Below are 118691 nucleotides of genomic sequence, written 5' to 3' on the forward strand. Positions count from 1 at the left end.
ACCAGAATGGGCATCAGCTCTATCTCTGCTCAAATTTTTCTTTGGCACTGACTAAATCTCATCTCCATCTCCTCTGTGGATCCTCAACCAGATTGACAGCACTGTGCTGCGGCTGTGCTCAAATATGGCCATAACTCCACTTTGGCCCTGACTCCATGCCAGCTGTCCACCAGCTTTGGCTTTGACTCATCTCTGCTCTTAAACCTCAAGCACAAGCGTTTCCGCTTTCCAATCAAAAAGTTGACAGTACAGTATTAAGGCTCTCTTCTCCCACCCAAAGTTCTGCCTGAATAATTAACAATGGGATGGGTGAAAATCTTGGATTGTTATTTGTCCAGTCCACCACTTTAATACAGACTCAAATAACTAAATTAACAGTAGGACACCCATGAACTATTTTATAATCAGGAAGTTTCGTATAATGAATCCTACCACGAAAAGGCCAAAGTTTTACAAATAAGCTAAGAAAGAAAATATTTAATGTTGAAGCTACAAGTTGAAAGTAGTACTGTAAAGTCACTCGTTGATTAAAAACTTTGATTTCTGGCCATTAAAATGCTTTTTGTTTGTTTTTTATTTGGAGCAAGAAGTGGCCATATTTACCTAGAGGAAGGTATGCTAATTTACCATCTGTAAGATGTATCCAATTGTATGGATGCCTTGCACAGGCACGGATACATGCTAATTAATGCTAAATGACAAATATTTTTGTATAATTTATTATTGTTATTTGTTAGATAAATTAATAGTTCCAAACCCAAAAGGTACCAAAGACACAAAAACGAATCAAGAGGTTAAGTTCTGTGGTTAAATTAGACGAGGAGAAACCTAAGCATAAAGCTAGTTGCTACAATTAGCATTTACCTTTAACGTCTGTGTGTCAACAAATTTTCGTAACTGTGGAGATGTGTCTGCATCTACAAAAAAAGTATACCTAACTTGGACATTATACTCTTTTTTAAGCACAGACACAGCTGGACACGCCACGGCAGAATAGTCCTTCCTGTTAGACCTTGATTATTCTCTGTTGTGAAAAATGGACACAGACAGCTGGAGACTGGACAGACTTCAAGCTGACTTTTTTTTTTGAAGTCGGCTTGAAGTCTGCCACCTGGGGCACATGAATTGAATCAAGCAGAGATGCCCGTAAAAAACACAGAATGGAATCCTTTCAGTCATGGATTGGCCTCCCCATCGCCCGACATCAACGCTATCAAAGCAATGTGGGATCATCTTGACAAAGAATTGAACAATTCAAGAACTGAGCTCTGAATGTCCTTCCAGAAGCTTGAAGAAATATTCCTGACGAGTACTTAAAGAAATAACAAGAAATGCTGCAATATTGATAATAACAATAGTAATATTAATAATAACTTTATATCACAAGGTGAAATAAACAAGACTGGATGAGCTTTGAGATGTTAAAATCAAAATTCCATTGTTGATGAAAATGTTACCAAAGTTTTTAGCAGATGATTTGATGGAACTATAGAATAACAATAAAGATGTTAATATCAAATATTCCCCTTTCAAGCTAGTTACAATTGTACAAATTCCATTTTACATTAAGTAATACTCTGTTTCCATTTATGTTTGAACATTTTCTATTTCCCAGCAAATTATAAAGAAAGAAAGGGTGACTCAACACTTTTGCACAGTAATGTACACACAAGGGCACAGAGCTCCTGGCATGGAGGTATTTGTTCTACTCAAAGTTCAGTGTGAATAGTCAACAGCGAGGCTGACCCTTGGGTCAAATTTTATCTGCATTTATCCAGCGCTTTACTAAGAATACCACTAATTCTGTGTGAGAGAATACTTTTCATTTCTGCTTGAGGATCACTCCAAAAACACGAACCTGAGTGTCAGTGGTTTGGAAACAAGGGCCTTGGTGCTTACTCTTATTTTCAGAGTAGGGAAAAAAGAAAAAAAAAAAAAAGTTGAATGGTGTCTCTAACTCCATCACAATGAGGTCACAAAAACATTTTTTAACAGCTTGTAAAGCTATCATATCCCTCTATCTTTTAATATTCTCATTCAATCTAGTGGCTCTTCATCTATTTTTAAAATGTTGGCAATGTATAGTGAGTGCTTTTTAAATTTTGGAATACTTTAAAAACGTGCTCTGAATGGTTGCATTTTTTTTTCAATTTAAATCACAACATCTGAGTACTTCACACCATTTTAGATTCTGTATGTGTTACTTTTTTAGAGTTATGTGCATACTTTTTTTAGACAAAGCCATATTTTTTGTAGTTTCACCTCTGTGCACCTCCACAGTGGCTCTTAAAACAGTCATTATGTGATCAAAGCGCAGACTTTTAGCTTTAATTCAAGAGGTTTAATAAAAGAGAAAGTTAGGAAATGCTGAGAATTATAACCATTTACATACACAGTCATCCGCTTTTATAGGCTCAAAACTTATTGGACAAAACAATATAATATTAAATATAATGGCAGTTTTTAATACTTGTATAAAAGGCTGATGTCTACAACCCAGGGTCATCAAATGCTCTCTTTCCTCGGCTCCTGCTTATTTGTGTGTCTCTCTGCATTCAGTTTTCTATTTAATAACTGGAAAGCATGTTCTGTTCGGTTGAGATCAGGTGACTGACTTTGCCACTGAAGAACATCCCATTTCTTTACCTTGAGAAACTCTTGGGTCGTTTTCCATTTGGACTATAAAAAGCCATCATGCTGTTTCTATCAGCAGTCACATCGGCAGTAAATACCAGTGGCCACAAGTTTCCCTGGCTGCCATACATCCCCTTGCCATTACATATGAAGATCACTCTTGTATACCTTGTCAATGATACACCAACCTCATTGAGAGTGTTCTCGACTTGGCTGTCAGTGCGCCCCAGGGCGGCTGTGGCTACAATGTAGCTTGCCATCACCAGTGTGTGAATGGGTGGATGTGTAAAGCGCTTTGGGGTCCTTAGGGACTAGTAAAGCGCTATACAAATACAGGCCATAGTGTTAATGTAGCCACACCTAAAGCTTTTGTTACTTCCTTGATATGTTTAATTTTCAGTCTAATCATGGATTCCCTCACTTGCCCCTCTCTATTGGCCTCATATTATAATGTACAGTGAAACGCTACAAAAAGCAAATTCAACACTTTGAAACAACTTCAGATCTTATGTCTGCTTCATTTATTAAATAACAAGTGAACAGGCCTCAGCTGGCCATGAAACCACTTGTCAGACAGTTCTCCAATTAACTGTGAGCCTCTGACAAAAGGGGACTGTGTATAAAATCAACTGTAAAAGCCTACACAGTTAATGCAATTTAAAAATAAATAAATAATTTTATCCAGCCCCCAAAAACAAAGGTTTTCCGCACTGTGGCACCTCACAGGTCTCACTCAAACTTAGAGATTAAGCTATAGCTTTGAGTGCAACTCAAGGTACTTTAAGAATATCACTAGACTGACTGGACTGAATCTCCAAAAGTTGATTCTGGTCATCTGGACGTAGTGTTTTGTGGGAGAAACGTTTCGTCACTCATCCAAGTGACTTCTTCAGTCTTCAGTCACTTGGATGAGTGACGAAACGATTCTCCCACAAAACGCTACGTGCAGATGAACAGAATCAACTTTTGGGGATTTACTTTCCTGGATGATTGAGAATGCATCAAGATGACTGGACTGAAGTTTTATTTACATCATCTTTGGCAGAAAACATCTTGGATCTGTTCAGCAACGTCATTTACATGTATTGGATATGCTTCTTTGTAGTGTGAAGGAAATTCCTCGTTAATAAAGAGAGAAACGAATCAGCTCAAAATAGCTTAGTTCATCCGTATCTTACTCCTTCACATAATTTGCTTTAGAACACTTTGCTCCCTTTCCCATCATCCTAGCCCAGACATGTAAATAGATTTCCGAGCCAGCTGTTTCTGACTGGAACATCCTGTTTTCCACGAAACCACTGGCCATGCAACATTAACAGATTGTTTAATATCACGTCACCTGCCAAGAGATCTAATGCCTGCCAAGACTTTGCAACATCGGCGCAGAACATTTCTTACAGATGTCCCCTATCAAAAAATATCTTTAGACAATAAACACAATCTAATAAAAAGTCAACTCAAGCATGATGAACATTAAGATGTTGTTAAAACAAACAATTTGTGTATGACAGTAGTCCATCATCATATGCAGGGAGTATAAAAACACAAATTGGATGAGTGCAGAGCTGTTTTTTGTTGCTACTTGCTACAAATGTGCACAGTTTAAAATGTAAATGAAGAAAATGTTTAACTGTGCTGCTGTATTATGTGTTACCATCAGTCAAGGAGAAAAAGTAGGCTGTGTATTATCATTTTAAAATGCTCTTAGAATCAGTGCTAACCCTTAACCCAGAAGGGTTTTCAGTGTCATGGTAAATGCTCGGAAGTTATAGCAAAATCCGTAATATTTTTTTTGCACTAAATCAAAAGTAGATTCAATGGCCACTTCTTTAGGTACATCTATTGTGAGATCATTATATTATCTTATGCCATGTTAGACCCCTAATTAAAGATTGTGAAATCATTATGTAGTTTTAGTTTGCATTATTCTCCTGAATTAGAAGAAGGTGATAACTATTACATTTGTTAAATTGATTTGTATTGAATTAGACTGCTGATTTATTGTGAATGAATGATATTGTTTTATGATGCATTATACTGCTGAGGTATAAGAAATACTGTTTTCAGAGAGTCATCGCCTTGCTTGTCTGATTAGAAAAGAACAGAACATACTGCACAGGAAGCCAAGGTCACAACTTAGGCGCTGTAAGAGAGAAAGAATGTGAATGTTTAGGTTTTTACGACTAGGTGGGGGCCAACAGAGGCTATAGTCAAGTCAAGTCAAGTCAAGTTTATTTATAAAGCACATTTAAAAACAACCAAGGCTGACCAAAGTGCTGTACAATAAAATACAAATATAAAATAAAACACAGGTACGCTATAAGAGGTTGAGTAACCCGCCACCATTTTTGAGATTTGCTGTGACCCTCTTCATGCATGTCTCCCCATTTATGCTCATAAAGTGTTGAATTGTATGGAATAAAAGATTGTTGATTGAGCATTTATACACCGAGTATTGTCCTTCCTTCAGCCCAAAGATTAAAAGAATTGGGAGGATTTAACACTATTCAACCACTTGTTAAGGCAAATATTTAATCAGCCAAACTGCAACATGGCACCAACTGGTAAGATGCTCCAGAATGGAGAAGAACTTTGATTTAAATGACTGAAGGTGACATGGTTGTCAGTGCCAGATGGGCTGGTCTATTTCATAAACTGAAGACTTGCTGGGAATTTCCCCACACAAAAAGGATAAAATATCCAATGAGGAACCTTTCTCTGAGAGAAAATGTCAGAAGCCAGAGATGAGAGGGACAAACGAATAGTTATGTCTATAACTTCTGTTCCCTGAAGGAGAGGAACGAGGTACAACACATAAGTATGGGATATCACGCCCTTGCGTGTCCTGGCTGAAGAAACCTTTAATCACGCCTTTAAGGCAGATGACGTGTGATGACACGCGCACGGCCCCGCCTGCACATATAGCCGCTGTCATCACAGTCATCCCTCAGTTCGATAGCCGCTCTTCACCGAGCCAAACTGCTCAGTGGGGCCACCTTGTGTTGTACCTCGTTCCTCTCCTTCAGGGAACAGAAGTTATAGACATAACTATTCGTTCCCTTTCAGTCGATTCACTCGGTACAACACATAAGTATGGGACATATATACACGCCCCACAGAGCAGCCACCGAACCGGAATCGGACCACCACATCCTTAGTGAGTGGTAGACCCAGCAGAAAGGACAGCATGAGCCACCGAAGGGGCTGTAACGTCCAACCGATAAAACCGCACAAAAGTGTGCGGTGATGCCCAACTAGCTGCCGCACAAATATCAGCTACAGGCACCCCTTTAAAAAGAGCCCATGAGGTTGCCATCCCCCTGGTGGAATGAGCTCTCACCCCGTGGGGCAAAGCAAGACCACTGGTGCCGTATGCCAGTGAGATAGCTTCTATAATCCAGTGGGACAGCCTCTGTTTCGACAGAGCTCTACCCCTATTTGGATTAGCGAAGCAGACAAACAGCTGGTCACATAAACGCACATTCTGAGTGCGCTCAATGTAGGTGCGTAGCACACGCACTGGACAAAGAGAATGCATCCTCCTCTGCTCCTCAGATGCAAAAGGAGGGGAGCAAAAACTCAGCAACTCAAACTCCATTGAGCTAGAAGATGCAGGCATGATCTTGGGAAAATAGGCAGCATTTGGACGCAATACGACCTTGTGGCCATCAGAAGGGAACTGTGTGCAGGAGGGATGCACAGAGAGCGCATGAGAGAGCGCTTTGCCGAAGCCAAAGCGAGAAGTAATGCAGTCTTATATGAAAGAAATTTCATATCCACAGACTCAATGGGTTCAAATGGGGGGCTACAAAGGGCCTCTAGCACCAAAGACAAGTCCCAAGCAGGGACACTGGACTTAAGCACGGGCCTCAGCCGGCGAACTCCTTTCAGAAAACGTATGGCGAGGGGATGCGCACCTAGTGTCACCCCGTCAAAGCCAATATGACAAGCAGATATAGCTGCCAAATAAACCTTAATTGTCAAAAATGAAAGGCCCTTATCCAGCAGCTCCTGCAGGAATGTCAAAACATCCACAATAGAGCACTGAAATGGGAGTGTGGCGGTCCTGGCACCATTGCTCGAAGGCTCGCCATTTGTAAGCGTACAAGCCTCTAGTAGATGAGGCCCTAGCGCTCTGAATTGTCGCTATCACACTAGGTGGCAAACCCTTAGCAATCAAGTTTAACCTCTCAGCAGGTAAGCATGAAGGCGCCACAGATCTGGGCGCGGATGAAACACTTCTCCTCCCGCCTGAGAGAGGAGATCCCTGCGGAGAGGAAGCTGCCAAGGACTCGCTGCTAGCAGGCTGATTATCTCTGCATACCACGACCTTGTGGGCCACCAAGGGGCCACTAGAATCAGAGAGAGGGAATGCCGACGCACTCTCTCTAGAACTGGAGATCTCATTTCCACTGGGGGAAATGCATACAGGAGCACGTCTGGCCATTGGTGCGCTAGTGCGTCCAAGCCCAAGGGTGCATCGTGGTCGATTATGGAGAAGAACAGGGGGCAGTGAGTATTTACCCTGGAAGCAAAAAGATCTATTTGCGCCTTGCCAAATAGGTCCCAAATCTGAGCCACTATTAAAGGGTGTAACCTCCATTCTCTCACCAGAGGACCCCCCCTGGAGAGAAGGTCCGGCCCCAGGTTCAGGTGGCCTGGGACATGGGTGGCTCTTAGAAACAGAAAATGAACACTGCACCATAACAGCAGAGAGCGAGACAGGTTCAACAGGGGAAGAGAGCGTGTTCCTCCCTGCCTGTTTATGTAAGACACCACTGTTGAATTGTCCGTCCTGACTAAGACATGCTGGCCCTCCAGGACTGGACGAAAATGCTTTAGAGCTAAGAACACTGCTAACAGCTCTAAGTGGTTGATGTGCAGCTGGCGCTGGGCTGCGGACCAGATCCCTCTCACTGATGCACCCTCGCACAGCGCTCCCCACCCTCTTAGGGAAGCATCTGTGGACACCACCTTGCGAAACAACACCCTCCCAATCCGAGAGCCCTGATGCAGCAGCCCGGGCTCCCTCCAAGGACGGAGAGCTAGCATGCAAGACGCGGTTACCGTCAGCCTCCTCCGGAGGTGAAGCGATGCACACAAACGGTGAGAGAGAGTCCAGCGTTGAAACGCTCTCATTTTTAACAGTCCAAGTGGCACTACGGCGATCATAGATGCCATCATGCCCAACAAGCTTAATATCGTCTGGAAACGCAGTCTGCGTCCCAGCTGAAACTGAGCAAGGCAGCGATGAAACGCGGCCACTCTGTGCTCCGACAAACATGCGCGGCTGGAAAGCGAGCATATTTCCAAACCGAGAAAAGTAATCTGCTGACTCGGGATTAGCGAGCTCTTTTGAAAGTTCACAGAGAATCCCAGTGTCTGAATGTGTGACAGAACCAGCGACAGCTGTGTCTCCGCCTGCTCTCTGGAGCAAGCTACGAGAGCCCAGTCGTCTAGGTAGGCTAAGATGCGGATTCCTCTCTCTCTGAGGGGCGCTAGCGCTGCCTCGGCACATTTCGTAAAGGTGCGAGGAGCGAGCGACAGCCCGAACGGCAGCACTAGGTATTCGTAGGCTACGCCCTCGAATGCAAACCTCAGAAATTGCCTGTGTTTTGGGTGTATAGCCACATGAAAATAAGCATCTGTTAGATCGATTGTTGCAAACCAATCTCCCGGGCCGACCGCATTCAAGAGCTGTCTGAGTGTTAGTATCTTGAACCTGTACGTTCGTAGGTACGTGTTCAAGACTCGCAGGTCGAGGATGGGACGAAGCCCTCCCCCTTTTTTCGGAACAACAAAATAACGGCTGTACCAACCTTTGTCTGTCTCCGAAGCGGGGACCACTCGTATTGCCCTTTTCTGCAATAGCGCCTTTATTTCCTCTCTGAGTATCATGGCCGCCTCGGTGTTGACAGTCGTGTTTACGACTCTTTGGAAACGGGGCGGCTTGACCCGGAACTGCAACCGGTAACCCATGGCAACGGTTCGCAGCACCCACGGAGAGGGGGCGCAAGCGCGCCACTGAGGGAAGTGAGCAGCCAGCCGGCTGACCTGCAGCACCGTCGGCGGGGCGTTGTCGCCCCCCAGTGTGTCTGCAGGGGACTGCATCACCTGCCTGACCTGGCTCATTCTGCCTGCAGGCTGAGCATTTGTGATTGTTTGAGAATAAACAACACTCTTTATTGATTGTAACATGGAAACATGTACATTTATACATTTTGTTGGAGGCACCTTTTCTGGGGCACAACAATGAAAAACAGCGGGAACACTCGATGTGGTCACCTGAACATTTAACACACCTGAACAGGGAGTTACCTGAGGCATTTTGTGTGCAGGGGTTTTGTGCTTGGGAGACAGTGTTAGGAAAGTGCAGCGCCTTCTGGGGCTGACAACCTGAACAGAACTTAAGCGGCACCTCTTGTGCGGCAACAGAGGGGTAAAAACAGCGTCTCCCTGCTGCTGGACCCCCTCTCCACTCGAAACCACAGCTAGGAGGGCTGAGGCTTCTTCCTCCTGGGCGTCGGGTCCCGCCGGGGGCCCGAGGGTGGGCCTTTGCCCCAGGCCGACTGGCGTGGAGCTCGGGCCGGAGGATGTGCTCTCGCTGGCGGCACACCCACTTCAGCAGTGGGCGCCGGTCTCTTGCCAGTCGGCAGAGGAGCGGCGGGCCTGTGAGAGCTAGCTGCGGGCTTGGGCTTGGGCTGACGTCTGGGGATGATGTCGCGCAGAGCTTCCGTCTGCTTCTTCCTCAGATCAAATCTAGCCTGAATGGCTTCAAGTGAATGTCCGAATAACCCAGCCGCAGACACTGGTGCGTCCAGATATACAGCTCTGTCCCTATCCGGGACATCAGAGAGGGTCAGCCACAGGTGCCTCTGCGCCACTACTGTCGAAGCCATCCCTCTGCCCAGGGAGATCGCTGCACAGCGAGACGCACGGAGGATGTAATCTGTGGCGACTCTGACCTCGTTAAGAAGAGGTGCCAGCGGGCTGTCATCAGGAACCAGCGATCCGAGCTCCGCCAGGCACATTGCCTGGTACGTCTGGAGCATGGTGACAGAGCTCATGGCACGAGCAGTGCCGGCCTGAGCTCTATAAATCTTCTCCAGCTGCGAAGCAGAGAATCTGCAGTGCTTGGACGGCAGAGTTGCGGGGCCGCCGACACCATGGTTATGGGACGGGGCCAGATAAGCAGCCAGAGACGGCTCCATAGGGGGTGGGTTAGCTAAGTCAGCCCCCTCGGCGCCGTCCAATTCCATGTACTGTCCATAGCCGGGCACAGTGACGCGGGTAGACAGAGGTTTGTCCCATGATGCTGTTAGCTCGCAGAGAAAGTCTGGGAACATGGGAAGGCAGTTTTTGGCCGTTGCGGGCTCCGGTGGGAGGAAAACCCCGCGAACCGCGACGGCTTCTGAGCTGGCGGAGGAGAGGGCCAGTCCACCTGCAGCTTCTCAGCAGCACGGCGAAACAGGGAGAAAAGAGAGGTGTCATCGTGGCCGACCGGCGCAGCAGCGGCGGTACATTGGGCCGACAATGAGCTCTCCTGCTCATCCTCCGACAAACCATGGATGTCCAGGCCGATGTCCAGCACGTCATCATCGTCCTGGGGAGCGCTGGCGGGCTTCAACCCAGGCTGAAGCCCGTCAGCGCTCCTGCATGGTTCCGGCTCGTCATCGGCTAACCCGTCAACATATTCCATGTGGTCAGCCCAGCTAATTGCGGGGACATCGACCGGAAAATCCTCGTCTTCGGACTCGGACGAAGCCGGGGCTCCAGACTCGGAAAGGAGAGGGTCATGCCGTGCGACAGCCGAGCGTCCCAGCACTTTTTCCACAAACGTCACCCGTCTTTCCAGGGTCGAGCGCCGGAGCTGGCGACAAAACGCACAGGCTTCGGGCTCCGTCAACGCTCTCCTAGCATGGACGATCCCCAGGCAGACAGGGCAGGCATCGTGCTGGTCGCTGTCGTGCAAAGAGAAACCGCATCCCTGAGGACAGGGGCGAACAGAAGATTTCTGCTTTGCTCGCTTCGGTTTGGAGTCCATTCCAAAACACAAAGCAAAACGCTGCACGGGAAAACTTGAAATTAGCGCTCCGCGGGCAGCCTACACACCAACTGCGCGGTGGAAGCTAACACCAACGGGGCAGTTAAGCTAAGTTCAAGTCGGCAGACAACGGAGCTAACTAGCAGCAGCTAGCTAGCCCAACTCAGCAGAGGTGTTCTCAGCGAGGTGAAGAGCGTAAGAACTGAGGGATGACTGTGATGACAGCGGCTATATGTGCAGGCGGGGCCGTGCGCGTGTCATCACACGTCATCTGCCTTAAAGGCGTGATTAAAGGTTTCTTCAGCCAGGACACGCAAGGGCGTGATATCCCATACTTATGTGTTGTACCGAGTGAATCGACTGAAAGGAAACTGCTTGGAGCAGATAGTGTCATGGCACTAGGTCCGTGAACATGTGAACAAGTGTTTTGTATTTTTGTCCTGAGGTGTTGGGTTTCATGTTTCATGTTTTCATGTTCCATGGATCTAGTGTTTAGTTTTTCCTAGTTTAGTAATGTTAATTTAATCTTAGTCTCCTTTTGCCTTTTGTTTGCACTCTTCACTTCCCATGATCTGCTACCACAGACCTGACATACAGAAAGGCAACAGTAACTCAAATAATCTTTATTCACAACCAAAGTATGTAGAAGAGCATCTCTCAACACACACGACACTGATTCTTACAGCAGTCCACTCCTGTCAGTTATGAAGAGCAAACTGAAGCTACAGTTCACATGATTTCACCAAAATTAGACAATACAAGACTGAAGAAAAGTCGCCTGGTCTGGTGAGTCTCGAATTCTGCCGTGATATTTGGACGGTAGGGTCAGAATCTGGTGTAAAAAACATGAAAGTATGGCTCCATCCTGGTTGCGGTATTGTTGCAGACCATGTCCATCCATCCTAGTAATTTTTTTTAACATAATGACACAACCTTTGCTGACACTGATATAGATTTAAGGTGATATCACCTCTGCTTCTCTCTTTTCGTGATCAGCATTTAGGGTTTTTTTTTTCTCTCAATAGAACTACTCGGAGTTGGAAAGAACTTTACATAAATTTTTTGAGAACATGTGTTAACAGGCGCCTCTATCATCACATGGACCCCAAATACTTGCCTTTTGTTACTGATAAGACAAAGGAGAAAACAGCACTCATCACCCATAAAACTTTTTCTTTATAGACCTATCATCGTTTCTATTATTACATCTACAACGTTTGAAGACAGAGGGAGAATATCAGTAATGCCAATGCGAACATGATTCTCTCATTCTGTTGCTTTAATTAATCAATGCTTGTGCTGGTCCAACACTTTCATAAATTAGGTCTTTGCAGTCTCAGTGCAAAAAGTGAGTCAAAATAGATAATATTGACTCGGTAATAATGACTTCCTTATCTAACAGTCCTTCATATCATCATTATTAGCTGTTATACCCAGAATAGATTCACATTCTCGGGCAAGAACAACAGTTGTGATAGATGTGGCTGCATTCATTTCAGCATGAGTGTGTGAGAGAACTCTGACGAGTCATATGAGCAGTTCAGGATCAAACTGTCTCGAGATCTCGGAGCCCAAAACGGCCCATTCAACTCTGCTCTCTACATATAGTGGACTTTTCATGGCTCAGCAAGCCAATTCTTCACTTTGGCTGCTGAGATGCAGTCAGGGGTTCAAGAGCTTTTTTTGTGTGTGGAAAACCACTGATGCCAGAGTGAGTCAATATGGAGGAGACCTTTTGGATGCATTTTGTAGACCTCAATCGCTGCAGGAGAGCAACTAAATATTGCAGGTTAGTTAGATGATCCTGCAGGTGGATGGTAGGAAGAAAAGGTTAAACTATCTGAAGAAATCTCTTTTCAAATCTCAACAAGCGAGAAAACGACACTTTAAAAAAAGCAACAGTGGTAGTGCATGTCTGCTCATTATGAGCAATAAAAGCAATAGTCTCTGTAGATAGGAAATTCAGAAGGGATCTTTTCTGGCTGATTGTTTGAGTTGGAAACAGCAATTTAAGCTGAGCTGCTCAATTATTCTGTCTTCTTCAGGATTTGAGGGAAAAATGGGTCTAAAACAGTGAAACAGCTAGCAGACACATTGCTTTTATCATATACCTGTGTATAACATGGATGTTTGCACTAAATACTCGCATGACAAAATTATACTTTAGTGTCCAGAAGTTGTCATCAATATTGTCCCCGTAAGTTCATTTAAATGTCAAGCTATGTGTGCTTGGAATATATCCAAAGGGTTTTATATAAACATGGAAACTTAAGACTGGGCAAATATTGTTAAGAGCTAACAGAAAGACTCTTTTTAGATCTGGGAATGATATTTGACTAGCATGAAAGATGTAAATTTTGGCTTTCCTTGAAAGAAGCTTGTAAACACAGTAAGGATATAACTTACTTGATTTGCCTTCTATCTGACAGCCAATGAAGGCAGTAGAACATTTTTGTAGTACAGTTTCTCTTTGCTTTTATTTTATTTCTTTTCTTTGTCAGGGCCCATTCACAGAAACATTGATCTCCTCAGAGAAAAGAAGCCTTTTTTTTTTTTTTTACCAGATTTACCCGCTAGCTAATTTCCATCTGCAGTCAACAGACAGGTACACAGCTCCATACAGCTACACATGCAGTATAACATGTTTTATCAGCCACTCCTTAAAGCTGTAATTTTCTTAGAGGTTTTATCAATAAGTGAAAAAAGAGTAGCTTTAGTAGTTCTGTTCATTTTTTCTTAGACAACTTGAGGTTGCATTTAAAGCAATTTTGCATACTTACCTTACACTTCACCTTGCTATTAACTAGATTTGTCCCCTCGTGTCTTAAGAAGTGTCTTAATTCCACCTTTGGCATAGATTCAACAAGGTGCTAGGAGGGTGTTGGTGACTGTGAAGGCAATTTGAATCCAGTGAACTCATTGTTATGTTCAAAAAAACTAGTGTGAGATGACTTGATCTTTGTGACATGGCACATTATCCTTCTGGAAGTAGCCAGTGTGGTCACAAAGAGATTAAGATGGTCAGCAGGAGTTGGTACTAAGAGGTCCAAAGTGCAAAGCCCAAAGTTATAACAATTGTTTGAATTACTTTTGCCTTTCTATTAGGTTGAAGTAGTCATGCCATTCTCCTATGATCTCTGGAATCAACAAGGCGTTTTCATCCAGAGAACAACATATTTTCTCTTTTTCGGACTATTCTTTGTAAACCTTAGAGATGGTTGTGTGGGGAAATCCCAGTAGATCAGACCATCAACTATGCCCCATTCAAAGTCACTCAAATAACCTTTCTTCCCAATTCTAATACTCGGTTTGAACTTCAGGAGGTCGTCTTGATCATGTCTACATACCTAAATGCATGGTGTTACTGTCACGAGAGTCAGCAGCTGAACTAGTGTATCTAATAAAGTGGGTAGTAAAATCTCATTACCTCTACACACTATAGTAAGAAAATGATAACAACAAATGACCAATGAAATTCACATGTTGGATTTCTTCAATTTGACACCAAAGAATGATTAAAAAAATTTTTTTTTTCTAGAAGAAAGACTAGACAGTTGTCAGGCATCTTAAAAACGCCTCTCGGCACTTATTTGGGCAGTAGTTTTGAAGGATTTATTTCATTTCAGAGCACCTATAGAAAAAACAGACAAATGTGAGCGAATGCCACATAAAAACTTTGCCCTGAAGTAAAGTTTAAAGAGCTTTGTATCCCATGGAAGATACAGTCCTACCACAACGTGCTGTTTTGGAATTTGCTCTTAAATTCCAGTTCAGAAATCTTCATCTCTCTCTTACAACATTGTTTATGTAAGTAATTCTCTCTCCCTAGTTAGAAAAAAACTGTTGGTAACTGGATGGTATATTTATTGTAAAAAAATAAAAACTCTTGAGTGCAAATTGATTAAGCTGGCCAGAATCTCTCACACAGTATTAAAATCTCTTTGCTAGAACACACAAAATCAAAAGAAGTCCTGAATGCTGAGAGCTCCATTTAACAAAGAACAGCAGTGAAAGAGGCCTCTTAAATAGAAAGAGGCCTTGGCACAAAATACAAAGGACTAAGATGGCAACAGACACATTTTCCTGGATTTTTCGTCTGAACAAGAAAACCCACTCAGAGCTGGAAAGACAGTACAAGTAAATAGACCATGGGGAGTGTAACTCGTCTTAAAGGAGCACTCCTGTAATTTGGTGATGTGCCCCCCTAAAGCTGAGACACTCACAAGTCACAGATTTTTTTAAAAGTAAGTAAAACAGAGCCTCATATACAATATTCTAAATTTCAGTCCCTAATTCACCATGAGAAATGAATACAAATGCCCCAAAATTTCAACTGCCATGCTTTTATGATTTCTAACACAGGCTTTCTAGTCAACAAGTCCTTCGAATTAAATGTCAAACTACATCATCAGTTCATAACCTACAGCAAAGAAAAGCTCTTTGTTCTGATATTTCCATGGAAAGGATAACATCAGTAAATTAGGATTCACAGTGTATTGAACCTCTTTTACACGACTACAACATCAAATGTGAGGTCAGGGAAAAACTGGTGGTTATGAGGTTAAAGGAAACCAGTGCTCTCTGTTAGTTGTCAAGCATGATACAGTCTGATGTTTTGTCTATCCATCCACATAGATTTAACCTGATGTGGCATTATCTGATTTACCCCTTGGTGTGTTTGCTACATGTTTTTCAGTAGGGTTCATCATGTCAAGGAAACTGACCCAGGCAGGTTGAATTTTTGTGAGCGAGTGCAATTTTGAGGGCAAAAAAACGATCAAATAACACAATTCTGATTCAAATGCAGTCTTCCAACGTGAAAGTGGGCTTGCAAAAATGAACAAAATTCAGAGTGAAATGATCAAGCAAAGAACTATCTTGGCCACCTCCCTGTCGAATAAACAGAATACTCTGCAGGAGGAGAACAGGAAGGTTTAGGAGCAGCTCTGCATTTGGAGAGGGAACACAAAGAGAGGAGGAGCACGGGGAGAAGGAGACTGAGAGGAAATGCTTGTCAGAGAAGAAGAAAGCCTAAGAGAATCAAATTGATGTAACGTGTATGGAGAAACTGGGAGAAGAAATAACACAGAGTGAAGCTGTGCATGCAAAGCCACCTACATACCAGCACAGAATGATTGTTCTGCAATGATGACATATTTGCTTTGATTATCTTGTTGACATAATGAGTCTTTTGATTAAATCTGGAATAAAGGGTGGATTACTATAGATTTAATTTATAAGATATGTAATGTTTATGCTCTGTACTAGAATGTGTTAAAGGGGAAAATGGGTTTCAGATTGGTACTGATTAGATAGAGGAACAGAACGTTTACACTAAACGCTATTTCCAGTCATTTCTCATGCGTTATCTTCACATTCGCTACAACATCTTTGTTTACCATCTACCAAACAGGACACAACAAATTCACCTAGAGAGGAAATACATGTGTTTTCTTTAGACGAGTAAATAAAACATGTTCTTCATTATGAAAAATAAAATTAGCTTATTTTCTTAGAACACAAACACGATGTAGAACAAACTGTTTAGACTTGCCTAAATGTCTGTGTTGTTTGTCAGTGGAATACAAAGGTAACAAACAACAAGAACTAACACAAGTTAATATTTTCTACGGCACGTAGCTTTGCAGGTAATTGAATGTTTATTTATAATTTTTCCAGTGACTCCGGTTGGGCATCTTTACAGCTGTCTCTCTCCAGTGCAGCACACGCAGCTCACCCGTCAGGTCCTGGCATCTAACTCTAATAGGGAAGGCGTGATTATACGATGGAAATCAGCTGTGTTGGTCTTCCGCTGACACCAAACCCTGAACCCACTGCTCCACCCCTCCCCTGCTGCTGTGCCACAAACCACACCTCGCCACACTAATAAAAGTGTCAAAGATAGATACAGCACAGAGATACAGTTTGCAAGTTATTTGTGGCATTGATTCACAGTCGCCTTGTTGATGTCAAATATTAGAGGAGATTAGCTAGACTACTTTGAACTAAGAACTAAGAAGAAGGCAACGGTATCTTAAATAGCCACTTGTTTTAACTGAGGAAAGCAGAAGAGCACCTCTGAACCTCGAAGCAAGTGGACAACAGCAGCAGCAGAAAACCACACGAGTGCTCACCAAAACTGGATAAAAGAACACTGGAAATATGGTAAATGGCCTGTATTTGTATAGCGCTTTACTAGTCCCTAAGGACCCCAAAGTGCTTTTCACAACCAGTCATCCACCCATTCACACACTGGTGATGGCAAGCTACATTGTAACCACAGCCACCCTGGGGCGCACTGACAGAGGCAAGGCTGCCAGACACTGGCGCCACCAGGCCCTCTGACCGCCACCAGTAGGAAACGGGTGAAGTGTCTTGCCCAAGGACACAAGACTGTCCAAGCCGGGGCTCGAACCAGCAACCTTCCGATTACAAGGCGAACACCCAACTCTTGAGCCACGATCGCCCCAAATATATGTTTGCTGTTGTGATGAATCTCCATTTCTCTGCAACATTTGGATAGTAGGGTCTGAACTTTCTGTAAGTAACATGAAAGCATAGATCAATCTGGTGGTGTAACGGTGTGGAGGATATTTTCTTGACCCCTTAGTACCAATCAAGCATTGTTTAAACCCCACAGCCTGCCTAAGTATTGTTGCTAACTATACCCATCTCTTTATAATCACAATGTACCCATCGTCCGATAGCCGCTTCCATCTTGATAACACACCATGTGACAATCCAGTCCAGTCATCTCAAACTGATTTCTTGACCATGTCAGGGATATGAGCTAACAAATCTGCAGCAGCTGTGTGAAGCTATTATGTCATTATGGACTCACTGAGAGATATTTCCAGCACCTTGCTGAATCTGTGCCACGAAGAATTAGAGGCATTTTTGAAGTCAAAGAGGAGTCCATTCAATACTTCCAAGGAGTGCTTATAAATCGCAGATGAGTGTAAATACCTCAATTCACACTGGTGCATTTACAAAACAACATACTTTAATTATAAAAGTAAAAGATAACATGTGGGGGGCTAAAAAGCAAAAAGAATATGTTTTTGAGTAGATGGCAGCAGGTTTCATGACCAACACAGTTACTGTTTCCATTTTTTATTTCCAGTTTAGAGCTGACTTCTGATCTTCTGTCACTCAGCGATCAGCTCAGCTACCCCAAGTTTGGCTTTGGTTTCTTGAATAAGGGTATCTAAATGGTGGATATTTCCTCAGCTACCACAGCTGGGGATTTCAGCTATTGAGCTGCATCTCCAAACTGGAGTCTCAGATAAAAGATTTGCTGGGGGCAGGGGGATGAGCATGACATTAGAGACCATATTGCTGCTGTCCACTTAATTTGGTTCTGAATCAGTGCTCTCACGGCATACATGAAAGAAGCGTGCCATGACACACTGTGGGAAATAGAAACTCAGCACCCCCTGGTGTCAGGATGAAAGCCCTGTGTTATCTGTCCCAGCTCATGTTTGAAAAAAGGCCACACAAAAGTAGAAATGAGCTGAAAAGAAATCATGAGAGCCATAGCCTAAAATAAAATAATCTTGTAGGGGTTTAGGGTACATCGGGTAATAGGTGAACCCAACATTCGAGAAAAGACGAGATTTAAAAAAATAAAAATAAAGAAGGAAATAAAAGTTTTGTATGTTATTAACATTTAATTGCTACTTTTTTTTGACAAGAAAAGGTCACATTAACACATCCATTAATCGTTAACGTCCACGATTAATATCATGCACTGTTGTTAACTAATACAATAATAGACTAATCTAATAATATTTCTGTCTTATTTGTTTTATTTTTTAATTAAAAAAATAAAGTTTGTTGAAATAAATTGATGTGAACCTAAACTAAATTTATCCCACTGTACTGAACGGTAACAAGGAAGTCATGGACACATTCAAACTGCTTATTACAAAATTGTAATCTCTTGCTATTTAGACATACATCACGATGACAACGTTTCTTGCTTATCTGTACCGTTTGACCTAACTAAAACCAGCACAGAAATAGCTACAAACATCCGGAATTGTCGCTTCACCTTCAAATTAAAAGCAGGTGGCCCGAAAGCATTTGCAAGAAAGTGATACAGCATATGCTGTAAGCACAACACGGTGCGAAAAGAATGGGTATCATTTGATTCAACAACCGAAAAGTCATAATTTAGCTTTCTTGGCCAAAAATTTGCAGATTCTCCAGAATTGTCATTTAAACTGAAAGGTATTTAGTGGAAGTGAAGGAACTTACGTAATCCGTATGACTTGACAGTTTGTCCGCTTAACACGGAACCGGTGCTTCAAGCACGTTTTCCTGTTTTTAAATATCACCTTTACTCATACAGGTGAACACGTCAGCTTTTATAATGCTGTAGCTCTTGTTATAAGTCGTAGGCGTCGCGATTACAGGTGACTATTTCGTCCAGCTCACCCGTCCTTTTCTGTTAGCCTAACCTCTCATCATGTGGGTGTTCGGTTACGGCTCACTGATATGGAAAGTAGATTTTCCTTACGAGGAAAAGAGAATTGGGTACATAAAAGGCTTCAGTCGCCGGTTTTGGCAAGGCAGTACCGACCATCGAGGAGTACCGGGTAAGGTGAGTATACCTTACTGGCTTTGGGAACTGATTCATAGCGGCCAGAATGAAAAAAGTACTACCTGATGCAATGTTGCTACAGTGTGTTTTAGTGCACGGCAGACATTACTGAAGACACTTCACTTCGGCTTATATTATTACAAAGTTAACGCCTTTATGTCCTAACCGTTATTCCTTATAAATGGGCTAGATGTTGCCCTTTAATATTTAAATCCATGTTAGCAATATTCCCCCTAATATGGTGATTTATAGACTCCTGTAATCTTATATCGGATTAAAACCACAACTTTTCTTTGTTTGCCCAGCTTTAGAAAATGTATTCATTTTCTAATGTAATTCTAATTTTATCCACTCTTTTTCTCCTGGTCTGCCAAGCACTGCCAATCAATACGTGTCCACCTCACAGTCTGGCAACCACTGCATTATAAAGTGTACAGGTGATATTATACAGTGGAGGAAATAATTGTTTGTTTTCCTGCTAAATTTGTAATTTTGCTCACACGCAATGGAATAAACAGTCTCGAACTGTTTACGGTGAGATGCAGAATATCAACCAGAAATTCAGAAGTAAAAGCTATAAATTCATTTGCATGTCATTGATTGAAAGAAGTATTTCATCGCCAAGCAAAACATGCCTTAGTACTTGCAAACTTGAAACTTCAGTTCCCCCCACAGATTTTCTATAGGGTGATTGATAATCTTTTTATTTCCTTCATTTCCAAACAATGTCACCAAAAGTTGCCACCTTCTCACCAAACCTACTGTTGATTGACTTGCAGTCCATTACAGCTTTGTGGAGGTTTACATTCTTATCCAGCTCTTAGGTCTTGCCTGTGGAGGTAGAGAGGTTGGGATGGAAAAACCCGATTTTATGGACAAGCATGCTTTACAAATATAACTTGAAATCAAGCACATCTGTAATCGATTGATTGTAATCTGTGTACCACATGAACACACAGCCAACCTCTTGGAGCCAGAATTCTGGCTAGGTTATAGGAGATCAAATACTTATTTAACTCAGTGACATGCAAATCAATTTATAGTGTTTATGTAATATGCTTTTTTCCTGGACTTTTGGTTGATATTCTGTCTCTCTCCATTAAAATGAAACTACCATAAAAACGAATTAATGAAAATTTAACCAATTTCTCTGTAAGTGAGCAACATTACAAATTCAACAGGGGATCAAATAATTATTTCCCCCACCGTGCCTGTAACCTTTCAGAAAGATCCCATTTCCTGCAATATGTGTGCTAACCAACTTCCAATTTAATGACAAAGCCATTTATTATGTGTGTTTGTGTGTTCTTTGCAGCCTGGCCGGGTTGTGACACTCGTGGAGAATCCTGAGGTGAGTTATACCTCCTTTCTTAACATCAGGTTGCAATAACAATTTCTTTGTAGTGCGCCCATGATGTATTCCTTTATTAATCAGTCAGTATTAAAAAGTCTTTATGATGTCAGAAAGAAATAATTTGTGATTCCAACCACAAATTCAATTAATAGCTTGACAGATGAGCAGAACCATTCATTATCAAAAATTAATGGAAATGAAAGAAACGATAATAGAAATGAAGAAATTATATTTTGAATATGACTATTTTGGTCATAGTCTTGATGTTTTTCCATAAATACGGAATACATACTCAAAATAGCCCCCATTTGTTTGTTCTTTCCTTCATTGACTGGTAACTTCATTACATAATAGGTACAAGACTTATGCCTTTATTGTCATCACTTTGATGTTTGCGTTGCAGGAAGCAAACAAAATTACATGTTATTTACACAGTAATGAGAGATTATTACTACCTGAAGGTCATAATCCACCTACCTTGTTATGTATTCTTGTTTTATTGGCTATAATTAAGACAAGAGTTGGAGTGTGAAGGCGATCAGTGTACAAAGCTGCACAAATTGGATTCCACTTCAGAGAGAACTTTTTGTGTTCACTTACATACATAGAAAGTGCTATACTTTAATTATAAACAGTTTTGCAGAGTTTTGTGCTTTTATAAGGCAGACAGGAGTGAAAACGGCGCAGGAAAGAAGATAACCTCTTATAGACAGTACTGTACAAAAGTCTTGAGTGACCCCTCATTTTTTTATGTTGCTAGGAAAATGGGAAAGAGACTTCTGGAATAGTTCTCCAGACGTCTAAAGATGTTTCAGAAGTCTTTTTTTGGATGTTGGCTGCCTTTTGTTCTGTTCTCTGTCAAGGTGATCCCACTCTGCTTTAATAATCTTGAGGTCTAGGCTCTGGGGAGGCCAATCCATGTCTAATAGTGTTCCAGTGGCAGTCTGTTACCAAATGCTTCCCAGATAGTGTTTTTATGTTGGATCAAAGTCTGACTGTACTTTTCAATGCTTATTATTACATAATTTTGATAAGATACCCAGTACCACTGGCTGAAATGCAGCCCCAAACCACAACTAAGCCATGTTTCACAGATGCCAACAGATACTCAATGTTGTACCTCTCTCCTGACCATGTCTGTACTTACTAAAGGCAATTTGAACAATCCAGTTCCGGTGCGACAACCAAACAAATAAAATAAAACAACAAAATCTCTGAAAATGATCAACGACTGGAATGAAAATGAGTGAAAAAGCAGCCAATGTATAGAAGGAAAAAGTTTGAAAGACTTCAGAAAGCCTGAAGAACTGTTGCTCAAGATGTCTTTAAAAAAGAACTTGAAAGTCTGACTTCTTAAAAGCAAAATGTCTAAAAATGAGGAGTGGCTTGAGAATTTTGCACAGTACTGTAGTATGAGTTGTGATGTAGTAAAGCATGGCAGGAATCGGTTTTTAGAATTGACTGATAAGTGTGAGAAGTTTGAAATAAATGCTGAAAAATATCAATTGTTTCTTGAAGTCTAAGGTAAAGTCCTTGGATGTTTGCAAACATAAAATACAATAAGAAATACTCACAGCGTAGAAGCAAGAGAGTAATTGATTATAATAATTTTCTGGGTGTGAGTATGGTCAGTGTTTTTGAACGTAACATTGGTTATGTCAGTTATTTTTATTTTGACTTTTATTGTGACTTTAGACAAGGTGATTATATATCATCATTTATCAAATGTAAATACTAATACATTTACCGGACACTTTATTAAGGACATGGGCATTGGTAGTGGTTGGAACCCTTTTTGCACTGCCTTAATTCTTCAAGGCATACATTCAAAAAGGCTCTGGAAACATTCCTCTAACATTTTGGTCCACACTGACATATTTTCTCTGTTTTGAACTATTGTCTATAAACCCTAGAGGTGGTTGTGTGAGAAAATCCCAGTAGATCAGCAGTTTCTGAAATACTCAGACCAGTAAGTTTGAAATTCAGTAGGTATTCTTGTCTACCATGTCTACATTCTTAAATGCACTGAGATGCTGCCACCAATTAGATTTGTGTGAAGAAGCAGTTGAACAGGTGTACCTAATAAAATGTCATCAGGTTATGGACCTCTAAGCCATTTTCCTTTCCTCAGGGGTGTGTTTGGGGTGTTGCCTACAAACTGCCGACTGGCCGGGAGGAAGAAGTGAAGCGCTACCTTGACTACCGAGAAAAAGGTGGTTATCAGGTCGTCACGGTGACCTTTCACCCCCGTCCATCACTCACTTGCTCGCCAAGCCAGACGCTGATCTACATCGGCTCCAAGGACAATCCCAACTACCTCGGCCCCGCACCCCTGGAGGAGATCGCCATTCAGATCATCAACTCTACTGGTCCAAGCGGGAAAAATACAGAGTACCTGTTTCAGCTGGCTGACGCCGTGAGGACTTTTCTGCCTGAGGACTCAGACACACATCTGTTTTCTCTTGAAACTTTAGTAAGAGAGAGGCTAGAAAACGGACAGAAAAATTCAGTAACAGCAGTTGATTTTTAAAAAATGTCTATTGGGCTGGGTTCGTCACATGATCTCAGGGTTTAAGGTAAACTTGTCCAATAAAGATGTTTGTTACATGTAGGATGGGACATGTTGACCTCATTAGTTGACTAAATAATGTTATTTTGTTCAGGATTTCAGTGCAAATAAATATCCACTGAAAGCTGCTTCAAAGTAATAACACATAAACTGGTATAGAAAACATAAATGACCAGAAATGTACAGATCGCAAGTTAAGTTTCAATATAAATCCCTACAGAACAGTTTCAATATATATGGTTTAAATATAGGTATTTAATATCTGGCATTGACTAGCCAAGATGAGACAAAGAATTGCTAATGTTATTACATATTAGTTATTAAACATTTAACACTCAAACCTGAGCTGCTTCATGTCTGGTTTAACGTTTATTAAATATAGAGCTAAAAGTCTTGAGCCAACCCTCATTTCTTTATATTTTGTTAAGAAAATGGGGAAATGGGTACAGCGATTTATTGAAATATGGAAATATACTATGGGATGTAAAAGCAGAGTATAATTCTAAAAAGCTTGAAAGTCAATATTCAACATGACTGAACTCTTAGGCAAGCTCGTCATTTCTTTAAGCATTCTTCAGGAATAGTTCTCTGAGCTTGTTGAAGGACATTTAAAGCTCTTCTCTGGATGTTGGCTGCCTTTTGTTTTATTCTATGTCAAGCTGATCTCACACTGCTAGAGGCCAGTCTAGCAGTGTGAGATCATCAAAATGAAGCTATTACCGCATGATGGATATGAGAATATATCAGATTTTTTTCTATGTCTTAAGACATGACTTTCAGATACTGTTTATCTGCTGTAGATATTTTGTCTTTTCTCCTCAAGTTGTCCAGTTTCCCTCAAATGATAGGACACACTGCACATTCATGACAAGATATGCCAAGTTTTCAGCTAATAGCGGTTTGGAAATCACTTTGCTGGTGCTCTTTTATTCCTCTAAAAATGGTCAGGTACAAGGACTGGACTTAAAGTGAGTGAAAGAGCAGCCCATGTCCAAAGAACAAGACCTTTAGAGAACTACTGCTCAAGCTCACTTTAAAGAATTTGAAGAAAATCTGGCTCCTTGGAAGTAAAATGTAAAGAAATTAGGGTTGGCACATGTTTTTTGCACAGTACTGTATGACAAAGAGTTATTCAACATAATATTTTTAACTCTAGCTCTAAGTTGGTTTCATAATCAGACACAAAAACAATGACACCCTCATCAGATGCAGCTGCAAATTAAGTGCTAATTAACCTTTGTTAGCATGGTAAACACTGTAAACATTTCACTTTAGAACTTTAGAAACATCAGCACCGTTAGTACTGTCATGTTAATGTTAGTGTTCAGCTCAATGCACTGCTGTGACAAATGACAGCCTTTCATTGTCAGTGTAGGCTTTTCTTATCTGTCTTGCTATGGTTAGTCTGTGTTCCTGAAGTCTTCTACTGAACCGTTTATTAAAAAATAAAACCTTATTGCAATTAAAATATAATGACGCCCCAGTTATTTTTCCTTGTTTTTTTTTTAGTAACTTTAATAAAATAAATCTAAAACTTGACAAATCGGTTGAAACGCTGTAATAAATACAGCTAAAAAAATTGTCCAATCTGGTAATGCAGCTTTTCTAAATACAGCCTATCTCTCTTCCTGCTATGATGAAGTAGTTGTCATGAAAATTACTTTAAGCAAACACACATTGTTTAGTTTAACCTTTACTTACTCTGTGTCAAGATTAGTAGTTCTAGCACAGGGGAGCCGGCATCGGCTGCTTCTCATTATCATATCATGCCTGCCTCCGTCTCAGCACAGTAAACACATCAAATTCAACACGACTGCATCAGAAAAACATCAACAAGCAGAATAAAAGAGTGACAGCTCGAACTGTGATTCCATCTTTAACACACACACACACACACACACACTCAGTGGGACACAAGTGGCTATTTCTTCTGCTACATCAACCTACCTTTGCTTACTTTACAGTCATAATGTTACAGTCTTTAGCGTACTGTGGACATAAAAAAATGAGTATCATCAGAAGCAATACTGAGGTAGGCTGCAGGTTTCAAACAATGCTCAGTTGGCACTAAGGGGCCCGAAGTGTGCCATGAAAATATCCCTCAAACCATTGCACCACCACCTGAACCCCTGATATAAGGCAGAATAGATCCAAGCTTTCATGTAGTTTACATTAGACCTTCTATCCAAAAAAGCAGAAAAAGACTCATCAGATCAGGCAATATTTCCAAACTTCTGCTGTCCAATTTTGGAGAGCCCATGCAAATTGTGGCCTCAATTTCCTCTTCTTAGATGACAGGAGTGGCACCTGGTGTGGTCTTCTGGTCCTGTAACCTATGGACTTCAAGGTCCGACGTGTTGTGTGTTCAGAGATGCTCTCCTCCTTACTGTGGTTGTATTGAGTTGTTATTTGAGTTACTATGTCTTCCTGCCAGCTCAAAGCTGTCTCCTCTGACCTCTAGCATCAACAAAGCATTTTCACTGAGAGAACTGCTGCTCACTGGATATTTTGTTTTTGTACCCATCTCTCTAAGACCTACAGATGGCTGTGTAGGGATTCCCAGTAGATCAGCAGTTTCTGAAATACTAAGACATACAACTATGTTCAGAGTCACTAAAATAACCATTTTCCCCCCATGCTGGTTCTCAGTTTGAGATTCAGCAGTCCTTCTTGACCATGTCTGCATGCTAAACTCAGTTGCTGCCATGTGACTGGCTGATTAGATATTTATGTTAATAAGCTATTGAACAGGCGAACCTAATGAAGTAGCCAGTGAGTAAATATATCCTGATGGACTGGTGATCTGTCCACTGTTTACCCTCCTTCTCACCCAATTTAAAGCTAGAATAGGCTCTAGTCCCTCACAACCCTGACATAGATGAGGGGTTAAGAAAACAGATGGATAATTATTAATATATAATCTATGAAAATAAGTCAAAACACAAAGTTTAGACACTTAAGTTTTTCGAGCATTCAACTGTAGAATATATTTCAAGTTTTAGCACTAAAAGCTTTTTGACATTGTGCATTCAAAAAAACAAAAACCCTGCTCTTTTCATGTCTTAATCTAAATGACTCCTGTGCGACATACAGGAACTTGTTAAAACTCAGACCTGAGATTTTACTAGGCTGCAGCAGTAAAAGGGGTCTAGCTACGCTGGTGCTAATGTGCACAGGCTCTAGTAACAGGGCGCAGTGGCACAAAACTATCCTCGCAATAAGAAGCTTTTATGTTTGAGCTCTGCACAGAATGACGTGTACTGCTATGTGACATGGCTGTACAGAGATAAACAGCTGGTGCTTTATACAGTCAGCCAACCCTGCAAACATGCAACACTCAAAAAGAAGCACCACACTTTACAAATAATGCATTTATTTCATTGACACGGTAAATTCTCAGTGCAGAACTAATGCAGAACATGACAAAATATGGCCTATAGAAATATGACACCATTGTTACTGCAGGTCACAGATTTTTATGATCTAATATGATATATACAATTTTTATTTCTTCTTATTATTTATATAAATGATATAATTAATGTCAATATGAGGTATTATATATCATGAGTGCTTTAAAATAGCTTTATAAGTGTTGGATACAATATAGCTGTAGAAATACAACAACGATAATTTTTAGATTACAATTTCACAAATATTTTCTGAATATATTGCATACATTTATATATATTTATAATTTCACACATGAACATTATCATGAAGGAATGTCTTCCTTGTATTTAATAACGTGCACAAGTTAGAACTCTTTTAAAAGTACATACAGGAACAATGATGATTAGCAATAAAAAGACTTTCTCAATATAAACCAAACCTTTCCCTCTAAAGTGGCCACCTTTGACTAAAAATACCATGCTAGTTAAAAATTTGAAACCATTTTGCCCAGGATTGCTTACTTGCTGGGTTTAGTGAAGGCCAACGGTGGCAAGTGAGGTTCCAGAGGGAGAGCGCCCTGCTAGCATTATCAGATATTATTTTACAGGCTGCACAAGACTGGAGTTCCCAGCCGTTGTGTAATTAATTTCTCTGGTAGTGGTCCTACATGGCTTCCGAAGACCTGGGAAGGCAGGAAATTGCTGTCTAGGCGTAATAACAGGGTGACACCAGCAGGTCTGTGAGCACGAGCAGCTGATCGTCAGTGAAGCACTGTCGATGCTCCTGCCAGTTATCATGGTGAGTACGCCGAAATTCTGACAAGGTCTTCTTCACCGTCATCTTTGGGTAAGAAAATCAAAATCATCATGCATAAACATAATCTAGGTGAATGCAGTGTGCACATTTAGAAACAACACCACAAAAGACAAGTGAGTTTATCAGCTTTACTGGACTTTTATTGGGTTTTTTCCTGCTTTCTTTCATCGAAAACATGGTGGATGCTCATATTAAACCTGTATGAAGACTGAAATCTCTATGATGCAATATTTTTTTCCAATCTTAGCTCTGTATGATATCCTACAGAGCTCCAATTGCTGGTGCTTTGGCTGTGAACACATGAGACCTGTTCAAACTGCTGTTTTCATGTGAAGGGCAGCCAATCAGAACAAAAATGGCTTAAAGGAGGGAGGAAGGGACCTAAAAGAGTTTGTTTTACACAGAATATGAACTGAGATGCGGCAACAAGGCCACATATATGGTAAATATTTGGTAAATAAGTAATGATCTGAACTATGAATCATGCAAAGCTACTTTTTTAGCATCCAAGAATAAAAATAAACATACATCTTAAGTATCATTTTTAGAGCATGATTCATCAGTGCACATTTGGTCCTCTACACGCTGACAAAGCTCAACATCCCATTCATGAAAAAATACAATTATCTGCCTCATTGCTAAAGCCCTGGTGATACATCAGCTGGCTGATATCGACCAATCACAGATAAACTGGTATCTGCTTTTTGTTGACCAATGAAGGTATCATGAAATTAGGGACACGATCACTTATTAGTCTTTTTAAAAGGACACAGCTCAGTCTTCATAATTATAAAAAGACCAACGAGGGCAGTCTGATGGTACTTATTATTTTCAGAATTTCTATAAAACAAAAAAATTGACTAAAGTAGAAAAACGACGCAGAGCAATCCATCATGAATAATAATCATTAGCTGCAGTCCACTAGTTAGGCGTTTGTATCATATTTAATTTAACAGCATTTTCAGCAGAGTGTTTTTACAGGTTTGGTTTGACTAAAATGACTTAAAGGGAGCCAATGTTTCCTCCACTGCTGTGTGCATGTGGGAGAAAGAGAAATACCTGGTGTTCTCATGCCTTCATCTGAGTTCAGTTGAAGTGTTCACATATGCGCAAAAAAAATGCTGACTAATAGCTCTGAGTTGTTAAGAGGGCTGAAAGGGACCAAGTGTGAAAGCATCCTAGATTTTTATAGAACACAATGCAGAAAAACATGTCTGGGATCATATAGAAATGGTGCCTTCACACAACACATGCAACAGAGCATACATCCAAGTGTATTAACAAACAGTTACTTTATGAGTAGTTAATAATCTTCCCCTTTTCAATGCAAACAAGTATTTTTTATTAAAAAATATGCAGTATATAGCTCTATGTGGTATATGCAGTCTATATAACTGTTAACTGCTCTGTACCAGAGGCCTGAGAGTTTGTCCGCGTTTGTCTTTTTCCATATACTGGTATGTATAATAAAAAGGTAACAGAATAATTTTTAATCTGGCAACCACAGCAGGGAAAATAGGATTGTTATTTCTCAAGTGTGAATGTAAAGATATTTGGCTTCTAGATAAACAAGATGTAATGCATGATTCAGGGCCAAACTTTTATGTAAACTAATATACATGAGCCCAAAGTGATGTGCTGTTTCTCGGTAGTGGAACATTTCCATTATAGTCTGTAGTAAAGTCCTGCAATAAAACGAATGTTGATAGCAACTGTTTTTCTTGCTTCATTTGTTTTGAACAGTGAACGCTCATACCCACCCTTGATTACAGCCACTATCTATTACAATGAAGCCTACACTTACGTTTAAGTACATGAACTGCAAATTCAAAAGTTCCTGTTTTGGCTGGTAAATCCTCTATCTAGAGACACATAATGTAAAATGCAGATTAGCAGCTGAAAATATTTGCAGCAACGATCTAAACTGTTTACAATAATTAAAAACTAATTTGGAAAAATAATTTATTCATTGCACACTGTTAGAAACTGTTGTTTCTAGTTAGCTAAGAATGAAGTATAAAGTTATTTGGCTAAAGAAGGAAAGTCAGTAATTAATCTGATGATGATGAGATGATAAGAACACCTTCCTGACTTTTTTTTACGTGTATTTTACATGTATCTGTGATTACCTATGTATATGGATGTGGTTCACAGTAGTTTAGTGATTCTGCAGCAATCGTGCTAATCGGCAGCATGACTCTGAGAATGACACTGAGCGGAAAGTTGGTAGCCAAGTTTGCTAGTATAGACTGATAAGTTAGCACTCCGTTGACTTGCCAAACACTGACATCTCTGACTCCAAATAACCCCAAACGTGGGGCCACGATCCTACTTTGAGACGTGAAAATATGAACACCAGGAGCTCGTGGATACGGATATCATCATTATGGATATCTCCACCTTTTAAATACAGCCTATGATTTACAGTAACCAACATATGTGTCCTTTACTACAATGGGCAAAATATAATATTTCTACCAGATTCTATTTTTTTCCGACTAATCTTTCCGGTAACAGACATGTTAATCAATATTTTTACAAATACAATATTTTAACTGTATTTTATTGGATTTTCTTTCTCATCTTTTTCACTTTCCTATGGGAGAGGCACTAAACCATCGTCATCATTGGCTCCACACCACTATAATGTATTATTCAAACTCTGCTCTACGGATTACATTGTATGTATTCTTCATGCCTGAAGTAAGACCAAAGACACAATTTTCTCCTCAATTGGACAATGAAATTGTATTCTTTCAGCTCACACTGTTTTGAGCTAGATGTTTATATATGAGTGTGTGTTGTGGGGCTAATGCGTGCGCGCACCTCTATAGGCTGTGGGTCATTGAGATGGCTGCTCAGGTCCATCAATATCTGAGGCATCCAGTCTGGGACATCATAGGGGCTCGACAGGATGCACGCACTGAGGCCGAGCACTCCAGCATGGCGCCGCACTAAATCTACACACACACACACACACACACAAAGGGAGAGTTAAAATAGCTCTTCGAATCTCAAGGTTCGCATTTCCCCTGGGATAAGAAAGGGTAATAGGGCAAGTATTATTGTGATTGCCTCACTGTGCAATTGTGACGTGCACGGAAATGTGTGTGTGTGTACCTGTAGAGGCCAGCTCCCCTCGGGCCTTGGGGAGGCAAGTCTGACTCAGCGTCTGGAGCTGTGTCTGCAGACTGGAGTCCAGAGGGAAGAACTGGCACTGCAGTAAACCACTGAGGGTGGTGCATGCCATGTCCCTCACCTACGATGAGAAGGAGAAAGGCGGGACAGGAAGGAGAGAAAGAGGGAGGAAAAAACAGGTCCTTGAAGATCAGAACTGACAAATAAAGAGTGCTGTGGAGAACACGAGGCATTTTTAGAGGCAAGGAATGCATGCGCAATTTATTAAGGGAGGCGAGCCCAAGGAGATCGGTGAACAGCAAGGTACACGGGACAGATATAAGCAAAGGAAGGGGAGGAGGAGGAGGAGGGACAGATGCTGAGCTGAGCTGATGTAAAATTCAGTTGCAGAACATCACTGCCTTCCTGCATCACTTTGCATAAATTATGAATAAGCTCTGAGTGATGGTTGAGGCACTGTAACAGACAGTGATACGAGGACAAAGCATTAATCAACTCTACACTCACACAGTTAACAAAATATTAAGAGAAGGACCTGTGTTGGTAATTTAGACAATTCAATTGGAGTGCAGGGGTTATTGATTTTCACCTGTGCTGTACATCCAGATCAATAAACGTAGACAGTTTAAAGGGTTTAAAAGCAAGACAAGTGGGACATTGATTGCTCAAAAGCTGACATTACTCAATATTTCAAGAGACTTCTGTTCTCCGAGCACCAGTTGTAAAGCTTTTTTTAATTCGATTCAATAAATAAACATTAGTAAGTAATTTAGAGGATTTAAAGTCAAGACAAATAAACAATTATTTTGGGTTTAGCTTGAATGTTATTTTTAGATCGTCCAAGCTGCCACAGACAAAGAGATTTCAGGCAGCCACAGTACTCAATCAACATCCCTGTAACTACAGTGAGCACTGAGACAGACTGTTATTTTTAAGCAATAACTGTGAATGGAAAAGATGGATTAAGGTTTAGGTTAGAAAAGCAGCCCTTTATTATCTCCTGACAGAGATCCCAGGGGCTGTGTTAAACCAGCGCTTGTGAATACATTACCTCAACCTGCTCATCTAGCAGCAGCTGCATCACCAGTTTTCGAATGCGGAGAACCTCAGCGGGCACACTGAGCAGAGTAAACAAATTGTAGAAAACCATGATCTGGAGGTAGGTCAGCACTGAGAAGCGTGCATGCCATGACCTGCTGCCTGCCATCTAAGGAGAGGGGAGAGAGAAAAGGGATGAGATAATGAGAGACAAGTTGGAGTTTGTACTGATGCCCCAAAGGCCCTGAAGGTGATATCTTGCTCATAAAAGATATATAAACTCGAGTACACAAGATCTATATGTAATACTTTCTCTTTTCATGCAATTAAAATCTTTCAAGAAGCATGTGGATGACTCTGTGAGGCTGTGCCTGCACAGTATAAGTATGCCAACATATTCATAATCGCACATCTATTTCACTAAGTATAAATATACACAGAATGTGTATAAATAAGGGTATACCATATACACCTACCATATTCTATACCACATTCTATACCACTTTGGTGCATTTGGTTACACTGTCCACATTTTAATGCAAAATAAAAATAGAGATTGCAACAGAAGAAAGACATTTTGGAATCTGGTGCTGGCCATACCAGCAAAGACCTAATAAACAAACAAACGGGCTAATATATATCATATTTATGTTGTTTCCTGATGCTTCTCAGCTGGGGTTTACAAGATTTCACAAATATCTACTTGTTATCATCCAAACCAATGGTTATCATAATAAATATGTAAACAGGCATTCTTATCATGACTCTTGACCATCTGTATCCATAAACTAAAATATAACTTAATGAGGAAAAATTTTCATCCATCCGTCCATCCATCTGGGTTCAGGTTACCTGAGACAGCCACACCTCTCTCCCCCTAGCCACCTGATCCAGCTCTTCTGGGGGATACCAATTAATTCCTAGTAACCAGTAAAGTGATATAATGTCCTCAAGGCATCCTGGTTCTGCCTCCTGTCGGTGAGGCATATCCAGAACACTGACTCCTTTCGATGTGGAGGAGTTGTGGCTCTACTCCGAGTACCTTCTAAATGACCAAGGCCATCATCCTATCACTAAGGCTAAGGCTAGCCTCCCTTTTAACCCTGGAGAACCCATGGGGTCAGATCCGACCCCATTGGTTTACTAGGGAAACCATGGGGTCAAATTTGACCACATGGGTTCTCCAGGGTTAAGGAAGCTCATTTTAGCTGCTTTTATCAGTGATGGATGTGCAGCCAAACATGAAGCAGCTAAGAAAAAAGGTTTTAAGCCTCATCTCAGGGCTAGTTTACCGTTCTGAGCTTTTTTTTTTTTTTTACAAATCAGATTTGAGAGTTGTCAGCATGTACAAATAAATACTCCAGAGGGGTACCCAAGATGGTAAGACATGCTTCAGTAAACTATGTAAGAGTGAATGGCATTAATATAGAATAAATTATTTCATTTATTAAGGGTAAATAAACCTTTTTCATTGCACTGCAGGCAGAACAGTACTTTTCTCAGTGTAGTGTATGTGCTTATAAACCTTAATAAATTAAAGCTCAGACCTGATGATGGCTCTGCATGAAAAGTCAGTATTAGGGTTAGGTTACAAAACCTGTTACAATCGATTCTGAAAGTCTGTATCAGATTTCTGCTGCCTACAAATTACCATAAACAGTTGTTGATCTGCAACTTTTCATTGTGCACAGCACCAGATCCACATGAAAACATTTTGGTGTTCGATCAAAAATAAAACAAAGCAATAAAGTAAGGATTTCCCACCAAATGAAACTATTCCTTTAAATAACTGTTTACACCCAGGACTTCCCAGAACATAAAAGATTTATGTTTAGGTGAAGGTGAAACTAAAAAAATGTTGCAATGCTTCCTCATCCCTTTGATATGAAGGTACTTTTAGAACCTATATTTCACAACAGGGGTACCACTCACATAAAAACTCACCGCAGAAATTCTGCGAGCTAATTAAAATAGCATAGGTTGTTTTTAGTCTAACACAATACCTTGGGAGGTTAGGCTTGGAACATTGACAGCAGGCAGGTGAGGCAGTTGTGAGTGTGTGCTTTTGTGAGTATTTCTGGATTTGTGTGTACATATTACCTCTTCCAGTGCAGCCAAAACCAGAGGGATGTGCTCAGGATACAGCAGGCCCTGGGACATGAGAGAGAGACACGTGCGTGCATCCTGCTTCATCTCATCATAGCTCTCATCAATCTCCACTGGGGCAATCTGCAGGGGGAGAGAGAAGACAGAGAGAGAGAGAGAGGGAGAGAGGTAGAAAGACAAGGAGCAACGCACCATTTTGAGTAAATGAAGAGAGAAATTGAGTTTAATGGGCAAGTAAGATTGAGTGGGTAATAATGCTGTGCTAGAACCTGTGTGTGTGTGTGTGTGTGTTTGTTCTTACCTTGAAGAGTAGAGGCAGGAGCTGTAGCTGCTGTTGAACAGGAGTGGTAAAGGTTCGCCCTGCACTCGTCATCAGCCATTTTAAGACTGCAAATAGCACATATATACACACATAAACACACAAGGAGAGTTTGAATTGCTGGCAAATGATAAAAAACCCCACAGAACTGGAGCTGCGTGGCTCTGGTAATAAAACACAATCTATCATTATTTAGCATCTAATGACTTGTATAATTCCACAGCCAGATATTTGTCTGTATAATGGAGATTACAGTAATAACAGAAACCGAAAGAGCAGCAATGCACAAATACTGAGGCAAAAAAATGAGATCTAAATTCAGTCTGTGGCAAGCTACAAAAAAACCGAAGCAGGCGTGACTACTGTAATACAATAAAATCTGCAAAAATAATTACAAAATCTTTAAGTTCAGATAACTTTCTATCCTCAATCGCTAGGTAATTTTTATATGTAGAGGTTTGCATATGTGTCTGTCTATCTTTCACTGGAAAAACATTCTGCATAGGTATTAGTTTAAAGTATTTAACATTATAAAACTTTGCCATCCTCTTTCATCTAATGTAATCTATATAATGGTCTCAAGAATCATTTAATCACAAAAACCTCTCATGTTCAAAAGCATGTATTTTACCTCATTATAACTGAATGTGAATTACTATTTAGGGTTAGACAGCTGAGCTGACTATGACTGTTAACTTTTTTTCTATTTAAATGATTAATCTGCTACTTGAAGGTATTACTCCCTTAACATGTGATTTTCAGTAAATTAGAAAATTCATACACAATAATATAAATAATTGACCTCTGACCTCTGTGTTCATGTCATCTGCCCACCTGCCTGCTCATTTTTATCTCCTATGTTGAAATACCACTTTCATTTTTTAATCAGTAATTCTATTAGCTGTTTTAACTATTTTGATTATTAATTCACACCAATTAAACTGCTACTTTTAAGGTTTTTATACTTTCCTTAGATCATTTCACGTATTTCTATTTCAGCTAGCTATTTACATTTTTATTAGTAACACCTTATATATGTTTTTAATCAATGCTGGTAACAATCGCAACTCTTTATCTGTTTTGTCTGGATAATACATTACTCAGCCATACAATTAACTAATAAATTCAATTGCTCACCTACATCACTTCAAATTTTGAATTTTTATTCTTTTCATTTCAGCGAGCTACTATCTTTGTAATCAAATTGTAGTTCATATTTATGTAGGTTGTGCCAACGCAACACAACTAGACTCAAAAACGGCAAATTCATACTTCTGACTCTTTGCTGCATTGTCTTTCCACTATAAATGTTATGCAGGAACACTCCTTCATCGAAAAGACAATTTGCTTCTGAATGCTTGAAATTTCATTTTGCCTGAATAGTATTGGTTAAATTAGACTAGCCTCTATGACGAAAGCAAAATCAATATGAAATGTAGTTTAAATGACTTCCTTATGTGACCTGGACAAATTACATATTATACTAAAGAGACCGATCCAAATATTGAGTTGGACTCCTTTCCATAATTCCTTTTTGACATGCTTGAACACACACGGGCGAAATTTCCTATCGATCTACACCTCACTACCGTTTAAAATAAATTTGAAAGGTGAAATCAATGAAGAATCACAGCTTTTAATTTGGTCCATCTAGTTTTAGTATGACTGTCTATTTCACCAAGAGAACAAGCTTATATAGCAAGCGAGAGAGAGAGAGAGACATGCAGCCACTGTCTGTCCCTGGCCTTCCTGCCTAAAAGACACACAGTTTACTTCTTTTCATCCACATTCTGACCCGTCTTGAGTAGTTTGACAGCCTGGGTGCGCTCATCTGTCTCCTGGGTGTTCTCCTCGTGTACGTGGTTGTGGATCTCCGGCTCCGATGTGAGGGGCTTGAGTCGCTCTAGGACCCGTGTGACGAATTCTGCCACATGGGGGGAGGTAGTGGGCCGGGTGTGGGGCAGAGCCACGTCTATCATGAAGATATAGGTCAGGACACTGGAGAGAAAAGAGCAGAAAAAGGGTAAGGGAGCAGAAAGGGGAGAGATGAGAGGGAAATACAGTACGGGAGCAGATGAGACAGAGTTAGAGATGAATAACGAGCCTCTAATTTGAACAACCCAAACAGTACACACAAGCTAATGAGATTAACTCATTTAGACACAATTATGTAATGCAGAATAAGTTCTTCACCTGCCAATGCGCTCCCTGACATTTTTATACACCTGGGTGAGTTTGGGCTCCAGGTAGGCTAGCAGCCTGTGCAGCAGTTCAGAAACTCTCCACTGCTGCTGAGCCAGACCTCCCTGAAGCACATACAGCAAACTGACAGAAACAAAGAGAGGGGGCAGATGGAAGAATGGGGGGTCGTTGTGTTATTGCGGGCATGTCTGCTCAGCATACGTCAGCTCAGGTTACTACTGCAGCCTGAAATCAGAAACCTCTTAAATACTGCAAATACTTTGTATGCAGTTATCATGCACACACATACATTACCTGGCATCTCTGAATGAGCTGCCCTCTCCGCTGAGGGGGCTCTCCATCAGCAACTCAAACAGCCAGTGGAGTTTCCTGGGTTCTCTTCCCTCCTGTTGGACAGCATTCAATACGAACAAAAATAATTTTCATTGGCTTTTTATTGTTTTGTTTTTGCATAATCATAATAAAAAAAAACTGGATAGCTCAGGTATAGCCTTATGCCCTCATTGTTCCAAACAGCATGTTTTATGCTCCAATAAGAAAAGGCAAGAACAGGTTATGGTAAGCAAAGCTGTTCTGTTTAATTCAAAGGAATGTGTAATGAATAACACAGTCAATAATGCAGCTAAATGGACTGTCATTTATAAAAATACCTAATCAGCCAATCCAGTGCATTTAGGCATGTAGACATGATCAAGGTGACCTAGAGATCAATTTGATCAGAATGGGGGAGAAAGCTGATTCAACCATCTCTGGGGTTTACAGAGAATGGTCTGAAAAAGAGAAAATATCCAGTGAGCAGCAGCTTCTGGGAAAAATGCTTTGTTGATGTCACAGGAGAACGGGCAGACTGCATTTCTTTCTACACTCTGGGCCCCTTAGTACCAGCTAAGCATCGCTTAAATACCGCAGCCTATCTGAGTACAGTCCTCTGCCTGGTGAGTATAAATGCTTAATAAACATAGATTTAGCAGACCTAATATCTAATATCTCAACTTGGTTTTACTTGTTAGGGTAGCATACTCGCATTAACACTAAACATAAGGTGAAAATGATAAAGAATGTGGTTTGAAAAATAGAAGACAAATAAAAACTTAATATGGGCACCATGTGAGAAGTAAAAGGGTTTCTCTCACTGCACTACCATAAAGGAATAATAAGAGAATAGCAAGGAAGAGTTTGTGCTTTAAAAGGTGTCGTCAAGGCAAATCTGACAATTTTCACATGTTCTGTAGATTTTTAAAATATCAGCTTCTGAACATCTTATTTAGCAATTAAACAAAAAAAATGTCCTACTTTTTATAACAAGCCCTGAGTTATCTTCACTATAGTGGATTTGTATGCATGTGAGCAACTCACACAAGCAGTAGCGATGCAGGTTCCCCAGTCTGTGTAGGTTTCCACTGTGATGTTGGTTAATGCCGTCTTGATCAAAGGGCACAAAAGCTGCCATAACTTTTCCACCTGAGGCACACGCACACACATACACAATAATGGAAGTTTTTATTAATATTGACTCTTCTTATCAAAAAGTGGTGCAGTGTGTACGTTTCTCACTGTGTGTGTGTGTGTGTGTGTGTGTGTGTGTGTGTGTGTGTGTGTGTGTGTGTGTGTGTGTGTGTCCAGTACCTTGCCGAAGCTCCAGTGTTTACTGCCTCTGATTAACCCTGCAGTAATCTCACACACACAGCGCTGGGAGCTCTCATGGGGGTCACTGGCAAGCTGCTCCAGGTGAGGCCGTAGTAATGGCAGGAATGTGTCACCATAGTTACGAAAGAGCCCCTGCCAATCAAGCATGAGCATGTGAGTTTGTGTGTGTGTATTTTTACCAGGAAAAAAGGGAGAAAAAAGGAAAGCAGGGTTTTGTTTGACGCAAGTAAACCGCTGCACGATGGAGAAAAATGAATCACAAAAGTTGATGATAGAAAATGCAGCGCTGTGGAGTTCGATTCAGCCTTGGCTAGTGTCATTATGCTGCGTCACTTCTTTGTATAAGGTCTGTCAGATCGATTGAGGATGACAACTGCACCTTGAAGAGGAGAAAACGTCGAGGGTTGAAGCTGTCCTTTCCTTTCCGATCCTCCAGAGAGAGAAACTCGATCAGCTGATCAATAAATTCTGGGTCCGAGAAGTATTCAAAGATGATCTTTTCACCCTGTGTGACACACAAACACAGCCAAAACATAATAATAGGTATAGAGAGGCTTCGCTGAATGATTCTGTGTGTGGCCCTGTATGAGCACGCACCTCACTCATCTCCTCGTATGGCAGGTCATCTTTTGGCTTTTCCGAAGATGCATAGATCATCATTTCTCTGAAAGGAGCAGGAGACAAAGAAGAGGCTGCGATGATTTATAGATAACAACACAAAGGAAAAATCTGGATAGACACATACTGTCTTCAAACAAGCAGCAAGGATAAATGAATGATTATAAAGTCAGTAGTCAGCAAGGCGTCTGAATACCAAGACAGAAGACAGGCACCCAGCGCTATACTTATACATCAATTCTTCTATCTAGGCCAGACAGTAAGTCGTTCCGTCCGCCTTATCTGGGACAGGCCGTAACAGAAGGCGAGTTCAACACCCTGCTAGTTATCCATCCACTCAGAGCCGCGTCATCCGGCACTTAGCCACACACGCATAAACGTGGTCACAACGCCACAAAGCCAAGCATCAAATCAACCACGCAGTTAAGTCAATCAGCTACTTAGCTCCTTGCAAGCAAGCAGTTAATCAGCCTTTCAGTTTCTACATCCAACACCTCATCTCTCAGTCACGGTCTTCACCTCGGCCACGAGTAGTATCCCCAGTGTGTCTTCTCCACAAAACACTGAGAGTCCCACTTTTCCTGAGTCAGAGGTAGGTTGCTGCTGTCGTACTGCAGCCAGCGATTTCCCTCCCGATCCCCCACGCACAGCCCATCAGTTTCCTCGATCCCACCTACAAATACAAAGCAATAACAGAAAGCACCCTTTACACTCATACACAAGAGTGCTATTTGTCTTATTTGTGGGGGAATGTGTGTTTGTGGTGGAAAGCTCTTGTGGTTCATAGCAATTTTTAAAGCAAATTTAGATGTTATTGTTTCAAAGTGGTTGATTTCAACTGATTATAACTATTATCTTATTAAAGTTCGAAACTAAAAATCCTGCTTTAGAAATAAACATGAAAGCTGAATAATGTAGTTGGTGGTTGATTGTGTGCATTTGGACGTAAACTCACTGATATCTGATGGCTTTACGGCCACTTTCTTACTCAGTCGTTTCAGCTGCTTCAGGATACCAGCCGTTGCCGAGATTGCAACCTAACAGGTGGGAAATATTACCCAAAACAAGAGTAAAACAAGTTTATCAACGTAACTGTTGCCACAAACTGTAGTGACCCTACTTGACCTCTACAGGGAGACAGTTTTAGCCACAGTCACAGGGGATCCTTTAGGGCCAGTAAAAGTGCTGTGGGTATTAAAAAATGCTGACACTACCGGCAGTCGTTTGATAGCGAACTGGAGAACAGCCTGGTCTCAGTGTTGTAGCTAATCTTTGAATTGTTTCTGCTTTTTATGATAGTTTTTGTGTCTTAGCTCCATTAAATTGCACTTTTTTCACAGGTCTCTTTTTGCTTAGCTCACACTCTTTTCTTTTGTCTGCGCTGTTCAGTTATGCTTTGGAGAGGTATGACATTTTGCTCAATTACACACCTGAATACAAACAAATAACTGTAAAAGTGAAACTCTAGCTGTGTTTTCAATAAATTCTACACTTTGCATGAGCCGCTTTTACAGAGAAAAAAAATAAATAAATAAAAAGAAATGGTTGTTGAATGTGCAGATGACTAGACTGCAGTGCACAAATATATATAATCATAAAATCATTCATTACCTCTTTTTGCAGTCATTGTAACATTTTTAAATTTTCTCTTTTTTCATTATTAAAAAGGAAGAAGTATTTTGTCTATATTTTGGGTAAGTAGCAGTAACTGCAAACTGTGTTGCAAGTTGTGATTTGAAAGCACAACAGATTCTAACTGGATTTCAGTGACACTTGCAGGTACGTTTACATGCTGTTTAATGGTCTGCAGCTGAGCAATTAATTATGTATCCTGCAAATTGATGTGAGCACAGCACTTTTACACAGCGAGTGTTCGGTTATCCAACAAGCTAAAGAGCAGGACAAGAGAAGTTAAATAAAAAAGGGGATTTTAGCCAGAGCGCTAATGTGCGTTTTTCAAAACCTGCAGCTCTCACGTTGTGTAGCAACTGCTGTCTGGCTCAGTGTGACCACCTTCTGTGCTCGTGATCCTGTGCTGATCTCACAGCCTTATAAAGATCTAGCGTTTTATCCCATTATATGTGTATTTGTCAGTATTGATGAGCAAATTGATTCTTGACTCATGCCCAAAAACACAGTGTCTGGTCTAGGATTAAATCTGACTCCCTCTTGTTTTTGTGTAGTTGCTTTTAGTCTTTGTGGAACTAATTTGCAAGCTGCTAAAAGAGGAACAAAGAACAAGAGATATTTTTCACTTATACAGATTTCAGTGACAAAATAATAAAAAACAATGAAATTTTAAGTATTGTGCAGTTTATGCTGTGAAAATGGAAATGGAAAACCTTGACCGTGAGTTTGGGTGAACAGCCACATCTAATTACAAATCATCACACACGGTGTTCCACAGGGTTCTGTTCTGGATCCTGTTTCACTTGTATTCCATTTTCTCTCTTTATGTCAGCTTTTGTGATCATTTACTCATATCACTTATCAATGTTATGCCAGTAATATTCAGCTTTACATCACTTTTAAACCTGTTTTTTTTTATTATTATTATTTATCTTAAAAAAATCATTGAACTGTTAAAAAAAATCATGAATGTTAGATTATTTACTCCATCTGAATGAAAATAAAAATACAGAGATCATTATTTATGCCCCAGAAAGCCTGGTTCCCCGGGTTATTGGAAATCCAGGATTGCTCTCTAGCTACGTTAAAGTACACATAAGCAACCCAGGGGCAAGTTCTGATAAAGAACTGGTTAAGGGTCTGGTTCATTTTTGTTTTCATTAATTAAGAAATATCAGTAAACCTCCCCATATTATATCTAAATGTATATCTAATTGATACTTTTGTTTTATCTCGTTTGAACTACTGCGACTCAGTCTTCATCTCCCTCAGTAAAACCTCCTTGGGTCATCTACAGCTTGCACAAAAACGATGCTGCAACAGCTCCTTCAAGTGCTCTCACAACACACCTCTGCTGACCCCACGGCTCCCCATTAGATTCAGAATTCAATTCAAAATTCAGTTTTCCACCTTTAGGACCTTGCATGGTGAAGTGCCCTCCAACATAACTGAACTTTTGTAGCCATATGTCACCAGCAGGACTCTCAGGTCTTATGATCAGACCTTGTTATCCTTGTTATCCCCAAATCTAGACTGAAACCTAAAGGAGACAGAGCCTTTGCAATTATAGCCCCCTTCTTTGGAACACTGACTTCCTTTCTATCATCTATAAACTGAGCAGATGTCAAAAACACCTTAAGGTTAATTTTTTAAAAGTAGCAATCAGGTGGCATTTCATTTTATTTTATTGTATATTTGTTTTTATGTGATTTGTGAAAGGCACTATATAAATAAATTTACTTCCAAGCTTACTAAAATCTGCCTAATATGCCTCGCAATGGTAGGAGCTCACTGGTTCTTCAGTCATATGAGCTAAAAATTACTATTAATTCAACCATAATGACTCTAATAATGATCTGGGTTTTCATTATAGTTCAGCTTTACTATAAAATGCTCGGATTCCCTGCTATCTGACCCTGGCTTGTCTGGAACATACAGTGTACTGGAAACTTCACATGAACCAAAGCTCATACAGATATACACATACACACAGACCTTGCGTATGCTGATGGAATCATGCACGAGGCTCTGTGTGAAGTAGAGGACAGCGTCAGGGGGAAGTGGGTGATCTTCCCTCAACAAGAGAGATAGCCAGTCTGTGGCCATGTGCTCAAACTTCCAGGGTCTGAATCACAGGCATATATAAAAAAATAAAGAGTTGGTAATAATAGAAATGCAGAGCTATGTCTCAGCTCTATTTTCTACTGCCAAGCATTACAAGCAGCACAAGCAGACAGCGTCACATCCTGGCTTCTTTCCATTGGCTCTACATTTTCAAATTGATTTTAAGATTCTACTAATCACTTTTAAAGCTTGTCTGGGCCTGGCCCCAAGCTACCTAGCAGAAATGTTGACTCCGTATAAGCCAGTCTGCAGCTTTAGATCCTCAGGTGGTTCCCTTAGGGCTACTCCAAACTCCAAGCTTAAATCTAAAGGTGCTCGTGCTTTTACCAGCAGGTCCCCTCAACTCTGGATGACCTGCCTGAGGAGACAAGACTCACAGAATCAGTGACTACCTTTAAATCACTTCTGAAAACTCATTTTTGTACAACTGTTTTTATGTGTTGTCATCACTTATAGCCTCTTATGTGTTCAGTAGTCTTGATTTCTCCTCTAGTCTTTATTTCTTTTATTTATTAGTATCTATTATTTATAATGTCAATTTGTGTTTTATACTGCATCTCTTTTTCTTTCTTTCTTTATCTCAAATCTACTTTCATGTTATCTTCTTTTGTTTGGGCTTACTATTTGGCTTTCTGTTTGAAATGATCTTGTATGAACTTGTATTCTTTTTGCTTGTCTGTTGAAGCACAATATGACTATTGTTTTTAAAGATGCTATAAGAATAACATTTTGTTTTTTAATTAGGTGGATCCTTTGACGGAACAAATATGGGTCAGTTCTTTTGGAGCTGCTTGTGAGAATCAAAAGTGCAGAATATACAGTACTATATAGCTTACTCATGCTGTTTTCACACAGAAACTTTGGACAGTTTTCTGGAGACTTGGTTTGGATATTTTCCAGGTTTCACATGTAGCACACAGAAGGAAATAGTCGGTTTCAAACATGTTTGCACTACTGGAAATACTTCCTTGGTTTAGGCAAGAGAGATGGCTCGATAAAGCTTGCAGGAGGTAGCACACATGACATTCAATGTATTTTTTATGGCGGAATTCAACATCACTTAGACTTTGTACTAGGGAGTTGGCAGGTCAAAGACGGATCAATGTCAAATCCGACTGTATTGGATATTTGGCTCTTTGTGCACCTCTGTAGCGTAAACAGAAATGGAAGTTTATGTGTGAAAACAGCTTTAGTGTATTCTAACATCTCAAAACACATAAACAGTTGGAGAGAAAACCTACAAGTCTCTGTCTTCAAGGCAGTCCAAGAGGTCATTGACTAACTTTTCATATTTCCTGTACAAAATAAAAACAGGTGTTGGTTAGTAGTACCACCCCCGGCTACTAAACTACCAAAATTTTACATATTACAAACCTAATAATATATTATAGGAATATTCGGGTTTTGCAGACACATGACCACTAATCACGTAATGTTAACTTGTCTGCCATTTTCAAAATGTGACAACATCAATCAAGTGATCAACTGCATTGGGGCCCAGTCACACAGACTTAGAGCCTGGAACCACTGGTGTAGAGGGGGAAAGTATTCCCAGACTGGCTGCAAGTGGTTGCTGGAGGTTGATGCTAGTCACTGGGAAAAAAGTTCAATCACACAGACTAGTTGATGAGAACTTCACAACCATCGATTGTTAGATAAAAAAAGTGTGTTGCCTTTTTTACCTAACAAGTGGGAAAACCTACTTGTGACCAGTGTTGGTCAAGTTACTTGAAAAAAGTAATCAGTAACTAATTACTGATTACTTCCCCAAAAAAGTAATCCCGTTACTTTACTGATTACTTATTTTCAAAAGTAATTGATTACTTAGTTACTTAGTTACTTTTTAAAAACACGATTTACAACCTGAATAGGAGATAAAGCGATAGATCTTTCAGCCCAATTCTACTTTTTCTACATAATCCATCATACAAAATGTAATCAAATGGAAAGGTCCCTTTTTAAAACTTGTTTTATTAGTTTTAATCTTTTAACTTTATGCATCAAGCAAAAATTTAATTATATGCAACATTCTCTGACTGGAAGAAATTTGTTTAATATTTAAACCTATTTTCTGCACATTCCAGCACATAATTTTTTTTTTTGTGTGTTTACACTCACTCTTTCAAATAGATGCAAGTAAAACACAGCAGAAAATAAATAAAATCAAAGACTAGCGGTCCTTTTGCTCTATTTTCACCTGTAAAGCAGGAGTAGGGTAGGCGGAGGTTTACCCTGGTGCAGGTGTGCTGCGGCGGTCAGTGGAAGAATCCGCGAGTTTCTCTGTGAATTTCCCTTTACGTCGTTGCGCACTCGGTGCTTGCTTGGAAGTTTAGGGGTTTTTTTCGCTGTAAAAAGAAGTTTTCTTCCCACGCACAAGGGACGCTAATGTTTTTGTCACTTTTTATGGAATCAAACTTAAAGTAAGGTCAGTACTTCCACGCTTTAAACGCTGCACGCTCATACTCTCTCCCGCACTCGATATATTATCCACTGTTGATCTGCAGACAGCTGTTGTCACAAACGTCGCACTTGCTTACGTCACTGTCATGAGACATTCTCGCAAAAAAACCACGGTTTTAGTAACGCAGCGTTCCTACGGGAAAGTAACGGTAATCTAATTACCGTTTTTGCAATAGTAATCCCTTACTTTACTCGTTACTTGAAAAAAGTAATCGGATTACAGTAACGCGTTACAAGTAACGCGTTACTGCCCATCTCTGCTTGTGACTCCTTTCGTCATGAGGATATTGCTAATGTTTGAATAGAAGTGCCAGTGACAGTTATCTACAAACACTGTCGTGGTACTCTCCGAGCTGTATTGAAACTGTGAAAAGTACAGCTCAAACCAGAAATGGAGAAAATTCAACTTCAAAGTAAAAGCTGCACTTTTTAAAACATGTTGGCTATGGCGTTGAGGCACAAACCTTCTGCATTTCCAGTTTGCTTCACATATTTTCAAGTAGTTAGCAAGTATTTGCAGAAAAATTTACCCCCCCAAAAAAACTACAGGTAAATGTGGCAACCCACCAGCAAACCAAACCATTTCTCCCAGCAACCTCCACAAGCCACTGCCAACTGTTAGGGAATACACATTTTGGCCTAGCAGCCAGCGGTGGCTGTGTCATGTTCAGTATGACAAAAATATAGAATCTTCATGGGATATCATGTGAAAAACTTCAAAAAGACTTTCAATGAACAAGAGAAATCTACTTGTTATCCCTACCGTGCAGCAACCACATTTCTAATTCGCTGACGCTGAAGCCCTTCTTTTATCTCCTCTTTGGATGGTGCCTCTAAACAAGGTGTGGGATTTTTCGATTGTGCAATCTGAATGGCTACTTCTACACATCCCTCAGACACCTAGAGGTAGAAGTGGGCAAAGGGGAGCAGCACACGGTTACAAAAAGTATCAGGTGATGGTAGCATTTTGATGGTTAATGATCACTTTGCTCACAGTGAAGTTGATTCCGATAGTGTCATGCTGGCGAAGGATCCTGTCAGTGATGTCATCAAGCAGACGACCGATTGAGGGTTTTTCCAGGCTCATTGTGGGTGATAAGCCGCAGTGGACCAGAGCGGGCCACACCTGCCCAACCCATTCCCAGTCCCTTGCACTGGCCATAGGAATACCACTGTACATACCCAGAAGGCAGTACAGAGCACCCTGTGAAAAAATGCACATATGTACAAACATTAAAAGAGATACTAGGTGTATCTTCACAGCTTCAAAAATTTGCAAATGATGGTCATGTTTTTTAAATATTTAGAACATTCTTGTGATATTATGTAATGATACTATAAGTTATGATGATGATAACTGTAAGTGTGCACTTTTGCAATGTGCTTAAGAAGCTAAACATGTTAAATTTAATATTTACGTGTTTACATTGGGCTCCACAAGTGCTCAGTGATTTTGTGGTTCTTCACAGTTCTGGGTTCAGTAACATTTGGAGCATTGATTGGAAATTTCAAGGTGTCTCTATGTAAATCTTTATTTGGTTAAACAGTTATTCTCTGTATGGGTTATTAACATGGAATTATTACTATTAATTTTATTGTATTTTAAAGGCACTAGAAACCAGCATCACAAACTACCTCAGCCTAAAAATGCTGCTGTGTGTCGCCTGGTTCATGTAACAAACTTGCCCCATATTTATTGAAACTAAATTAAATTCATTAATCTTTTAGATAATTTCCAAAAAGTTGATTCTTATCATCTGGATGTAGTGGGAGAAACATCTGAGACTGCTGACAGCAGGTTTCCCCAGTAATATAAACAGTGCATCTCCACAATGACTGAAACTAGCACCACTGACAAATAATGGGCCGTGAGGTCCGTTTCTTGATCATTAATATGCAAATTGTCATGACCATTGATCAACAACCACTGATTAATGACCATTGATCAATGACAATTGATGTGGACAAGTGGGTGAAAAATTTGTCTGACAGACAACTCACCCAAGCAGAGAAAAACATCCTTGCAAAACGGTTGAGCTTTGCTGTGGCACTGTGACAAATCCCACTGATGGATCTGATCACAGCCACAGAAACAGCAATTCGAAACAACAACATTGCAGACGTGGAAGCAGAGCAACCACGGACACTGTTCAATCCTCGAACAGTGTCTTTAAATTGTTTTGTTTTTTTTTCCTTATATATGCAATTTTGACAGAAATTCAGGTCAAGCATCTTGCTTAAAACCACATATTCTGTCCAATACTATAAACAATGTGATTATGTTGCTAGTACAGTTATTTTTGCCCAATTACACAAATGAATGGGAAACAATAGAATGAAACAGCAACGTAAACCATTTTCACACATGAATATATCAGGATAAGGCTGCATTTGTCCTTTGTCACATTACTAGAATTACTCATACATGTGGTGAAAGTGTGGAAAAAGTGCGCAGGATGACATATGGTAGCTGTGAATCCTCCAGCGTATTGTACAACAGTGAAATCTGTCACAGCTTTTGCAGGATAAAGACCGGCTAATCTGTGATCTGACAGTGTCAAATTTTTATCTTCATACGCACCCCTGTTGGGTAAGTTCAAGAAAAGTTCAGGGCTGCAGTGAATGTGTGAAAATGGTTTAAATCACATTTTTTTGCTTAGAATACCAGGCTTACACAGGCCAGTGCTGTAATACAGAAACTGCAAAGCTTCTCCCGTGTATACAAACCACAGCTGGTGATAATAGTGACTTTTTGTCTAGGAGTTGTTCGCATTGCCATTGCTATTTTCTAAGTACATTGCACAGAGGAACCACTGTTTCATTAAAAAATGACTGTATAAGGTTAATAATGACTCCTATACTGAAACATTTTCTTTTTGAGATATAAGAAGATATCAGAAAGAAAGAGGCAACGATGTAGGATGGGTCAAGGCCTACTTGCCAAAAAGGAAGCAGTAAAGCTTCCAAAGCAGTGACCAGTGCAGGACAATGAGGCCACCTACTGAGGACAAAATTTAGCACTACAGATGACGTTTCAGCACCACGGAGAGTGACCAGTATGACAAACAAGTGATGCATTCCTGTGTTTGCATGCACAGTACCTTAAACTGCTGCTGCGTGACACCAGTGTGTTGTGGCGACAACAGTTGTAGGATTCGGGGAATGAGGTCTCTGTAAGAGAAACTATAGGTTCCCAAGGCAGCCATAAGCACATTCTGTGCCCTGCTGCGTACCTGCAAGGACGAACACGCACACATAGTTTTACAGATGCACATGCATGCATTCTCACACTTTTTTGCTTATATCAAAAGTGCCATCATGAATATAGAAGTCAGCAGATCAGTTCTTCATTAACTATTTAATTAACTCTGTCAAGTTACGTGATTTGTTTTGTTTATTTGTGGTTAGCAGGCCTGCACAAGCAGTTACAGACAGACACATTTTGGAGGTGATCCAAAACTGAATTGGGACGATTTGGAAGATTTTGTCATCATTGTTAGATGGGACATTTTAATATTAACAAATATTAAAATATAATATAAAAAAAAAAATCACACACTAGTCCAGATCCAGAGACTCAGTTCTTGCATGGTGTATAAGGAATTTTAGGTCTTGGTGGACGTATGATGTTATTGTTACATGATTTTTTTTAATGTGTGTTTTACTTTATTATTTTTTTACCTGGCTATAAGTGCTGGTAGAAAGCAGCAGCAGATCACAGAGCAGATCCTGATGAACCACTTTATATTCACTCCCCTCCACAACCATCTTTCTCATCTATTCACACAAAAATACAATCCTCATTTAAATTCTAGATTGCATGTCAATTATGACTTTTTTGACATCAGACTTTCAGCGGTTAAGTAAAAAAAATACGATAATATACTGAAATATCTATTAAAAATGTGAAGAAAATAGTGTTCTCAGTCAAATTATTACTGTGTTGTTTTGGTGAATCATGAGTGGAAAGTTATGTTTACACCGGTAATGTATACCCTTTCAAAAACCCACCAATATTTTTTTCATGACCAGGCACAGTGTTTTTATCAAACAAACCTCATGCTGGAGCAAAATCCGGTCAATGAGTAGGGCTCTAATGTGCTGCTTCTTCCCGAGAAGCTGCAAAAGTAAAAAAGCAAAGTATTGAAATCACCTTGTAAATGACTCATTGAAACAAGCAACCAGTAAGTTTGTGTACTTTTCCAACTCACCCTGTTTTCCATGGACTTCTTGACGAGGGTGAAGCTTTTCCAGCGTGAGTCAAACTCCTTCTTCTGAGTGCCTCGGAAAAACATGAGGTCACTGATGATCTGCAGTCAGGCAGACAGACAAAGGGTGCTGTGAGACCTTTGCAGGCCTGCTGCAGGATAAACTAACAACATTTCATATAAAGAATAAAAAGAGAAGGATACCTTAATAATGACAAACAGTGACTTTGTATCATCCTCTGAGTGCTCTAAGATGTGATCTGGATTAAGAGAAGTGGATACAGGTAAATTATGCAAAGACATTTCAACTGGATTGTGGTGAAGTTAAAATCTTCACTCACGTAGCAGCAGTCTCATGGTTTGGCAGATGGACTCTCGGTAGTTGTCCCTTGAAGCATCTGGAGGGGGAGGGATAGAAGAAATACAGAAGCCCCGTATGGGCACAGAATACAGGATGAGTGGCCGCATTGCCAACAGAAACTAATGGGAGATTGAGTGTTTGTAAATATGTGTTATGTGGCTGTTTTCATACCGTAGTCAACACCTATATACAGCTTGACCTCCCCAAGATTCACCATGGAGGAAACCCTGACAAGAAGCAAAGTGTAAGGAGCAAAACGTGACAAGACTGCATGATGTTTTTGTTTCATATATACATATATATATCTATATATATATATATATATATGTGTGTGTGTGTGTGTGTGTGTGTGTGTGTGTGTGTGTGTGTGTGTGTGTGTGTGTGTGTGCGTGTGTAGGAGGTGTGTGTCCATGTGTGATGCAGGTATAGGGCTCACAGGTCGGATGCGTGTGGTCCATCCAGTGGGGGCAGCAGATTTCCAGCTCCAAGAAGGCAGTGCTGCACAATAGCGAGACTCTGCAACAACTCCTCTCTGGGAATCAGGCAACACATGAGCTCACTGAGCGCGTGTGTTTATATGTTCAAGGAATTTCTGAATTTCTTGGCAGCTGAATTTAACATTCCCCCTCTTTACCCCTAATTAGGCTTAAAAAAATACAGATATTTAAGACTGAAGTCATGTAATTTCTGGAAGCAGGCAAAGCTCATTTATCACTAATGACAGGCTACACCTTTATTTGTTATCTTTGTGAGTGTGCCTAATTGCGTCTGAATACTTAAAACTGAGAGAAATGACAGTACACCTGCTCATTGGCTGCTCTCCAGAGACATGGCCCTTGATTCGTTGCAGCTCAGGGTGCAGGAGGTGGGACAAAAGATGGAAAACAAAGCTTTCCTCCTCCGGTCCAGGCACGTGCCAACACACACCCAACGCTGCCACATCTCCTGGTCTGCCCCAGTCCTGGAAAGTCAGGCAGAACATTTTGTCAGATGGTTGTAGAGGGTGGCTTCCAGTTTTTCCACTGGAAGAACTGTCAGTTAAACCAGCACAACCAGTCAGCCTCAAAACCGCAGATTTGTGTCATCAACTGGTATTTAAATGCTTAAACACATTAAGCATAAGGTCAAAACTCAATGGAAAATAGAAAAAAATTGATGCAAGAGACTGGTCTACTATCATATGAAAGCAGCTGAATCCAACTAGTGAAGCACTGAAATGAAATTAAAAAGAAATTCAAGGAGAATGAATCTTAAAGTACAGAATCGGTGCCCGTGAACTGCAAATGAAAAGAGGTTGGTATTAGAAATGAAAAAAGAAAGTAAAGCAGTGAAAAACAACAGAGGAACATAGCTGTAATTACTGCCATCAAGTCATCAAAACAAACACAAGAGCCCAGCACTCCTGTGCCAAAATATCATCAAGATTTTTTTTAAAAAGAAAAAGAGTAATCCAGAGATTTTTTTTTTCTCCCGGGGAATGAAATAGTGAAGGAGAAGGAGCTCAGCAAATCTCCAGCTGTCATAAGGTATAAAGGACATTTCAGACCTTGTATTAAAATGCAGTAATTTTGTTGCCTTACAGGAATTTTCCGTAACTTTTAAAGAGAAAACTTCAGCACAAAAAGAGGACTTGGGCTTATCCAGGTATCGTCATATTTAACCCTGGGTTTTCAGTGATATGAAGGTGATTCACTTCTCAGCTGGTAACATTACCATAACAACTTCATGCTATATTCAAGATTAAAAGATTAAGATTTAAGATCAACACGTATGAAACCACTGCCTACTAACCACTTAATAATCTGGAATATAGCATCACCAATCTGTGATGATGCCTCAGACCTCTGTGTACAGACTGTAAGAGGATCCGCTTTCATAATAGTGTCTAAAGCATTTCCCAGATGAGCATCAGTAATAAATATAGATTCTTAGATGCAACTTTAGTGCTGCATTTTCCTGTTGGCTACAAACAATTTCATTACTCTATAAGCATTAATATATGATCTTAAAACCTGTTGACAATTGACTTGTTGATCGAATGCGCATATTACAATTAAATCTTTAATATTTAATCTTTACTCTCAGACACTGGAACTGCAGATGAACAAATAAAAACTAAAACTGTCTCACGCACCTCTAAATGTTAATGGAATTACAACTGAGTATTAACAGGGAGCATTGATACCCTGTTAATTTACACACTCAGCATTTTTGCCGATTTTCCTTCCTGGCCTCAAATAGGATAGATTTTATGAGTATAGTGCATGTTTTCCACCCTTGGAAAAACTTTTAAAGACACTTTTTAAAGACACTTATACCACTAAATTGTCAGAAGCAGCTGTGTTGCTTTCAGTCTGTACTATGTGTGTAAGCTCCTTATATTTCCAAATCGTATAGTTATATCTTATTTGTAAAATCAGTCAGATCCAACACTTGTGGCTTATTTGGAAAACCTTATGTTAACCCTGTATTCACTTTTTAGATTTATAATCACCTTCATGAGATAGCTCAGCCTGATTGCTAGAGATGAGCAGATTGACCCAAATATCCACAGTATTGATACCAACGCCAGTATTGGTAGTGGATCGATACCAGCGCTATAGGACTGATGCTTTGTTTCTATCCTCAGTTCAGTATGTAACCCACTGAATACTGTTAAATAAATTATAATTTGGGAAACTACAAAATAGTTTGAGCCTTTTTTATTTTGAATGTCATTTTGTTATTTTATTTATAGCCCATTGCACATTCAAACAACAGAAGTTGACCCGAACGCTTGAAAAACTGAAATGTGTGTTTTGTTGTATGAATTAATTGTGGAAAGGAAAAATCACAGTCATTTAGCAGTCATTGATAATGTGTTCAGAATTTGGAAATGCATTGTTCAGTTCATAAACTGAATAACAAACACAGATACATTGTATATACAGAGCTAAACTGTGTAACTGAGCCACTTTGCCAACTTTTAAACGATTCTTTATTTATTTAGTGTTCCTCATTGTACTTTTACTTGATCATAGCTTATGCAGCTTCACAATAAAAGACTACTACTGATAAAATAATTTTATAATCTGCCACAGACTACAAAAAGCAAAACCCAACACAGGGCTGAAAATTTAGTACTACTGCTAACTACTGGCTACTAAGTCAAAATATGTAAAAACCACTGTCATATTTATCTACATATTTATCTAGTTATACCTGGCATTCAGATTAACACTAAATAAATATTTTTACCTAGCAGATTCATCTTAATATTCTTCTTCTTTTGGCTGCTCCCTTTAGGGAGTCTCCACAGCAGATCATCATCCTCCGTCTCACCTTATCCCCAGCATCCTCTTGTGTCACACCAACACTCTGCATGTCCTCTCTCACTGCATGCATGAATCTTCCCTGTGGTCTGCCTCTTTTCGTCCTGCCTGACAGCTCCACATTCAACATAATTTGTCCAATATATCCACAATCCTTCCTCTAAATGTAAACCCACTGTCATCAATGACAGGCTGAATTAAATTAGTGAGTGTTACCACTTCATAGTGTGTACTCTGCAGCTTTTTTGGGCTCATGGAATCTGAACTTATTCCACTTTTTCACATTTTTGGACTCTGTTATTTTTAGTTTTCTAACAAAACATATTCAAGTTACAGTTCATTTATGGATTTAGGGTTGGTGTTACAGAGGAGGCTGCTAGGGACAGGGTGAGATGGATGCACATGATCCACTGTGGCACTGAGCTTTAATTTGAGGGCAAAAAAATTGCATAAAATTGCATTGACGTTTACAAAACCACAGCTTCCTATTTCATGAAGAACTGTTTTTTCTTTGTTTATTTCTTTCTAAAAATATATAGATCTATCCTTGAGAGGTATGTGGCTCATCCACTGTGGATTTTTCAATCACAAAATGTTGGTATTGAGGGATTTTTTTAAAATAAATAAATAGGTAACGTTTCAATACTGCACAAAAAAACAAATATTAGAAGTTATTCGGGAAAGAAAAATTACGTGATCCCCTTGGATTTCTTGCTTTTGTGGCTTCCGGCTTTGGGAAACTATTTTTTAAATTTCCTTGAACAACACAGATGTGGTTATTTTTCATGCCAGAGTACGGGCAGTATTGGCCAGTATATGGCCCAGAAGTGTAGCCATTTAATTTAAATGTGAACTAGGCTTTATAAATGCAAAAGGAAATTGCATTGCAATAATTAAACCTGTAAGATAGCATTATAAATTAAAGGACAATACAGAGCAGCTGTAATGGTTCAGCTTGTGGCCTTTTACATTTCCTAGAAGATTTAATCATTTCCTGTGACTCACTAAATACTTTAATGTCTGTGAAAACAGCCAGTTCGCCTTCGCGGGTGTTAGTGAATATGGCATAAGGTGAAACTAAGCAATTAGAGTCAAGGAACTGCATAGGCAGGTAAAATGGCTCACTCTGCTCACATCATACACGCCTCACGTCACATACTTTCCCAATTTAGTGGTCTATTTATGCTGCAAAATTTCCCATCTCTTTCTCTGGCTTTTTAGGTTTTTGGCTGATGTTTCAACCCCTCCACCACTCGTATGTCTACCTGTGAGCGGCTGTCTGACTGAAGAGGCAGCAGCATTAGTCAGTAATATAATCCAGTGGTGTATTTACTTTAAATTTAATGAAGGCTTTCAGATTGTCATATTAGAATTGGAAAAGTCCAACTAGTGGCAAAGTTTTCCAGCGACAGATTTAATATTATATTATTTCAACAATAACCATACAGCATGTGGAACTAGAGGCAAGGAGCTGACTTTAACTTCAGCGTCACTTTATAGGATTAAATAATGGCGGCCGATGTTTTCTTTCCTATCTCTTTGTGCCATATTGTGTGTGTGTGTGTGTGTTTACCCAAATAGGGAGGTCAGTATCAAAGCTGCCAGAGGTGCTGCGGTACTCAGTGGGATAGATGAGGGAAAATGATCGGAGTGTGTGCTCCAGAAGACTGCAGGCGAGTGTGTACGCCTGTTTGCAGCGCAGACGCACACACACACGCAAGATCCGCTCCAGGTCGCCTTGATATTTTAACATCTGTTTGCCATCCACACGGGTTACCTAATGAGAGAACACACACACACAGGAGTACATGAACACACAGGCAATTCACTGGAGAGTTGTGTCTTAAATATTGAGGTTCTCCAGTAAATCGTAGCGTCTGGCGCGCTCCCACTCACGGTAATCTCCCAGGAGCAATAAAACAAACCTGAAAGAGTATCAATATTTTCTGGTTACCAATAAAGCTCTTTGCAATTTATGACCGTGCAGGGTGTATGATGCAAAAAAAGTATTTTGGCTGTATTTCTTTTTTTTTTTTTTTTGGTCTCACAATGTCACAACTATAGCCTAAAAACAGATAAACACACCAGCCGGTTTCGTACGTTTTCAGTGTTTTCCACCGAGGCATCCCCAATGTGCAAATCACTCAAGCAGTAGTGAAGAAAATGAACTTCTCTTAAAGCAAACAGCCATTTCTAGATTCACAATAAAGCCTTGTATTGTTATAATCAGTCACACGCATTACGTTTTTAGGAGTGTGTGTGTCATTCTCTCACCTCAGAGAGCAGCTGGAGATTCCACAGCAGCTCCTTATCCAGCTCATCTTCACTCTGCAGCTCCTCATCTACAGACACACACACATAAACAAGCTGAATTATGTACTTCACTGCTCCCCAGACAGATCAAGCTCCTACTGTCGAATTTTGGGATCAAAATTCACTTGTTTAGCCATGTGAGCTGCATAGCTGGCAGCCTATTAGTTTACCTGTATAAAATGCATCTAAAGCTGTTTTAACTAACTTAACTAACTAATGTTAACTAATGTTAATTAATAATCACTAGTATAGCTTTTTTATTAATCTGCTTGACAAAAATATTATTTTTACCACTTTGAGGATCTTATGGTCCAAAATTTAGAACTCAGCTTAAAGTGCTGCTTACTCTAGCATAGTATGTCAAGTCTTGTTAAAGCGTTGGTCTAATTTTGACGTATTTGACACAAAATGCAAAAAACACAAGCCAGTTTTATACAAAAGTGGGCACGTGAGTAAAAACAAGTAAATAACACACTTTGTTGTCAATGATAGCCAGTCAAAGCCATCTCTTAAATGTTATGTTACACTTTATTACATTTAATTTAAGTTAATGAATATGCTTCTTCAGATTATTGGTGTCCCCTTGGAGGTGATGGTGATAGTCAACTGAGCCACCTTGTCATCAGGGTACAACATGTGAGTCATTAAGGCTCAGTACCATCACTGCAGCCAAGGTGTCAATCCTTTGTGAGGCACTGCCCCACCATGCCATCATGCAAGTTGTTGAGGTGAAACAAATCAGAATTTGAATGAGGGCTTCATCACCTGGACAAGCTGATAGCTGGTCTCAAACTTCTATTCAATAACGGTTGTTCACAGAGAACATACATGCCTACTTCTCCTTATAAAATGGAACTTTGGCATCCTCGAAAGAGTCTCCTTTCTCCTTTAATGTGCACACCTGAGTCTTATATTGTTGTAACACCCCACAGGCATGGAAAATTATGCAAATTGGTCCTTGTAAAGGAGTGTAAAGCTTTATATGCAAACTGAAATGTCTTCAAGTTGCAGGTTAAAGTAACTATGAACGTGGAGACAGGAGCCAGAAGACCAATAAAACTTACAAGTAAAACAGCTGTTCTGATGTATATCACAAGGAAACTTTCCCTCCAAACTGCACTTGTCACACATACTATTAACATTTTCTCATTTTAAGTTCATGAAATGAAAGCTGTCAACTAACAACCAATTAGCATTTAAAGAAGTGGGCACTTTTAAAGTCAAACTTCTATCTTCATTTATTTCCCAGAGTCCACTAAAGTGATTTTGCATGATTCGCAGTTCAAATTCCCCCCCTTGTCTATCTTATGCTGGGCCTTGGCGCCACCTCTGATTTCATCCACTGTCTGAAACCAAGCATTTAGAGCAGTCTGAAGTCTGAGCTTTTGACTCACAGGGATTACTTGTACATACACTGACCTCATTATGTGAAATTTTGGCCAACATACTTTTTCCAGGACTGCCCAAGCTTTTGCATACAACTGGGCTGACAACATACATGAGCCAAGTCTCAAAGTTAATTCACGCAGTTTCTAATTTCTTTCTAATTTCCCTTAAATTTGTCCCAATTAGACACCACCAGTTGCTAAAGAATACTACTGTTAGAGAAAAACACTTTAGTAATACCTCCTAATTGCTTTGAGATCATAAATGAACTAACAGCGTTCTACAAATTAAAGAATGAAGATTTTTATTTACTTTGCAAACTGCAGGTTTCATTTATCACTGAATGAATTCTGAATTAACTAGTTTAACGCTTATTGGAACAGCCTTAATGCAAACAGAGTTACATTACTACACACACACACACTGAACTGTTGCACAGTTATACTGACTGTCAGTAATACAGGAGATGATGCTGCAGCAGTGAGGGACAAACAGTCGGAGAGACTCGGAAGGATGACACTGCAAACAGACACACATGTGCACATCCAGAAAGTACACACATAGATATGCACACATACATTTAGATGCCCAAGCACAAACACAAATACATGCATAAGATCACAAACAGTAAACCATCAAAATGAGGCCATAACATAGTAAATATGCATGTAGCTAAATTGAACATGTTAGTGGAGAAAAACTGCATTTTCCAACATCTTAAGCACATGAAATCTTTGTTTGACATTCTTTAATTATCTTGAATGAAAACCTTCACATATTGTATAAAATGGAAATTGAGAAGAAGAGCTAAACATATACGTACCTTTGCTGCAGCTCTGCACATGTCAGCCACCATCCTGCCTGACACGCATGTCTCGAAGATGTTTGAGGTGGCAAAGTTAAACACTTTCTGCAATGCAACCTAACGCAGAGGAAGGATTTAAGAAGATCGAGTGATGTACTTTATTACTGCTATTTTTAGGGACAAATATTAGAAATAAACATCATTTCTCAATTAATAACCATCAAATGAGACACTTTATATGGTAAAGTAGAGACTAAAACAATATAGAAACTCCATTCATCCCCTTTGAGCAAGCACTTGGCAACAGTGGGAAAAAAGACTCCCTTTTAACAGGAAGTGACCTCTGACAGAACCAGGCTCATAGAGCAGCAGCTTTCTGCCAACATTGTTGAGACATCCAATTCTCTGTCTGCACTTATAGTGCAACTAAGGGATGGATCAGGGTCACATGATCAAGCCCTAGCTATTAAGTATAATTATAAAAGTCTGCCGCATCAGTCCAAATAAGGATCTGGTACCACGGGAGAGAGGAGACCTGGAAACTAGGAATCACAAGTAAGCCTGCAGTCTGACAATGAAATGCTCTACTGGGATAACACGGCACTATGAGGTCTTTTAAATACAGCAGAGCTTGGTCACTCTGTGGGTTTTGTATGTGAGGGGAAGGATATAAACTAAATCCTGGATTTTCAACCTGCTCTCATTCTCAGTGGAGTTGTGGTGGTGTGTCTCAGTTACACACAAGGTGTCCTTGCGGTGACACAAGGTTATGGCATTAGAGAGATGGAGGCTGTTACTCATGTTTTTCAGTGGGTAGGTTTGCTGTAGTGAGGAAGTGTTATCTAAACCTCACCAGTGAGTGAAAGTTAAAAGCAAGTGGAAACAAGTGGAATTAAAGTGACACAAAGGTGCAAACAAGCTGCAGACAATGGTCTCCTGGCTAATAAACCTGTGGCTTATGCCCCACCGCCATCCCTCTTTTGAGGTCTCTGAGAAAGGACTGTTAACGTCTCTCGGGGGCAATGCATCAAGGCACCGATGCCAAAAGTCACCTTGTGCGTAATGGTGAGACGCAGGTGGCATCTGAAAATGGCATCATTTGACGTCCTGAGATGGGACTGCGTCAGGACTTTACAGGTAATCAGTGAAAAGAAGCTGATATTGAAGAAATAGGATCATCTCTTTCCATTGTCTGTCAGTACTCTCCATGCTGCGTTGCTACATTTTGTATCAGTGGGAGGCTTTTCAAAAAGCTTTTAGAAAAGCCTGATAATAAGGAATTATAATAGTCAAGCCTTGATGTATTAGATACATGGACTAGTTTTCCAGCAGCACTTAGAGACTGTATGCGTCAATCTCTGGCAACAATGCACAGATAAGAGAAGGCACTCAAAAGCCTATTTTTTTTGCAAACCATATATGCTAGTTAAAAACTGACTCCAAGCTTTTGCATAGCAGTAGAGGAGGCCAAGGTAATGTCATCCTGAGTAAATCTGGTTTTAGGGCCAAATACAATAAGTTCTGTTTTCCCTGAATTTCGAAGCAGAAAATTACAAGCCAAGCCACTAAATTTTCACTGGCTGAACTGTGTGATGTGGCTTGATTGCTAAATATAGCTGGATATCATTTGCATAGCTATGGAAATATGTGCCATGTTAAGGTCAGCAGTCTAAATTAGGAGGTGATAAAGAATTGTTTGGGTAAGGTCAGAGTACTGCGGGGACTGAATTAATAAACTTAATTAAAGAGAGAGTGAAAGCTTTGAAAGTGTTGGTGCGTATTAATGCACTACCTTGTATATTTCCAGTGAGCACTGTGTTAAGATTGTGCTCACAGTGGAGGAAAGGCCCAACTCCACCAGGCTTTCCAAATGAGTCTGAGTATCCGTCTCCATCTCATCTCGTGTCTGTTCCAGGGTACTGCTGTCTATCAGAGCAAAGCACCTGCACAAAGACACACACAAATACACAAGCACACACTTAAAACACTCCGCAGTAATGAAAATGTCAACAGCGCCATGGAGAAAAAAAAACTGGTGCATTTCAAACAGAGAGACGCATTCGCATTCAGACACTGACAACAAAGCTTTACTAAATGACAGACTTGTTAATGTATCTCTACCTGTCCAGGAACTGCAGAACAAAGTCTTCAAACTCAGCCGAAGCGAAACACAGATCCTTTTCAATCTGTGAGGAAGAAAGGAAGAGATGATTAGTATTTGTAGAATACTACGGTGCGTTATTTGATTTCTTTGTATGTGTGCTTGTCTCGGAAGAAAGCTTTTGAAGTGTAACTCTGACACAGAAAGAGGAGGGTTAACTAAGCAGCTGGCTACCAGGAAAATCCACATCTCAGTTTTTACGCTTTGATTTCTGTAAAGTTTAAAAACATCACGCTATATTGCAATTAGTGACCTTTAAAGGTTCTGGCAGGCAGATTTTGTTGCTGCTGTTGACCTAGCAAGTGATTTCCCCTATTGCCAGTTTTATGCCATGCAACCATTTGCACATTTAGTGTATGAAATTATTTCAGTGCTTTCATCAAACTGTCATTGAGGTAGCAAATAAGTATATTTCAACAAATGTAAATTAAGCATTTAAGGTTACTATTATTCAAATGAGGGATATTACAATGCTAATCATAATAATAGTTATTATTCGCTCAATTGAAATGATGTTATTTGTTATATTAATGTTATATTAATACGATGCTACAGTTTTGTAAAATATCCAGCGCTAGTAACTAATTAACGCCTCAGTATTGTATGTAGGTGGCAATATTGTGTCTTATAACACAGGCTGACACCCACTGTACAATAGATGTAAAAAGGAAAAGGGACTGTAAATAGTGTAAATAAAGTGAGTGTTTCTTTTTCTTCAGTTATTATGAGTAGCACAAGAAGAGTATATTTCACTTTTATAGTATCAGTGTCACCTTCTGGCATTAAGCAGCTATTAATTATGACTTTATTAATTATGATTACACTGTTGCTTTAAATATAAAAAATCTTGTTTGTTTTTAATATTATTCATAAGGTAAACATTTATTTCATAATTGCCGTGCAATGATGGTGAAGCATCCAAAGGTATGCTCTGGCTAATACGCAATTTAAACAATGGGCTGACTGCTTAGTGCACTGCAGTAAACCGGTCTAATAATGGTGCAGATTCACAGCTCACCAGTTAATTTGCTCATTAATGCAGTTATCTAGTTATTAGCCAATCACATGGCTACAACTCAGTATATTTAGGCTTGTAGATATGACCAACATGACCGGCGGAAGTTCAAGCTGAGCATCAGAATGGGGAAGAAAGGTGACATGGCTGTTGGTGCAAGACAGACTGCTCTGCGTATTTTGAGAAACTGCTGCTCTACTGGGATTTTCCCAAGCAAGGGTTTAGAGAAAATGGTCCAAAAAAGATAAAATATCCAGTGATCATCAGTTCTCTGGGTGAAAATACCTTATTGATACCAGAGGTCTGAGGAAAATAGCCACACTATTTTGAGCAGACAGGAAGGGAAAAGTAACTTTAAAGACTGCTCTTACAGCCAAGATATTCAGAAAAGCATCTCTGAATGCATGTCGAACTGTGAAGTAAATGAGTTGCAGCAGCAGAAGACCAGAAGAGTAGGTCCTACTCTGGTCAGCTGTGAACTTTCAAGCGAGGATACAACCAGGAATAGGGTCACTAAAATTGGACTGATGAGTCTCGATTTCTGCTGTAATACCATGGCCATGGCATGAAAACCAAAGGTGGTTCTGGAGGTAAAAGTCGTTCTAATCTAGTAGTAGTGAGGTGTACCTAAAGATGAGTTTGGGGAGTATCTCTTGACTTATTCAGTATTTCTAATTTTATGCTAAGTAGTGTAATGGAATGTTTAATATCACGGCATGGACATAATACTCAAACCCATGGTTTAGGTATTCGCAAAATAACAGTAGACTATTTTTGCTTTTGGACAAAATCAAGCTACAATGTTGCAACAGAAAAAAACAACAGAAACATATTGTCAAACGTATGTCATATGGATCCTCCAAATATTGTAATTCAGTGTAGAAAGGGAAAGTTTTTTCTTCTTCTTTTACTTCTTCTCTTACAAAATAATTGTTGTCTCATTTTGTTAAAGTCCCAAAGGTTTAACTTCTAATTGTAGGCGGTTTAAGTGCTGTAGTGGATGCCAATTTATCCCAGAGTTTTAAGAGTAAATGCCAAAAGCACAAGATAGCCCCGAGTTACAAAAACTTTTGGCTCATCAATATGTGATTTTAGACTCTCCATTATGGTTAGTTAATCTTTGTTAATATGTATCATGTGCATACCTCTGTAAGATCATTGCGCTGGGAGGGAGCAGATGAACAATCCACTAAAGGCACCAGAGTGGTGAAGGTGGTGATGAACTGGAACGTTATCTGGACAGAGAGACACAGCAGGTGCAACTTATCAATTTACATCATCTGACATGATCACGCTGCATGTTAAATACCTCACCAGATGTCGCTGCAATAACTTTTTCAAACGCACTAATTTATTCTGGTGTGATGGATTAATATAGTCTGAAGAAAATGAGCACACTAGAAGAGGGAACCAATCCATTTTACAATTCAAGCAGAAACTGAAGACTGAACCGCATTAATTGCTAAGTTCTTCAAACCGAGCTATTCATTCCACTTTCAGGAATTATTAATTGGAAAGACCTGAATATGCAACAAAAAATGGGAATTTAATCAGTGAGAGCTGCATTGTCTACTTGTCTAACAATTCTTCTTTATTCCTCATCAACGCATCAGTTACTCACCATACACTTGCTAAAGTCATTGGGGTCCACCCCTGGCAGAGAGCCCATAAGCAGTGGGAGCACGTGCACACGGCCCTCTGGGTAATGGTTGTTAGGGGAAACAAGACTGCGAGCCATCCCAATCATGCAGCTGAGGGTGGCAGTGAGGGTGTGCGGCTCAGTCAGGGTCTCCATTGCTGCATAGGTTCTGTTGTACGTGAGACACAAGGATGATAAATAAGACAAAAAGAGTTTGGATAAGAGGGACAGTGCATGCTTATTTTCTAAATAAAAGTGTACATTAATTATTATTAATTTAGATTTTTGTGTAAAGTGACAGTGCATGTTAATGGACATCAGTAAAAAAATATGAAATATGAGATAGATATATCTCCACCCTTCCATTGAGACCATTAATCAATGGATCAGCTCCACTGCTGGATTTTTTCCCCTTATTTCACACCACACTAGGATATGCCGTATTCATCTACCAGCACTTTGCAAATACATTTTTGGTGCAAAATTATTTCTGTTATTACTTTTTATCATGTTTTGAAGAATCAACCAAAGAAATTGGAACAAATTTTAAAAAAACAAAATATTCCGCTTAAAAATGGTTACAATAGGTAAAAGGACTGGACTGAAAAAAGGGTGAAAAAGCACATTTGAAAGACCTTCAGAAGGCCTGAAGAATGACTGCTCAACACCACTCAACAAAATATCTCACACTAAGGGGTAGGTCAACAGTTTTGCGCACATCAATTTGGAAATCACATAAAAAGGTACTTCTATCTAAATATTGAATAATGATCCAGAATTAAGATTTTCTACATTATCAAGGCTTTAATACTGTCCATCCAAAGGCATACATCAAGCAAGCAGTACTTATAACTAATACTGACAATACTGCTTAATTTCCCAAATCAAAACAAATATAACAGCAAACAGTTTCCTATGTAAATAACTTTTTTTCCAACATTATGCTTTCTTTTTATATTCACTAAAACTTAGACAGCACTTCAAAGTAAGGCAAAGAATGATAAAAAGCAGCAAAACAAAAATCATTAATATTAATGATGTTACACCAGCATGTTTTTGACAGTACATCAAAAGGCTTGATGGCTGATATCCATATACTTACTTCTCAAGAACAGGTGGTATGACAAGCTCTGGTGTGAGGAGAGCCAGGTTCTGAAGAGCGTACGCTGCATCTGTACTGTCAGTTTTACTGCAAATCACCAGGAGAGGGCAGATGAACAGTCGTGCACATGCAATGCAGCGACAACAACAACGACACACGTAGACAGCTAATCACAGATGACCTGTCTTTGTCCAGATTAGGCAGAGGCCGAGGATGCGAAGCGACTGAACTCATTAGCGAGACACAGCAGTTAGATAACTGGCAGGCAATTATTCAGATGGTGTGTTTGTTGGCTGTTTACATAGTTGCAACCCAGGGAACATTGATATGATGACTTGAGACACCAAAGCAAACACAATATGACTCATGTATATGTAACACCTTTTGTCTTAAGCCAGTTTTAACCTTGCTGTTTGGAGGTTTTAGGGATCCAAAGGCTGACCTGCCTATCTTCATATTAGCTGGACACTTTTGGTAGCTGTGATACTCGAAACAAAAGCAGTGTTATCATCAAGATAAAAAGGATAGTTGGAAGATGGAACCAAATCTATTTGTGAACCTGAATTTTGGCTCAAAAAATAAAAGAAAGTCGGGAGAAATTCTCGTCGTTAAACTCCGGTGAGCAAGACCGTTAATTGGCTCAAACTATGCAACAGACTGCTCACACCAACACCCACAATGACACCTATGGTAACTATTTCTGCATGAGTGGATATCATTTCCATCGGACTTCCCACACAGGGTCGCTTGCACTGTCTTTGTTTTAAATGTCATGTTACAAACTATTTTTACAGAGTGGCTCTACCTAACATCCAATATAATCACTATTTATTCTTTGTGGGGGGGCTTTTCATTAATGGTCATTTGTTTGTTTGCGCTGTTTTGACTTTTTTTGCTCATAATTTCCTGTTGTACTATTTGTTTGGTGCTTTTTTCGTACGCTTGGCTTTAAAAGCCGCTCGTGTTGTTTTGCTGTGTTTCATGTTCATAGCAATTAGCACAGCTTGATTATTTTCTCGCTTGCTTAATGATGGGGAGTTAATATTTTGTTAGTGTAGTGATCCAGCTGTTAGGAGAAAAATGTCCAGGTTTATAGAGAAGTCACTATATAAGCTTATCAAGTCAAGTCAAAATCAGCATGTGAGTGTGTGTATGAGTATGCCTGTATTTACATCTGTACTGTAGCCCTATGCATGCACATATGTATGTATCACAAGTGAACTGTGTAGAAAAGAAGTTTAAAGTGGACCCATTACGCTTTTCCTTTTTTTCTGTCATTTCTACATCATTACAGATGTTCCTATTTAACATAGTCAAAGTTTCAAAAACTGAGGTAAGCACATGTAGTCCCTGGGAGCCAGTGGCTTGGACTTCAGACTAGTCTAAACATCCACTTTAATACAGCTTTTTTCAGTTTTTGTCTCTCTTTGAAGCCCCACCTACTTGCTGTTCTTTTGGTTGTAAGGGGCAGCCAATCAGAAGAAGGCATTTAAGCCAAAACAGCTTGTTTCAGACAGTGGATGAACTGAGGGGCAGAACCAAGCTCCAGTATAAGAAAATAGGGGTCATTTTGAATAGTTAATAAAACAACGCTAGTGATAATAATAGCTCCTATTTAAAGCCTTCATTTGGGCTAACAGCCATCAGAGTGCAGTACCTGAACATAGCCAGAAGGGAGGCTCCAGTGAGGCTGCGGGTGAACTCCTGCAGATCCGCATCTGTTAACTGTTGATGCTCAGGGACCAGTGTGATCCAGCAAGGGGAAGCGTGACGTTCCCGGTGCACACGGCGCACAACGCTCGCTGGAAGACGCTGAAGCAGCCTCATCAGTCGAGACTGCAGACACACATTAGACATAAGAATTATCACCCAGAGCCACATTCACAGTCTGCTGTGAGCAGATCTGAGATTTCCTTCTGTTATTAATCTGCTGCGTAAAGAGAGCCAGCCAAGTCCCGAATGACAGGCGATAAATCAAATGAGGAACCGAAGATGGAGTTGCACATAGTGTGTGCATGTTTGCATGCGAGTGAGAGGAAGAGGCTTACCTGCCAGCGACCGTGATTGGATGGATGGTAGAAGGACGCGATGCTGTTGAAGAGGCAGGTCAGCTCTTTCTGTGCAGGGTTTCCTGGTCCACCCTGCAGGGGTATATAAAAGAGCAAAGTAATCAGCTGCAATGAAATGTAAATGTTTTTTTCTTACACATTTCGCCAGAAAAATCTAAAGACTGCGTACCAGAAGTGCTGTCACCCACAACACTATGTATCCAATGTCATAGGAGTTGGTAAGATACCGAGGTGACACCATCTGACTGACCCCAACTGGAAGGTTCAGACTTCGTAGGATCCTGGTGAAGATCTATCCAGACATGCACATATACAAACAATAGTTCCACTGCTCTCACACAGCCCATGAGTTCCCAGTAAACCACATTTACGGGAACACTTGTATACAAACATAATTCTGCTAATGACTCACTGTGGGAATATAAGGGGTCCAGTCCACGTAGCCTATGTTATCATTGGCAAGGCGAGCAAACAGGTTCACTAAGTGCTGTAAGAGAACATTAGGCAAACATTCACTGTGAGGACAAAGGATGTTTCCACAAGTGAAGTGTGTCATCAAAAAAGAAATGGGGAAAAAAGGAGACGAGATGCTGAAGAAGAGAGGAGGAAATGTGCAAAGCCAGGCCACTGTGGCCCATGAGGCTGAATGGAAACCAAAGTGGAAAATCTTATCTGCGCTGAGTGGAAACTGACAATCCTTTAACAACATTTCAATCATTGCCATCGGGAAATGTAGAAATCTGTGTCATTTGGAATTACTCTTCACTTTTAGAAAAATGGAAAGCTGCATGATCCATCACGCAATAAATTAAAACTTTTTAAAAATCTGCTGCTTGGTGTGACAGATTTAAGAAGAATTTTGAGAGGTTGAATTTTCATTAATTTTGACTTCGCTGTGGCTTAAAGAATTCCACTTTCAAGCCAGTGAACAGTTTTTAAAACTAAGTGTCAAATGATTTCAGAAAGAGCAAAAAGTGCCTGAAGTATTGAACGCATGTGTGTGTGTGTTTGTGTCTTACCCCTTCCCAGCTTGGCTGATTTTGCAATGACATCCAAAGATTCATTAATTCATCAAACCACAACCTGAAAACACACACACATGCAGAAAACAGACCATTACATTCACACCCAATGACACACACACCTGAGGCTTTATCCCCCTCATCAATTTCAAGTTCCCCAAAATATGATCTCATTCCCTCCCCTGTATATTCCGGATGAGAAAGAGAAAAAAAAAACTGAAGTGGAAAAATAGAGTATTAAAGATGATGTATTGTGGAAACTGTGCTGAAAGTACTTATGAATCCAAGAATAAATCCAGACAAATAGTTTGCAAAGGAGTGAATGAACTAAAGAATGCACTGAAGGCTTTGAAGAGGCTTGGTAGCTGGAACATGGCCGTGAAGAGTGCAGAGAAAGAGGGGCAAAGATTTTCCAAAAAAAGGAAAATATTAGCAAAACAAAGAGAGCAAGGAAGCACTGCTGATGCAAGAGGAACGCTATTCATTAAAGCTCCCAGGAGCAAAGGTGTAAATGCTTACAGAGCCTGAAAATGTGGCTATGCATTTTGAACATTACAAGAAAAAGCCAAATCCCTTAAATGCTGAGATTTACTAACAAGTTAAACATATTGTACCTCTTTGTGTACCCTTTGTGTCAGCTCTGGCTCTGACAAGCTGTATTTGGAGGATAACACTGTTTCAAACCAGAGCCATTCAAGTTGGCCCACTTACTGGAAGCCCTGGCTGTGTTCCTCCGGGGGCATGATAGTAGGCAGGAACAGCTCCATGTTGCTGATGGCCTTCTGCATGACCACATCAAACACACACAGCAGGGGGCGCCACTCATCCAGCATCTCTTTGGTGGATGATGCAGGGAAATACCTAAGAAAAATCATTAAAAGATACGCAGAAACACACATATAGCAAAGATAGACGTGAGCACAAATAGATGCAGACAAGCAAAGATGGCTAAAGGTGCAAATATACACAATGATCTACAGTACATAGCTCAACTGAAGATCAAAGCAGCACATTATCTGCTGCCCAAATTATATGATCACAGAGGATGAGACTTACAGTCTGCAGCTTTTGATCAAAGCTTTCAAAATGTGGTCCACGGAGCTGCAAATAAGCACAGAGAGGAGGTGTGAGTGTGTGCGTGTGTCTCAGCTATGCTGTGAGATCCACATGTCCTCATCAGGAATAAACAAACCTTCAACATTCAGACCACAACTCAGATTTGTACCAGCTGTGACTGCAAGGCTGGTATTGTTTTCTCTTTATGAGTTTGTGTGTGACTGTGTGTGTCTGGCAACAGATTATGTCACACACACAACAGCATCGCAACCAAGCAATACACGGTAACAAAACAGGTATGTACATAACATCCGAACAAAGCCTCGCTTTGGTGATGGGTGTGGTCATAGTGCCGTCTGATTACAAGTCAGTACTTTTTCAAAGCCATAAAACAGAACCCAAATCTAAATATAAAATATTTAAAACAGTATAGCAGGAAGACCTTTGATGGTGATTACACAGATTCGCACAGCTGTAAGTTTCCAGTGCGGCCACTGGGTGAATTATAAGGAGTGATACTGCTTTTTAATGGAATGCAATATCCACTCCTGAGACACTTAATTCTTTGTGGTAAAGATTTAACAAGGTGCTGGAAACATTCTTCAGAGATTTTGGTCCATATTAACATGATAGTATCACACAGCCGCTGCGGATTTGTCAACTGCACATCCGTGATGTGAATCTCTTGCTCCACATCCCAAAGGTGCTCTATTGGATTGAGTTCAGGGACTGTGGAGGCCATTTGAGTACAATGATCTCACTGTCACGTTCAAGAAGCCAGTTTAAGAGGATTTGAGCTTTGTGACATGGTATGTTGTCCTGCAGGAAGCAGCCAAGATGGGCTACACTATGGTCACAAAGGGAAGAACATGGTCAGCAACAATACTCAAACAGGCTGTGGTGTCTCATCGATCCCCAGTCGGTACTAAGGGGCCCAAAGTGTGCCAAGAAAACATCCTCCACAACATTATATCACCATTCTGCCCTCTATATGACACAGGGCAGAATGGATCCATGCATTCATGTTTTTTATGCCACCCGAATGTTGCATCAGAAACTGCGACTCGTCAGATTGGGCAACGTTTTCCCAATCTTCTCTTGTCCAATTTTGGTGAGCCTGTGCAAATGTAGCCTCAGTTTCCTGTTCTGAGCTGAGAGGAGTGACATTGGGTGTGGTCTTCTGTTGCTATAGCTCATTCGGTTTGATGTAGTGTGCCTTCTGAGATTCTCTTGTGCATACAGTACTTTCTTTGCGATGAGTGAATTTGAGTTGCTTTTGGAGTCATTCTCCTCTGCCCTCTGGTACCAATAATGCATTTTCAACCAGAGAATTGCCATTCACTGTCTTTTTTCTCTTTTTCAGACCGTTCTCTGGAAACCTCAGAGATGATTTTGTGGGAAAATCCCAGTAGATCAGCAGTTTCTGAAATACTTAGACCAGGCCATCTGGCAACACCAACCATGCCAGTTTCTAAGTCACTTTTATCACCTTTCTTCCCCATTCTGATGCTTGGTTTGAACCTCAGCAGACTGTATTGGTCATATCTACATGCCTAAATAGATCGAGCTGCTGCCATTGGATTACCTGATTAGATAATTGGTGTTAAAGAGCAGTTGAAGATGTGTATCTATCAAAGTGGCCAGTTAGTAACCGGTGCAAATGGAGTGAAAAGCCTTGGCTACAGTCTATGTTCTTTAGGAAAAGTTTCTTCATGTCAACCACACAAGGATGTTACTGGTCCAGCACAATACCTCAGTAAAACAACTGTGATGCTGGTAGGTACTGTAGTTATGATCAGTGTAGTCTATTAATGTAGAATATATACCTGTAGGCCAGAAACCACAAAGAGTCTAATCTACCCCACTGGATGACTTTGCAGAGTGTAAAAAGTACAGAGATGGAAGACATCATTTTAGGATTGTCACTGTATGGATGTTTATCTTGAGAATAGTTCTCTGGAGTGTTAATGTCAAAACTGGAGGGTCGAAGTCTGTTGACTTTTGTAGGCTTACTACCAAAAAAATAAATAATTACACATTGCCTACAACACTACACTGGTTAAATCAAGTGGTTTAACTTACAGTAGTCTTTGTTTGTAACTACAACAAACTGTTCAGTGTGTACTTGCAGTTCTTTAGAAAGGGAAAAAATATTTTTTTTTAATAGGTGATTATGAAAAGGTTTTGGGAGCCTGGCCAATGTGGGATAATCTTGGGCTGGAAGAAGCCAATTGCCTAAAATGAGTTTGATACCTTCGGTTCAGAGAGCCCAGCAAGCTGTTTCTCATTGTTTCTACTCCCTCACCCTTTTTCCCAGTCATGGATTAGGCCTAGTCCTAGACTAAAGGAGAAATACAATGAAGATCTCATTTGAAAAAAAGGATTTATTCTAGGATTAGGCATAATCCATGTCTCAGAAACTGAGCCTTTGAGTTTGCCGGTTTGCTAGTTTTGTGTTTACTGTTGTAAGTATCTTCATATTTAACACACAGACATGAAAGTAGCATCAATCTTCTCATGTCATTTTTGGCAGGAAAGAAATCAGGTTTCCTACTGTGTACGCATTCTTCTTTAATTCAAAACACATATCTTGATACTGCACTTTACCATATGTCACAACAGCTACAATTAAATATAAAGCTTCATACTTAGGGAACCAGATGAGCCCAAGGTGCTCGGTTTTGGAGTAGAAGACCCTCTCGTAGAGATCATAGAGCGGCCGCCACGGCAGCTGGAGGTCATCCCTTGATAGAAGTTCTTTCTTCCTGTTTGAAAAAGAAGTCCGTTATCAGCTGTCTGGCCTATTTATAATGCTTTTACAAGGGTCCTGGTAGGTTATTAGATATTTAAGCCTCTAATAATAATAATGTCATATTGAAGTGAAAGACCACAGGGTGTCTGAAAGAGTCTGTAATCGTGGAGAAAATGAGTCACTGCCTCACAGGCTGCACTCAGCATGATGACTGCCATCTTATTGGCATGTATGCAAACACAACGCTGTGATTCTTTGTATTCAATAATGCATAAGTGGACTGACAGCAGCAGGCATTAGTAATTTGCAGGCGTAGATTCACTTGGTATAAAATACTCATGATCCAACATTCATAACACTCCACTGAGAAAAAAATTAGACATGTTTAAGATCTAGCAGTGGGCATAATTGGCTTTCTGCAGGCTAACCATGCATTGACTTTACTTTTTGTTGTTTTCTTTTAAACACCTTGTTAAGCTTTTAGATTGCACAGTAATGGTGTGCCCCTTATGAGAACTCTAAGCTTAAAAAGGAGCAGTTTTTTTATAATCCTCCTGAGAACTTCCACTTTGCTCTCTTTGTGCTTTTGTATTACTTTGCTCTTTGTAAAATCACAGTTTTTAAGGGATTGAACCTCAGAAATAGGTTGAGAGTCTGTGCAGTTGAGAATATGCATGATTTCCACAACCTCTAAATCCTCCCCACTTATTCATCTAACAACTATGGAACAAACTCTCAGTTGGGAGATGTGAAAAATGAAGGAAAGAAGAGACAATCGGGAAAATGACGGCGAAATCCAAAAGATGAGAAAAAAAAGCAGCCTTTTGAGACCTGATGCTCATCTCTCAGCTTTGAAACCTGGCACTTCATATACGCTTAGCCCAGATCTTTCTCTTTTCATCTAATGGAAAACACTCAGACAAATGATGTGTACATCAAGAGGTTGTTTTGTGATGGATGTGAAAATCCTGAAAACAACTGGTGACAAATGGGAAGTGATTAATGTGACCGTCTTGGAGAAAACCCTACTGTCGCTGGAGAAGTGACAAATTTGATCTGAGAGACAAAAGCATCGCTTAAAGAGTAATAAATGTTAAGCCAGCATGCTTTATTGTCCCTTGTACTTACTTTCAGAGTGTCTTTGAGTGCATTTGTGCGTGTAAGGAAATTTAAACTTCTGCTCTATGGTTGTAAGATATTAACACAATATACCAACCAAGTATCAATATTTTACGCTACTTTAAACTTCCACTTGACATTTCAGAGGATGATCTGGCATTTATTGGCATCTGGAAAACACATAAGAGCGTAGGAGATATTTTGCAGAGATCCTTTGTTTTGTTTCATACCATTTGCTGACAAAGGGCAGATTTAACTTCTATATTTTCAGTTTAAATTTGTGATTTTATACCCAATGGGTGAAAATTTTGAGCTTATTTATTATTATTTATTTTTTTAATAAATGATTTGTGATTCGGGTTCAGGCTCAGACACAGATGCAGCATTTTCGAAAATGATTTGATGATTGTGTTACAAATGGCATACAAGTAAGTGCAAAATTTCACTTTAACATGTCACGCCACTTATGGTGCATTGATGTTTACCAATCGTATGGCTTTCTGTTCTCATTTTACTAAAAGGAAGGAAAAGAGAGGATCATGCAGAGGAGTTAAGCTTTCTCCTCAGCGTGATGGTGGCTTTCATCACCATAAAAATGCTGTACAATACTTATATATGTATTTCTGGTATGTTTTATCACTTATTTTACTGTGCAGTATTGCGTCTATTCTTCTTTCCATCTAGGCCCTGAAATTCGTCTTCCCATGCATTGCATCATGGATAATTCAGGCTTTAGGTTTTTCCAGGAATGTGTTAAATATAAATGAATTAAATAATAAATAACTAATTTTTAAGTTTTGAAAAATGATCTTTTTTCTCAGATGCAATTTGTAATTGCCATCACACATGAGTTGCCTCCTAATACGTGTTCATGAAGGCAAAAGGTCTGTCGACAGTTAAATTCATCATAACTCGTTTAATTTCCAACCAATATCCAGCTCGTTCTGTTTGGTATTTTTTCTGAGAGGATTTTATGATTTACCATGACCCCCTCACCCCAACATCCCCGTTTAAATTCGTGTACATTTGCATTCACACCCACTTGAGAAGCTGAATGAGCAGCCTGGCATAGCTCTGCACCATGTGTGGCTCCAGGTTTGGGAGCGTGACCAACTCATAGAGCAGCTTGATGAACAGGATGTGGTCATCTTTGCTGAACCTGCGGCCGTACAGCTTCAGAAACCTAAGGGTGAGAGAGGACACTGAGCGAACAGATGATCACTTCCTACTTCCTACACTTAACCTATATTCTGAAACAGTGAATAGGCTTACACAGCTACAGTGTACGACTGTCTCAACACTAAACCTAATCTATTGAACTTGAGTTTATGCCAAGTCACACAGTGAATTAAGGTTCGGCCTTTAATTAAAGTTATAAGGCAGAACACTATGCCCTGATGTCCTCTTAAGGCAGACAGGTCAATAACACCAAGTAGCTGCTTCTTTAAATGCTTTTGTGCACTAATATTCCTGGAACTCCAGACTTAAGAATACAGCAAAGGACACTTTTAAAGTTTTTCCACCTCTAACCACAGACAGATTGCAGTCTATTTCAAATGTAACAATCAAATGTACTATCTGATGAACTTTGCTTAACTCTGTCACAATTTTATTTTAAGATGCAGGCCATTGTTAAGCCCACTGTTATGAATCTTTGGCTATGGTTTAAGTTACCTTTGGGTAGCCTAAATCATACGCCAACCTTGCTTCAGTACTTACGAGAAAAGTTTCCTGGACCAGAAAGCGACCCCGGGCCACAGCTCTCTGAGGAGGACAGCTCTGCACAGGTTCGCTTTGATCTCCGCCAACAGTTCCGTGGCCTCCCGGTCCAACCGATCAGAGTAAGGCAGCAAGCCATTATACACAATCTCCTTCTGAGGAATAAACTCAGCCATATCCCTGCCCACAGTCATTTCCGCTGTCATACAAGTCACTTTTCTGTTGAAACTGTGTGTAAAATGGTAAAGAAAACCTTTTTGTTGTGCCTCCTGGGAAGTGCGCAGCCGAAGTTAGTGGGCATAATCCGCTGTGTCCAGAAGCCGGGCGGAAGGCAGGCGATCACAGAGGAAAGTATGTCACGCTAATTGAGCCGGGCTAAGCCCTGAGCACAGAGGGGGCCGGTTTCGCTCAGGCCTGCAGTGCCGGGCGCTTTGTCAACTCTCACTTCACACCTCATGGTTGCCCGGTCGCCTTGGGCACATGGGTGGGGGAGCAGTAGGGTACGTGCGCTGAGCGTGACGCACGGCAGGGGTTTGAGAGAAATGAGGTGCTACCAGTTGCTAGAAAGGGCGCATTACTCTGAGGTCAAGCTTTGATTTCAGCACCACCGAGTCTAATAACAGAGGCCTTTGATATATGAAGACCTTCATGCACACTGTGTAAATGACTCGGATTCATTCAGAAAATCGTCACTCTGGACTACAGATCCCAGAAGCGCGCGCGTTGCAGGCTAATCTGCAGAATATCTGATAAATGGATTAATGCTGTCCTGTTTTACTGACCTGTAGAGCTACTGACCTCGCAGTGATTGTTACTGAGATAAACAAAGGGTTGCACTCTGTCAGATGAATCAGCACCTATCTATCTGCATGCTACACACCTATTTAACTAAGCAGAAATGAGCTCATATATAAATAAAGGACAGTCTTTAACAAGTCTCATCATATCATTCATGCCTACCTTTTCTGTCTTGTGACACCTTTATCCCCAACCTTTTCCATTCTTACTTCACTGTGCACCCGTCCATGTAAATCCTTTTCCTTTAAGCCCATGTAATTCTCTGACCACTATGCTTAGAGTGGGGCGGCAATTGCAGGTTATTGTCTGGCTTGCCTGGCACTGAAGTTTCTGCTCACAGCAAGGACTTAGACTATAATGCAGAAGCCCTTTCAGTTCTCTGGTCTAGTTACTGTTGGAGAAATGGGGCAATTGCTGCAACACCACCTCGCTTTTGTTAAGCTGCCTGATTGCATAAAGTGCCCTGTTTCTCATCCTGCCTCAATCTTATTAAAGGTCTTCTTGTTGCTTTCAGTACTACCTTCTGGCGATAGCCCCTGTAGCCTTCAATCAGTTTTTTTGAGACCATAGTGGATGCCCTCTTTAAAACTATTTTCTCCCCATAAACACAGTGTAAGACTAACAGAGTGAGGACTTTGAGACAGATCCCAGAACAGAGTGTGCCTTCCGCACAGCATATCACTCCAAGAGTGTCACGCTAGACTCTGCCAAGTAATCTCACCCAACTCTACCTTTTTCTATCCCCTCAGATCTTATTACTTTTGGGCTTTTTCTGACTCCCAGAGCAGTGACAGCACCTGCTTTCACTGTCTCCGTCACTGAACCACTTCCAGGAAGAAACATGGTCTCTGTTCTTATTTGTTCTCCACTGTGATGTTTCTAGGTATCTGGAAATAGAAAATTTGTTGGGATTTTGTGTGAGTGTGTTTGTATGGGCACAGGCGCATGCATGTGTGCACACACATCTGTGAGATTCATTAGTCCACAAGTGGAGTGTACAGATGGAAAATGTGATTCGGGATGATGATGCCTTTTTGACTCAGCAGGGAGAAGACCAAACAGAGAGAGATCCCAGCCGAAGTAGATGTTTTTGTATTCCATCAGTTTGCTCATAGCTCACAATCTTCTGCACACAGCACTTCCAAAAGCACACACATGCAAACACACACGCATCAAGCCTCTAATTTTTGCAAAGGATTTATGGTAATGCCAGTTTTCTCGCTGCTAAAATATTGGAAAATTTGTGCAGCCAGTAACAGTGTGTGTTTGTGCCTGTGTGCCTGTTTCGGTGTGTGAGTGTGCGCATTCGTGCATGCAAGTCTCATTTTGGAGAGTGAACAGTGTAAATGATGTGTCTGGGAAACCTGCATCGAGACGTCAACACACACACAGACACAGTTCCTTCCATCCAGCTGGGTTCCTCGCTGGGAGATATGCAGCCTAGTTCATCGCCAGACACACGGGTAAAATATGGCCCCTGCTCCTGCCACACATACACACACATACACAGACACACACACTCTCAAACAAATAACACTGTTAGAGCTTTCTCCCGAACTAACAAAGCTGTCTGCATGTTTCTTACTCAGATTACTCTCTTACCAAACCCATCCCTTTTTTCTTTTCTTTGGATGATTCAGTGACAAATTACTGAGTGAACTGTGCTGGTGATCTTCACTCTGGATACCAAGGTGAGAAGATAATAAAGAAGGGAAGCAATCAAGGAAGAGGAAAAGGAGACATTCCACTACAGCCCCTGCGGAGCTGCAGCAGGGACGAGCCTACTGGCTGTGATTTCTAGTCAGGAAAGGCAGAGGAGCAAGGAGAACGCAGGTATGCATGGTTATTTCTCTCTTTTTGTCCTTCTTTTTCTTTTATTTCCTATGCCTCAGATCTGCTTGGATTCTATATAGGAGGTTACTTTCTATATTTCAAGGTGACTGCATGTGTTATTTATGTGTAAGCAGGAATGGGTTATCTGAGGGGTCTCCTTCAGCTTTTGATATTCCTCTATGCAGCAGGAGTGTGTGCAGGTACCACACATATGCATCAGTACAGTTGCTCCGCCTGTTTCTTTATCATTAAAGCAGAATCATATCTAAATCTTGAAAAGCCCACACATACTCGTGCCTCCTCCACAGGTGTGGATGGCGCAAAGGTCAGCAACTTGTCATCGCAAATCTGTCTTCATCCGTGTGAGGACCTGTTTGGCTTGCTCACTGAGATCCATGGCCTGCGTGTTGTGACCAACAACCTGCTCGAAGACTTGGATAGAGTAGTAAGATGCATAAAAGCATACACATTTATCATGGTATTTGTTAAAATTGTGTTTCTTATTGCCTGATAGTACGTTATTTTATAGCAGCATGAGCAAGAAGTTAAATATTTTTTTAGCAAACAGGTTAAAATGTTGTGTCATTTTTAAGGTAAAAGTAACTTTAAACATGAAAATTTTTTAATCTTTTTTTTGTTTTTTTTTAGATTATTTAAACCAGTAATAGCCCATTTTCAATAACACTATGTGTTTACCAAGGTTGTAATACACTTTTTATTCTGTGTCATCACAGAAAAGTTGACTGAATTTAAATTCTGAGAGTAATTCTTTTTCCAGTGCAAATGGCACAAATAAAGGATTTTCTGTCAGGAAGCACTGTGGTCTGTGGCAAACGCCTTTGGGGAAAAAAACAAAAAACCAAAAAAGACCAAGAGGAAATCTCACCACAGATGTGGCCCACAGTAGTTTGGCTGGTCTCATTCAATATAAATACATAATAAGACTTTCTTATTTGAAAAATGTATTAAGCTAATTTTAGTATTTTCAGTCCAAAGAAAATGAAGAGATACGGATATCTTTGGATGAGCTCAGTAACAGACATGGCAGTGGTACCAGCAGTGGCAAAGGGAAAGGCAATGGGAGAGGCAACGGGAACGGCAACAGCAGTGGCAGCAGCCACGGCCGTGGCCACAGCAATGGCAATGGCAGGGGCAATGACAATGGGAACAGCAACGGCAGCAACAGCAGCCACGCCCGTGGCCACAGCAACGGCAATGGCAGGGGCAATGACAATGGGAACGGCAACGGCAGCAGCAGCCACGGCCGTGACCGCATCAACGGCAGTGGCAGAGGATATGGCAACAGCAACGGGAACGGCAACAGCAGCAGCAGCAACCACGGCCGTGACCGCAGCAATGGCAATGGTAATGGCAACGGCAGTGGCATCAGCAGCAGCATCAGAAGCAGCCGCAGAGGTGGTGATGGTGACAGCAGTGACAATGATCTTGACAGAGACAGTGAGGCGTGGTGCGTGCAGGATGGACGAGTGTACGAGCAGGGGGAGGACTGGGAGGTTGACAGCTGCACCTCCTGTACTTGCCAGGTTTGTGCTGAACACATCTATTAACTACAATAACACACTGGCAGAATTTCCTGGGGAAATACCATGCAAGCATTTAACTGAATTAAGGATTTATAAGAGATAGAGAGCAGATATTAATATCATCATCTGCAACAGCAAAGTAAAATGGAAAATTATAAGTGACAATCTTTAGCATTAAATTAATCTTCAAGGTAGCTTACCAAGGTTTTTATACACAAGGACTTTGGTTGACGACTTGACTGCTGCAACTTATTATTGCTTCGCTTCACTCTAATACTTAATAAAAAGCAAATATGCAGCATTTTAAAAATGTCCAACTGTTCCTTTAAACGATGTTTACCAATTGGGGAAGTTTCACTTGTATGCAATGTGGTTTCATTTATTTCCAGAAGTTCCATATTTTATGCATGCTTCATCCTCATCCCTACGTCTGTTTCTTTTTATAAGAACCATTATTTTTGTTGAGGATGGGATGAAGGATTAGCCTGACTTGTTATGACTCATGAAAACATACCATTCCTTGCGAGAACTGGCATTCAGCAAAACATCTGGATTCAATAATGTGATATTGTTAGAAAATCTAAATGTATCAACACTGGACTGTCTTGCCAGGATGGAAAGGTGGTTTGTCAACAGGTGTCATGTGCTCCTGTGTCCTGCATCAATCCGTCTTTTGTCGATGGAAGTTGCTGTCCTGTCTGTCTTAGTGAGTATCATTTTTCTGCAGCTGGGATTTTGTCTTTACATGGATGCCAAGATTAATAAATATAATAAAAACACAACAACAACAACACATGTCTGTTGTCTGTATGTAATAAAGATGATGAAGACGGCTGGTCCCCATGGTCTGAGTGGACCCACTGCTCCGCCACCTGTGGACGTGGAGGGCAGCAAAGGGGTCGATCCTGCAATGGCATCATGCCGTCCTGTTCTGGCCCGTCAGTCCAAACCCGCAGCTGCATGATGATGAAGTGTGACCGCAAGGGTAAGGCATCACTCTGCACATTGGATCTGTCACCTGTTTCAGCTTAATGCTCTTTTAGTGACTGACTGAGCCAAGTCCTATTCAAGACAGTGAACTGGCAATTCCCAGACAGCAAAAATATGAAACCTCAGACAAATGGAGATTGTAGAAATTCTAATTGTAATTGGAAACATGTTTTGTTCTCTGTACGCTGCTGAGCTGTAGCGGTGGTCTGACTTTCTTTTGTCTTTATTTGTCTAGTGCGTGCTGACAGGAACTGGGGCCTTTGGTCTCCTTGGTCTGCATGTACAACCACATGTGGAGAAGGAAACATTACACGGGTCCGTCTGTGCAACAATCCTCCACCACAGAAGGGGGGCAAGGGGTGCACAGGTAGCGCCATGGAGACACAACCTTGCAACAACACGCTCTGCCCGAGTAAGTACGAGCGCGCAGCTGCACATTTGAAACCGCTCATACGCATTAAAAGTGGCTCAAAGGTAAATGATGCATTTCGGTGTAGTTGCTGGAGGCTGGACGGCCTGGACTGAATGGTCAGTCTGTTCAGAGACATGTAACGGGGGCCTCATGAGTCGCCAGCGAGAGTGTGTGAACCCCACCCCTCAGAACGGCGGGAAGCCTTGTGCTGGAGATGCTGTGGACTATGAAGGATGTAACAAACAACCATGTCCTTTAGGTAAACCTTAACCTTGTGCAGCTGTACCAACTAATGTTATTCTACATGCAAGCTAAGCCTCACATACATAGAGAACCTTAATCCCATTTTATTGGAGAGAACATGTTTTCAAACAATTGAGGATTAAGAAATAATATCCTTCACTGTTTGCTCTGCTTTATTCAATTACAGAGGCTTAGGAAAGAGAAATGATTCGAATATGAATTCCTTCAGAATCATTATGGTGCAGTTGACCCACACTTGAACAATTTGCTTTGTGACTAAGTGTAAAAGACTTTTATGTGTAAATTTTTATGCATTTCAGATATGTGCTTGCTTTCAAATCCTTGTTTTCCTGGGGTTAAATGCACAACGCATCGCGATGGATCATGGGAATGTGGACGCTGCCCATTGGGTTTCAATGGTAACGGTACTCATTGTGAAGATGAGAATGAGGTAATGAGATTAGACACAGGATCACACTACACAATATGAGCGCAACAATGGCCTAACTTCGCTGATGCATGGCGTAGGAAAGGTCCTCCTCAAAATTCCTTAGCATAATGCTGCATTTCATTGATTTTCAGGGAGTTATCTTTATTTCCTTGTAGTGAATTGTGGCCCAACTTGACAAGGTCAGCAGGGCCGTTTCCAGTGATGGTAATGCCTGCCTGTCAGTTGGTTGCATATGTTAAAGTGTCTCTATAACTATGGAATGGATTATTGGGAATTTTTTAGACCTTATGGCTCCCAGATGATGCATCCAAATAACACTGGTGACCCAGATTTTTCCTCTAATACCACATTTATGGTTTTGATTTAAGTGACAAGACAGCTAGATGAACTGCCATGAATTTTGGTACAGATATTCATATTCCTCCAGAGATTAAGAACTTTCATCAGTCATTAACTTTTTGCCTGGTGGAATCGTTTTGTCAAAACTTTAATTTTTCCGATACTTATCTGAAGCGCTAATGACAATTCCATAAGTCAGTGGACTCATTTTTAACTTCTCTGACTTAGTAACCACTGAAATATTCTGTAGTCTGATCCTGACAAAGAGATTTTCTTTCAACGCGCGTAACACCTTTGTACAGTTCATGTTTGATATGCTGAACATGGATAATCTCTCAACCTCCATCTCTTCAGTGTGAAGTGGAGGGAGTGTGTGTTACACTTTGCATAAACACAGACCCTGGATTCTACTGCCTGCCCTGTCCGCCGCGCTATAAAGGCACTCAACCGTATGGCCTCGGTCTGGATGAAGCCCTGAAAACCAGGCAGGCAGGTGTTTTTCTCTTTGCTTTGACCTGCAGTCATTAACCGTAGAGACTTTTGGATTCTCAAAGAGCTGCTCTGTTTGTAGGTGTGTGAACCGTACAACCCTTGCAAAGACAACACACACACTTGCCACAAGTATGCTGAGTGTATATACCTTGGCCTGGCGTCTGAGGTCTTGTACAAGTGTGTGTGTGCGGTGGGGTTTGCTGGCGATGGCTCGCTGTGTGGTGAGGACTCTGATCTGGATGGCTGGCCCAATAATAGATTACCCTGCAAGCAGAATGCCACCTATCAGTGTGAAAAGGTAAGATATCTACTTCAGCGTGAGCTAAAATCATTCAGACTTGTTGAGAGATACCTGAGATGCATTCTGGATACCATTAATCTTTGTTGTGACTGGCTGCAGGATAATTGCCCCATGCTGCCAAACTCTGGACAGGAAGACCTGGATGCGGACGGACAGGGCGATGCCTGTGACCCTGATGATGACAATGATGGCATCACAGATGAAAGGGTGAGACAAAACCACTTTAAAGTCGCCATGATTGAAAACAGGTGTGTCTTGCCGTATGCAAACATCCGTGTGAATGTGTGTTTTTTTGACACAGGACAATTGCCCGCTGATGTACAACCCTCGGCAGTTTGATTCTGACAGGGATGGGGTTGGGGACAGCTGCGACAACTGTCCATTTGAAAGCAACCCTATGCAGACAGACACTGATAACAATGGAGAGGGAGACGCCTGCAGCATCGACATAGATGGAGATGGTAAGAACAACTCATTGTACCAGGCCTTGAATGTGCCGCTAGTCTGCTTGGAATCAGGATCAATTGGTGGTAATAAAGTGACAGTGCTGGCAATGTAATACCTCAAAAAAAGCAGATATGAACTTGAAAATATAGATGAAATTGAATTTACCGAAACATAGCCTTGATGTATATTATTTGTCTGGTTATGTTCACAAAATTTAAAAAAAAAAATAAAATCAGTCTAAAGGCTGTGTATGTGTGTGTGTTTCTGTCTATTCTTTCAGAGTTTCTGAATGACCGGGACAACTGTCCTCTAGTCTACAACACCGACCAGAGGGACACAGACCTGGATGGTGTCGGAGACCAGTGTGACAACTGTCCACTTCTACATAACCCAGACCAGGTTCTTGAAAAAATCAAAAGTTTTCAAACATTTTTTTCTTCTGACTTACCCCCAAAACCCTGTCAGATGAATCTACTAATCTGTTTATGAACATACCTTTTATATTTAAATAAGTGCACTTGAGCTAATTTTAAAGTTAGATTTGGACTGCCTCCAGTTTATTTTAAACTCTTTGTGATTATATGTTGCTTACAATTCATTAGTCACAGTAAGAAAACTCCGTCACCCATTAATCAACTACTTTTAGTTACTATTATATTTAAAAACTCTTCATTAAGTGCTGCTACCACAGGTTAGCTAATGTTTAGAAAGCTATTTTGTTTATTGATGCTTTGAGCTAGCAGTTCCAACTGTGAGACATGTTTTAGTTAATTATTTCCAACTTTTGATTTTAGAGAAATATTTACTTATTATGTTTAATTAATAATTTTAACTGATAATTCATACAATTAGCTAACACTTGTAACTGGTCGCCATATTTTTAGCTTATCATTTCCAGCTCTTGGTTGGATGGGTGATGATGATTTGGGCTTGTTTTGCCCAAATCATAGGGTCTGGTCACCTTATTGAGTCAACCATGAACAAACATGTATAACATAACAAAGTATTCTACAATCAAATGTAAGCCTATCTCTCCAACAGTTAAAGCCTGGCTGGAACTGGGCCATGCAACAGTATAATGATCCCAAGCACAGCAGTAAATCTACAACAGAAAAAGAAAGTATCTAGGTAGTGCTATAGTCCCGAAACTCAACTTGATTGAAATGCTTAGGTAGGACCTTAAGAGAAACCGTAAGATTTTATTTTATTTAATTGTGACCTTTTTTTAAAATTTATTTATATATTTTAGCTAATTTCTCATCTAATCCGAGCCCCCAGGCTAATACAGAAATATTCCCTGCACTAAATAAATAATGCTGTTTGTAGTGACCTAAAACATATTATACACTACATCCACATGTGTTGGCAGCTTGATTCTGACAGTGACCTGGTGGGAGACATGTGCGACGACAATGAGGACATCGATGAGGACGGCCACCAAAACACTCTAGACAACTGCCCCTATATTGCCAACAGCAATCAGGCTGACCACGACAAAGATGGAAAGGGAGATGCTTGTGACCATGACGACGACAATGACGGTATCCCTGATGACCGTGACAACTGCAGACTGGTACCCAACAGGGACCAGCTAGACTCTGATGGTCAGTGTTGTTACAGCTGAGCTATCCTATCCTAGTCTACCCAAGGAGGCAAAATAGAAAGTAAACAGGGATGTTTCAAATCAATAAAAAAAAGTGAGCAATTTGATTTTATTTAAAAATAAAATAAGACCCGATTCCCATTCTAGCCAGTCATAGGTGTGTCAGGCTTTACATAGCTAATATCAAAATACAGACATGAACAAATAGTTTGCTGTCACACAGGGAAAATAACTTGTACAATTTATGATTAATGGATTTTGCAGTCATGAAATAAAATCTTGTGACTATCAGTCCAGTTTCCATTGCTTCAGGTCATATTGATCTTGGACATCAACATAAACACTTAATGGCTCTCTGTAGTGTAATTAATAATACTTAAAAGGTTGATCTATCCACCATTATACATGGTTTTCTCAGTACATTTTCATGTTATCTTGTCCAGTTCTTTTCCCCCATCTTGGCAAAAAATAATCAGGAACAGACGTTACACTTGTTCTCTTTTTTCTTTATTCTTTCAGGTGATGGCAGTGGAGACGCATGCTTTGATGACTTTGACAATGACAGTATTCCAGATGCGTTGGATCCCTGTCCCCTGAACCAGGATATTGGGTCTACAGATTTCCAGAAGTTTCAGGTTGTTTTGTTGGACCCTAAAGGCACCACACAGTCTGACCCCCTCTGGGTCATCCGCAGCCAGGGTACAGAGCTGCTGCAGATTGCCAACTCTGACCCCGGGATCGCTTTAGGTGAGATTAACCATAAAAAAGACTAAACATATAAGACATATAATGAAAGTGATTAGTCAACATGAATAATATTCCTGTGTCTGAACAGGATACGACAAGTTCAGCGCCGTGGACTTCAGTGTCACATTTTATGTAAATACCAACCGAGATGACGACTACGCAGGGATTGTGTTTGCCTATCAGTCCAGTCAACGCTTCTACGTTGTCATGTGGAAACAGGTGCGACCTGAACGCTGACTCTTAATTCTCACAAGCAATAAACTTAAAATACATAATAGAGAACATGTAACCATTTCTCTCCACCACATTGATTTTTTTTCTGTAAGCGCAGGTGTCTCAGGCCTACTGGGAGAAAAAGCCAACCAAAGCTTTCGGCACTGCTGGAGTCTCAATCAAACTGGTCAACTCAAACACAGGACCAGGGGAGTATCTGCGCAATGCTCTGTGGCACACAGGAAACACTAGACACCAGGTTAGAATGAGTAAACTCATAAATCTGCCACCTTTTTATTGTGCTTTCAGTATCATAAAAAAAACAAAGAAAATCTTATCTTAAAAGATAACACTTTCTGAATATTAAATTGTTTGGCGCAGTAAACATTACATACTCTGGTAAATATGATTGTCCTCCGTGGTGCCTGAATATGTTTCAGGTCAGAACTTTGTGGCACGACCCCAATAAAATTGGCTGGAAGGACTACACACCCTACCGCATGCACCTTATCCACCGACCCAAGACTGGGTTTATCAGGTACAAACCCTAATGTAAAGTGTCACCACAACTGTGGTTTGATTTATTATGGATTATTGATTCTTGAAAGAGGCAGTGACCCCAGAATATGCAGCATATATTCATTTCTGACAGAAGATATTGCTCTGTGAAGTAGTTATACTTCTGGGTTTTTCCATGAAAGATCAGTGAATCCTCCCACTTGACCCACTCAGAATCAACTTAAAATATGATTAAAATACAGTTAGAAGATCAGTCTGGTATCAAAATGTAGGAAAAAGAGACTTTTCATATGCTATCCCGTAACTTGTTTTGACCAGCAGCCTATCCCACATGATGATTTAAGTATTAAAAGTTTATCCCAAATGCACTTTTTGAAGTTTTCTCTGACACATGTTTCTCTTACTCTACATCATCAACATTTAATTGGGCCAATGTTGCTTTGAAACTATGATATATCCCATGAGGTTGATGCTCAAAGTTGGTTACAGAGAAAATCATGCTGACAAAAAATGAGATTTGGGCTTTAGCTTGTGACGCATGGAGTGGGTGTAAAATGAATTTTGCTGTTGTTTTTAACAGAGCTTAGATGTCAGGCCTGAAAATTTCTTGTGGCTAGCCCCTGTAGTCATGAAGTCATGAGGGTTTAGATATGCTAGAGCAAAATAATATGATTAAAAAGTGCATCCTTATCTCCGACAGTCATGTGAAAAAGAACGTTTTTCACAGGACTCTTTGCATTCCTTCTTTAGCAACAATAACTTGATGTTATCATTTTCTGTTTAACTTGATCAGTCTCTCACGTCCTTGTGGAGGATTATGGCCCGATCTTCTTTACAGTGGTGAATCGGCTCATTGAGGTCTCCGAGCATTTGTTTATGCACAGCTCTCTTAAGGTCTCGCCACAGCATATCAATCAGGTTGACGTCTGGACTTTTATTGGGCCATTGCATCACCTTGATTCTTTTCTTTTTCAGCCATTCTCCTATAGATTTGCTAGCCAAGCTGTAGGTGTCAGATAGATGGTGTCAAGTTTGACTCTAGAATACTTTGGTATACAGGGAAGCTCATGGCTGACTCAGTGACTGTGCGGTGCCCAGGTCTTGTGGCCGCAAAACATATACAAATCATCACACCTCCACTACTGTGCTTGACAGCTAGGTTGAGGTAAAGTCTTTTGCATTACTTAAGTCCTATGGAAGCATTAAGGGTGTACTTAGTTTGTCACAGGACTCAATGCAAAGTTTTCAAGTTTTATCATGACTGCATGACCTTTGATTGCCTGTAATGGGTTTTTTCATAGTATTAAGGCAAAATTTTTACATGCCTTCATTAGATACACTTACACAATAACCGAAGTTTTAAAAAAAACCCAGATATACTGAGATGAAACATTTGTCGCTCAGCTGGTTTTTGTATTTGGAACCTGGATTTAATTTATATTTTTGGGGTTGCGCTGTCAGAAACAGCTGTCACAACTGGATTATGATCTTGTAATCCACCAAACTTTTAGAATTAGAAAAACAAAGATTGGCAGGTTTCCTCAGGAGAACTCGAGCTCTTTTCTAGTGGAAACAACTGAACATTTACAGCTGAACATTCAGGTATTATTGGCTTGGCTTTTATAGGACCATACCAGTATTTTTTAACCCAATTACTACCCACGGAATACATTATTACCTATTATTTCCAAAGAAACTTCTTGATTTGAGTCAAAATCCAACTTGCAGGCAGGAATTTTAGACATTTGTGATAGCGGTGAACATGCCTGTGTATATTTGCATGTATGGCAAACTATTAAAATTAATGTTATTATAGGTAAAAAATAGAAAAAATCTGGGGCATGTTCTTTGAAATAAAATTTTTGTGTCCCAGTTCAGTTCATGTAGGTTTTAGTGCAACAACAATCTGCAGAATGACTTCTTCAATCTGTGGAAATCACATTTGTGTCAGCCTGAAATGTTCTTACACTCGAGGACATCATCAATCTCTAAGAGTTATTTTATGATAACAGTGTAATTCTCTTTCCAAGTCCAACCCACTTCTCCTCAACCTGCCACATCTACTTCTGTTTAGTTGTATTTCTCACTAATAGCCTGGATAAAAAAAAAAACAACAACAAAATAAAAACAACCCCAGGCTACGAGTTCTCTGTGCTGTTTATGTGCAGATGGGGAAAACAACAGCAGTGCCATAGTGAGATTTCCAATCTGAAAAAAAACAGAAGTCAGAGAAAAAAGCTGTTATGTGACAGATTTGAAAAAATACTCTTTTTTGATACATGCTGTGGCAGTGCTGCATTCCTGTTACTGAATGACTGTACTGGAGAATGAATGTACAACTGTACACTAAGTGAATGTGAGGCTGAAAAGAAGCTCCTGCTCTTTGACTGTGAAGGACGGACATGTATTGATATTTTGGATACTTGCTCCAAAGCTCCATTGTAACTGCTATGAATATATCTCCAACTGACATCACGTCCTCTGTGATGTCCGTGAAAAAAAAACGTAAAGTATGCAACATCAAGAAAAACGTAAAGTGTGAATTTATAGTAACTTTGCGAAGGACAAGCAGAAAAAGAAGAAGAATAGAAAAGATACCTCAAAAATGTCCTTGATGATACTATTTGAAATTGAAATGCCTTTAGTTATTTTCTGCAGGTTATTTTGCATTTTACTTATGATTTTAACTTAAATTTAATGTGAACATCTTAGTGTTGTACTGCGGCTGATTTGCACTGGGTTGGCTATACTGTGCTTCCTTTGCAGGGTGGTGGTGTACGAGGGCAGGGACATTTTGTCCGACTCGGGGGCCGTGTATGACCACACCCTGGCTGGAGGCAGACTGGGACTGTTTGTGTTCTCTCAGGAACATGTTATCTTCTCAGACCTCAGATATGAGTGTAGAGGTAAGACATCCTGCTAACACTTTACATTAAGTGAAACAAAAATGTGCCTTTTTAGTAAAGTGCAAGTGAGGAATGGATCAGCAATGGCCTGATAGTAAACGCTCATTGATAGTTCCCCAATAAATCCAGCTCTTGGCATTCCATGTGAAAAATATTATTTACTAAAGAATCAACTGGGAGATCCTGTGTTAGTGAATCATTAGGTACCGGTGAGTTCATAATTATCCTTGCATTAACAACTTGCCACTGTCCTCATAACTCAATACAGTAATTACTTACACTGATTACTTGTTTCTCTTTTTATGTGGCATCAAGGACCAAAGCATACTTCAGTGGTTTCTCATTATTTCAGGTTTACCTTACCATTAATTACCCCCTGCCTCCTGTGATTATGCACAGATTATTAACATGTTATTATATGACTGGCATGGTGAAGGCAAATTTTAGTGTAAGAAACCTAAGTAAGTTGTTTCTCTAGTAGTTTCTACATTACATTTTTATGGTGTTTGCCTTTATTATGTTACAAAGAATTAAGTTATTCATATAAGTGCGTTTGAATGTTGAATACTGAGATACTTTTTGAGGACCCTGCTCTTTTTAAAATTTATTAAGTAATTATGGACTACAGGCAATGGAGGAGTCATGCTGAAAAAATCAGTAACTACTAAGTAACTACTTTGTATGAGGTTCTGCAGCAGTATACAGATAACTGCACTAACTGGTCAGTTCATTAGGTACAATTTGCTTGTACTGGTTTGGACCATCTTTTCCCTTCAGAATTGCCCTAATTCGTCATGCCACAGATTCAACAATGTGCTGGAAACATTCCTAAGAGATTTTGACATGACAATGTGACGCAGTTGCTGCAGTTTTGTTCACTGTACATCTACAACGTGAATCTCCCGTTCCATCACTTCACAAACATGGTCTATTGGATTGAGACCTGGTGTCTGTGGAGGTCATTTAAGTACAGTGAACTCATGTTCGGGAAACACTGTGGTCATAAAGGAATGGACATGGTCAGCAACAATACTCAGGTCAGATGTGATGATTAAATGATACTCAGTTGGTACTAAGAGGTCCAAAGTTTGCCAAGAAAATATCGCCTACGCCATCACACCAACAACAACGTGAACTGTAATTGTAAGGCATGATGGATCCATGTTCTCATGTTGTTCACACCAAATTCTTATTATACCATCCAAGTGTCAGAGCAGAAATTGGGACACATTTCATCTTACGTTGTTTAATTGCGGTGAGCCCATGCAAACTGTAGCCTCAGTTACCACAGGAGGGACACCAAGTGTGGTCTTCTGCTGCCGTAGCCCATCTGCTTCAAGGTTCAATGTGTTGCTCCTCTAGATACCTCGGTTTTAACGACTGGTTATTTGATTTACTGTTGCCTTTTTATCAGCTCAGAGCAGTCTGCCATTCTCCTGTGACCTCTGGCATCAACAAGGCATTTTTCTCCAAGAGAACTGCTGCTAACTGGATATTTTCTCCTTTTTTGGACCATTCTCTGTAAACCCTACAGATGGTTGTGTGGAAAATCCCAGTAGATCAGTCGTTTCTGAAATACTCAGACTAGCCCATCTGGCACTAACAGCCATGCCACATTCAAATGCGCTTAAATCACCTTTCTTCTCCATTCTGATGCTCGGTTTGAACTTCAGCGTGTCCTCGTGACCATATCTACATGCCTGAATGCATTCAGTTGCTGCCATGAAATTGGCTGATTAGCTATTTGCATTAACAAGCAATTGACCAGGTGTTTCTAACAAAGCAGTGAGTGTATGAACTAATTATTACTTAATAACTTATTAATATAATACATCCTAACTTGTTCTTTATTTACTATAAAGACCTAGACCAGGAGTTATTAGGTAGGTACTGATGAATTTTTCATTAGCTATAAGGTCATTCCTGAAGCATTCCTCACTCATTCTTTAGTAACTAAGCAAGCTTTTGAGTCAGTTAATTTTGCCCTCTGCTGCTGTGGGTGATGTATAAAACTTGTAAGGTGTATTGTACACCTTAAAGGTGGTACAATACACCACCTTTAAGGTAAAACCTAGAGTAGTTTCCTATGTGACGATCAGGCACCTTTTAAAGATCACAAGATTAGTATAGGAGAGACGGGGGGGGGGGGGGGGAGTCCAGCAGCACAAATCTGTGGCCATTCTTTTTTTTACACTTTTCTAAATAATTGTACCTTTTGTGCTTTAAACACTTTATTAAATTAATTTATCTACTTTTTTTTATAGTGGAACCATCTGAAATGTATTGTCATATCAGCAACTGTACAACTGTCAAAAAGTGCAATGTTTTCTGTGTTGAACTTACCTTACCTACTATCACTGCTTCAGATCATGTCTCCACACAGCAGTTCCTAAAAGTGGCTATTTTTCTTTTTGATTCTTAGATAACTGAATTATTGTCTCGGGATAATTTGGGAATTCCACAAATATCCACCAGAGAGAGAGAGAGAGAGGATACACCAGACTCAGGCGTTAATCCAGCCAAGACTATCAATTAATGACCATCCTCTATCTGTCAGCTTTGTATGCAACAGTATTGATTTCAGGCTGTCTCATTCACTGTATATTACTGCTCTGACAGCATCTCTAATGACTGTAACTTCTTGTTGCTTTTCATTTTGTGCTTCCCTAATGTCTGTAAATAATTATTTATTGCCAGATGCCAGACATGAGAGGGAAAGATGCAAAGATAAATTGATGATGGAGTAAGTGGAGCACATGTCTGGCGGTTACTTATCAATAAAATGTTTTGGGTTTTTTTTAATCAACTGTTCCTTTTTTCTTTTCTGATGTAGCTCACAGTATGCACACACACACTCGCACACACACGACTGTAGAAACATGGTCTCTAGCGTCTTCTAGTGGTAAAGGTGTTAATTACAAACAACGAGGATTTTAAACGCTCTGATAAAACTGTCCACGGGGATATGGAGGAGTAAAAGCGTAAGAAAATGGAAGCACACAAAGTTTAGATAACACATAATTTTACTCAAAAACAGTGTTTGAATTTTTTTTTTAGAATAATAAAGAAGAAAATTGGCTTGGAAAGTATAGGGTGTATCCTAACCCCTATAAAAGATGGTCTTTTGGTTTAAAATGATGTTCTGCTGTTTTAATAATGCAAAATGTATGTTTGATCGCAGTAAATCTGGGTCACCGAAGAAAGCTGACCTTGCTCATGATTTATTAATTAATTTCCATTGACTCAAAACACAAAACCCGTTCGACCGGTTTGAGAGGGAAGTGCAGTTAAAGACGCACTCCACCTGGTAAGGTGAATGAGTGACGTCACCACTGCCCTACCACTGAGGAATGAAGAATGAGGAAGACGAGTCCATCCACCGAGTACAGCATAGAAGTCTCTACCAAAAGATTCCAGGATTTCTATTTATTTAAATTAAACTGAGTACAGGTTTTTTGTTTTTTTTAAATAAACAAACTTTAAGCAAGTGGGATGGTACGCGGGTGCACAAGAGGCGCGTGCCGTCGGTTTATAGACAGGCACCAGTCAGCGTTGAATTTCGGCCTGCTGGTTGTCGCTTACATCCTTTACCTCATCGTCGGCGCCGGGATCTTCTCCGCCATCGAGCTGCCGTACGAAGACGCGCTCCGGCAGAAGCTCAAAGCGGATCTACGGGACTTCCTGAGGAACAACTCCTGTGTGTCTGACGCTCGCCTAGAGAAGCTCCTGGCCCGCGCTCTCGAGGCCAGTAACTATGGAGTGTCCATCCTGGGTAACGACACCCAGCGTAGCTGGGACTTTGTGTCCTCCCTGTTCTTCACCAGCACCGTGCTGACCACAACAGGTGAGTCCAACGGATACAGGTGTTCAGACTTTAAAAGCCTTTGCTTCGAGTGTCGAAAATGTGAGTGGCCCATTTAGCTGAATAAATGTAAATTTGTGGCACGCTATATAAACAGGTTTCCTCGCTGTAACTAATAAGTTTATGGTTAAAGATCCCCTGTAGCCACTTTTAACACATTGGAAAATAATGTGGTTTGAATAATAAATGTTTAGGATGTTCATGTTTTTCTTTCCAAAGGAGAAAAAATATAGTAGTTAAGGGAATGAATTATTAATTGCATTGGACTTTAAATAACATTCAAGTTCAGACAAGTATGTAGAATTACAATAGACTAGCTTTAAATTTCAGTTTATCCAGTTTATCACATGTCACTGAGCAGTCCTTACCTTTAAATATAACCTGTCTCCTTCCTCTCCTGTCCTATGTTTCTTACATCATTCTCCATCTCTCAGTGAAGTTATCTCAAACTCTTTTCTCTCCCTGGGAAATACAGCAGCCGTACCTTTTGCTAGCAGACACTGTGTGACAAACTGCACACAAGCAGTTTGTGTTTTTACTGATCTTTGTTGAACTTACAGAAACATAGCATTTGAAATTACCTGCCACTTACAAAAGATACTTCCTTTCTGTTCGCTCTAGTGATGGATACACAAATAGGAATGTCTTTTCTGTTTTACCGTTCCCTCCATTTATCCTCAAATCGATTTGATGTTTTAAGGCACGCAGTGAAGTGAAACAAAAACTTCCCTCAAACGCGTTAAGCCTAAAGTAACAATCCTGTTTTGAAACTGCAACGAGAAGAAAGTACTCGTAAAAGTAAAAATAAATAATCAAATAAAGCACAGATACCGGAAATGTTTATTAAAGACAGTAATGAATTTGTTACTTTGTTACTGATATACTTTTCTGTTACCTCAGTTTAATGTGAGCAAAGAGAAATGACATAAAAATAGCTCCCTTGGTCATTTGGACATGTACGGTAAGTGAACTAACAATAAGCAAGCCATGTTAAATGATGGAGAAATTCAATATATCATGTAATAATGTTTTGTGTATTTAAGTCAAGATTAGCCAAGATGAGAAAAATCCCTCTGCCTAATTTTTTTGATCAAGGTCTAGGTTAAATGTCCATTTATAAATAGTGTGTGTTTCAAGGTGTCTCTATTACATGTATTGTTATTGTATTGTATGAATTTTGGTCCAGATTCTATAAATAATCCATGAAAGCAGTATTTGTCCTGCCTTTCAGGGCCTTTGTATAAGTAATACACTCAGGAAAGTAGTATTTTTATCAGACATATCAGTAAATGCATCTCTAGAAGAATAAATCCTTATCTCAACTCATTTGTTTTTTTAAGATAAATTAAAAAACGATAAGGCTTTGTGCAAACCTTCAGCATTTGTCACCAACACTTCTTGAGGGTGGGACTTTTATATTTATATGAATGCGTGAATTTATTTATTTTTCAGTTTTCTGGAGGTCTAGGAGGACCTTTGGGATATAAGTTTATAATGGCTATATTAGCATTTTAACAGAGTAGTTGTTGCATCACATACGACATGGCACAAGTGGTAGCTTATATTAACCAAAAGGAAACTAATAGGCAGCGTGAAATCATGCAAAGTTTACAGAGGATATCCTAAAAAAATGTTAAAGATAAATTAATTATTTCTTTATTTCTATAGCCTGCTGGAACTTCCTAGAGGCTCTGTGCTTCATTTTAAGACTTGACGAGTCTTGTTCGACGCTAACTACAGTTAGTTTTCACAAATCCCGGGTGAATCCTGTAGGAGAATTCCTCCTTTTATTACTGTAACTCTGTAATTTACATAGTGCTACATGTTTTGTTGTGTCTTCAGGTTATGGCCACACGGTTCCTCTCTCTGATGGGGGGAAGGCTTTCTGTATCTTCTACTCCCTCCTTGGCATCCCTGTTACCCTCTTCTTCCTCTCTGCTGCGGTTCAACGGATCATGTCCGTGGTCACACGTCGTCCACTGTCCTACTTCCATCGACGATGGGCTATGTCTAAGTCACACCTGGGAGTCATTCATGCTGCCTTCCTTGCCTTCATCACGACCCTTATCTTTGTAATTATCCCTGCATGGATCTTTGTCGCTTTCGAGGAAGACTGGAACTTCCTAGAGGCTCTGTATTTCTGCTTCATCTCTCTGACAACTATTGGCCTTGGAGATTATGTACCAGGAGAAACTCCCAGTAAAGACATAAATCCACACCCACACCTCTACCGGCTGGCCATTACAGGTGAGTAGAATTTAAAAAGGCAGTCACATTTTTTTTATCTAATATATCATGAAATAGATAATGTATTTTGTAAAAAGAAACAATTAAATATCAAAATATGGAATATTTTTTGGGCTTTCTCTTGCCTATAAGATAGTTTTTAGTGAAGAGGCAACAGAGAAGACACACAGTAAAGGGCTTCGTGTCTCCTGCTCAACCTCTGAGCTAAACCGACACCTAGAAATTCCTGACTTTTAATAAAATATCTATATAAATACACCCTTTGTTCCAAAGACACAATGTGTAAAATGCCATCTATCATGCTACAAGGTTATTGGATCATTAGAAAATAAAAAGAAGCAATTCAAATATAATTATGTTTTCACAACTAAAAGCTGTTCTATTGATTTAAAAAGTCAATAAACACATGGAGAATCAGGCTCAGTGACTCTGAAAATAAGGTAAACGTCTTCTGATATTCATCAGAGTTTTTCTAAGAATTGAGCCACCCATTCATGATCTTCCCCTTTGCTATAGTCAGTCAGCAGGTTAGGCAGGATATTCTAGACATCCTTCTCCCCAGTTCCGCCTGCCAGATTACGAGGATTTCCCATGCCAGATGAGATATATAATCTCTCCAGCGTGTTTTGGGTCTATCCCAGGGTCTCCTCCCAATGGGACCTGCCCAGAAAATCTCCAAACACCCAGTAGGCATTGTAAGAAAATGCCTGAACCATCTCATCTGGGTCTTTTTAGCATGGGGTAGCAGTGCTTTCACTCCCAATTCCCACCAGCCATTACTCTCTGTTTGGACATTGCAGAGAACCTGAACAATTTATACACAGGTGTGCACTACTTTCTTCATACAACAGTGCAATGGGGCTTTAACAGGAGTACAAAGGGGGGTGGAGTGCGCAACTAAGCAAGTAAACAAGAACATCACAGTTTCTTCATGTGCATTGGATTTTAAAGATTTTCATGAGGTTTAATGCTAATGTCAGCATGCTAACATAATCACACTGACAATACTAACATGCCAGTGCTCACCAGGTGTGATATTTACTTTGCTTGCCAGTGTGGGATAGTATGTTTGCATCCCTCCATAACTTATATGGAGGGAGAGGCAGTTGTATTTTTGGGCATCCGGCAAATGTAGATCCAGCATCAGCTCGTTAGTTCTGTTATCAACTCTGAAGGCAATAAGTGCATAATGACTTTGCTGTGGGTGTTCATTTTGGGGATGTGTTTTAAAGCTTGTAGGCTTAAAATGATTGCCTGCTGCGTCCAAGAATGAACAAAGGCAACTGTTTGCGTTGAGGGCCTGACAGATAATTACTGAGACGAAACATGCTATTAATCTCGTTAAGCCAAGGGGTTCTTCAGAGTCAGGTTATAATTTTCCGTCGGCTCCATGTTGCAGCGGCTCCTTTCACTGTGACACCTTTTTTTTCACAGTTTTGTTTGTTGGTATAAAAAATTCCAGGTGTTCCTATAACAGTAGTAATGTTATAATTACAAATTCATCAAACAAAGCAGTCGCTGTTATTTCATCTGCACCTTTTATTTATTGACCAATAAAATTGCTCTTCCAGTCTACTTGCTGCTGGGCTTGGTGTGTGTCCTGGTTGTGCTGGAGACATGTTGGGAGCTTCCCCAAATGAAACGCCTTAGACATCGATTTTATGAAGAAAACCTTCGGGAACTGGACTCAGAGACCACCAACATCATCGACCGTGATCAATTGAGCGACCAGTTGGCCGATACTGCAGATCATGTGATAGATCACCCAGCAACCATCTCTTCTGTGTCAGAACAGGCTGCATCCATACGACAGAACGGGAAGTCAGCGCCTTACACCCTGGCATCAGGAAGTGCTCTTAACGGAAAACCGAGATGACACATTGTGTTGGCTTCCAGGGTATGTTAGTACAAACTGTTCTTAAGGGGCTGTGTAATATTCTCCATGCATGGCTGCACAGGACGTACCGGCTTTGACCTCTCTCTATGTCTAGAGTGTATAAGGAGTCTGAACAAATTTATGTATATATCACCATCTAAGCAAAGTTATTTAAAAAAGCGATTGCTCTTTTCCATTGCCAAGAATTAAGTGTTTATCAGCATGGCGTTGTTTCCACCCTTACTGTGCAATTCCCTGCCGATAGAGATCTTGGCACAGAGGAAGGGCTAGGCCCCCCAAACAGAGGGAAACCCCCACAAGTTTCCATTTCCTGCCAAGTCTTGATGTTGAAATTCCAAAGCAGCTCAGTCTGCTCCGGAGGATTTAACATCCACTCTTGGCACGTTTCATAATCTATGGTGGTATTTGCATAGGAAATTTGCCTTATTGAAAACAGTAAAGCAGTACCAGAAGAATCAGGCGTGTCGTCAGTGAGCCCTGTGTACACTATATACAGGAATTACAAGAAGATCAGGTTATAGCAAAGAATACAAATGTTTTTGTTCATGGTTCCTTACAAGTTATGATTAGCCTTCAGTTCTTGGTGGAATGTAGAAAATCAAGTGGTAAAAACCCTGCAATGTGTCGCTTCTTGACACTAGAGGGCAGCACTTTCATATTACAGATGGATTTACATGAAGCTTTTACTTGAAATTGCTATCTCATGCTGTTTAGGGAAGTATTTCTTTAAAAGTGTAACCAAGGTGCAAAAATATGTCATTTTTAACACTGTGGGACTTGAAGGAATATGCCGAAAGACGTTTTAGTAGCAATAAAACAAATATACAATTAATGCTGGATGTTTTATGCCTGCAGTTATATCTGTTTTTACTCACTTACAAAGCAGCTATAAAACAGACTCAAATCTTGACAATCAGAAATAATTGTTTTTTGGGGGTTTTTTGTTAAGGGATTCAATGAAAAGCAGAACTTTGAAATTGTTGGTTTGTTGTTGTTTTTAATCAAAAATCATTTGTTTTTTGGGATAAAATGTAAATGCATCATGAAACATTAAAGAGAATGAGTGATTATGTTTTTAACAAGTGTAAAAGTGCCAATCTGATTTTTTTTTATAAACTTTAGTTATTTTATTTATACAGTAGTATCTTCACATTCACATATTCATTATTTAAGACACTTACATGCAGACTGACGTGGGTACAAGCACACTTTCAGGTGTCACACATTCAAACTCAAACATACACACGCACACACCACACACACACACATACACTCTTATACAGGAAATGTCTTTCAAGCAGGGATGCACAACTTACTCCTTTGTGGGAGACACTGTTATCCTTGAATCCGTATGACCTTTAACCTCCCCACTACCTAGTAAAACAGTCAACACAAACACAAACATTTGCAAATGTCCTCTATCTCATTTGCCACTCACACATACTCACAGTGCAGTGCAAAAGTCTTAAGCCACCCTTCATGTCTTTATTTCTTGCTTGGAAAATGGGGGATGGGGAAGTGATTTAATGAAACATACAAATATACGTGGAAACACAATAAAACACAAGCAAAAAAAACGGTTTTTACAAATGCAACAAATCTGAAGGTTGAACTACTTTTATTCTTTAACACAGCCTTTTCTCTCTTGGGCAAGATTTCTTGTAATTTTTGAGTAGAAAGTAGTTGTCCAAACTTCTTGAAGGACATTCAAAGCTCTTCTTTGGAGGTTGGCTGCCTTTTGTTCTGTTCTCTTACAAGACGATCTCACACTGCTTCAGTAATGTTGAAATCTGGGCTCTGGGGAGGTGAATCCATGACTGATAGTGTTCCATTGTGTATTTTTCTATCCAGGTATGCTTTTACTGTTTAAGCAGTATGTTTTGGATCATTATCATGCAAAAAATGAATTCCCTGCCAATCGTTTGTTCCAGACGATGTTGCATGGTGGATAAAATTCTGACAGAATCAGAGCCAGATGCATTTCTCCAGTTATCTGTCAAGTCTTTGCTGGATTCTTTCCTATTGCTTAAGGAAATCACTTAAAGATACCTTTCATCTCCTGTAGATAGTTTTTCAGGCCTGCCAGTTCTTCCTTGTCCAGTTTCCTCAATTTATTTAAGGACACATTGCACATGATGCTGAGATATTAAGTTTTAAAAAATAATAGCTCTTTGTTGGTGAAAAATACATTTTGTGCCTGTTAAACGGTGTTATCGTTGGCATTTTTCACGAATTCAATGAAAGAAATGTGAACACATGATACATTTTTGCAACAGCTGTTAATAACAGAGTGCTTAAAGATACTATTTAAAATGAGTTCATTGCTAAGTTGTCTGTTTTGTGTTGACAGAACACTAGTTCATCCCTTGAGCTAGGTGTCTTCTTTTATACTTGAATGACTCATAGGTCAGCGTTAAGTGGCTTAAGAAAAAAAATCCTCTTAAATGGCGAGGTACAAAGACTGAACTGAAAATAAGTGAAAAAGCAGCCAATGTCTAAAGAAGAATTGTGAAAGACCTTCAGGAAGTCTAGAGAACTATTGCTCAAGAGAGCTTAAAAATAATACTTGTTTGTGTAGGTTCTCAGTCATCGAGGTTATGGTTGTCTATGGAGCTTGGAAAGAAAAGAGCCTGGACTTCTTTAAGTTTCTTGAAGACGGTTCACCTCTCGCTGCTTAGACTACAAGTATATGTGCCTCCTTGAAAGGAAAATATAAATAGATGAGGAGTGACTCGAGATTTTTGCACATAACTGTACATGCATACAAATGTTTCAGAGTGTTTATACAATTTGTGTTTTCTTGGAGCAACGGGGCCAGAATATGCGGAGGGCGAGAAGTAAGAGGAGGATAATGAGTAGTATTGTCATGATGGTTACTATGGAGACGTAGCCGGCATGGGGGAGAGGGGGTGAGTCAGGAGCCTCAGCTGGGATCATGTTGGTGAGATTCAACATGTAACCCAGAGTCCAGCCTGCATCACTGCCTTTTATCTGGAAACAAAGAAGAAGGGAAGCGATCGCCATAAACATAAACTGTTGACAAATTCAAATAAAAAGTGTTTAAATTCAGTTGTCTTAAAAAGCCTTGCTACTAGTAGAAGATCTTCAGTATGCCAAAGCACTGATTAATGTGCCAGTCCAAACTCTCCTTTAAGTGTTCAACCCACACAGTAGGGATTAAGAGTTCAGGTTTTTCCTTTAATTTGTCACCAGTCAGTATTGTGAGGTTAACCTGATGTAGTGGCTTATAGTGAAATGCCTTCCTTAGGGTATTATGGGTAATTTCACTCGCACAGCATATGCTTGCTAATTGTAAAAAAAAGAAATTCAAAAAGTAAACATCGAAATTCCTACACGAGATGTTAATTAGAACTGTGACTGCACAGTCTGAAACAGCTGCTGGTCTACCCTTCGCTAACTGGGTCCCCCATCTAGCTACAGTATCATCCAGTACCTGTAACAGGCCCCACATTGAGGGGTTCAAAGAACACCAGCAGTTCCAATCAGCATTATTGTGAATCAACGTTTGATGTTAATCCTTTGTTTTTCAAGTACTCAGCCGTGTTATTTATTCAATTTTTATATAAATGATTATGATATTTGATCACACAGAATCCAATTTGTGTGCAAGTCTGTGTATAATTATAGCAGAGTAATAATTGTCAGAGTTTACAACAAGGAAGTAGACTGGCTGCTTTCTTGTTTTTTTGTTTTTTGCCACCTAGTCTTTCTGGAGTAATACAAAGTAACACCCAAACTAATCCTGTTGTATTGCATGTAGGTTGAACTGGTTTGAGTTTTTCTTGTTATGGTGTGATTTATGTCCTTTTATGACTGCATTTTAAGTCTCTATAACAGAGCAATAAATTCCATATCTGCTCACTACTTTTTTCTAATCAAGGCTTCTTGGAAAGAGTTAAGCATTCTGGTGTGTAATATAATTTAACTTTTAAAGGGGTGATCGTGGCTCAAGAGTTGGGAGTTAGTCTTGTAATCGGAAGGTTGCCGGTTCGAGCCCTGGCTCGGACAGCCTCGGTCGTTGTGTCCTTGGGCAAGACACTTCACCCGTTGCCTACTGGTGGTGGTCAGAGGGCCCGGTGGCGTCAGTGTCTGGCAGCCTCGCCTCTGTCAGTGCGCCCCACCCATTCACACACACTGGTGTGTGTGTGAATGGGTGGATGACTGAGTGTGTAAAGCGCCTTAGGGACTAGTAAAGCGCTATACAAATACAGGCCATTTACCATTTTACTCAGAGGATGTAACCACTGATAATATTAAAATCTTGCCAACTTGGCTGCGAGAGAAGGAGGGTGAGTGGCTTACATCTAGATCTACACCCATTAGCAACAAACCTGACTAAATACATGATGAGTTTTTAAATCATGATTTCATTTATTTATGGGAAAAAAGCCATCTAAACCTATCCTTGCAAACCCAAAAAAAAGTAATTGCCCCTTAAACCTGCTGTAAGAACTGGTTTTGCTGCCCTTTGCAGCAAAAACTGTGACAAATATGCAAAAAAACAAAAACAAGAAGTTGTTGTTTACTGCCTGCTTTTTCACAGCACTGCGCGGTAGAAGAAGTAGGTGTGAATTAATGCAAAGTTTAGTCCTCTATATCAGCGGTCCCCAACCTTTTTTGTGCGACGGACCGGTTCATGCCCGACAATATTTTCACGGACCGGCCTTTAAGGTGTCGCGGATAAATACAACAAAATAAAACTAGTACCGGTACTGAAAAAAAGAAGATTTATTCATAACACACGTGAAAAGACCAAGGAAAACCGAGTTAACGATAAAAACGATAACAAAATAACGCTGAAAACCGATAAAAACCCTGAAAACTATACATTTCACACCTGAGCCTCAACTCTCGCGGCCCGGTACCAAACGACTCACGGACCGGTACCGGTCCGAGGCCCGGGGGTTGGGGACCGCTGCTCTATATTACAGCATCTTTTAACATGGCGTGAAATCCTGATTCCTGATCCTGATCATTGTTTGTATGGCTTTCTTGATGACAGCATGTGTGTGTGTGCAGCTGGCTGAGGAGGTGGTTGCTGAATATTCCTCTGAAGTGTAAAATCTTTGCCGTGTTTTATATAAAAAAAGGAATTGCAATCTATTTTCTGGCTGCTTGATTAGGTTACGTGCAATATTCTGCGTAGTCTATTTCCCTTGTGTGTTCTGTGAGGAGATAACTGAGAGTCTTGTGTTAATCTGAAACCTAAACTGAAGGCTGACTTTGCGCCTTACCCCAGATGAGAAGAGCTTTGCTGCTCGGGCTGTTGCTACCTACTTTTTGAATCACTTTTAAGGTGGTGGTAGAGAGTGGTTCTGTTGTTTTGAGGGGTTTTATGTCCTCTGTGCTTTGCTTTTTACTTTCTTGTTTGAACAGCAGAGCTTTTTGTTTCTGCACACACCTTTTCCACACCTCTCACTTTCCAACAGAGACTTAAATGTGTCCAGAAAGATGGATGTTACAGTAGGTATTTGTTTATATATGCACTCACACACACAAGCACACAAGGCCAGGTCAGTATGACCTATCAGGTGTGGATGTACCTCAGGGATCTTTGAGAGACAGGAAAAAGCTGGACAGTGATCTACTGACCTTCTTGATGAATTTTATGTTTGAGTAAGTCTCTGCAGTGAAATCATATCCTTCTGTCAACAGGGTGAGGATGTAGGTGCCCGAGAAGCAGTACTCAGCCAGATACTTTACGTTTACTGTAGGATGCTGCCTCTTTATCTGTGCAGGAAGTTCAAACGCAAGGATACAATCAGTGTACATTACAGGCAGGCTGAAGGACATAGATAAGACACAGAAGGGGGTGACTATGACAGAACATTTTTTATGTGTATAACCAATGTATACATTTTCTCTGACCTTATCCCAAGAGGTAGCACAGTACTGGCTTAGCTTTCCCTTCACAGTTTCAAGGGGCATGGATGTATCCGTCAAATTGAGGAAGTTCATCACAAAGTAGTAAGCAGAGAACGCCTAAAATGAAAGATGAAAAGAGAAAGCGATGAGACAGGAGGAAATCAGCATATCTCTAGAAAGTGAAGCAATCAATTTATAAATACTACGGAAATTTATCGGACATTTATTGAAATCATTATATCATAATCATAACAATTGCCACTTAAACCACTAAAACTTTTTTCCCCTAAATATTTTAAAATAAGATATCGGCTAATTACCCCCTTCATTACAACTGCAAGGGGATGATTTTTTTAAAATAAATTTAAATTTTGTTGTTTTGATTGTTGGGGGTGTGGCTTATTATGACTGAGAGGTGGATCCTAACACAGGTGGCTGTAGCCAATAGCTGTGTGCCAGGTTTCAACATGGCAGATTTACCACATGTACTGAACTGTCTGGGCATCTTAACCATGTTGCTGGGGTCTGTTGCAGTTATACTACAAGAAATATGGCTAGCTGTGTGATTAAGGTGGCAACAACCGTCAAATTAGTCTTTGCTAATTAAAAAAAATAGTCTGTGGTAGATACAATATTCAGTAGTACTGCAATGATTTAGTTTATTTTTGGGGGGGTTTTTTTAGAAGGGAAACATGCACGTTTTCTATTTTATCACTACAACCTAAGTATACTGTCTCTTCAGACTGATTATTGTATCAGTTAATGTTACAAAGGTTTATTTTCTTATTCAGATCAGGAAGGTGAGGAAACACAAGCGCTTTTTGCTGAGGCGTTCCACAATTAATGCCAGTCACATTAAAAACAGAAGTAACTCAATAAACTGGTACTTCGAGGACTGCAGAATTGATGTTGTGAACTGTATGCTGTATAACCCCTGTGCACGCCCAAACGGCACGAGTGACCTGTGCTTCCCACAGATAGATTCTGACTCAATAATTCCAGTTGATCCTCTACTTTGTGATACAGAGAGTTCACACTTCTCACAGAATCGGAATCAGATGGGGTTGCTCAAGGGGTGGGGTAGAAAACAGCATAGAGAGGGAACTTCGAATCAGCATCTGTTGGATGTATTCAGGTCATAATTTTTCTGGTTAATTTTCATTCAGGCTTTTATAACATTACTGAAATATTTCCATTCGTTTTCTTACTGGTCTTCTGTTTTGTTTTCTATAAAATTTGCACACACAGTGAATAAAAGCAAATTAGGAAGCCATGTACAGCTATAGACAGTCCACATGATATAACTGCATTATTTTTGTATGAAATTTCTTCCATATTGGATGCAAAATGAGTGCCCAAAATGTGTGCACTTGTGTGCATACATGTGGCTGTTCACGAACAAGTCTAATGCTATGGATGAACTCCAACCCCATGATCATAGCCTGCATCTGCTGATAGTAGTCTATGTTTTGTTGTGCAGCCTTGTAATCTGCGAGTTGTGGTTAGAGTGGTTAGAGCTCACAGGGGATCTTCAGAGCAGACGTGAGCAGTATAAAAGATGGACATAGCTTCTTGGACCGAAAAATTAAGCAAATGAAAAGGTGCCCTAAAGCTCTATTCTGTCTGAAGGCAATAGACTTTAGGCACCGTAGGATTCTTTCTGTCTTGACTTAAATAAACACTCTCTTGATGAGTTTATGTCCTCAGTCGCTCCTTTTGGGTCAATAAAAGTGAGGATAGCCGGGCAGTAAATTAAACTTGAATGGGGTCATTCTCACAGATGTGGCAAAAAATGAATGAATAAATGCATGAATGCTAAATGCTAAAATGAGTCACCAGATATACTTGGATGACTGTTTATAAACCAGGTTAAATCTACACATGGAGAAACACTCACTTACCCCGAATTGCCCCTGCAAAAGAGGCTGGAAGACCCCATTGAAAGAGCATCGGCTGTATTTGCAGGAAGTAAAGTTAAATACACTTTTGACAACTTCTTGGCATTCTTGGAAGTTTCCTTTCCCAATGTGATCAAATTTTTCTGGAACTTCCTGAGGTTTCCTGCCTGACACACAGGGGCTGTCATAAAGGACGGAGTAGTTCTTTGTCTCTTTGTAGCCTGAGTGGAAACAAGGATCCAATACTGTTGTTGCACCTGACTAGGAGAGAGAGTGAGATAGTGAGGTGCAACAGATGGAGAACAATGAAGCCTAAGTACTTTTGCACATTTAAGAACATTATGGCTCTCTAAGATAACATCCCATATTTGATTAGTTTGAACAGTTCATTCACAAAACACAGGAACCAAGGTCAGAAGTTTACCTGAGTGTGATTTGCCACCACCATTTTTAACGCTTGGTCTTTTCCGTAGCACAGGAAGCTGTGAGTATACAGGTTATAATCATTTCCATAGAGTCGGAAGTTGACAGAGTTGATGGGTGACTCTGAGCCGTCAAAATCATCGGATATAAAGCTAATTTGAGTAGACGCCCCGCCAAGGTCAAGAGCGCCTGTTGTTTTCAAGCCCTGCAGAAGAGGTAAAATAACACTCGGTCAGTGCAGAACCGGGAGTACTGACACACACAAAGTACGTCTCAGTGTGGACAAATGTGCACGGACCTGTATGTTGATGTGCACATACTGACCTGTTTGAGACGATCATCCAAGTAGTTGACTGTGACCCACCCGAAGGCACCCTCTTCCTGCCCACTGAGGATTCTTGCTCCCTGATAGGAGAAGGGGGAGTTCCGCAGGGCTTTCTCCACAGCCTGAAATACGTTCTTTGATGCTGAGCTATTCACAATACTGCAGGCACACATGGCACAAATGTATGTGTGAGTCACGTCCACAAGTCAGATCAATACAGCAGCCCATAAATAATACATACATTGTATTGTGCATAATGGCTTTGACAGTAACCTATTCACTGTCCTGGCAGTTCTTGTGGAGATAAATGTGCAAATGCGAATGGTTACAAAAAATAGCACTATTTGCACTGCCAATGCAAACACAGTTTCAGATTTTAGACAGGGGATAAGCTAAACAGTGTCAGCATGAAAAGCTGTTCACTGTGGGTGTTTTTAAAAAACATTCTTTTCTAGGTTTTATCATGAAAATGTCTAAGCTTGTGCGACATACTCCAGCAGCCTCATTCCTGCTGTGGCTCCCAGATAGAGTGGGGTCTCGTGAGCTCTTTCTTTGGGGACAGTCTCCTTAGCCTCCCCCATGCACTCTTTCAGAGACTCTCCTGCTTTCCATGGTTCAGACGCATAGCTGGAAATACCTTTACCTGTTAGAACAAAAAGTCAGGAGGGTTACTGGGCAGAAATTTAGTAACAATAAAGCACAGTGAGAGCCTTGTCTTTACAGCTACCCTTCTTGAAAATTCACTCATTTTTAAAATTTCAGGAACTGTTCTGTATTTCAGAAGGGGACGGGCCAGGTAAAGATGTTATTGAGGTTAAATGAACTTATAGAATAAATTTCCTAATACTAGGCAAAGATGCAGCCAGGAGTGCCTTACTAGTTTCAGTTCAAAATATAACACAGTTATGGGTATTTACATGTATATCATGTATCTAATTAATAGCGTTATTGGTAATAAATGACTTTTTTGTAAATGACAACAGTTTAATTAAATTATATATACCATGCTTACATTTTTAATTATTCTGTGTTTATTTGGTACGATACAGTATTTATATTTGACTTAAAGTCGGGAAGCTGTAGGGAAACACCCAGTTTGGCTGTCTCTAAATGTCCGTGGGCACTTTTAAGGCTTACCAATAAACATACAATAGCTCCTTTGTTTAGTCCACATAAAAACAAAAATGCCATTCTGCAGTTTTGCAGGTGCCAGACATGCCTTTTTTGCCTGTGCATTGACTTCCTACAGTCTTGTCATCACCATGAGATTGTGTTGGTAATAAGCTATTGTTTTTCATTTGTCTGTCATTGCTTATACAAAATAACTACGTCTAGATTCTCTGGAACCAAAACAAAAACACAGATAAAGATTTTTCAGAAAACAGAGAGTACAGTTACTAATCGGATGTGAAGGGATTAGGAATACATGTGTAATTGTTTTTATTCTGTTAAAATGATTAATTGGCTTACTGAATACATAGCTACCACAATATTATCAACATACAACAAAACATTAAGCCAAAAACACATCTAGCTCTGTGTATAGCAGTATATTCTTTCGCTCTAGCATAACTTGCTATTTTAAGCCCACTTTGCATAAATAACTGCAAAGTGGGGTGTGCATAATTATTCAGCCCTCTTTGGTCTGAGTGCAGTCAGTTGCCCATAGACATTGCCTGATGAGTGCTAATGACTAAATAGAGTACCTGTGTGTAATCTAATCTCAGTACAAATACAGCAGCTCTGTGACGGTCTCAGAGGTTGTCTAAGAGAATATTGGGAGCAACAACACCATGAAGTCCAAAGAACACACCAGACAGGTCAGGGATAACGTTATTGAGAAGTTTAAAGCAGGCTTAGGCTACAAAAAGATTACCCAAGCCTTGAACATCCCACGGAGCACTGTTCAAGCGATCATTCAGAAATGGAAGGAGTATGGCACAACTGTAAACCTACCAAGACAAGGCCGTCCACCTAAACTCACAGGCCGAACAAGGAGAGCGCTGATCAGAAATGCAGCCAAGAGGCCCATGGTGACTCTGGACGAGCTGCAGAGATCTACAGCTCAGGTGGGGGAATCTGTCCATAGGACAACTATTAGTCGTGCACTGCACAAAGCTGGCCTTTATGGAAGAGTGGCAAGAAGAAAGCCATTGTTAACAGAAAACCATAAGAAGTCCCGTTTGCAGTTTGCCACAAGCCATGTGGGGGACACAGCAAACATGTGGAAGAAGGTGCTCTGGTCAGATGAGACCAAAATGGAACTTTTTGGCCAAAATGCAAAACGCTGTGTGTGGCGGAAAACTAACACTGCACATCACTCTGAACACACCATCCCCACTGTAAAATATCTTGGTGGCAGCATCATGCTCTGGGGGTGCTTCTCTTCAGCAGGGACAGAGAAGTTGGTCAGAGTTGATGGGAAGATGGATGGAGCCAAATACAGGGCAATCCTGGAAGAAAACCTCTTGGAGTCTGCAAAAGACTTGAGACTGGGGCGGAGGTTCACCTTCCAGCAGGACAACGACCCTAAACATAAAGCCAGGGCAACAATGGATGGTTTAAAACAAAACATATCCATGTGTTAGAATGGCCCAGTCAAAGTCCAGATCTAAATCCAATCGAGAATCTGTGGCAAGATCTGAAAACTGCTGTTCACAAACGCTGTCCATCTAATCTGACTGAGCTGGAGCTGTTTTGCAAAGAAGAATGGGCAAGAATTTCAGTCTCTAGATGTGCAAAGCTGGTAGAGACATACCCTAAAAGACTGGCAGCTGTAAGTGCAGCAAAAGGTGGTTCTACAAAGTATTGACTCAGGGGGCTGAATAATTACGCACACCCCACTTTGCAGTTATTTATTTGTAAAAAATGTTTGGAATCATGTATGATTTTCATTACACTTCTCACGTGTACACCACTTTGTATTGGTCTTTCACGTGGAATTCCAATAAAATTGATTCATGTTTGCGGCCGTAATGCGACAAAATGTGGAAAAGTTCAAGGGGGCCGAATACTTTTGCAAGCCACTGTATGTGACAAATCATAAATCATAAACGGTGTGCCATTCAGGTTGCTTAATCTGCCTACAGTTGGTGTGTATCTCCAAGCCACTTTGCAACCCACCTACACTCCAGCTTCTCATTTTCAGGCAGTGTCTGAATTGATTAGTGCGTTATCTGTTGTCAATTTCTTTTATTTTCTATAGTGGTCCTGGGAAGTTGAACAAAATCCATTTATAGACTTAACACAAGTCTATGTTGCCCAGTGCCATTTGTCATTTAATATGAAATTTAATGTGGAGGCTTTTTAATGAACCATCAGATGTGTACTCAATAATGCTAATGAATAATTAGTAAGTGGCTATGCTAATCCACCAAGTCTCTAGATGTAAATTTTGATCAGTCTTTGGCTTCAGATGACCTGCAGTTCTCTTTAAAAGAGCATAAGATTTCAAACTGAATGAAGAGAAAATGAATCACCTTGGACTTAAGGAAAATAGTATAATACAATTATACTTAATTGCAGCTTTTTAGAAGGAATCATTGTTAAACAGGAATATATCATTTATGACCAAATTTACACACACACATACACAAACACTAATAGCTATATCAGTAATTATGCAGATTCATATGCAATTCCCTACATATTAATGCATATATGCAAGTTTGCACTGTCATATGAGAGTATTTGTGCAACATATACTGTACCTTTGACTTTGCAGGAGTGTGTCTGTTCAACTCTGCCAGTGTTGTTATCCTTCTCTGCTGGCCACTGATAAATATAAAGAGCTGTGTGGGAAGATCCAGCATCCAGCACAATCCCATACTGGAGGAGGAGCAGAAAAATAACAAATTCTAGTTAATTAGTTACATGCAAACATTTAACATCAGGGTAATGATTGTATAAACTACATGTTGCCAAAACTGTGGCACCAATCCATGTGAATTAGGAGTACAGTACTTTATAAAAACTAGACCATGCTTTCAGCTGTGAGACTGAAACCTGGATCTGCAACTGTAACTAAAGAGATGATTTAATGTTATTGTTGATATCCGCTGGCCATATTTGGTGGTGGATTTGTAAAGCCGGTTGTACAAGCTGAGGTCATATACTGACAAGATGCCTTATTTGGTTTGTGGACTTTGGCTTGAGATTTTTGTGTAACACATTTGACTCCCACACAGGGAGCAGGTCACAACATTTCAGTACTTTACCTTGTACTTTTGGGGGACAGGTTTGTTCTGCAAAACTGCCACCGTCACCAGGGCAACAATCGCTATGACACCAATCACAATGATGATGATGGTCACAGGCGTAGGCCAGGGGTTCTTCTCTTTCATCTCTGAGAGCGTGGGTGGAGAGACAGACAGAGACAGGAAGGAGAGGAGAGGCGAGAGGGTAAAAAGGGGAAGATGGAGACACACTGTTAAATAGGTATGTGTTTAGCCAGTCTTGGTTCCAGATGTGGCGTATGTCACAGCATGTGTGTGCTTGGATGTTGGAGAGAAACTGTGTTGGAAAGAGCGTTTAATTGTTTTGTTGTGTTTTGTAACCAAGGGCTTTCTGATTTGGGGTCTGTAAATTGTTGCCAGACTGTTCATTGATTTTAGGGGGAGTTGTTATTTCAGCCACAGCACATTAGAGAGGGTATCTCACTGGTGTATTTAACATGGGCTGAAAGATCAGATATCCACTATGAAAAGCACTTAAAGAGAACTATTATTGTGGAAATACTTGAACTGTTTATACAACACAGAAGGACAATTGGATATAATCAAAAAGACAACTCTACCAAAGAAAGGCTGACCTATTAATTCAATAGCTATAGTCCCACAAGAGTGTATGAAAACAGTGATTAAAGATTTCAACATGTGCTAGTTATTATTTTGATATCAAATATTACTTTTTGGGTTCTCATTCCTCTTGAAGTACTCTGAAGTATAGAGCTATCACAATTGCTCTAATGGGATAAAGTCAAGATGCTATAGCAGATAATATGCACTTTTAAGTGCACAGTTTCAAAAACAGACGCAAAAAGGGTATAAAAGGCTGTCTGTAGTCACAAAGCTACTGTGATGGAAAATCGATGAATAAGATACCAGTATGAAAGCAAGCCCACATATACAAGCACACGCATGGTTGTTTGATTATTGCCAGAGCAAACGAACTGACAGATACTGTCGAGGCACGCACGACAGCTGGCAAAGCAGAAACTGACCTACCGGCAGAGTACAGGACAAAACAGTTTTTCTGCCTACTTCACCAACAGTACCTGTAGCACCGATAGTTAAGCTCACCTCAGTCTACTGTGAGAAAATGCACTGAAAGACTGAAAGTTAAAGCACATTACACCCAGAGGCACACAGCAAGCGAGAGCACTTACCTCTGTTGTGTACTTCAGACGGGGAAGGGACAGACAGATAGTGAAAGGGAGAAAAAGAGAGGGGGAGGGTATGTGAGAGAGGGAGAGAGGGTGGAAGTTGAAGGCAAAGAAAATATGGGCTGGACGGGGAGAGGAGAGAAGGGACAGAGGAAGGTAGCCGGGTGATAAGATGAGGAGAGGTTTTTCCGTCGTGGCCGGACACGGATTAGAACAGAGCTGTATGTGTGTGCGTGTGTGTGTGTTTGCGTTGTAGCAGCTTTAAAGCACTCAGTTTCCTCCCCAAGCTGGGACAGCAGAGCTGGTCGCTATGGAGATGCAACTAAAGTGTGTTTGTGCGTATGTCGGCGCGTTCTCGTGTGTGCATGTGAACCCCTTAAAAGGGACTCTCTCTATGGGAGCTAATGAGAGTCACTCTGCCCAGCACTACTCTTTCTACCCTCTGTTCATTCTGTGGGATGTGTATGAGGGAGGAGGGAAGTGGGGACTCCCTTGTTTGACTGTTTCTTATTATTGGAGACTGTGATGTCATCTCAGTGACGGATCGGAATTCCCTTCTTTTCTGTAAGGCTGTGTGTGTGTGTGTCTACGTGTGGGGTGTGTGTAGAAGAATGGAGGTTGTTGAAAAGTTTGTGTGTGTGTGTGTGTGTGTGTGTGTGTGTGTGTGTACCCCTGAACATGACCTGCCTGCAGATTTGTTGATCCATTCACAGATGGTTTCTGTCATTTGTTTTCCTCTCTTGCAACACACATGCACATACATAATCAAACATACACTAGAGAATGATTGCCAACCTTCCTAACTTCAGAGAGCTGTATAATTCAAGCCTTCCCACAATAATACATTACGTACACACTCCTGTAATAAATATCCTGTAATTGTTTCAACATGACTTCCAAGAAATGGCGTTTAAAAGCATTTCCTGTACACCCATTGAAGCAGACTATCCATTTCTAACATTTGACACAGGTGATTTTAAGAAATCCAACTTTTAGAGTTACTTAAATACTGTAACAGAGTATAAAAATACATTTGTCATGTGGGTCTCCCAAATATGCTGGCTCCCTAAATCATTGCTTGATTGTCAAAACTTCAAGCATCCTTGCTCTGGAATAATGGTAACAATAAAACAAATTAAACGCCCACTAAATTAAAATAAGCAACTTAGATGCTTGAAAAATAAATGTCCAAATGAAGATATTTCAAAGCAAGTTCCTTGTATTTTCACTCTCAGCTCTGTACATAGTACAACCCAGCACATGACAGTAGCTATAGACTTGTAAAAGTACATTATGTTAAAACAGTGATAAAACATTACCGCAACAGACTGACGAAAGGTCAGCTGGGATAGGCTCTAGGCGCCTGAATTTGGAGAAGTGGAAGTGTACAGATGAATGCACAAGTATTGTTTTAAAGCCTATTTCCTGTAGCTTTTAATATAGCTTGATGGATATTTCCTCTCTAACAATGGCTACATGGTGGAAGTCAGAAGAGCAAGAACTTTTTTAAGCCTGTACTTTTAAAAAAGTTCCACATAATTACACTATTTTAATATATACATCTCAATTTATTTTTGAACTCTTGCTTTTAAAGCAGTTTGTGAGTTTGTGATTAACAAAGGGTAGATCTGAATCAGAAACTGAGGACACTGCAAGCTCATATGTTAGGGACTTGTCTATCAAAAGTCATCCCATAAAGCAAACCAAGCTTTATTGTCTGTTTGACACTAACTGGGGACCATGATTTACAAAATGTATAACATCCTGTAGTAAAGAAGAGTTATGGCTAGTGGTCGTAACCATAAACTAATAAGGAAAATGTTTACTGAGCCAATGAATCAAGTGAGAACTAGGGAATCAGACATTCCTTTGTATCCAGAGGAGTTTTCCTTGAGCAGTGTGAGGATAATCCAGAAAAAAAACTTCAGAATATTCAGCATTCATTTTGAATTAGATGTAGGTGACTATTTTTAATATGAAACAATAAAATGTGTATCTGTTGCTACAAGGTGCCACCAACAACAGTGTTATAGTCAGTGTTGGGGAATAACGGAATACATGTACCGGCATATGTACGTATTTAAAATACAAAATATGAGTAACTTTATTTCATTACAGTTACCATTTAAATGATGTGATGAAGTTATAATTAGAATATAGTTATTTTGTTGAAATAAATGGATTACAAGGCAGTCATTTCCTGTTTCATATGTTAGGCTATCCCCTCCCTAATTTTGGTAATTAAATGCATTGCCGGAAACCCAAACAAAACAGGCAATAAGAGGCTCTAATGTAAGCGTTGGTGGCGTCAGTTACACAATGGACCCATTAGGATGCTCCTCTACAGTAAATGTATTGTCTATTCAGGGAGATTTGGGCTTAACAGCCAATTGGTGGAGAAAAACAAACAAGAATTTTCAGGATGTGATTGCTACATTCATGTAGTTGTAAAAAGCATGACAATATATTAAGTAATCCAAAGTATTCAGAATATGTTACTAACATTGAGTAACTTAACAGAATACATTACAAACTACATTTTGGGACATGTATTCTGTAATCTGTAGTAAAAGTAACTTTCCCAACACTGGTTATAGTGAAATAATAGCGACACAGCAATGTATACAGTGGTTCATAGCATTTTATGGCCTGCAAACCACATCTGGCCATTTGGTTTAAATAAACTACTTACATTTGAATCCTAAACATTATGCAGTTTTGCCCATTTTGGTCACCAGACACTCTTTAATAAATTACCTATCAGAGAACAGCTTACTGTTTTTGTTTTTCGTGTGTGTGTGTTTTTTGTAGGACTGCTAAAATAGCCCCAGAATTTTTTTCTTTTATTTACTTACGTGTGTGCAAGCATATGCACATGAAATTCAAGATGATTTTTTTTTTTTTTTTTTACCAAGCTTTACACAGGGATCGAGTAGTCAAGACCAGCTTTGGATTTCCCACAAAATCGCAAAAAACAGTGAGCCATGATCTTTTCAGGATTTTTATGAACAAGTGTTTGGTGGACTCTGCCGTGCTAATGTGCCTTGAGGGGTAAAAAAAAAAAAGAATTTGACAACGTGCCACCATCAAGCGACCCTCAACAAGATGGATTGAAGACACTCCAAAGAATCTGGAGCTTTGGTTGAAAAACAAAGCAAACCATTTCAACTTTTCCTCTTGGCACTGGACAACAGCTGTGACATCTGTGAGTCAAGTTATTCAATCATTCCCAGTTATTGCACATGGGAAAATGAAAGAATTTGAGATTACAGAAGAATTGATAACAGTACGCTCAATGAAAGGGAATACACCAAGAAGTGATTTGCTCACAGAGGTAAATGCATGACTGACCCTCGAACTGAAATGGGTCAAAATGACAAGTGTTGCAACTGATGACCAAATCTGACATAGAAAAATTGCGGACTTTTGAAGTAGGTGCGAGATAAAGTACCTGAAATTAACCCAGAACTGAAATTGGAATTTTTGCATTTTATTTATGGGAAAATATCTAGTAACACAGCATAAGTCAGACGTAAGTACAAAAATAGCCTAGGTAGAGTTCTCCTTTAAAATTGTGAGTAAATGTATAGCATAACTGCTTAATGTCTTAGTTTAAAAATAAATAAAGTAACATATCTTTGTTCCTCTTTAGAGAACCTGCACTATATTCTCTCGTAATAAAACTGAAATTGAAAACACATTTTCTACCTGGGATGTTGTCACCAGATGCTTTCCATTCACCATTGTGCTTCCTCTCATTTGGAGTTAGTGGGAACTCCAGCAGTTTTCAGTGGAATCATCAACTGCTAGTATCTCCGCCTTTGTAGCCTTGATGGCGCGTGTTTTGCCTTAAATCATGAAACAAGTTTATTTCCACCTTTATCAGGGGCAGTTCATTTTGGTTTGTTTTTTCTGCATATTTATTTTATATTTATGGGTTCCCAAAATTGCTCCATGACACGGTTCTCACTGTTGGACATGTTGGGCCTTGTCTTGTTTGTGTATGCTAGAAAGGATACGACACTTTTATATCATATGAAAGTTTTGACCTGTATTATTGTAGATGATATGGCAGAACCCTTCTTAAAATTTTCACACTGAAGAAGGAAAAAAAGACAGCATCGATACTGAAGTTTCCACATTAGTTAAGCTCATCAAAAGCTTATATAATGCCACTAACTCAGCATTCCTGTCTGAACTACATCATTTGAGGCTATTCACTTGCTTCAGAAGAAATATGGACTTAATCAAACTTTTTCTTGAGGGCATGCAGCTGCAGAGGTGCAAGAATGAAGCCACATGTTGACGTATTAAACATTTTTAGAATTGGATCTTGTTCACCTCTAGTAAATATAGGGTCTCATCCTCCTTGCAGTGATGGGAAAAATTGGTGGTTGCCTGGGTATTTCTCTGAATTTTCTGGCATTTTGTAACCAGTAAGAGCTGACTGACTTCCCGAATGAGTGTGTAATGTCTTTTACCACTGGGTAACCACTTTTGATCACAAGGCAATCACACAGGTCAACTTGTAGCAGACCTCTGTCCAAGTAACAGTGGTCCGATTCAGACTTACTGTTGACAGATTATTGAATGTATGCAAATAATAAGCAGACAGACTGACCCAGTTCCCATTTTCACAGCAACCACTTGAAAGGCAAATGGATCATAATTTCATTCCAAATGTCACAATAACTGTGCTTTTGCTGCAGTCTCCAACAACTGCTTTAACTATTCTGACTGTGACATAAATAAAATAATAAAACTTGGCATCAGTGACTCACTCCGTTAATTACAAGTGACTCCTACTTATTATCGTACAATATCGAAGTCTAGAAGTGACGTGTAACCAAAGAGTTATAAAGGTGGCAGACAGAACTGAACCTTACCCTGTCTTAAAGTTACTGTCAAGTCTGAGTGTGTAGCAACTTGGAGCAATTTGTCTCAAAGTCCTCCTTTCATTTGCTTTGAGATTAAAGTGGGGGAAGACTGCAACTTTATATGTAACCACGTAAGAATGATATAGCTGTCGGCTAAAAGGATACCAAAACATGCTGAGACAGAAAATGGGGGTTTACCTGAGCAGAAAATTTGGCAAATGACATCAGAGGAATTCTCTTGCAACATCAACAGGCTTTTACATACAGAATATGGTTTGCTTTTCTGTGTTGTGAGGAACTTTAATGGCACTGTGCCTTCTCGAATCATTAGAAATATAAGCATAGTCTAATCCTTAGTCTAAAACCAAATATTATTTCCAAACATTCCTGTGAACAAACAAAACTCCCCTCACCACGCACAACTGTCTGCCAGATACACACACACACACAGTCTCCTGTTCCCAAGCATACAGATTTGGCAAGCATTTTCCGCAGACACGCCGCCAGTGTTTTCATTTCCGATCCCTTGTAAGCACGATTGTATTGCTGAGGTGGATTGTTTGAACCTCGAAGTCATGACAGAGTGGTGGGAAAAAGATGCCACAAGGGGCCACTGGAAAAGCCTAGCATCTGCTATCATTTAGTTGATATGCAGAATTTTTTTTTTTTTTGTTAACATTAAAGCCTTTTTTTTTTTATCATGCCCTGAATTTGCTTGAACTTTTACCATTCAGGATGCAGGCAGTTGAAAGAACTGGGTTTAAAATAACATTTACAGGAACCCCTGCTGCCTAAAGTATGCATGAGTGCTGTTTACATAGACAACATGTGGAGCTTTTATCTATAGAAACAATGTTCAGTAACTGCAGCACATAGAATAACATTAACAACAGAAATCCATCCGTACACTCATCCTTCTGTCTCATGGTGATCACTCCCTGTACTTTATGTAGTCCTAAATGTACTTGTGTAAGACGTTAAGAATTTAAACATCATACAAAAAAACAGATACAGATTTGACTTAAATTCACAAAAAAAGAAAAAAAAAAGCACTGAAATACCTCTTTACTGTCAGTATGTTAAAGAGCACTGAGGTTTGTTTGTTTTCTGAATGGCGTGACACAAAAAAAGTCTCCACCCCTGCTGATGGGAAAATTTGGACTCATGAAACGCCTGTCATAAAGATATGGAGAGGAAGAGAAAGAACGATAGAGGCACATGATTGAGGTTGTTTTGCGTCAGCAGATGCTGAGAGGGCTGTTTCTTTACATTTAGTGATGAGTCAATGGGTGACGCAGCTAGAGATTTGCTCGTGTGGTCTTATAATGACAGGAAGACGAGACAACAACCTGCCTTCGAGGCAGGTCTTAAAATTGTTGTGCTGCTCTGGTGGTTTGGCTTTAATTACTCATAAACATATGTGGACACACGCAGACTGTCTGAACGTACATCTGTGTGTGTTGCATAAAGACAGACTCAGCAGAACGTGCCTTAGAACATAGTAATCTAAGTGTTTGTATCCTCTATTTAACAAAAAATAAATAAATAGATCTGTGGTGGGAAAGTCGTCCAGTTTAAAATGTCTGAAAATTTGAATTAGCATGATTGGTCAGTTTAAAAAGAACAGACATAAAAGGAAGTCATCAAATGAGGAAGGTGTATATAAACACTAACTGTCGGATGGAATAATTAAAACTAAAGATTACTACAGGTTCATGATACTAGATATCTGCAGTGGAACAGCTGGAATGTTTTGTTCTCAGGTGTTGTGGATGAAGCATTTAAAACCATTTAAACCAGTTCAGTACCAGTAAATTGTACCAAGCTGCTTGTAAGTGCAACCTGATCCTTGCAAGCTAATGAAAACAATATTTTTTAATATTAAACTTTTAGAATAATGGATAATGTTAATGTTGTACAGGAGCAAACAGAACTTGTATAGATTCTCAGTCATCTAGATTGGGGTCATTTGAAAAAATTAAGTTTTTGAAGATATTTCCGCTGTCATTTAAGAGGCTTCTTCACTTCTAAAAACACAGTTTGGGTGGAGGTTGTCCTCTTTTTGCAGGTGGTAATGAGGGTAGTTGACCCGTTATTGATTGTTAATGAAAAAAGGCATTGGTCATTACAGTCAGTGGAGGTTAAGGTTGAAACCACTGTGGGAATTTGCCCAGGCCTGTTATTTGGCCCAGTGAGATCTTGTCAACTACAAATTCGTGTATTTGCACTCCCTGTTTGGTCATACACCACTATTGTATTTAATCAATGGTAATTATTAAATCCAGGTTCTTTTTCCCATAGTTTGTTTTTGTCCTCGCTCAGTCTTCTTCTCTCTCCCCTCACTCCCAACCAGCTACAACAGATGGCTGCCTTCCCTGAGGTTTCTTTCTTCCTTCCCACTGTCACCAAGGGGTTCTCTCTGTTATTGCATGATCTTTACAAAATAAAGCACCTTGAGGCAACTGTTGTGAATTTGCACTATATAAATAAAATTAAATTGATTTCAGTGGAGTGCCTCTCCTCCTCACGGACAGGCACATGGCGAAGAGTTTCTCACGCGCATCACAAGCAGCTACGCCAGGGGTGTCGAACTCCAGGCCTCGAGGGCCGGTGTCCTGCAGGTTTTAGATATCACCGTGGGTCAACACACCCGAATGAAATGATTAGTTCATTGCCAGGCTTCTGGAGAACTTCAAGACATGTTGAGGAGGTAATTTAGCCATTTAAATCAGCTGTGTTGGAGCAAGGACACATCAAAAACCTGCAGGATACCGGCCCTCGAGGCCTGGAGTTCGACACCTGTGAGCTACGCCTTGCCAAACAACATCCTTGACTCATTCTATGAATTTTTGTTTCTACATGTTGTGTCCTCATTTGTTGTTTATGTTAAGAGGGAGGCAACATCGCCTACTTGGCAGATCTATAAATATATTTTATAGACTTGTGAATTGTGAAACAGCTGCTTCCTGTAAAGGGGAACCTCTGGCAACATCATATGATGAGAAATGTGAGGAACCATCCCTGCTTGCCATGAGGAAGTGATCTGTCCTTAGTGCTTAGTCCAGTCTGACCTTGCAGGACAGACTGGTGCTGACCTCAAGCTCAACTGGACCAACATGAACTTAAGCAGTAAAAATAACTATTGCTGTTTCAGTCCAAAACAAACCAACAAGTAACCAGTAACACAATAGTGTTTTCATGATTGCTCTTTTGCTTTATCTCGACACTTTTAGATAAGCTACGTGTCACCAAACATGCATATATGTGACATTTGTACACATTTGTGGTAATGACTACACGTTCCTGATGCACAAGCAGCCCAAAACTAACCCTGGTACGGTGTAAGGACTTTGAAGAGACAAGTCGTCCAAATTAGGAATAAACTAATTTTCAAGCTTTTCAGATTGTTTTTAATTTTAAATGTATATAAGAGTGAATCATTTGTAGTATTCAGAAACACTGACAGTACATGAACCAATTTCCTGAGAATCTGAGGAAGGTTATTATTGCAGTAGTAACAATTTTTTTTTTTTTTTTTAAAGAGGACTAGGCTATCCCAAATACTAAAAATGAAAAACTCACCACCACAAATGTAGTTGTACTTCTTTAAATTTGCAGTGTTCACATCATTGAAAATGATCTCTAAATGACTAAAGAATAAGGAAATAGAAACTGGAAGATAAGCTGAAAAATGTTCTCTAATTCAGAGACAGCTTAAACTAAACTCATTAATTACTTTTGACTCAGTTAAAAGCTGTACCCTTACCCTCCTTCACAGTGATAGAATAATCAGACAATTATCAGTACAAATACCCATAATAGTTTAACAGTCAAACTGATTAGATATGATTAGCTGGATTCAGTTAATATGATAAAAAATAGGGCTAATAAAAAAGGACTTTGTCTGATAAACTGTAATTAACCTTTCTTAATCATGGGAGTAACTCTGTGTACGTGTGCCACTGTGTTTGTCATCAGCTACACATGGCCCATCAGTATCCCACTGACTCACATATGTTGAACGCACATGAGACATCTGGTTATGCCGTCTGTACACACGGTCTAACACATGCTGTGGAAAAGTGATCGACCTGCCTCCATGCACTGCTACACAGCTGCTACATGTAGTAAGACAAGTCACACAGTTGGAAGAGAACATGCACTCACTTGACGTTTAACATCTATTGAAAAGACTGCTGCAACATCCTACTGCTGGATACACTGGCAAGGATTTCCTACTTTTGTGCGTGCATTTGTGTGTGTGTACCAATCAAAGCAGTACACCTACCTCTTTGTGCAGACATGGGTTCTTTCTCAGCAGCCACACAATGCTCTTTCTATTCTTTGCCCCTCTCTTTCCTCTCTGTCTCCCCCTTCCTCTCACTCTTTCTCTCTAACCCTCTGTCTTCCACACACTCTGTTTCCCCTGCTCTCTCTCTCTCTCTCTCTCTCTCTCTCTCTCTCTCGCTCACTCGCTCTCTCTCTGTGTGTGGTAGCACAGCTCTCAGCTCTCAGCTCAGTCTGTTTTCAGCACCTCCTTTCACATACACTCGCTTTATTAGGAGAAGCAGAGCTTCTCTCCTCCCTCTTAACCCACTCCCCTCCTTCACAGGCGCCTTTAGCTTGCCTTCTGTTTGTCCCCTTTCTTTTACTGTCTTCCTCTCCATCGATGTTATTGTCTTTGTCATTTTTCCTCAGTATGTGCGTGTGTGGTTACTTATATTCTGCCTCTCTTTTTTAATCTCTTCCACTTCTCTAGCGCTCTTGCTCTCTTACACTGGTGCCTTTTTAAAATCATTTTCCTTCTCCCTCTAATTCTTTGTCATTGTCTCCGTCTTGTAGAAGTGGGTCAAACATGAAAGCAATGTTAGATCTTGAGTTGGAACCAGAGCTGGAACCAAACCTGGAGGGATGTTCGAGAAAAGTGCGGAAAAGCAGGAAAAAAGTCGATTTCCTGCTTTAATCGTTGATACCAGCAACCCCCTCCCTTTTCTTTCCTTTTTCTTTTTTAAAGATGCAATCTTAACTTGGAACTTAGGGGAAAAAAAACAAACCAAAAAAAAGCATCTTAATACTTCTACTGAAATCTCAGATACAGACCCTTTTAAAGATAAAGAGGCTTGGTCATCCAGCACAGGATGATGATTAAACTCCCAGGGTCTTGAATCATCATCCAGCACAGGATGATGATTAAACTCCCAGGGTCTTGACATGGACACCACTGCCTGCAAGCTGTGTTTGCTTTTTCCACACTTTTAACAAGGTTACAAAACAAAGACTTGGGTGTTTTTGTGTCCCAGCTATTCGCACACCAGGGTACA

General features: G+C 40.1%; 5 protein-coding genes across 8 annotated transcripts; 3 read left to right on the top strand and 2 right to left on the bottom strand.

Annotated features, from left to right (window-relative positions):
• The first annotated feature begins 18932 nt into the window (after window positions 1-18932).
• chac2 (ChaC, cation transport regulator homolog 2 (E. coli)) lies at window positions 18933-24693 on the top strand. Its single transcript, XM_084937443.1, has 3 exons — window positions 18933-19283; window positions 20599-20634; window positions 22769-24693. The coding sequence occupies exons 1-3, from the start codon at window positions 19149-19151 to the stop codon at window positions 23165-23167; spliced, it is 570 nt and encodes a 189-aa protein (XP_084793569.1). The 5' UTR covers window positions 18933-19148; the 3' UTR covers window positions 23168-24693.
• A 1869-nt stretch (window positions 24694-26562) lies between these two features.
• Window positions 26563-73215, bottom strand: psme4b (proteasome activator subunit 4b). Its single transcript, XM_084937436.1, has 47 exons — window positions 72735-73215; window positions 72058-72198; window positions 69793-69909; window positions 67145-67189; window positions 66800-66949; window positions 66086-66149; window positions 65479-65553; window positions 65236-65358; window positions 65046-65138; window positions 64655-64833; window positions 62998-63084; window positions 61878-62064; window positions 61402-61491; window positions 59202-59266; window positions 58873-59023; window positions 57099-57197; window positions 56725-56794; window positions 54851-54918; window positions 54150-54353; window positions 50069-50226; window positions 49702-49797; window positions 49437-49492; window positions 49246-49302; window positions 49109-49164; window positions 48908-49006; window positions 48753-48815; window positions 48378-48473; window positions 47798-47929; window positions 45691-45900; window positions 45460-45596; window positions 43478-43531; window positions 42108-42237; window positions 39439-39520; window positions 39003-39156; window positions 38463-38529; window positions 38245-38370; window positions 37845-37997; window positions 37575-37679; window positions 36513-36604; window positions 36210-36341; window positions 35812-36014; window positions 33999-34084; window positions 33692-33820; window positions 31605-31760; window positions 30536-30674; window positions 30242-30375; window positions 26563-27439 (listed from the first exon to the last, which is right to left on the bottom strand). Exons 1-47 carry the CDS (start codon window positions 72938-72940, stop codon window positions 27305-27307), a joined length of 5451 nt encoding a protein of 1816 aa, XP_084793562.1. The 5' UTR covers window positions 72941-73215; the 3' UTR covers window positions 26563-27304.
• A 1579-nt stretch (window positions 73216-74794) lies between these two features.
• LOC146381421 (thrombospondin-2-like) lies at window positions 74795-89374 on the top strand. Of its 3 annotated transcripts, XM_084937439.1 has the most exons (22): window positions 74795-74995; window positions 75173-75365; window positions 75500-75565; window positions 75674-75810; window positions 76355-76909; window positions 77522-77615; window positions 77730-77894; window positions 78135-78311; window positions 78397-78570; window positions 78875-79005; window positions 79699-79833; window positions 79916-80134; window positions 80237-80344; window positions 80439-80598; window positions 80865-80983; window positions 81954-82188; window positions 82707-82934; window positions 83023-83153; window positions 83266-83406; window positions 83588-83685; window positions 86433-86572; window positions 88995-89374. In XM_084937439.1, exons 3-22 carry the CDS (start codon window positions 75502-75504, stop codon window positions 89000-89002), a joined length of 3219 nt encoding a protein of 1072 aa, XP_084793565.1. In that variant the 5' UTR covers window positions 74795-74995; window positions 75173-75365; window positions 75500-75501; the 3' UTR covers window positions 89003-89374. The 3 variants fall into 3 exon arrangements, with proteins under 3 accessions (XP_084793565.1, XP_084793563.1, XP_084793564.1); XM_084937437.1 differs by lacking the exon at window positions 88995-89374 and having other exon boundaries at window positions 86433-86604; XM_084937438.1 differs by lacking the exons at window positions 74795-74995; window positions 88995-89374 and having other exon boundaries at window positions 75060-75365; window positions 86433-86604.
• Window positions 89375-89903: 529 nt separating this feature from the next.
• Window positions 89904-95845, top strand: LOC146381422 (potassium channel subfamily K member 1-like). The gene is made up of 3 exons (XM_084937442.1): window positions 89904-90416; window positions 92277-92681; window positions 94253-95845. The coding sequence occupies exons 1-3, from the start codon at window positions 90065-90067 to the stop codon at window positions 94555-94557; spliced, it is 1062 nt and encodes a 353-aa protein (XP_084793568.1). The 5' UTR covers window positions 89904-90064; the 3' UTR covers window positions 94558-95845.
• Window positions 95846-96043: 198 nt separating this feature from the next.
• On the bottom strand, window positions 96044-117906 carry entpd1 (ectonucleoside triphosphate diphosphohydrolase 1). 2 transcript variants are annotated; one of them, XM_084937440.1, is made up of 10 exons: window positions 117659-117906; window positions 107328-107455; window positions 106821-106938; window positions 103603-103753; window positions 103110-103269; window positions 102787-102990; window positions 102366-102623; window positions 100468-100581; window positions 100192-100329; window positions 96044-97569 (listed from the first exon to the last, which is right to left on the bottom strand). In XM_084937440.1, the coding sequence occupies exons 1-10, from the start codon at window positions 117672-117674 to the stop codon at window positions 97360-97362; spliced, it is 1497 nt and encodes a 498-aa protein (XP_084793566.1). In that variant the 5' UTR covers window positions 117675-117906; the 3' UTR covers window positions 96044-97359. The 2 variants fall into 2 exon arrangements, with proteins under 2 accessions (XP_084793566.1, XP_084793567.1); XM_084937441.1 differs by lacking the exon at window positions 117659-117906 and adding an exon at window positions 108497-108838.
• Window positions 117907-118691: the final 785 nt, after the last annotated feature.

This window comes from Perissodus microlepis, chromosome 8 (genome assembly GCF_051167445.1).
Source record: "Perissodus microlepis isolate ML-2025 ecotype Zambia chromosome 8, ASM5116744v1, whole genome shotgun sequence".
In the NCBI taxonomy this organism is placed as follows: domain Eukaryota; kingdom Metazoa; phylum Chordata; class Actinopteri; order Cichliformes; family Cichlidae; genus Perissodus; species Perissodus microlepis.

Excerpts from the sequence above, each read along its gene's own strand:
- chac2 (XM_084937443.1), top strand. The coding sequence starts at position 19,149 with ATGTGGGTGTTCGGTTACGGCTCACTGATATGGAAAGTAGATTTTCCT. Across the intron at positions 19,284-20,598 it reads ATCGAGGAGTACCGGGTAAG|CCTGGCCGGGTTGTGACACT; the intron begins GTGAGTATACCT and ends TGTTCTTTGCAG. Across the intron at positions 20,635-22,768 it reads CACTCGTGGAGAATCCTGAG|GGGTGTGTTTGGGGTGTTGC; the intron begins GTGAGTTATACC and ends TCCTTTCCTCAG.
- psme4b (XM_084937436.1), bottom strand. The coding sequence starts at position 72,940 with ATGACAGCGGAAATGACTGTGGGCAGGGATATGGCTGAGTTTATTCCT. Across the intron at positions 67,190-69,792 it reads GGGCTCATCTGGTTCCCTAA|CTCCGTGGACCACATTTTGA; the intron begins GTATGAAGCTTT and ends GCTTATTTGCAG. Across the intron at positions 66,150-66,799 it reads GAACACAGCCAGGGCTTCCA|GTTGTGGTTTGATGAATTAA; the intron begins GTAAGTGGGCCA and ends GTGTGTTTTCAG.
- LOC146381421 (XM_084937437.1), top strand. The coding sequence starts at position 75,502 with ATGGGTTATCTGAGGGGTCTCCTTCAGCTTTTGATATTCCTCTATGCA. Across the intron at positions 79,006-79,698 it reads ATTGTGAAGATGAGAATGAG|TGTGAAGTGGAGGGAGTGTG; the intron begins GTAATGAGATTA and ends CCATCTCTTCAG. Across the intron at positions 80,345-80,438 it reads ATGGCATCACAGATGAAAGG|GACAATTGCCCGCTGATGTA; the intron begins GTGAGACAAAAC and ends TTTTTGACACAG.
- LOC146381422 (XM_084937442.1), top strand. The coding sequence starts at position 90,065 with ATGGTACGCGGGTGCACAAGAGGCGCGTGCCGTCGGTTTATAGACAGG. Across the intron at positions 90,417-92,276 it reads CACCGTGCTGACCACAACAG|GTTATGGCCACACGGTTCCT; the intron begins GTGAGTCCAACG and ends TTGTGTCTTCAG. Across the intron at positions 92,682-94,252 it reads CTACCGGCTGGCCATTACAG|TCTACTTGCTGCTGGGCTTG; the intron begins GTGAGTAGAATT and ends TTGCTCTTCCAG.
- entpd1 (XM_084937440.1), bottom strand. Across the intron at positions 106,939-107,327 it reads CTGTCCCCCAAAAGTACAAG|TATGGGATTGTGCTGGATGC; the intron begins GTAAAGTACTGA and ends CTCCTCCTCCAG. Across the intron at positions 100,330-100,467 it reads GTGCTACCTCTTGGGATAAG|ATAAAGAGGCAGCATCCTAC; the intron begins GTCAGAGAAAAT and ends CTTCCTGCACAG.